The sequence below is a fragment of the Lissotriton helveticus genome, chromosome 3_1 (genome assembly GCF_964261635.1).
Source record: "Lissotriton helveticus chromosome 3_1, aLisHel1.1, whole genome shotgun sequence".
In the NCBI taxonomy this organism is placed as follows: Eukaryota; Metazoa; Chordata; class Amphibia; order Caudata; family Salamandridae; genus Lissotriton; species Lissotriton helveticus.
This window is the reverse complement of record NC_136061.1, coordinates 778,608,403-778,752,581: the sequence shown is the minus strand read 5'-3', so window position 1 is coordinate 778,752,581 and position 144,179 is coordinate 778,608,403.

Sequence of the window (144,179 nt, the reverse complement as noted above, 5' to 3'; positions counted from 1 at the left end):
AGCAAGCTTTCAACAGCCAAGTGGAGAAGATGAATACTTTTAGCTTGAATGGCTTTCAATAGGGTATCTAATGAGAACACAAAACACTCATGTTAAATACGAACATGCATTAGCAATCATTTTACACTTTTGTTTCTGCAACATTTGTGCATATTCCTTAGCATATCTTGTGAGGACATCAGACCAAACTAGTCTTTTGAGGTTCCCCCCATAAGAATACATCTCCTCAAATAGCTTCATTATAGCCTTTACGTCCTTGTTAAATAGGTTTAAAAACAAAATTCCTTTGAAAGATTTTATAGTGCTGAATTCAATGTCCTACATTTGAAAGATAAGACAGAAAGTCATGTGGTGCTGTGGATGGCATTGGCAGAAAAGGTTTAAAACTTACAGTCTATAGAGACATCCTGAATTAGTTTTCTGTGAGTGAGCACAAATATTACATTACAAACACCACACTGTGATACACAAAGTATGCATCTTTGGCTACCAGTAATGTTGCCATGTCATAACCTATGTCAACCTGAGAGGGCATGTCGTTTGATTTATAATCACTGGTATTGTTTCAGTAAAGGCCTGCATTCGTTCTGGGATGAAGGAATTCTGATCCACTTTTTTCTCCAGATATTTCCCAGGTTATCTGAACCATGTTTTCCCAATTGTAGTCAGTAAAGAGATTGAGGAACCCTGCTACAACTCTTCTTAGTGCCTGGTAGAGCTAACAGAACTTGAGAGAGCTGGCAAGCTTGCCCTAGTGTCCTAAGTGTGGGCTCCTAGCCACAGAGATCCTGGCAGAATAATTCTGCCTGCAGTACACTGCTGCTTTCACCCACTCCGACTCCACTCATTAAAGATTGCCTTGCCTGGAAACTCCTACTGACATCATTGTTAATGTGACACATCCAGAGTGGATGTAAGTGCCTCTGTACACTTCTGCTGAAAGCACCAAAATTACCATTCTTTTAGAAAGTCATAGATTTTGAACATAAAAAGGAAAAAATATTTGTTATCTTTCCCACAGCTGAAAAGTAGTGAAAACAAGAACATGCAATGGATGTTAGTTCTGGGAGGCTATGGGAGTAGTTGGTTGGCTTTCCCCCCCATGATGGATTTCTAGTAGAAGGAGAATATTTTTACTTTGCTACTGTTAAAATGCACAAACAAATGTGATAGAAGATCCTCCAGTTTTGTAATACAATCTGCTTTACAACATTCTTTGATGGTGAGCTTGTGAAAGTAATCCTTATTAAGGAGAGCATGTAAAAATGTAGCAAGGCACTTCAGATGCCCCGTGTCCTTTAGATGCTCCACTAAATGGAATAAATTGGTGTTTACTCCGGAACCTGGGCAACCAACAGGAGAGGGATCTATAATGACATTTTGAATATCTTTTGATGTCCCTTGTAACTTCTTGGTGGAAAACAGCCCCATTATTTACAACAGGAGAGGGATCTATAATGACATTTTGAATATCTTTGATGTCCCTTGTAACTTCTTGGTGGAAAACAGCCCGATTATTTAATTTTAAATAAATATATATATATATATATATATATATATATATATATATATATATATATATATATATATATATATATATATATATATATATATATATATATATATAGAAGCTCCTAAACTCCCTCCCGTCCTGGAAAGAGGAAAAGCACTCCAGGTTTGGCAAAAGGTGTTTTTATTTCTCACACGGCAACGAAGAAAACAGACGCGTTTCGGACAATAGTCCTTCTTCAGTGTCGCCGGCATTAAGTCAATGACGCTTATTTGAAGCATATCATAGAAACAAAAGGTGGACTATAAATACATACACCATCGAGTTTTAGCGTTATTTCTGGTGTTTCTTACAGTGTTCAAAAATTGGGTTAACTATGGCAGCCATATTGGACCATACATATTAACAAAAGATATATATGCAGAGTAAAATGAATGCATATCGTAATACTCTCCAAACAATGTTGCCATATATAACATTACTAGATCAATAAAACAGTCATTTGTATGCTGCAGACTGATTACCATTGCCAGAGACTTTCATGTATATCGCCGTGGATCGGCTTTGCACTGGCAGTAAAACCCAAAAGAAATAGTTCTTGTTGCTCAATTACCACAGCGGCTTCCAAAAACATAGGAGATGCAGACAATCTAGCCGTGGATCGGCGTGGCTCCGGTAACATTTAAAATGTTATCCGGAGAATAACATGTAAGATAGCACATCAGATAATGTTCGTAAATCTACATTAAAATTGATCAAACAAATTCATGATATTTGTGCATAAATTCATACTCTACAGAAAGCAATAAATCTGTAAATGTACACATTCTGATTCATGTATTGGTTCGAATAACATCGTTCTATTTCATTTGTTATTCTAGTCACCACAAATCGATGTGAATTATTTACTAAAGTGCTAAAGTACAACAACAATTAGAACCGGAATTTATTTTTGCGAAAATTGGAATAAAGAGACAAAGGAATCGAAAGAAATGCAGAGGTCATACTGTAAGGGGTATATATCGTATCAGGAATTTATCAGACAAGATCCCAGCTAAGGGAGATGAGTCAATGGATTATGTTGTTCATTTACCCAGGTGTACTGTCAATTCCTCACCTATATTTAGTCCCATTGGGTGCTTGGTTTGTAGATCAATAATGAATCTGGATTCAAGCCTACGGAGACGGAGTAGTCTGTCTCCACCTCTGGGATTAGCAGGTACATGGTCAATGCCGTAGTAACGTAATAGCTCCCTATTACTCCCATGTTTATATATATATATCTTTATTTTATTTTTTTCATTGGAAATCCACCACATTCTATTCCCTTATCTTCGGCGCCGATTGACGATCTTCGCGAAATTTTCAAAATTCGTGGGACGCTCTAGTCTGCTCCTATCCTGAAAGTTTGGGGGTGATTCGTCAAGAGGCGGCAGAGAAAAAAGGGGGGTCCCAAAACGTGTTTTCGCCATGTTATTTCCCATAGGAAATTTTAGACACGGCTACAGTCTGAACTGCTGAACAGAATTACACCAAATTTTTCAAAAAGGTAGCTCTTGGTTCAAAAAGTGCACTTTTTATTAAATGGTGTAAATCCGTTCAGTAGTTCCTGAGAAATTTAAAAAATAGTGGTGAAAAAATAATTTTCCCATAGGAAACTTTAGACAGTGTTATAGCAAAAACTGCTGAACGGAATTACATCAAATTTGGCAATAAGGTTCTGCTTGGCTCAGAAAGTGACCTTTTTAAAAATGGTATAAATCCATTCAGTAGTTTTTGACAAATTAAGAAATAAATATAGTGATATCTATGGCCGCGGTGGATCCGCGGACCCTCCCGAGCACAAGTTTTATGCTAATTGGCTTTCAATACTCCAAACCAGGAAGTGTTGGCAGCCATCTTGTGCCTCAGAACCGAGGCACAATAACGCCAAAAAGTGCGCAAAAAGCAAAAAGGGGGCAGGGTAGAAACACCCTGACCACCTAGGCCTGCTTAGAAGGTCCCACAAGGACCCCCAGGGCCCCAAAAACCTTTATTTTAAAAATAAATCACGGGATGCGCATAGGATCCGCGCATCCCGCCGTGAAAAAAAGAATATGAAGCGCTTTGTTGCTAATTAGCCCCCGGGGAGGCCAAGTCCCTCTGGGCCCCCCAGCCCCAGGGACCGCCAGCCCCGGGGCTTTTCTAAATTATGGGGAGCTCTGAGCCCCCCCAGCCCCAGGGACCGCCACCCCCGGGGCTTCTAAATACATGGGTGGGGGGCTCAAAGGCCCCCCAAGTCCTGTTGACCCCCACCCCCAGGGCTTTATGAAAGTATATTGACAAAAAAGATCTCTGGTAGTAATGTGATGAACGGGGCGCACATCCACAAAATGTATAATCAGATCAGGTTACCTTATAATGTTGACACAGTGTTTACAACAAACACATTTGGTTCAAGGGCGGTGCCACTAGGGATACAAAACACCCTACTACCTGGATGTTTACAATACTCAGGTTTCTGCAAAGCATTAACCATGAGAGACAGTATAAATAAACTAGTGTCCCGGCACTCATATGGTTTTGTTAAATAATTGTCATTAATCTAGACAACTATAAGATGAATCACAATAGTCAAAATAACACTTGCCACAGAGATAGGTTGTTCAAAAAGCAGTGTATATTTGTTTTCAAAAACAGGTATTTACAAGAATTCAAAATAGACTTTTGACTTTACTTTCTTGATACACCAAAGTAGGATAAAAAATGAGGATGTATTATGTCAGAATTATGCAACAGTCATGATCCTGGACTTGTTTCTGATGTCCTCATTTTCTTGACCCGCACACTCGATACAGTCTTCCTATCACCAACAACGTGTGGCAATGGTTCAAAATGATGCTCATCACGTTGTTGGTAATAGGAAGACTCTGCTTTTTACGCTCTCCTCTGCAGCTCGGAACCTTAATATCAAACTCCTTTCAGATTTTATGACCAATTTCGCTCAGAGCACGGATCATTGGGACAATCGTCTACATATGGGAACTTTGGCAACATTGATGTGCGTTCCCTTTCCTCTTTTGAACAAATAAGTATAAGGTTAGTTCTGTATACTTCCTCTCTTCTTTCCCTACTTGATACTCTTCTAACTCACATCCAATCTTCTCTCTCTCTTTCTCTTGGTGTTGGTTTTCTCATTAGGAGGACTTCGATCAGATCACAAGTTATATTCATGTTTAACGAGATTAAATCTCAGACATGGTGAGGATATGGTTTCTTTGGTCTATTAAACTTGTTATAGCTAACAATTCACTATATATGTCAACATTGTATTCACCTTTATTTCTGCATGACCGTTTTTTGTCTTCTATCACACTTTTAAAATCTTAAAAAATCTTTTGTTTTCTTTCACCACGACTGGGTCATGGTGGTAGGATAAAAATTCTTTCTCACATAAATAGAGGATTCATATTATACACATCTCTGTTAAAAACAAGTACCATTTAAACATTTGAGAACTAATACTGTTATTTCCGCAGCCTTGAGAAAGTCACTTGTCGTGACGAAACACGTGTCGGCTGTCGAGTGTGCGGGTCAAGAAAATGAGGACATCAGAAACAAGTCCAGGATCATGACTATTGCATAATTCTGACATAATATATCCTCATTTTTTATCCTACTCTGAAAGTAAAGTCAAAAGTCTATTTTGAATTCTTGTAAATACCTGTTTTTGAAAACAAATATACACTGCTTTTTGAACAACCTATCTCTGTGGCAAATGTTATTTTGACTATTGTGTCTAGATTAATGACAATTATTTAACAAAACCATATGAGTGCCGGGACACTAGTTTATTTACTTTATGAAAGTATATGTGGGGGCTCAGGGTCCCCCGCAGCCCTGGGGACCACCACCGCCGCGGCAAAAAAGTTTAACATGGGGGCATCCAAGCCCCCCCAAACCCGGGGACCACCACCCCCAGGGCTTAAAATAAATTATTGTGTAGTGTGGGCACACGGTCCCCTGCTGCCCCGGAACCGTCACCCGGGGGCTTTTCTTAATGAAATAAACCTGTGAGGGGAGCTTGAGCCCCTCCTACACGCCCCGGGGCACTAAGTTTTTTAATTTGGGGGTCAGTTATGGACCCCAAGCCCCAGGGACCACCACCCCCCCGGGGCTTTGAAAATGTTTGGAGGGGGGCCATGCGGCCCCCCTCCTGGAGCCCTTGATGGCCCTGGGGACCGCCACCCCCCAGGGCCGGCTCTTGCAGTGTCCCGGGGTGCCCACCCCCAACAGAGAGGGCCAGGTACCTCCAGTAAACTTACACATACTTACTCTTTTGAACAATCACTTACAGAAACACATACTTATTCATACAGGAACTCTTCCAATCTCTCACATATACTCACTTATATACACCAATATACTAGTTTAAAGCATATGTAGTTACTCATCAAGACACTATTGAGACAGTCATTCACTCACTAACACACCCATACACACACTCATCCACCCATACAGTCCTGCACATATACTGTCTTCAACACATAGAAATAGTCACTCACTCATTCATGCATGTATGCACTAAGTAATACCCCCCCACTGAACCATACAGACACTCAGACACTCATACTAAAAAAAACAACTAACAGCCCATATAGACACTCATGTAGCTACTCACCAACCCATGCAGCCACTTATACACAAAGTGAGAGACTGATACAGATATTTACATATTTAAACATTACTCTCTAACCAATGTATTCACTAAGATACACTTAATCAGTCAGTTATATAATGAATCCATTTAGACACTTTTATATCCATTTATTCTTCCATCGAACTTGAGATATACATATATAAAACATATTTAATTTTCAGAAAAACACACATTCACTGGATTATGTCATCAGTGTTGCCAATAGTAATGTCATTTGAGATGTCATGAGTGATGTCATGAGTGATGTCACTGACTATGTCATGAGTGATGTAATATGTGAGGTCATCAGCAGTGCATTGCTGGCGCCTGAGTTATAGTTAGCTGAACTAACTATAACGGGGGAATTTCCATGGTTTTGTATGAGTGAAATGTCCAGCTAACTTTAACGCCCCTGAAACCTATGTTTTTCAGTGAATTTCTTAGATTTTTTAAATGCTAATTCCTAACTATAACATGCCTGAAACGTATGGTTTTTTCAGTGAATATACATTTATATATATATATAATTCCGCTATGATTTTCACCCTATTTTACAGATTACATATTAACAGTTGCTAATGCCCTCTATAGGTTGTGTAAGGGGCTCCTTAACAATGAGAGCAGAGTAAGCATGGGCGTAAAATCCGTTCCGCTCGCGGATTTTTCGGATTTTCGGCAAATTCGCAATCCGCGAACTCTCGCGAATTTGTCAAAAATCCGTGAATTCGCTCGCGGCGGATTTTTTGCTTGGTGATACAATATTGCGGCGCGCGGCGTGGTGCACGGCGTTCACTTTCCGTCATTAAGCGTTTGCCGAGTTGTTTTTCTCGATCATATTTTGCGAGTGCTGCGCCATTTTGGATCTTGCTGCGGGATCCCGCGGGAGTTTGGCGCCCGCGAATACGTAATCGCGGCTTGCCACCTTGCACAGCACGCCTCGCGAGAGTTCGCAATTGCGAACACGTAGTTGCGGCGGACAGGAACAATCTCGCACTCGCGAAATAGAGATTTTGCAATTCTGCACAAGAAATCCACCAGCAAACAGGATAAACCTTCAGAAAATTATGATTTTTATCAGAATCATCCTCAGGTTGACATTTGCACGGCCTTTTTTTTTGCAAGGAGTCCATTTTTGGAGGGGGGGAAGGAAGTGCCCCACAGTCTCCAACTTCCTGTTCCTGTCCAGCAGGCTCCTCCCAGTGCTTTCTTCATGTGCTGGTCACTTTCATTTGGACCTTGACCTGGAAGGATTACTTTTTGTGGGTGCTGCTGGATATTTGGATTTGAGGCCTTTTTGACTTTCTTTGGATCACTTTTGGATTAGAAATCAACTTTCACACGTAAGTTTGTTTGGGGCATTACAGTTGCTGCAACTACAATTTTGGAACTTTTTCAGAACATTAAATAAAATATATTGTGGGTAGCCACAGTATCCAGTAGGACCAGGGTTGGTTATGGGTGCATGATACAACTGTTTTGTTGAATTTAAACACCATTGAGGCCATGGATGGGCTGGGATTGTGCTGATTTTTGTTGTTTTTGTTGTTTTTTTGGGGCTGCTGGTGGGGCCCTTGGCCCAGGGGTGGTGAGTGTTGCATGGGCCTAGTCTTTCTGTGGGGTGTCTTCTTGAATTTAAACATCATTGAGGCCATGGATGGGCTGGGATTGTGCTGATTTTTGTGTTTTTTGTCGTTTTTTTGGGGCTGCTGGTGTGGCCTTTTGCCCAGGGGTAGTGGTGCATGGACTGAGGTTGCCTGTGGTGTGGTCTCACTCTCTTTAATGTAAACATCCTGGATGGCATTGGATTGTGGTGATTTTTGGGTGTTTTTCTGTTTTTTTGGGGTGTACTGTTGATGTGGACTGGCCATGTGGGTGGTGGTGGTGGTGGCCATCTTGAGTGCTGGCTGGTACAGGCAACATGTGCTTGGGGTGCAAGGGGCCATTTTGAAGAGAGGCAGTGTCTGAGGCCTGCACTTATTTTGCCTACTTTTCATCCATTATGCCCAGGGGTAGTGAGTGTTGCATGGGCCTAGTCTTTCTGTGGGGTGTCTTCTTGAATTTAAACATCATTGAGGCCATGGATGGGCTGGGATTGTGCTGATTTTTGTGTTTTTTGTCGTTTTTTGGGGCTGCTGGTGTGGCCTTTTACCCAGGGGTCGTGGTGCATGGACTGAGTGTGCCTGTGGTGTGGTCTCACTCTCTTTAATGTAAACATCCTGGATGGCATTGGATTGTGGTGATTTTTTGGGTGTTTTTCAGTTTTTTTGGGGTGTACTGTTGATGTGGACTGGCCATGTGGGTGGTGGTGGTGGTGGCCATCTTGAGTGCTGGCGGTACAGGCAACATGTGCTTGGGGTGCAAGGGGCCATTTTGAAGAGAGGCAGTGTCGAAGGCCTGCACTTATTTTGCCTACTTTTCATCCATTATCCCCAGGGGTAGTGAGTGTTGCATGGTCCTAGTCTTTCTGTGGGGTGTCTTCTTGAATTTAAACACCATTGAGGCCATGGATGGGCTGGGATTGTGCTGAATTTTGTGGTTTTTGTCATTTTTTGGGGCTGCTGGTGGGGCCCTTTGCCCAGGGGTGGTGAGTGTTGCATGGGCCTAGTCTTTCTGTGGGGTGTCTTGTTGAATTTAAACACCATTGAGGCCATGGATGGGCTGGGATTGTGCTGTTTTTTGTGTTTTTTGTCGTTTTTTGGGGCTGCTGGTGTGGCCTTTTGCCCAGGGGTAGTGGTGCATGGACTGAGTGTGCCTGTGGTGTGGTCTCACTCTCTTTAATGTAAACATCCTGGATGGCATTGGATTGTGGTGATTTTGGGTGTTTTTCTGTTTTTTTGGGGTGTACTGTTGATGTGGACTGGCCATGTGGGTGGTGGTGGTGGTGGCCATCTTGAGTGCTGGCTGGTACAGGCAACATGTGCTTGGGGTGCAAGGGGCCATTTTGAAGAGAGGCAGTGTCTGAGGCCTGCACTTATTTTGCCTACTTTTCATCCATTATCCCCAGGGGTAGTGAGTGTTGCATGGGCCTAGTCTTTCTGTGGGGTGTCTTCTTGAATTTAAACACCATTGAGGCCATGGATGGGCTGGGATTGTGCTGAATTTTGTGTTTTTTGTCATTTTTTGGGGCTGCTCATGGGGCCCTTTGCCCAGGGGTGGTGAGTGTTGCATGGGCCTAGTCTTTCTGTGGGGTGTCCTCTTGAATTTAAACACCATTGAGGCCATGGATGGGCTGGGATTGTGCTGTTTTTTGTGTTTTTTGTCGTTTTTTTGGGGCTGCTGGTGTGGCCTTTTGCCCAGGGGTAGTGGTGCATGGACTGAGTGTGCCTGTGGGGTCTCACTCTCTTTAATGTAAACATCCTGGATGGCATTGGATTGTGGTGATTTTTGGGTGTTTTTCATTTTTGTTGGGGTGTACTGTTGATGTGGACTGGCCATGTGGGTGGTGGTGGTGGCCATCTTGAGTGCTGGCTGGTACAGGCAACATGTGCTTGGGGTGCAAGGGGCCATTTTGAAGAGAGGCAGTGTCTGAGGCCTGCACTTATTTTGCCTACTTTTCATCCATTATGCCCAGGGGTAGTGAGTGTTGCATGGGCCTAGTCTTTCTGTGGGGTGTCTTGAATGTAAACATCATGGATGGCATGGGATTGTGCTGTTTTTTCTGTGTTTTTCGATTTTTTGGGGTGTATAACTGAACTGATGTTCCTCTGTCTTCCATTGCTTTTAGGTGCACAAGACTCAAGAGAACCACCAGTGCCAGGAAGAAGTCCTGCAGCGGTGTGTGTGTGCAGCATAACGTCACGCGACGTCATGTCTGGACACAGACAACTCTGCAACTCGTGCAACTGCTGCCTGCTGTTCTGACCTGCTCTGAAGAAGATGGCCCCAAAAAAAGTTACCCGTAGCTCCTCTAGCAAGAAAGTTGCCAGTAAGGAGCAGAAGAAGCAAGTTACCAAGGAGACTGGTGTGCCGGCCGCCCCTTTTTTTGGGAGTAAAAAAAAAAGTATGCCTGCAGCAGCAGCGGGATCTGCTGGGGACCAAGCTGGGAGCAGCACCCCCGCTCCATTGGACTCAGTGCCACCACCACCACCACGCCAACTTAAGTCCAAGCCCTTCACTGCTGCAGAGGCACTTAGTCTAGTTGTTCAATCACCATCGACCAGTGATGTTGGCTCATCACAAGAAAGTAGCAGCAATGTCCCTCAATCAACGCAGGTTGTTGTAACTCATCTGACGAGTGTTGAACAACCACAGCCACAACAAAAACCACATGTGCAAGTACAAGCCCAAGTACATGTGGAAGGAGAGGCAGCGCAAGGAGATGCGCAAGCAGAGGTGCATGGAGGGTCACAAGTGCCCACAATAGTTGTTCCTCCCGAAGTAGGGGCACATCAGGAAATCGACAATCAAGGCGAGGTATCATTTGAGGAAGACACTCCTCCTGATGATCATTCATTGTCTTCCACACCCCTAGCAAGGAAGAGATCAAGGGTGGTGTCTACATCTTCTTCAAGCACACCTCCTTCTGATGATACGGATCAAAATTGGGAACCAGCACCACTGCCGTCTGAGAGTGAGGCACATGATCTGACAAAGGTAGTTAAGCGTAAAAGGAAGCTCGTCCAAAGTCTCAGAGTTATGGAGTGTGATGATGAGGCTCAACAAGAAGTGGCGGATACTGCTGCTGATGAAGACTCTGACAACGACGACCCAGTCATCATAAAGGTCACTGCAGCCCCAGCGGGCATGCAGCAAACAGACATTTTGACCCTAGCCGGAAAAGCTGCTGAGCGTGATGATGATGATGTTGTCGACGAGGAGGCAGTGGAAACACCACAATCATTAGAGTTAAGTAGTACACCAACTCGTACCGCTTCCATATTTCTTTCTCACAAGAAGGGACCTCCATCCACCTCGACCTTAATTAGTGGCGGTGAAAGTGCACAACGTACAAAAGTTGGGCAATCCAGATCCTCCACTTCATCTGGCATTAGCAGCATGACCACCACCACCAGTATTGCCGTCTCCTCCAGGCCCCACAGACACTTCGAGTCCCCAGTTTGGGACTTCTTCACTGTTTGCCCAAAAAGGGAAAAGTTCGCCATTTGTACCCTTTGTAAGCTTGCAGTTAGTCGTGGTAAGTCAGGTACCAACTATGGTACCGGAGGCCAGAGAGGTCATCTTGAGAGACAGCACACTGTCCAATGGTTTGCGCACCTAAAGGCGATCAAGGAAGCCCAAATTGGAAGTAAAAAAAACGTTGATGTTTCATCTGATGATGACAAGGAGGAAGAAGACGTGTCAAACACTTCACTTACACCCAGTACCCCTGTCAGCAGCACACCCCATGTGAGGCACACTAAGAGTGTTGGAGCGAGTGAGACACCAACGTGAAAAAGTTCACCAGCGAGCATAATTGGGTCAAAGAAGTCATTATCATCCCGTAAATGCTTGGTCCAGGGCAACATCAGAACCATGTTTTGTTCAGACGCGCCATATGAACGCAACCACCCACTGACACGTCTGTATAACACTAAGCTGGCTAAAATGCTAGCTGTTGACCTTCTCCCTTTTTCTTTTGTAGAAGCGGTAGGTTTTCTAGAATTAGTGGCAGCGCTCTGTCCTAAATGGAAGGTTCCTAGCCGGTTCTATTTTGCCAGAGTTGCGGTTCCAGCACTACATGAAGATGTGCTGGAGGTGATTGGGGCAGCTTTGCAGAAGAGTGCTGTTCACACTATACATCTGACAACAGACATGTGGACCAGTGGCGCAGGCGCTGATTACATGTGCATCACTGCACACTGGGTCTCTTTTTCAGGGGTTAAAGCAAAGCTAAACGCATGTGTTGACCCGGACCAAGTTTTTAAAGCTGCTCGGAAACATGCAACACTAGCCATGTTTGGCTTGGAGAAAAGTCACACAGCACGAAACATTTTGGACGAGTTTAACAAAAAGGTCTTTCACTGGCTGTCCCCAAAAAAAGCCAGATTGGTTATGTTTCCACGGATAATGGCGCCAATGTAGTTAAGGCCATGGCGCTGGGTGACTATTTCAGAGTGCCGTGTTTGGCGCACTGTATCAACCTGGTAGTTCAAAAATTCTTGAGTGATAAAGACAGTCCAGCGTGCGAGGTAATGGCCACCTGCCGAAAAATGTGCAACCATTTCAGCCATTCTTTTAAGGCCCGGAAGCATCTGAGGAGCCTGCTACATGAACGTCGAATGCCAGTGAAAGCACTCATCCAGGAGGTGGCAATACGTTGGAACTCAACCTTCTACATGCTTGAGCGTCTGTATGAGCAGTATACGGTACTCGATCACTATTTCTTAACACTGGGTACAGCTCAGAAGGACCTGAGGATGGATGTGGCGCACTGGGAAATAGTTAAAAGCCTGACAGAAATGCTTCGTCCTTTTGAGGTCTTCACGCGTGCAGTCAGCAAGGAGGACTGTAATTTGGGAAAAGCTATCCCATTGTTGTGCATGCTGGAGCACCAACTGAAGGCGGTGTCTTCTGAGTTAGAAAAAGATGAAAAAAACAAAGACCCTTTTGTTTTGTCGGAGAAATTATTAGAGCGCCTACGTGGTGATGAACGTCTAAAAATGATCAACTCAGAAAAGCATTACATTTGTGCTACTATTCTGGATCCACGCTACAAAAAGGCGCTGGCATGCCAAGCATTCTTTCCTTTTGCTGATGAAGATGTTAAAAAGTACAAACGTTGGCTAGCCTGGTCAGCCAAGAGGTTTGAAAAAGAACGGCAGGATATTGAAGGAGAAGGCAGTACATCAGCATCAGCATCAGCAGGCCATCCCCAGTCAAAAGAATCCACTTCTGCACCTGTGGCTGTGGCACAAGTGACCTCTCAGCCGTTAAAGACACCGGCAACCGGATCATCTGCACCACACACAAGAGTAACATTGGCTGCTGAAGAGGATTGGCTATCTTGGCTTGGGTATGGTTCTCGAAAAAAGGTCACAAGCACAGCAAAAAGTAAGCAAAGTGGAGGAACCGTTGAGGACCTTGAGTCGATGGTGCAGGACTATCTGAATGACTCAACAGAGGTCTTTCTTAATGATGAGCCATTGGAGTATTGGCATGGGAAAAAACAATTGTGGCCACAGCTCTCCAACCTGGCTATAAACTACTTGTCTTGCCCACTTGCAAGTGTGTCTTCTGAACGTGTTTTCAGTGCTGCCGGTGGCATTGTAACTCCCAAACGGAGCCGCCTCTCGCCCAAAAATGTGGAGAGGCTAACAATGATTAAGATGAATCAGCACCTCATACCACCAGATTACAAAGTACGAGAAAGCACGCCGCATGAAGACGAGGAGGACAGCAACGTAGATGAGGGAATTTGTTCTCTGTTCGGTGACGCTGACCTCATCCTCCCTGAATTCGCAGAGTATGATGACGAACTCTTATTCTTATTCCCTGACACCGAGCCCTGAAAATGAGACAATGAATCAATAACTTTCTTTTTCGTCCTTATTCACTTTTATTCCTGTGTGTCTGTCTTTCTTTGTTTTGCACAGTTAATTTAATTCAAACTTTAATCACCTAATCACAAAAACAAGCCCATCAGCAGAACTGTCTTCACTTGTTTGCTTATTGATTGGAAGGTGCCGCAGTCTACATTCCTCAGGTTCACACGTTCAGAAGAACATGCTCCTCTATCCTCCTCCTCCAGACTCCTATTTCCCTCAAAGCAGAGGGCTGGATTACGCCCAATGAAGAAAGACTCAGCACTTGTGGAGGTGTTCTACTTCTTTGCGGGTGAGTTGACGGCTCTGGGCCCATTGCTGTGAAGCTCTAATAACGGATAAAAGTGTTTTGGACCAAATATGAGGCGGAAATTTCTTGCCGTTTTTGCTGACTTGCTTGCCTTGGAGGTGCTCTTTGGCGGGGTTCTGGGTGTTTGTGGGTGACTTTTGGGGTCTGGGAGCACTGCTGCGACAGTCTAATCTTGATTGCATTTCCTTTTCAGGAAATCCGTGGTAGAAAACAGGAGTTATGATGATGACCTAGCTGCACAGCGCGTTTGGACCGAAGGCCGAGAGATATTGTAAGTATGAGATTTAGCTTTTTGGCTGTTTGGGGGTGTTGTCGCGTGCTTTTTTGCGGGTGGGTTGGCGGGTCTCTTGGGGCATTCCTGGGAAGGTCTAATACCGGATAGAAGTGGTTTGGACAAAATCCATGCAGAATTTTTTTGGGCTATTTCTTCTGACATCTTGCTCAATGTAGCGTTTTCGGGGGCCTGTTTGGGGGGCTTCCTGGTGTTTGTGGGTGGGTTTTGGTGTCTCTGTCGGAGCACTGCTGCGACAGTCTAATCTTGATTGCATTTGCTTTTCAGGAAATGCGTGGTGGAAAACAGGAGTTATGATGATGACCTAGCTGCACAGCGCGTTTGGACCGAAGGCCGAGAGATATTGTAAGTATGAGATTTTGCTTTTTGGCTGTTTGGGGGTGTTGTCGCGTGCTTTTTTGCGGGTGGGTTGGCGGGTCTCTTGGGGCATTCCTGGGAAGGTCTAATACCGGATAGAAGTGGTTTGGACAAAATCCATAATGAAAAGCCTTTTGCCACTTTTTGTAACTTAGGGTTCGTTAGGGTTAGCCCTAGCAGCAGGATTGCATGTGTTTCGGGGTGTTCTAGATTTTTGCAACTGAGTTCTGGGGTCTTAGAGCACTCTTGGAGCGATGCTGGCTATGGATACTTTTGCTTGCTTGCAAGTGGTTTGAATACAATCCACGGTGGGTAAGGGGGTATTTGGGCCTACTTTTACTTTCAAAGTACGTTATGTCACCATTTTTTTACTAGGCCTCGTTTTTTGAGATCTGATTGGGGGTCTTCTACATTTTTGCGACTGGCTTTAGTAAGGGTCTTGGTGGGAGCATTGCTGGGAAGGTCTAATTTTGTTCTAAAACACAGTTTACAGTACACCTAGCTTGAGGGGAAAGATCCGCTAAATTAATTTGGCCATACTTATTTATCCTTCAAAAGGTGACTCAGACAGAGTACGCAATTTCAAAAATATTGTACTGTCTATTAGGAAAATCAAAGTGTGACTTTTTGCACCACACAGCGTACATACCTTATATTTATTTATCAGTGGTATTGTAATAGCACTTCCTGTTTTCCGTTCAATAATTACAGGCCGGGTTTCAGTCAACATCCGCCAGGCAGGCAGTGGACAGGGTGTCTTCTGTCAGTGGTCACCAACATTGATGGACGAAGCGTCAGCTGGAATGGAGGAGTGCCGCTAATAAGAGGAATTGTTTGCTGCATGCAACTTACTTACCAAATTCAACAGGACAACTCCAACAACATACAGATACAGTATCCATTGTTTTCTTCTATGAGTGTGACTGCATGTGGTTAGCTTTAGTTTGTACCCAAAGATTTCTTTATCTTCAATTATTGTTTGTCCATGCTGTGCTTTTTTTTTCTTCTCTCAACAAAACCTACCCAAAAAGAAACCCCCATTCCCATCCATTTTCCAAACCCTAACCCAATTCCCCCGGGCAGTGTGGTTTTGATTGATGTCTGACTAAATGACATCAATAATTCCACACACTTGCTGGGGAGGATGAGGTCATAGCAACAGGCTGGTGAAGGAATACGAGGATATATTCTAGACTTACTCAGCTTCAGTACTATTTCTTGTAGTAGTAGGAGCCAATGTCAAATAAATTCAACGCAAGTACTAGTTATACTTGCAATACTTTACCATTTCTTAGGCTACATTGTGGCACTGTTCTAGTGTACTGTCACCTGCTATATTCTCTATCGTACCGTAACCGTTGTAATGCTACAGTAAGGACAAACCAGGTTTCGTTTTCTTTTTTTACATAGGCATGTGTCACACCACTAGTACCACTGCAATGAGGACATTTCATCCGCCCAGGATTGCCAACCTTAATCCCCATTTCCCGTGGAGCCAGCCCTGGGCCTAGCCCTAATTTCAAACACAAATTATAGGTAAGATAAGCCTTTGGTGGGAGATAATATAATGGAGTATTAGGACTAGACGAGAGATTGACGGTAGTACTACTAAAGTCCTAGGACTCTTCAGGAAAACAACTTACTGTTAAACCCCCACCCACCAGACTCAAAAGCAGTAAAAAACAGGTATGGTCAGATAAAGTTTAAAAAAGTATATTTATGTAGCCCTAACAAAATAATCTCCCTCAAGACCCTCCCTAACCCCAACGATTGTCTTTCGAAAGTCCCAAAAAGAACCCAACTCCCAAATCCCACCCCCCAAAAGTCTCTAAAAAAAGGGCAAGGGACACTCCACTACTGGAGGGTGCTGGTGAATTTTGCAGCCAGGGCATCATACTCCTTGCGGAGGGTGGCATGGTCGAAGCGGAGGCCCTCCACCAAGTTCTTATAGTTATGGACCTCCTGCTCCAGGTACGACACTCTGAGTCCTAAGCGGCGCTGGCGTGCCTTGCAACTCCTGTGGGGGGCAGCTGGTGTTTTTGCTGCTTGGCGGTGGAGGTTGGCTTTGGTAGCCCGGCTCCGTACCGCTGGAGCACTGCGCTGGCTGGCAGCCCGTGGGGGCACGGAGGAGGATGCAGCTGTCCCAGTGGAGGATGTTGTGGTTCCACCGGTTGACTGCGTGTCCTCCTCCTCCAGGGCCACCAGCCGCCGATATTCGGCGACAGTATCATCCAGCCTCCGTTGCCGGGCCATTCGAGCCTGCTCCCTCCGTGATGTCGATTTGGAAGGAGCAACTATATGAAGAAAGAAAGACATAGTCTGTAACCAATGCTCCTTAACATTAATAACACAAAGTGATTGAGCCGAAAGTTGTGTCACAGTACAAGTAGCGAATTGAAAGCACAGTACATAACTATTGAGGACAGTATCTATCTAACCTCCCACTTCTGCATCCTTGCTCTAACATTAGTGGGAGTTTAATGAACAAATTCTACGACCACTATGGACTTCCATTACAGTCGACTATGACAGTACACCAGTCTTATTCTTCTTCTTCTTCTCTCTTGTTTAGGAAAATTGGTACGTTATCTTATGCAAGCCGGCAGAATGCCAGCGCAGTGAACTTGCACCCGAGAAAAACAGACGCACACCATGATGAGTGAGACAGACTTGTGTTACTGTACCGGTCCAGTACATGCAGGTGGTGAAGCTATTACTTTTCTATTACGGGTGGCACAGAGAATCCTCTGTTACAAGGGCTACTGCTTAATTAATTTACCTTTCACCCTACAGTGCAAATGAGTTCTAGAAAAGGAAAATGAAGAAGCTAAATAATTTGATTATCTATCACTTCACATGGGATGTATTTGATGACATATGGGATGACTTTAGGTGCTTTGCTTATTATTGAGTGAACAGTGATACACCCACACATGAATGACGTACTACTACTAAACTAAAGTTATTAAGAGAGGTACGGAGTGTCCACCGTAATAACCGGATATATGACAGCTAAGTCGAAGTACATTTAGAGGAGGCTACTACCTGGTTGATTTATAATACACCCGTGCAGAAAGCACACTATGCAGTCTTCAATCTCAATAAGTAAGGAATATATAGCTTACCTCTTCCCGCCACCAGCGTGCGAACCCTCACAGGAACGTCCGGCACTTGCACCGCCTCCTCCCCAGAGTCCGCGTCCAACACCACCACCTCCGCGCTGGCCCGCCACCAGATGTTCCACCTACAAAGTACATTTAAGAATGTTAGAATACACCACTCACTACTATATAATATTTGGTCTAGGAGGAATAAAGAAATGTTAAAAAAACGAAATACAATGTAATAATTTGTAACTGTCTACTCTAAAGTAAAAATGTCCCTTTTTCCAGGGAAGGCTGTTGTCTTGATGCACTTTTTGGCACAACTGATGAATGCTTGCTTTTTATTTTTAACACACACCACTTTTTCTCCTAACAGAAGCTTGACTTATAAGAACACGATCAGGGTCAAGCTCAAGTTCAAACCAGGTGAGAGCTCAGCTCGACCACAAGAAATGTGTCCAATTAATCGTTAGCACTAAGCACTTTTCCATTTTCAGTTAAACGTTTACTTTTATGACAAAGTTGATTTTAATAAATGTGTTTAGTTTTAATAAAGCTTTTAAACTTAAATAGACTCTGTGGTTTTTGGTCCTCCAGACTAGAGTGGATGAGCTAAAGGTTTTGGAATTTTTGCAAACATGAGTGCCTCTGACACTTCTTGACTGTGACTCCATACTCTTGTCCTGCGTTGGATAATCTAATCATCATTGGGGATCAATCATCGGTGACTTTGGGAGCTAAATGACTCTGCCACACTATCTAGTCAGTAAGGAGATTGGGGGTTCTTCAAAGTCTGATATCACTGAGGTATGTGGAAAGAAAGTCTACCTTCGCCTATTATAATTGATAAACAATGCACTATATAGTGTTCATAGTTCGGTGTGTGCAGATTTGTCCCTGCAACAGTAGTAGAATGGATTGTCCTCCTATCCAAACCAAAAGTAAAGTAGTATCTTATTCTTTCTTGGTGGTCATTCACCTTTTTATTGTTGGCAATTGTCAAAGCATAAACATTTAGAAGACTTGAAAATACATTATGGACAATCCCAGAGGACTGCACTCAGTGCATAGAGCTATTGCTGACTAGAATGGGAGTCCAATGGAATTGCCAAATGTGCAATCTTAGTTAGCTACACAGACAGACTAATAAGAATAATCTAGTAATACCACAGGGAGTCATAGTCGAGGCAGGATAAGAATTTAGATCCAGTCTACAAGAAGATCAAAGACGATTTAGAAAAAATCAAATGAGGAACGCTAGGAAAAAATAGGTACTCTATATTAAAAATATAACTTACTGGGGCCAGCAAAGGAGCCCTCGCCTGCCCGATCCTGGCCTGCATCCTCCTGAACAGCACCCTCCTCCTCCTCCTGTGTCCTCTTGCCCTTGGGGGGAGCTGATGTACAACATGAAAGAAAGAAAGACCAGAAAACATGGATGAGATTTGTCAACCAAATCAAACATTTCAAGAGAACAATAACAAAATATTTTGGAGAAATAGCAAATAGATAGACAACTACTCCACAGGATATATTGACCAATCTCATATGGTATACTACGTTATTCGTATTGCCTGATTTGCGGACCGTTGACTTTGAAAGTTCCTATGTAACTCACTAAACAGACTACTAAAAAGGTTTGCCTAGGCCTGGCAGGCAGCAGTCCGCAGCACGCGAAGTGACAGACAAAGTCCATCGTGCTTGCAGATCAGTGAATACTCAAACTATCAATCCACCGACCACCACCACTATTTCTTCTTATAGCCATGTGTCTAAAGGAAGTACTGGACTTCAGTCTGTTGGGGCTGATTTAGAAGTCCCTTGCGGCTCATTTTCCTCCATTGTTGCGTGACTTTTGTGATGCAGCGGCAGAACAAAAGAGGCGCCATGGTGCTGCGTATATAAAAAAAAAAATTACGCATATGGGAGATGCATCACGTTGTAAAGCCCTGCGCCATCAGGGGGCGTTCCGGCGCAGGGGAGGGCGTTCCTGCGCAGGAACGAATCATAAAAGTGGCTGAGGGAAATCTACAAGATGTCAATCAGTCACTTTTAGGACAATGATGCGTGACTGAAACACTGCGCCTGCTTGAAGCCGACGTACGGCTTGATGCAGCATTGGGGAGATAGGGCACCCCAGAGCATTGCTGGAGCTGCGCCATCGTTGGCACGCAACTCCAGCAATGCGCCGCCTTTACGGCACAGATGCGTAAGGCTTCTTTGACGTTTTGGGCCCATGGGTGGTGGTGGTGGCATGGCGCACAATTACTGCCGCATCCCTGCTACTTTGCAGGGATGCGCCGGCAATTGAAAATATGACCCTAAGTGTCTAGCATTACGCAGTTCTTTACACTACACTCATACATAATTTCTCAGGCCAATGAAATGAACACAAAATACAAACGAAATAAGCATAGTAGCAAGCAAGGCTACTGAGAAGGAGAGCAGTGCACCTGAAATGCATAGAAGATTTTGAAATATAATTTACCTACAAAGTAATCGGCAGCATTATTGCTCTTGGTAAAGAACAAAGATTTGCAAATAACAGAGCCGGATAAAACAGAGTAGTGATGAAATAGCTAGAAATAGCTACTACTACTCACCAAGCCCGGGGACCTCTACGCCGAGCGCGTCCAGCAAGTCGCGTTCCCGGTCCATGACATCCGTACAGCGGTGGGTGGCCTGGTTATAGGTGCGCCGGACCCCAGAGAGCTTAAACATGGCCCGGCACACCTTCTCCCACCGCTTCCGGCGCTCCCGGATGCCATAGCCGGTTGCGATCTTGCCGCCTCCCAGGATGGTCTTGGGGAGGCGGCGCTGGACGTGGAATATGAGTGCGGCCACCTCCTCCGCGCTAAAGATCTCCCGTGGCATCACTAGCTCCCCCCTCAAACGCCCGCACGGGAGCCAGGCACGGGGTGCGGGACCCTTCCCCTTCTCAGGGTGCTTCCCGGCTCCCTTTACCATGGTCTGGACAGAAATGAAGTAAAATAATAAAGAAGAAATAGAATAGGGAAGAAGAAAAGGAAAGAGTTTAAAAAAGTAGTTTAAAATTAACAAAAAGAAGCAGAAAACACAAAAATATAGAGCTAGAAAAATAGAGGGATAGATAATAAGTAAAAGTAGATCAAAAAAACTTCAAACAAGCAAAGGATGGCAGAAATTCAGAGAGGATACAGAAAGCATGCCAAGAACCATAGCAATGAATGAGAAACAAGATGGCCGCGCCCGTTCACGACCGCGTGGGTAAGTTCACGCGAGATTTTTCTCGCGATCACGCGCAAAATTGTACTAGCGAGCAGCACACTTTGTGAGATTACACATAGCGGCCGGAAACGGAATTACGTCACGCAAACAAGATGGCCGCGCCCGTGTACGACCGCTAGGGTAACTTCGCAAACGTATCCCTACAAGCTCCTTGCGAACATGCAAAAAATCACGCGAACATACACGCCGCAAAAAAAAAATAGTGTATTCGCACGTATTCGCGGCTTCCGAAATCGATCTCGCACGGATTCGCGCCCCGCAAATGGTGCGAAATTGCAGAAAAACGATTTTTGCTAAACTGAAAGCAATCAGCAGGTGCAAAAGTTCAAACTTAACATTAGTAACCATTCACTCTAGTGCTTCCTGAGGGGCCCCTCCAGAGTTCAGTTGCCTATTTGCAACTATTCTATGACCCTGCTATGACCCAAACAGCAGGCTCATAGAATAGCTACAAGTAGACCATAAAGGTCCTGTGAAAAAAAAATTCACTGCAACAGAAAGGAAATTACAAATAAGGAAGGAAGCAGGTGCGAGCCAGACTGGAAGTTTCATAATTACTGACACATTAATGACCCCCAAATTAATTCATGGCAGTTGAAGAAGGGCAGGTGTGCTTGCTTTCACTGCAACAGAAAGCAAATTACAGATAAGGAAGGAAGCAGGTGCCAGCCAGACTGGAAGTTTCAAAATCACTGACACATTAATCAACCCCACATTAATTCATGGCAGTTGAAGCAGGGCAGGTGTGCTTGCTTTTTTTCACCCCCATAATCTACAGTTATAAACAAACCTAATGGGTGGCAGTGAGGATGTACCAGAGGGTGGCATGAGTGTACCAGAGGGTGGCAGTGGTGAAACAGAGGGTGCTGTGAACCTGTGATAATAAACCAGACGTAGAAACAACGTAGTCGCGGCCGTTGCGAGCCGAAAAGTAAGTTCGCAATTGCGAAATAGTCCACAAATCCTCGCGAACGCTCGCGAACACAAAAAACACAAAAATCCGCAAATCCGCGAGAGTTCGCGGATTTTGCGGATTGCAAATCCGTAAATACGCAAATTAGCGTACGCGAGATCCGCTAGATCCGCCCATACTTAGAGCAGAGGACACAACTGCATAAGTGGTGCAAACTTTGATAAGGTATTCCAATACTCCATGCTTTCTTGGGGCCTTATTACGAGTTCAGCGGTCATAGGATCACCGTACTCGCAGTGGCTATCTGACCACCACTGCGGGTCCACCCGCTGCGGGTGGTAGGGGTTCACTGACATATTATTGACACCTAAAACATCCCCATACCACAATATCGAGTTTTAAATATTGCTGTAAAAAATATCGGCATCCAATATTTATAATGGTAAGTAAAAAACATATTGAAATATAAATATCAATGTAAAAAATATAGTTGTACACAATATTGATTTTTATATATATATAGAATAAAATATTACATGTTAAATAATTACATTAATATAAAAACATTAAGTAGATATAATATACATTTTAACAAATATAACAAATAAACTTAATTAAAAAAAGTTAAACACATACTTAATAATTAATATATATATATTTACTTTAAAACAATTAATTTAAATTTAGTTATCATTTTAAGTTTTTTTTTAATTTACAAATAAATATCTGTATATATACCACTAACATAAAATCCAGTAAAAACATTTTATTATAAATAAAAGATTAAACTATTTCAAGATCTTTAAACTTAAATTTCCCACTCCTGCAATAGTAGGGAAGGGGTTGGATTGCAAAGGGGTAACAATTACTGTTCCTGCTCCAAGGGTGCAACAGTAGGGAAAGTATTGGATAGCGAAGAGGTAAAAATTACTATTCCCACTCCACTGAGTGTAACAGTAGGGAAAGTGTTAGATAGCAGAGGGGTAAACATTACTATTCATACTTCAGTGAGTACCACAGTAGGGAAAGTGTTGGATAGTGGAAGTGTAAAAATTACTATTCCCACTCCAGTAGGGAAAGTGTTGGATAGTGATGGGATACAATTTGCTATTCCCGCTCCAAACAGTGTAACAGTAGGGAAACTGTTGGATGGCAGGGGGGGTAAAAATTAATATTCCCACTCCAGTCAGTGCAATAGTAGGGAAATTGTTGGATTATGGAGGGGTAAAAATTACTATTCTCACTCCAATGACTGCAACACTATGGATAGTGTTGGATAGCAGAGGTGTAAAAACTACTATTCCCACTGCATGAGGTGTAAAAATTACTATTCCCACTCCAATGAGTGGAACAGTATGGAAAGTGTTGTATAGTGGAGAGGTAAAAATGACTATTCCCACTCTAGTGAGTGTAACAGTAGGGAAAGTGTTGGATAGCGGATGGGTAAAAATTACTATTCCCACTCCACTGAGTGCAACAGTGTGGAAAGTGTTGGATAGCGGAGAGGTAAAAATGACTATTCCAACTCCAGTGAGAGCAACAGTAGGGAAAGTGTTGGATAGCGGGGGGATAAAAAATACTATTTCCACTCTAATGTGTGCAACAGTATGGAAAGTGTTGTATAGTGGAGAGGTAAAAATGACTATTTCCACTCTACTGAGTGTAACAGTAGGGAAAGTGTTGGATAGCGGAGAGGTAAAAATTACTATTCCAACTACAGTGAGAGCAACAGTAGGGAAAGTGTTGGATAGCGGGGGGATAAAAATTACTATTTCCACTCCAGTGAATGCAACAGTAGGGAAAGTGTTGGATTGCGGATGGATACATTTTACTATTCCCATTCCAATGAGTGCAACAGTAGGGAAAGTGTTGGATTGCGGATGGGTAACAATTAATATTCTCACTACAGTCAGTACAGAATTAAAAACAAACAAAATATTAACAACAAAAAATATTTCAAAAACAAAATAAATAAAAAAAATCCAAATATGTTAAACATTTAAACACAAATATATTTAATATTAAAACATTAAAAAAACATATAATGTCAAATACATATGACAAATATGTAAAAATATTATATTACATAAAATAAAGAAAATAAAAATATTTTTTATTAAAATGTATTAAAAAACAAAAATATTAATTATTACATAAATGTACTTTTTTTTATTTCCCACCCAATAAAACCGTACAACTCACAAGCCACATCTACATTAAAATTAAAGAAATATTATAAATTAGAAAACAAATTAAAACTCGTAAAAATGTATTAACTTCCCACACTTTACCCCTATAATCCTCACAATGCGCAGCTTAAATTAAACTGTTATCAAATGAATTACAAAATTAAATCCTATTTTCAATTATGTACGCAGCTCAGAACCACAGAACGCCGCAAATCTGTACCAGCTGCACTTATGTTAGCCACACCTTTAATTACCTTCTACATTAACAATGCAGTGTACAAAGAGCTTGGTGTGAAATGTACTGGTATACATGCGATACAAACATGAATTCTTTTTTGCACCATATTTTTCATATAGAAATTTGAAAACAAAACTTAAGAACTGGTATACTCCATGGGCGACTTCAAATGAATATCACAATGTTATTGCTCAATTTATCAAAACTTTGTTTGCCCTTTGTGGGCCTCATAGGCAGAAAACTAGTGTGATAAATTGAGCAATAAAGCTGCGGCTTCTGCACTAGACGAAGCATGTAGAACACTGGTTTTCGTCAGATTTATCATGCAGAGATAATGCCTCAGGCTTCCTAGTGCTGCTTGCATTTTAGCTCAGAATTTCAGAAATGTAAGAGCCATAACGGTTGATGCAGATCTCAATATTTTGAAATAGATTAATGGATATCAGAAATAGTGAAGCACTGCAAGAATATGTTTGTGACTGACTGGGAACCAAACCAAGATGACCCACCACAGTAAACATGAACATAAGACAACTGTAAAGTATTGCATTCAAAACCAATTATGTGAAAACACTCGCATAGACATGAGACAGACTTGCACAAAATCATGATGTCGCAATCAAAGATTCCACATGAAGGATAATTATTTACTGCGCCTTTGCATGATATGACATATGGAGATGCCATGGCTTTATGACAATCTGATTTATTTGTTTCCAAGTATGTGTTTATAGGAGAGTAAATATGAAATATCACCTTTGCCTCCCTTCATGGGGAGATAATTGCAAAAAACACAGTTGATGGACAGAATGTAGAACAATGTCATACATTCACCCCAGTACAAGGATCTGGGCCTAAATCCATCGTTTTTTTGCACTCCACACCACCCTGGGTTAGACACTGGCTATATGCAAATCAGCTCTGACCCTGTGCCTCATGGGAACAGTCCAGTCCGAACTACCAAGCCATGTCTTTCACAGACCGGAATCAAGCATCCAAGGACCGGTTTCTGGCTATCAGCCTTCATCAGCCTGGATAGCTTGACTCCAGTGGTGTGGAGAGCCTGGGACTCACGTCTGAGCATACCCAGCCCACTCGGGGTGATAATTGCAAAAAACACAGTTGATGGACAGAATGTAGAACAATGTCATACATTCACCCCAGTACAAGGATCTGGGCCTAAATCCATCGTTTTTTTGCACTCCACACCACCCTGGGTTAGACACTGGCTATATGCAAATCAGCTCTGACCCTGTGCCTCATGGGAACAGTCCAGTCCGAACTACCAAGCCATGTCTTTCCCAGACCGGAATCAAGCATCCAAGGACCGGTTTCTGGCTATCAGCCTTCATCAGCCTGGATAGCTTGACTCCAGTGGTGTGGAGAGCCTGGGACTCACGTCTGAGCATACCCAGCCCACTCGGGGTGATAATTGCAAAAAACACAGTTGATGGACAGAATGTAGAACAATGTCATACATTCACCCCAGTACAAGGATCTGGGCCTAAATCCATCGTTTTTTTGCACTCCACACCACCCTGGGTTAGACACTGGCTATATGCAAATCAGCTCTGACCCTGTGCCTCATGGGAACAGTCCAGTCCGAACTACCAAGCCATGTCTTTCCCAGACCGGAATCAAGCATCCAAGTACCGGTTTCTGGCTATCAGCCTTCATCAGCCTGGATAGCTTGACTCCAGTGGTGTGGAGAGCCTGGGACTCACGTCTGAGCATACCCAGCCCACTCGGGGTGATAATTGCAAAAAACACAGTTGATGGACAGAATGTAGAACAATGTCATACATTCACCCCAGTACAAGGATCTGGGCCTAAATCCATCGTTTTTTTGCACTCCACACCACCCTGGGTTAGACACTGGCTATATGCAAATCAGCTCTGTCCTTGTGCCTCATGGGAACAGTCCAGTCCGAACTACCAAGCCATGTCTTTCCCAGACCGGAATCAAGCATCCAAGGACCGGTTTCTGGCTATCAGCCTTCATCAGCCTGGATAGCTTGACTCCAGTGGTGTGGAGAGCCTGCGACTCACGTCTGAGCATATCCAGCCCACTCGGGGTGATAATTGCAAAAAACACAGTTGATGGACAGAATGTAGAACAATGTCATACATTCACCCCAGTACAAGGATCTGGGCCTAAATCCATCTTTTTTTGCACTCCACACCACCCTGGGTTAGACACTGGCTATATGCAAATCAGCTCTGACCCTGTGCCTCATGGGAACAGTCCAGTCCGAACTACCAAGCCATGTCTTTCCCGGACCGGAATCAAGAATCCAAGGACCGGTTTCTGGCTATCAGCGTTCATCAGCCTGGATAGCTTGACTCCAGTGGTGTGGAGAGCCTGGGACTCACGTCTGAGCATACCCAGCCCACTCGGGGTGATAATTGCAAAAAACACAGTTGATGGACAGAATGTAGAACAATGTCATACATTCACCCCAGTACAAGGATCTGGGCCTAAATCCATCGTTTTTTTGCACTCCACACCACCCTGGGTTAGACACTGGTGTTTTTGCAATTTTCACCCCGAGTGGGCTGGGTATGCTCAGACATGAGTCCCAGGCTCTCCACACCACTGGAGTCAAGCTATCCAGGCTGATGAAGGCTCATAGCCAGAAACCGGTCCTTGGATGCTTGATTCCGGTCTGGGAAAGACATGGCTTGGTAGTTCGGACTGGACTGTTCCCATGAGGCACAGGGTCAGAGCGGATTTGCATATAGCCAGTGTCTAACCCAGGGTGGTGTGGAGTGCAAAAAATTATGGATTTAGGCCCAGATCCTTGTACTGGGGTGAATGTATGACATTGTTCTACATTCTGTCCATCAACTGTGTTTTTTGCAATTTTCACCCTGAGTGGGCTGGGTATGCTCAGACGTGAATCCCAGGCTCTCCACACCACTGGAGTCAAGCTATCCAGGCTGATGAAGGCTGATAGCCAGAAACCGGTCCTTGGATGCTTGATTCGGGTCTGGGAAAGACATGGCTTGGTAGTTCGGACTGGACTGTTCCCATGAGGCACAGGGTCAGAGCTGATTTGCATATAGCCAGTGTCTAACCCAAGGTGGTGTGGAGGGCAAAAAAACGATGGATTTAGGCCCAGATCCTTGTACTGGGGTGAATGTATGACATTGTTCTACATTCTGTCCATCAACTGTGTTTTTTGCAATTTTCACCCCGAGTGGGCTGGGTATGCTCAGACGTGAGTCCCAGGCTCTCCACACCACTGGAGTCAAGCTATCCAGGCTGATGAAGGCTGATAGCCAGAAACCGGTCCTTGGATGCTTAATTCCGGTCTGGGAAAGACATGGCTTGGTAGTTCGGACTGGACTGTTCCCATGAGGCACAGGGTCAGAGCTGATTTGCATATAGCCAGTGTCTAACCCAGGGTGGTGTGGAGTGCAAAAAAAACGATGGATTTAGGCCCAGATCCTTGTACTGGGGTGAATGTATGACATTGTTCTACATTCTGTCCATCTACTGTGTTTTTTGTAATTTTCACCCCGAGTGGGCTGGGTATGCTCAGACGTGAGTCCCAGGCTCTCCACACCACTGGAGTCAAGCTATCCAGGCTGATGAAGGCTGATAGCCAGAAACCGGTCCTTGGATGCTTGATTCCGGTCTGGGAAAGACATGGCTTGGTAGTTCGGACTGGACTGTTCCCATGAGGCACAGGGTCAGAGCTGATTTACATATAGCCAGTGTCTAACCCAGGGTGGTGTGGAGTGCAAAAAAACGATGGATTTAGGCCCAGATCCTTGTACTGGGGTGAATGTATGACATTGTTCTACATTCTGTCCATCAACTGTGTTTTTTGCAATTTTCACCCCGAGTGGGCTGGGTATGCTCAGACGTGAGTCCCAGGCTCTCCACACCACTGGAGTCAAGCTATCCAGGCTGATGAAGGCTGATAGCCAGAAACCGGTCCTTGGATGCTTGATTCCGGTCTGGGAAAGACATGGCTTGGTAGTTCGGACTGGACTGTTCCCATGAGGCACAGGGTCAGAGCTGATTTGCATATAGCCAGTGTCTAACCCAGGGTGGTGTGGAGTGCAAAAAAACGATGGATTTAGGCCCAGATCCTTGTACTGGGGTGAATGTATGACATTGTTCTACATTCTGTCCATCAACTGTGTTTTTTGCTCCCTTCATGGGGAAGCAGCTGTTATCCGGATTAGAATGAAGGGCCCCGAAGGGAAGAGACAGTCACAGACTAGTCTTATCCCAGGACAATTTGTGCAGGAGCTAGGTCAGGCAGGGGAGAGGTAGGTTTGGGGGAATGGGTGGGTTTTAGTTTAGTTATAAAGGAGCCAGGAGAGGCTTGTTCAGTCTCTCCTGACTCCTGAGCACCACCAGGGAGGGTGTTTTATTTAATGAAAAGGTTGCAGGCAGGAAGGCAGCGGAGGTATGATAGAGGCACAGAATAATGAGGTGAGGGCTGCCCTGCGCACCCTCTTTGCTGCAGGGCCAACCAACTTGCTCAGGACTGGTGTGTTGAACCAGGTGCCCAGGATGGTGGGTCTGTCGCAGCCATCCCTATGCTAAGGGCTTGGTCATGTGGCACCAGTTGGGAGTGAAGTGCTGTGCTGGGGAGCAGCGTACCAGTGAAAAAGAGTGGTGATGTGGTGTATCGAGCTGTGTGTAAGGAGGGTGATAGAGAGGATGAATTGAAGTTGGATGATGATGGGGCAGTGGTGAGTGGGAGCAAGGTGAGCTGTGTGATGATGAAGATGTAGGGGAGATGGAGGTGCGAACACTGGGGCGAACTGAGGCAACAGAAAGTGCAGTTGGTGTCTTTCAGAGGTCATTTGCAGACAAGGGAAGCATCACAGGTAAAAAGGATCGGGTGAGCAGCAGACGTCCAAAAATCAAAGAAATGGTGGTGACGTACCTTCAGTTAAAGTGGACCGGTGGCCAGTTTCGAATGCAAAGGAGACAGAGTATGGGAAAAAGGCTTGCAAATCGGTGGGGGTTAGGTATGGTATCATTGATGGAGTGGGGTAAAAGGAAAACGGGAAGCAAAAGTGCATTCAATGCCAAAGGAGGCGGGCATTGACAAGGTTAAAGTAGGGAAAAGTTAGCAGTCAGATGACAAACAAATGGATGCAGAATAAGGGTGGGCTATGTGGTCAAAGAGAAGGAGACACATTAGAAGAGGCTCCCTTACATGGGTCTGAAAATGCCCCTGGGGTCCCACATTTCGGATAAAACTCAAAACAGGATTTGGAAGCATGAGTATGTGGATGTTTTTGAATTACTACACAGAGATATTCAGGCTAAGGACTGATCCAAGGAAGTAAAATGGGGGCTAACAAGAATACTGAGGGTGCCCATAAATATGAAATACTGGATGTCAACATTTTTTATCTATTCCAGCATATATTGTGAAAAACATGTGGACAGGGCCATTGCAATTTGCAAGTATGTGGATCTCATTAGGATGGTGCAGATGCACTTTGGGGAGTATGCAAGGCTTGGCTATGATGAGGAGTGCAGGGCAAGGGTGAGCAGATAAGCCATGGGGTGAGGTTGACTTGAAGTGGATGCAATGGATGTAATCTGTACAGTCCACGGTGTCTACACATATGACAAGCAGCCTCCTTATCACATACCTGTGCTTACAGCCCCATCCAGCTCAACAATGGACAGGATATGTGCCAAAGCCAACGGGACCCACTGTCAGGGCTTGTTTAAACTTCAATAAGTGTTTCTGCTCAAGACACTCCTGTAAGTTTAAGCATAAGTGTTTGAAATGCGGGGGAGACACCCTATGATGCAATGTTTCACACTGGCCAGTACTGCAGAGCAATGAAGGACAATCAACAGAAGGGGACAGCAGGACCCAGACTGGTCAAAGGGCTCCTACAACCAGTAAAGTGGAAAGTATGCTCTTGTGGCTAGTGGTATACACAGAGAGGGAGGCAGTGTTGAAATTGGAGTGAGGGTCCAAAGAGGGGTTTCATGTGGGTTACCAGGGCCCTAAGCATCGTAAGTGGGCAGACAACTTACAATCAGCTAAGGAAGTCCTGAGGGTGGTGGCTGCGAAGTTGCAGAAGGAAATTGAGGAATGGACAACCACAGCTCCGTTTTATGATTGGCCTCTGGATTACTTGATTATATAATCACTAGGGGCAGTGCCCAAGAAGGGAGCAGGTGAGTTCATAATGATACATAATTTGTCATGAGCTGAGGAAGTTTCAGTCAATGATTTAATTGTAACTGAGGGCATTAAAGTAGTATATACCTCAGTGGATGATGCTTTCCGGTTGGTGAGGCAGTGTGGGCAGGGTAAGGAGTTCATGAAATGTGACATTGAGCCTGCATTCTGGCTCATGCAATACATATAGAGTACTTCCCCGTTACAGGGCATGCAATTTGGGGGTGCCATTTACATGGACAGGGTTTTGTCCATGGGCTGCTCCATTTTGTGTGCTTTGTTTAAGATGCTAAGTTTGTTCTTTGGACGGATGAGTTGAGGAGGTTGCAGAAGTTGTTGGGTTTCTTGAATTTTGCATGCAGAGAGGTGAGAGGGGGATAGATTTTTTGCAGGCGTGTGGGCATGGCAATGTCAGGGTATGTGTTGTCTCATCACAGGGTGAGGTTTTTTTTGGCAGTAAGGTCTGACCTTTGTATTTGGAAGTCCTTCTAAGATGAGTTCGGTGGAGAGTGGTGGTGAGTTGAGGAGGTTGCAGAAGTTGTTGGGTTTCTTGAATTTTGCATGCAGAGAGGTGAGAGGGGGATAGATTTTTTGCAGGCGTGTGGGCATGGCAATGTCAGGGCATGTGTTGTCTCATCACAGGGTGAGTTTTTTTTGGCAGTAAGGGCTGACCTTTGTATTTGGAAGACCTTCTTAGATGAGTTCGGTGGAGTTTCTATGATGTTTCTAGAGGAGAGCACATTTTGGAAGATACAGATTTTTTCGGATGCAGCGGGGGACCATGGGTTTGGTCTGTTTTGGGATGGATGGTGGTGTGCATAGAAGTGGCCACAACACTGGTTGCAACAGGAGCGGAGCATTGCCATACTGGAATTCTTTCCCAATATTGTTTGCCTGTGTGGAGGGATGCACTGGTTAAGAGAATAGTGATGTTTAACATGGACAACATGACAGTGGTGGAGTTGGTGAAAAGACAGAGGGTGGGAGACTTGAGAGTTTTGCATCTGCTGAGACAGCTTATGCTTTGTTGCTTGTATTTGAACATTGTTTTCAAGGCTAAGCCTGTGCGGGTATAAACAATGATATAACATATTCATTATCATGTTCGCAATGGCACCGCAGAGTGTCACCTGGAGCACAGGACAACAAGACACCGTTGCCTGCAGACATTTGGGTGCGGGGGGAGTGAGAGTCATTGGTCTGGTTGAGAAGTCTTTAGCTGATTCTACCAGGAGGAGCTACCGTCTACCATGGAACAGGTTTGGGGAGCTTGAGGGTCACACTCAGGATGTGTTGATACAGGATCACAGTGCAATTGAAGGGAGAGTATTACGTTTTGTGCTACATGGTGATACATTTGGAGCAGGGACAGATACGGATTTAGCTGTGGCATTCCAAGACGGATCAGGTCGGAAGGGTTGTTAGAACTGAGGGTCTCTAGACGGCTGAGGTAGTTACCTTAGTCCAAATAGTGACCCTTGCTTCTAAGCCAGGACACTTTCTCAGATAGCCCCTGCTCACCCCCTCGGTAACTTGGCACGAGCAGCCAGGCCTATCTCCAAGGCAAATGTGTAAAGTATTTGTAACCACGCTCTCAGTAACCCAGTAATGACACCACAAATGGACTCCTCACGAGTTTCATAAAAAAACAATTATATGTTTATAAAAAAAGATATACGATGAGACCACACAATAAAAATCCAACATATGTGTATTTGTAATATTTCACCTTGCCGGTTACTAGGCCAGCAAGCCCTTGTAGGTTCCTTCAGTATTAGTGAGCAATTTTCAATGATCCAATGCAGTCCTATTGCAATGCTATGCAGTTCGTAATGCAAGAATCAGGCACTTCGTAATATAAAAATAATGCAGTTCGTAATGCAACAATCAGGCAGTTCGTAATGCCAAAATAATGCAATGTGTAATGCAACAATCAGGCAGCTTGTAATGCAAAAATAATGCAATTCATAATGCAACAATCAGGCAGTTCGTAATGCAAAAATAATGCAATTCGTAATGCAGCAATCGGGCAGTTCAGTCATAATGCAAAAAGAATGCAATTTGTAATGCAACAATCAAGAAGTTCGTAATGCAAAAATAATGCAATTTATAATGCAACAATCAGGCAGTTTGTAATGCAAATGTAATGCAATTCGTAATCCAACAATCAGGCAGTTCGTAATGCCAAAAATAATGTACTCCAGCATTGATTGCGGTGCTCTGGACGGTCTCCATGCCACTCTTACTCACTCGCGGTCAGCTACTGCCAAAATTTGCCCCCAAAATTGTTACGATGGAAAACAAAGTGCAGCTCCTCACTCTGGCCCTGGTACTGCCACTCCTCGGCAAGTACGGGCTGCGATACGGACTTGAGCGGAGGCTCGCTCTGTAAAGAGGAGAAAGGGCGAGAGCATTTCTCTCATAGCCTGCAGCCCGCCCCAGGCAGCGACACACGCACCCTCACTGAGTGTTACCTGGGGGGTACGGTCTCACTCTCCTCTCCTCTCCTCACAGCTTGGGCCTCTGATGCGACTTTGTTGATCTTGGGCAGTGGAACTCGGACCTCCGACGGTGATGGATCGAGTTTTCTCTTTGGCAAAGGCAGGCTCGGGCCGGTGGCAGTGAATTCCCACAGCTCCTCTGGGATGCCGGTCTGGACCAATGGCAATGATGATCGCAGCTCTTCTGGACACGCTGTCGATCGAAGAAGAGAACAAGACTGCTCCCGGACACACAGTCACAGGACAAATTCTCTCGAAGGTCTCAGGCTGCCAAAGGGCAAACGCACACAGCATCACTGAGACTCACTTGAGCTCGGGGTGCACACAATCACAAGACAATCATCATGAAGGTCTCAGGCTGCACAGCGCACACACACACAGCGTTGCTGAGCCTTACTTGGACTCCGTCTGCACACAATCACAGGGCAATCCTCATGAAGGTCTCAGGCTGCACGAAGCACATGCACACAGCGTCGCTGAGACTCACTTGGACTCTGGGTGCACACGATCACGGAGTAGTTCTTACGAAGGTCTCAGGCTGCAACAGTGCTTAATTTGTAAAAAAAAGAAGTGCAGGTGCAGAAAATTTTGCCAAGGAGGCCACAGCTCACTTCTTCCTCCAGTGAGACCCACTTTCAACCCTCTAACTGCCTCAGTCTCTATCTTCTAACCTTGATCTATTGTCTGTCCGCTACGTCTTTGCTCTAAGAGTCTATCTTCTCACCTCTCTAATTGTTTTCTATCATCTTTGTCACACCTATTGTGTTACCTTATTCCCTGCATTTCTGATTTTCCCTCTATTCATTCTAACCCTGCCCTTTTTTCTCTTCACTTTTATCCATGCTCTGTTCCCTCTCCCCTCGATCTTGGCTCTTTATGATCACTCTTCTAGCAGTGATTAGCTGTGTCTCCGTTTTATCATTTGTCTACTTTCTTTCCACTGTCCTGTCTTCTACATGCTTTCATTTATTTATTTATTTATTGCCATTTATAAAGCGCGAACAAATACCCGCAGGCGTCTCGGTGCTAGACAAATTCGCATAACTTCAGCTTAGTATTAGATGTTCCAAAGGATTTTTTAATGGAAGCTATTGATTAAAAAGCCATGTCTTTAATCTCTTGCGGAACTGGAGAAGTGAAGGGCTTAGCCTGATGTCTTGAGGCAAGGTGTTCAATAATTTGGGTGCCGCAACCAAAAAGCGGCGGTCGCCCCAGGACACTGTTTTGGAACGTGGAATCACTAACTGGTTAAGAGTGGAGGAGCGAAGCTGTCTGGAAGGTTGATAAGGTACCAGCTGGTCCTTGAGAAAGTGCGGTCCTTGATCGTTGAGTGTCTTGTACACTATACAAAGTGATTTAAACTTGATCCTGTTCCGGATCGTCAACCAGTGATATTTTTTGATGTTATCTGATATTGCCGCAAATTTAGGTGTTCCAGAAAGCAAACATGCTGCGGCATTTTGTATTGCCTGTAGCTTTGTCGTGACCCTAACCTGAGCATTTGAGAATAGGCCGTTACAATAGTCAACGGACGATAAGACCAAAGAGCTGACCAGTGTTTTAGTGGCTGCCGCTGGCAGGAACGGACTGATTTTCCTAATCATACGTAGCTTGTAGTGGGCTGTAGTTGCTACTTTGTTCGCGTGATCCATGAAGTTGAGACCCTCATCAAAGGTGACTCCCAAGTTCCTGACCTTGGCTGCTGGACTTTGGAGTGCTCCAAAAGTAGGTGGCCACCATGATGATGACCAAACTGGTGATGGAGGTCCGAAAATGACTACCACAGTTTTTTCGGAGTTGAGCTTCAGGCAATTTGTTGCCATCCACTCGCCAATTTCCAGCATTCCATTTTGGAAGCGCTGTGCCACCTCACCTCCGTCACCTTTGATGGCCAATACCAATTGCGTATCGTCCGCATAGGAAGTTAGGCTCATCCCATGTGCTTTGATAACATTAGCAAGGTCCGACACGTAGATATTAAATAGGGTCAGACTGAGGGATGAGCCTTGAGGAACCCCACACGGCAACGAGAGCTTTGCAGATTGGTAAGGCCCCAGGGTGACAGCCTGAGTTCTATCTGCAAGAAAAGAAGCGAGCAAATCTCTTGCAGTATGGCAAATGCCCATCTTTCCGACACGGTCGACAATGATCTTATGGTCGACCATGTCGAAGGCTGCTGATTGATCCAGCAGTACCAAAACTGCTGTTCCGCCCTGGTCCCAAATTGCTCTAACATCGTCTGCGGCTTTGATTAAGGCCGTTTCGGTACCGTGATACTTTCGGAAACCGAATTGTGTATCGTCCAGCAGTCGGTGTTTCTCGATGTGCTCCGATAATTGTGAATTCATAGCCTTCTCAGCCACTTTGGCTATAAAAGGGAGGCTTGCTATTGGCCTGTAATTCTTTAGTTCATTTTTGTCCAGGCTTGGTTTCTTTAAAAGAGGTTTCAACAAAGTATTTTTTAGAGAGTTGGGATATATCCCGGAGCTCAATATGGTATTACATACTTGTGTGATGACCGGAATAATAGAGTCCATCACTGGTGGGAGGACTGAGAAAGGACAGGGGTCAAGTGCAGATCCTGTTTTAATTGTGGAAACAATGGTCCTTATATGGTCGATTGTAAGAGCTTTGATCCTACTAAAGGCAATTGCCGGATGTGTACTGGGAAGAGAGGAGTTCGTCATAGTGGAATTAGAGGTGAAGGCTTGGTAGATGTCATCCACTTTAGAAAAAAAGAAATTAGCTAGAGCGTCACACAGTACTTGTGATGAGGGCGGGGTAAGATCGGGAGCGTTGCCAGACAGAGTTTTGGTAATCTCATATAGTTGTTTGCTAGAGTATTTGGCTTTCTCAATTTGTTCTGAGTAAAATGACTTTTTTGCCTTTACAATCATTGCTTTATAGACAGCCAATGATTCTTTGTAACGGATCCTGCTCACTGTGTCATACGTTGTTCTCCAATGCCTTTCCCTATTCCTATTGTGTTGTTTTTGCGTTCTTAATTCATCAGTGTACCAGGGAGCAGTCGGTGTAGATCTGTTCTTAGAAATAGACTTGATGGTAACTAAAAGATTAGTAGCTTGGCCTAGCCAGTCCTGGAATTGTCGTGTTGCCGTATTAGGTTCGGTGGACACCAGCGGTCGCGTACTGTCCAGCTGTGTTTTTAGATCTAGCTGATTTATGTTCTTCCAGGCTTTAAAGGAGCCTAGGCCGGAGGGAGTAACTTTCTTACTCGAGAGTGCCTTAATTGTCATTTTACTAAATATAGCATAATGATCGATCCACGGCATCGGTAGAATATCTGATACATGCAGACCCTCAACATTGGAAAATATACCATCTAAGGTATGTCCCGCCAAATGGGTAGCAGAGGCGACCAATTGTCTTAGCCCCAGTGTCTCCATATCTGTAATAAGAGCGGAGGTGTCCTTATGGTTGTTTTGTTCTAAATGAAAATTCAGGTCACCCAAGACCGTAAAGGATTCTTCAGTGGCTAGTGATTCCAATATCATGCTTAAATTAGCCAGAAAGCCTGTCTTTATTCCTGGGGGACGGTATAAAAGTACCCCCTTAAAATTGCAAAGAGCACTGAGCTTAATTCCAAACTGCAGGGCTTCACATGACGTGGTAGGAATGGGTGAGGTTCTGACTGCGAACCGTTCCCTAGCTATAATGGCCAGCCCACCTCCTCTTTTCCTTACTCTGTCCTGTCGATAGACTTTATATCCTCTAGGTGCTGCAATCACTAGGTCAGGGTCAGACGAATCGTCGGTCCAAGTTTCCGTAATAAAAAGAATGTCTAGGTTAAAGTCAGTAATGAGGTCCGCTATTTCCTGACTATGTTTGCACAATGAGCGCGCATTAATAAGAGCCATAACAATGGTTGCATCACTAAAATTAGTTTGTAGTTTAACGTGAGTCTTGAGATTGTTTGTTGGTATCGCGCTGTTACAATGTGGACAAAGCGTGGTTACTTTGTTTAAAGCTAGTGTTGGGTCACGTATTATACAGCCTGGAACAGGCAGAGGTCGGAGTTCCATCAGGGAGGTGCGGGAGTAGACCAAATTTTGTTTGGTGAGAGCCAGGCCAGGGGTCGTGGCCCTAGGCACGGTCCCGGCGCGGACGAGCGCAGACGGGCTTGCCTTTGGCGCGCCCCCGGCTCGCCGCCGGCGCGCCCGCTGCGCGGACGAAAATGTCTTGTGCTTTTATACATGTATAGGACAGGGTTGGAGGAGGGCGGGAGGGTCCAACAACTACACCGCAACCCTACCTCCCAGCAAGATGGTGGCTGAGGTGGGTCGAGTCAGGTGTCAGCGCCTGGAAAACGGCTGCGCTGTGGGCAGGGAGAGCGGGTTAAGAACCTCGGAGCGACGCTAATCTCGCGCCGAGGTAGGGGCGATATTTAAGAAAGTACTGTTTAAAATGTGTACAAGTTTTTAAAAAGGCGCTATTCTCAAATCTATAGCGTGCAATAAATCCAATGTGCAAAGAGAGCAGAGATCCCCCGGCTTCCGCCTCAGGGGAGAAGTACACGAATGTCGCGGGGAGTTAATACACACCCTTTAAGTATCCTGGGAGGGCGGGAGGGTCCAACAACTACACCGCAACCCTACCTCCCAGCAAGATGGCGGCTGAGGTGGGTCGAGTCAGGTGTCAGCGCCTGGAAAGCGGCTGCGCTGTGGGCAGGGAGAGCGAGTTAAGAACCTCGGAGCGACGCTAATCTTGCGCCGAGGTAGGGGCGATATTTAGGAAAGTACTGTTTAAAATATTTACAAGTTTTTAAAAAGGCGCTATTCTCAAATCAATAGCGTGCAATAAATCCAAAGTGCAAAGAGAGCAGAGATCCCTGGCTTCCGCCCCAGGGGAGAAGTACACAAATTCTATCTTCTCTCTTCTTAATGCTCTCTTCTTCACATCATGGCTGCTTTCTCTTTGTATCTGATTTGCTCTCCTTTTCTTCTACTTAGCTCCATCTTATCTCTCTCGTCTACTGTTGTTTCTTTCTCCTCTTTACTCCTGCTCTCTCTCTCATCTATAACACTGCTGCTGCCTGTGCCCCCTGTCATCAGCCTGTACAAGTCCCTGCTATTTTGAACTCTGCGTTTTCCTGTTGTCTTTCCTAAAGAAGAGGAAGATGACATGTGTTTTACTTTCTTACCTACACCGAGTGCAAAATCAAAATGTACACCAAATAAAAAATATTTTTTTGCATACATCAATCAGTGCAGTATAACTGAGTTATTTGCAGAACAGGTAGCTGCTCGAGCACAGCAGGTGATGTAACTACTAGTGCTGCTTGTAATTAATAGGTCCAGGGATGGCGACGGCATTGGCATCCGCTGCTCAGCTTGCTGTGACCCTGCCTGCTACAGCACAGGCATTGTCCCCAGCCGTAATGCTGCCAATGCCGGTAAGTATGGCTGTGTTGCCTACTGGACTCACACACTCTCAGTAATTGCCATGCTGGGGTGCAGTGCACAGATTCTACAGGTGACGCCATGGCACACAAAAGATGTGTTGGGCCACTGCCGCATCAAGCACGTTGAGGATAGCAGCAATGAAGGGCTGCAGGATATGCTACTCTGGCTACACAGCAAGTGGAAAGTCCACACTTACTTTTGTTTATTCTTCCTCAAGAGCCCTCACTCCCAATTTCCAAATGCACTCTCGCAGCTTCATTGCCTCAACTCCGTCTTGAACCAGCCCCCAGCTACAATTGTCCAATGGGAGGCTTAGGCTCAGGCAGTGGCATGGAGCAGCAGACTCTGGGAATAGAATGCAAGACATAGTTTGTCGATGACTTCTTAGATTTGTGATCGGCGAGATGACATCATCACTAACTTGATGATACAAAATCATGCCTGCCTGGACAGGCATATGCTGGCCTGTCTATGAACATTTACCAGCCAGAAACCATGCAATGTATGATATTCTTTTTATTTTGAATTTGAACAATTAATATTGAGACCACCACCTGCAGGGTCAGAAATTGTAGCCCCTGCCCTGTGAAAGAAGTGCAGGTGGTGAGCACCTGAAAGCTCCTGCTCAAATTAAGCACTGCTGCTGCAAAAAGCACATGCACACAGTGTTGTTGAGGCAAACTTGGAAACTTTTATGTTCCTGAGTTTCCACAACAGGGAGCCAGCTCTTCTCGTGCCCTTGGGAACAAGTTACTTCAGGACACAGCACACAGCAAAGTCCTTTCAAGCAGGGGAGCACAACACACAGCAAAGTGCCTTAGCCTGTCCTTAGTAAGCATGGGCGGATTTTGCGGATCCACGATTCGCGGATTAAGCGGATCCACGGATCGTGGATCCGCAAAATCCGCGGATTTAGCGGATTTGCGGATTTGGGGGCGGGGCTTCATCGAGTGTGTGGGCGGGGCCAAACGGACGGGGCTTCCACGCGAGCGCACATGCCTCTTGTGTGTCTAAAAGGTCAGAGACCGATCAGAGCAGCATCACAGCGGATTATCGATGGTATATTTGGGAAGAAGGCACATCTGCCCAGCCTCCCAACGCTCACGATTTTTTTTGGGCTGATGAATGAGTCACTGCATTTGCGCTTCAACTAGTTCCAGCGACCAAGTGTGTGTTACTATGCAATCGCGCCGAAGTGCGCAGGGGTCCCTTGAGTGAAATGTCCATCATAGTGGGTAAATGGCGGGAAGACGGTGCACACCTCGAGTGTGTGGGCGGGGCCAAACGGACGGGGCGTCCATGCGAGCATGCCTCTTGTGTGTATAAAAGGGCAGAGACCGATCAGAGCAGCAGATTAATTTTTGGGCTGATGAATGAGTCACTGAATTTAAGCTTCAACTAGGGCACATGCTTTATTGATATCTGCAAGTGTTTCCTGTTGAGGTTTATTTTTTTGTGCCAGGACCGTCGTGCCCGAATGAACCCTGCCCTTCATATTTATTCAAGAAGAGTAAAGACACCACCGTTGAAATAATTTACGATGGCGCCGGCAAGCTGCCAGCGCCATCCTGCAATAGTTACTTAATTAGCTTCAACAGGAAGCTCCAACTGTTAAAATAAAGCAGGCGCTCGAGCCCCTGCTGTATCTTATCTATTAGAGCTTCCTGTTGAAGCTAATTAAGTAACTATTGCAGGATGGCGCTGGCAGCTTGCCGGCGCCATCGTTAATTAGGCTCGCCTGAACTTTTGACCGCAAAATCCGCTCCGATCGCGGATTGCGGATTTTCGGTAAATCCGCGAGAGTTCGCGGATCGCGGATTCACAGAAAATCCGCAAAATCCGCGATCGGAGCGGATTTTGCGCTCATGCTTAGTCCTTAGTTAGATCAGCAAACTGCAGGCCAGCCCCAGAACACACAGCAAGAGTCATTCCTTTTCTTCAGTCTCTTCAGTTGTTCTTTCTTTGGCAGAGGTTCCTCTTGATCACAAAGTAGTTTTCAATCCTTTTCAGTCTTAATCAGTCCAACATTCAGGGGTTTCAGCTCTCATAGTTATACACCTAATGTCTTTGCAGTCTTTGTGTTCAGGGGCACTGACCCCTGTCCAAACCAATTCTGGGTGTCTCCTTGCCAGTGATACCTTCTTCCTTTGATAGTGGGGGGTCAATCAATCAATCAATCATACCACTTGTATAGTGCACTACTCACCCGGAAGGGTCTCAAGGCGCTTGGGGGAGGGGGTCCGCTACTGCTCGAACAGCCAGGTCTTGAATTGTCTCCTGAAGGCGAGGTGGTCCTGGGTCAGCCGAAGGTGGATGGGGAGGGAGTTCCATGTCTTGGCCGCCAGGTAGGAGAAGGATCTGCCTCCGACGGTGGCTCTTCGGATGCGTGGTACGGCGGCAAGGGCGAGGCTGGTGGACTGTAGCTGGCGGGTGGGCATGTAGAAGGTCAGGCGGTCGTTGAGGTACTTGGGGCCAGGTCGTGGAGAGACTTGTGTGCGTGGGTGAGGAGCCTGAACGTGATCCTCTTGTTGACAGGGAGCCAGTGCAGGTCCCTCAGGTGGCCGGAGATGTGGCTGCGTCGGGGGATGTCCAGGATAAGTCGGGCGGAGGCGTTCTGGATGCATTGGAGTCTTTTCTGTAGCTTGGCTGTGGTTCCGGCGTAGAGGGTGTTTCCGTAGTCCTGTCGGCTGGTGACGAGGGCCTGGGGAACCGTCTTCCTGGTTTCGGTCGGGATCCATCAGAAGATCTTGCGAAGCATGCGAAGGGTGTGGAAGCATGATGAGGAGACGGCGTAGACTTGTCTGGTCATCGAGAGGGAGGAGTCCAGGATGAAGCCTAGGTTGCGTGCGTGGTCTGTTGGCTTGGGAGCGGTGCCCAGGGCTGGGGGCCACCAGGAGTCGTCCCAGGCGGAGGGTGATGGTCCCAGGATGAGGACTTCCGTCTTGTCTGAGTTCAGTTTCAGGCGGCTGTTCTTCATCCACTCGGCGACGTCTTTCATCCCTTCGTGTAGGCTGGTTCTGGCGGTGTCTGGGTCTCTGGTGAGGGAGAGGATCAGCTGGGTGTCGTCGGCGTAGGAGATGATGTTGAGGTTGTGTTGGTGTGCGATGGCAGCAAGAGGTCTCATGTAGACATTGAAGAGGGTGGGGCTGAGTGAAGATCCTTGCGGGACGCCGCAGATGACTTCGGTGGCCTCGGATCGAAACGGGGGGAGGCGGGCTCTCTGTGTTCTTCCGGCGAGGAACGAGATGATCCACTCCAGGGTCTAGGGGTCTGAATCCTCAATCACTCAGCAGGAGATGGAGCCATTGTTTTATGGCAGCAGCCCAGACCTCTTTACCTCCAAGGGCTACTCCTCCCCCTAAACTCCAGATGTAGGTCAGCCCGTGGCTGTTTCTCCTCATCCCCTGGGTTAAAACATTCCCCAGATCCTATCACATTCAAATCCAGACAGTCAATCCACAACCAGGCAGAGACACACATAATTGTTAGATAAAAAAAACAGCCACTTATAAAAGCGCGGTTTCTAAACACACAATGCAAAAACCACCTTCACAAAAAGATGTTATGTTAATGTTATGTTATGTTAATTGAATTTGTAACACGCACGGCTACTCATGAGTGTCCCGGCGAGATGACTTGAGGGGAGCAGGAAACTTGCAGATGAAAAGATAAATTTTGAGATTTTTCTTAAACGCAGACAGATCTTCAATGCTGCGTAGAGCCAAGGGAAGTGCATTCCATGCTGCTGCAGCCCTCCGAGTCAGAGACCTGCCTCCCAACCTCTGGAACTGAAATCGGGGAACCATTGCTAGTTGGAGGGATGCCGATCTTAACGGTCTTGAGGGCACGTTGAAGGTAAAACGCTTTTGCAGATAGGATGGGCCAGTGCCATGAAGGGCACGGTGGGCAAGAACTAACCCTGGGCGTAGTGGGCGTAGTGGGGGTCCGCGGAGCTACGTGGATTGGGCGAGAAGCTACGCCCACTCCCGCACTCCGCGTAGCCCCACTACGCACCTCCCTCCCGCTCTCCCCTACATACATTATTTAAGCAACTACCCTGAATAAAACAATTTTAAAGCACTTACCTTGTCCGGGGCTCGTCCGGGGCTCCCTCTTTGAATAGCGTCCTTTACTGGATACCAATGAGCATGCGGGGGCGGCCGCGCATGCGCATTTCTCCCGAGAAATGCGCATGCGCGGGCGACCGCGCATGCGCATTTGTTTGTGATCTGTTTTAAACCCCATACTGATAATAAATCATGTTTAGGTTTCTCTATCATTACATCAGCACGAACAATTTGTTGGCCTATGCTTCTGTTTTTTTTTAAAGCAAAAATGGGTTTTGGAAATGGGCATTCAAGTTCTTCTAACAAATGCCAATTTTTAAGAATGGTTTGTCGTATCTGATGGGCATGGGGGCCAAATGTTGTGACACAAACCATCTTATCCAGTTCCTGTTTGATTCTCCGTTCAAGAAGGCACTCACGTGGAGTGTGGCGTGCCCTCTTGCAGGCATGTTTCAACAATTTTTTGGGGTATCCTCTGGTGATCATCTCTTCACAAAATTTTTTTGAGTGCAAATCATAATCTTTCATATCTGAGCAGTTTCTCCTGATGCGGAGTAGCTGCCCGTATGGTAAGTTAGTCCTCAAATTTCTGGGATGTGCGCTCTGATGGTGGAGGATGGTATTTCTGTCCGTCTCTTTTCTGAAAAGGGAAGATTTTAGGCAACCGTCACTACATCTTATTTCGACATCTAAAAATGTCATTTTTGAGTTACTCTGTTCCAGTGAAAATTTGATGTCCTGATGCTTATTATTCAGCCACTGATGGAATTCTGTCAATTCAGTGTGGCTCCCCTGCCACAGGAGCCACACGTCATCAATATATCTGAGCCACTGTTTTATATGCTTCTTGTAGGGATTGTTGTTCTCCACAAACTTGTTCTCGTATTCTGCCATAAACAGTATGGCCATCTCCGGCGCATAAGGACAGCCCATGGCTGTCCCCTTGGTTTGTAAAAAGAACTCGTCATTGAAGCGAAAATAATTTTTCTTCAGTGTTAATTCAGCGAGTTCTAAAATGAAGGACGTAGGGACCCTGTGGGGTCTTGTTCTTTTATCAAGGTATAACTCCATGACCTCAGTGCTTCACTTTGTGGGATTTGCGTATATAGTGATGTCACGTCCATCGTGACCATGATCTCAGTAGAAGGATTGAACTCCATGTTTTCAATTTTGACCAAAAAGTCAGTGGTATCTTGTAAATACGACTTTACAGTATTCACAAAAGGCTTCAAGAAATAGTCAACGTACTTCGAGAGAGGTTCCAAGCACGAGTCACATCCCGAGACAATCGGTCTTCCAGGGGGCTCGGCAGGATTTTTGTGTATCTTGGGAAGCAGATACAACAATGGTATGCGGGGGAATTTCTTCACAAGAAAGTCCCTTTCTTTCACGCCTACATACCCACTGTTGCATCCCTTTTGTATCAAGTCAGCTATTTTTGATTGAATTTCTTTTGTTGGGTCCACAGTTAATTTTCTGTACCAGGTATGGTTGTTTACCTGGGATTCACCTTCTTTCAGATATTTATCCCTGGGCCACAAAACAGTGGCTCCGCCCTTATCGGCAGGTTTAACTATAATTGTGCGGTCCTCACTGAGACCTTTTAATGCTGCCAACTGGCCTCTGCTTAGATTTGGCTTGACGTACATATTCTTTTTCTCAAGCTTGTTTATTGAGGATAGTACTACTTGCTCAAAAGCATAAATCTGTTTCGGGATATTCTGATTAGGGATAAATGTGGACTTATTCTTCAGCCCAGTTGTTTCATAATTATTTATTGGTGGCTGATTGTGAAAGAAGGCCTTCAGTCTGATTTTACGACAGAAGGCAATCATTTCCATTTTTGTTTTAGTAAAGTCTGTTCGTGTATTCGGAACAAATTTTAATCCTAAGTTGAGCACAGATTCCTCATCTGCTGTTACTATTGTTGAAGGAGCCTCTATAATTTGTAGGAGTTTTTCCGGGTACGCATCTCCCATGGTATCTTTTGTCTGGGTTTGCCTTGCTGGCCCTTCTCTAAAAAAGAGACCTGCTTTTTATTAGTATTCCCTCTTGTTTCAGGACCGGACGAGTCAGATGAAGATGATGTCTCTGAAAAAGTTTTATACCTATTCCGTGAACGTCCTTGGTAATTATATAAGGCCCCCCTGGATTCCGCCTGCGAGTAGTAATCGTCCTTCAGAAACGGATAGGCTTTTTCAAGAGTGAAGGCTTTAGAATCCCTTTCGTACTGGGTGGTTTTACTGTTTATAGCAGTGTCTTTAAAGGACAAAATCTCTTTCTCGATTTTTTCTAGGAGTGCTTTGGCATCAGGAACCAACTGGCTCTCTTGGATACTTCTAGTGACTTCCTCAATTTCTTCTAGTTCTTTTTTACACAGACGTTGTGCTGTCTCAATCGTATGAACCATAAGGTCCCTGCTGCATTTGGTATTTATGCAACTGAAACCCTTTTTGTATTCTGTGTCTTCCGTAAAAATTACTGGCACATTTTTCACCTGTAGCCCCCAAGGGATGGTGCCACCCTTCAGGTGCCTCAGAAGAAAATGGCCGTGCAGCTCAGTTCGAATATGTTTCTTACTTAATCTGATTAATTTATCAGATTCATTCTGTTGCTGCGCGGAAGTACTCAGAGCGATATTAGAAAATGGAGCTGAGGCTATTAGAGACTGAATATGATTTTCAGAGAACGACAAGGTGTCTTTATCGGACATACCTTGAAGGGACAGGAGCGTCCCTCCACTTGATCAAATCACAGTGAATTAAGAACACACGCTACTTTAAGCGCCCTTATCACTCTCGCGGGTATGCACCCGCCCTAAACTTTTGTATACAGGCAGATAGGTCCTGGGGAGTAAGGACAGCTGGACCCTATGTAAATTCTTAGAGAAAAATAGTGCTGACCATACAGAAATTATAATAACTCCGTATTTAGAGTAACAAATCAACTTTAATTAAAAATTTGTTTGGTATTATTTATTTATACCCTTTTAATTCATTTGTTTTTTAGTTAGAAAATAGTTCAGACGAAAAGACATACCTTATACATACAATTATTCCAAAAAAAAGAGAGAAGGGGGGAAAAAAAAGAAGAACAAACTTCAAATGACTGTACTTAATCACAACAACATTTACATAAAACATAAATCCACAACTATGCACATTTGCACAATTATTTGTGTACCGACACAAATACTGATTAACAGTTGATTTCCAATCCAAAGAATCAAGGAAAATCAAGAAGAAATCAGATGGAGAAAAGATAAATCTATATCATGCACAGTATAAATAAGGCTGAAATGCTTAATCAAACTTTCAGTCATTAAGGGAGCAATTTAATCCCAGATCTTTAAACGGTGCTTGTCTCCATTTGGCCGACGCGTTTCGAACTCGCTAAGGTAATATGCGTGTTCTCATCAGGGCTTATTGAATTTTCCTGCATAATTTTGTGCAAAAAATAAATGAAAACCGAAAATTTTTATCACTTCCTCTAAAATAGTGAATAGCCTCATTTTATCGCTCAAATATATACATTGAGAGCAAGGGGATTACCTTACTGGGGTAGTCGCAATTAGCTGGGGTTCAATTATTTTGAGAATATTTCCGCTGAGCCCCGGAGCACAGGTATATTATTGCCAGTCAAGGATGCTAGCAGCACCTCATTATACAACGAGGACGAGTTACAGCTCTCCTTTACCAATTTTTCTAGGCTCATAAACGGGACCCTTGGCCATTTGGGAAATCTTCACTAAATCACATTGAATGTCTACCGAGTTTGGATTTTAAGAAGGGAGCATACAGACAAGATTCAAGGTAAGGGTGCACATTAAGTTGGCATCAGACAACCCGCTCTCTTTTGGAACACTGTATTGATGAGGTCTTTCCTCTTCCAGACACCACGGCGAGAACGTCACAAAATAATTGAACCCCAGCTAATTGTGACTACCCCAGTAAGGTAATCCCCTTGCTCTCAATGTATATATTTGAGCGATAAAATGAGGCTATTCACTATTTTAGAGGAAGTGATACAAATTTTCGTTTTTCATTTATTTTTTGCACAAAATTATGCAGGAAAATTCAATAAGCCCTGATGAGAACACGCAAATTACCTTAGCGAGTTCGAAACGCGTCGGCCAAATGGAGACAAGCACCGTTTAAAGATCTGGGATTAAATTGCTCCCTTAATGACTGAAAGTTTGATTAAGCATTTCAGCCTTATTTATACTGTGCATGATATTGATGTATCTTTTCTCCATCTGATTTCTTCTTGATTTTCCTTGATTCTTTGGATTGGAAATCAACTGTTAATGAGTATTTGTGTTGGTATACAAATAATTGTGCAAATGTGCATAGTTGTGGATTTATGTTTTATGTAAATGTTGTTGTGATTAAGTACAGTCATTTGAAGCTTGTTCTTCTTTTTTTTCCCCCTTCTCTCTTTTTTTTGAACAATTGTATGTATAAGGTATGTCTTTTTGTCTGAACTATTTTCTAACTAAAAAACAAATGAATTAAAAGGGTATAAATAAATAATACCAAACAAATCTTTAATTAAAGTTGATTTGTTACTCTAAATACGGAGTTATTATAATTTCTGTATGGTCAGCACTATTTTATAAGTAAGAAACATATTCGAACTGAGCTGCACGGCCATTTTCTTCTGAGGCACCTGAAGGGTGGCACCATCCCTTGGGGGCTACAGGTGAAAAATGTGCCAGTAATTTTTACGGAAGACACAGAATACAAAAAGGGTTTTAGTTGCATAAATACCAAATGCAGCAGGGACCTTATGGTTCATACGATTGAGACAGCACAACGTCTGTGTAAAAAAGAACTAGAAGAAATTGAGGAAGTCACTAGAAGTATCCAAGAGAGCCAGTTGGTTCCTGATGCCAAAGCACTCCTAGAAAAAATCGAGAAAGAGATTTTGTCCTTTAAAGACACTGCTATAAACAGTAAAACCACCCAGTATGAAAGGGATTCTAAAGCCTTCACTCTTGAAAAAGCCTATCCGTTTCTGAAGGACGATTACTACTCGCTGGCGGAATCCAGGGGGGCCTTATATAATTACCAAGGACGTTCACGGAATAGGTATGAAACTTTTTCAGAGACATCATCTTCATCTGACTCGTCCGGTCCTGAAACAAGAGGGAATACTAATAAAAAGCAGGTCTCTTTTTTAGAGAAGCTATCCAGGCTGATGAAGGCTGATAGCCAGAAACCGGTCCTTGGATGCTTGATTCCGGTCTGGGAAAGACATGGCTTGGTAGTTCGGACTGGACTGTTTCCATGAGGCACAGGGTCAGAGCTGATTTGCATATAGCCAGTGTCAAACCCAGGGTGGTGTGGAGTGCAAAAAAAGGATGGATTTAGGCCTAGATCTTTGTACTGGGGTCAATGTATGACATTGTTCTACATTCTGTCCATCAACTGTGTTTTTTGCAATTTTCACCCCGAGTGGGCTGGGTATGCTCAGACGTGAGTCCCAGGCTCTCCACACCACTGGAGTAAAGCTATCCAGGCTGATGAAGGCTGATAGCCAGAAACCGGTTCTTGGATGCTTGATTCGGGTCTGGGAAAGACATGGCTTGGTAGTTCGGACTGGACTGTTCCCATGAGGCACAGGGTCAGAGCTGATTTGCATATAGCCAGTGTCTAACCCAGGGTGGTGTGGAGTGCAAAAAAATGATGGATTTAGGCCCAGATCTTTGTACAGGGGTGAATGTATGACATTGTTCTACATTCTGTCCATCAACTGTGTTTTGTGCAATTTTCACCCCGAGTGGGCTGGGTATGCTCAGACGTGAGTCCCAGGCTCTCCACACCACTGGAGTCAAGCTATCCAGGCTGATAAAGGCTGATAGCCAGAAACCGGTCCTTGGATGCTTGATTCCGGTCTCGGAAAGACATGGCTTGGTAGTTCGGACTGGACTGTTCCCATGAGGCACAGGGTCAGAGCTGATTTGCATATAGCCAGTGTCTAACCCAGGGTGGTGTGGAGTGCAAAAAAATGATGGATTTAGGCACAGATCTTTGTACTGGGGTGAATGTATGACATTGTTCTACATTCTGTCCATCAACTGTGTTTTTTGCAATTTTCACCTCGAGTGGGCTGGGTATGCTCAGACGTGAGTCCCAGGCTCTCCACACCACTGGAGTCAAGCTATCCAGGCTGATGAAGGCTGATAGCCAGAAACCGGTCCTTGGATGCTTGATTCCGGTCTGGGAAAGACATGGCTTGGTAGTTCGGACTGGACTGTTCCCATGAGGCACAGGGTCATAGCTGATTTGCATATAGCCAGTGTCTAACCCAGGGTGGTGTGGAGTGCAAAAAAATGATGGATTTAGGCCCAGATCTTTGTACTGGGGTGAATGTATGACATTGTTCTACATTCTGTCCATCAACTGTGTTTTTTGTAATTTTCACCCCAAGTGGGCTGGGTATGCTCAGACGTGAGTCCCAGGCTCTCCACACCACTGGAGTCAAGCTATCCAGGCTGATGAAGGCTGATAGCCAGAAACCGGTCCTTGGATGCTTGATTCCGGTCTGGGAAAGACATGGCTTGGTAGTTCGGACTGGATTGTTCCCATGAGGCACAGGGTCAGAGCTGATTTGCATATAGCCAGTGTCTAACCCAGGGTGGTGTGGAGTGCAAAAAAATGATGGATTTAGACCCAGATCTTTGTACTGGGGTGAATGTATGACATTGTTCTACATTCTGTCCATCAACTGTGTTTTTTGCAATTTGCACTCCCACTAGTAGCATTTGCATTACCAGCCCTGGCACACATAGTGCACTTTAATAGGGACTTTACTAGAAAGGCAAACATACCAATCATGGACAACCAGTTCCCATTACACTTTACACAGGGCGATGTTAATCAACTCATCAACAAGAATCACTGTTTGAAATCTCTGCAATTGTGATGCGAACAAAAGAAAAAATAAAATAAAAGTGAATTTAATTTTTGAATCTCAAAAATCTGGATGCACATTTGGACTGTTTATTTATGAATTGATCTATTCTAACTTATTATCTGTCGTTTGCTCAGGAACAATAACTTGTTTATTGCTTATTCACTGTGTTTTACACAGAGGATTTGTTTTGGGACGTGGGACAGCAATCTGTTATGAAATGTGATTATTTTGTTACTTGAATATTGGCTTGCGCAAGGTGTAACCTAGCCACGCTTCGCAGTTTATATATACAACATTATTTGTAAAGAGTTCCTCCAGATACCTCTCCAGAGCAAAGATTTTGTTCAAGAATCTATTGACTTCTTGGGTGGATGTTTCTTACACAAAGTCATAATATATACACTTCAAGAAATAATCTATGACAACAATCACATACTTGTTATCAAAGGGCAAAGACCCAACGGGACTGGCTAAGACAAGTGCTATCTTACGCCAGGCACCTTGAGGTAAGGGTGTTGTTACCAAAGTATCCTGAGCCCTTCAATGTTTATTGGATAGAATGCACTCTTGACAATTGCTTACACATTTTTTCAGTCCATTTAAAGCCACCAGAAATAACATCTTAGGGTTTTCTTGGTAGAAGTAGCCCCTAAATGACCTTTATGGCTTAACTCTAGAATTTTAGCTCTAAGCTGACTGGAAACCACACTTTTCTGAGCTCTCATAAGAATGTCATTTTGTACAGTAAACTGATCAGCTAGCTGCCAAAACACAAATAAGTTACCTTTGAGATTTCTATTATAGGGCCAACCCTGTTGAACGAAACACTTTACTTCTTTCAAAATAGCATCCTAATTGCAAGCAGTGAGCCACTCTGTTTCTGAGATCGTACTCTTGCACAGCTGTACAACATCCATGTTTGCTGCAATGCATTCATTCTCAAACAAGTCAATATCTGGAGTTCCTTCCAATGGAGTATGTTACCTGGATAGACAATCAGCTCTATAGTTTGTAACTCCAGGAATATACATGACATCAAAGTTATATTCCTGTAATTTGGACAAAATTCTGATAAGTCTGGAGGAGGCACAAGAAGTTCCTTTATCCCCTAGTAAATAAATAAGAGGTTTGTGATTTGTGCACAAATTAAAAGATGTACCCAAAACATAGGTTTTAAATTTTGAAATGGCCCACGCGCAAGCAAGTGCTTCTCTCGCTATAGTGCTTTGCTTCCTCTCCGTTGAGGTTAGAACTCTGGAGGTGAAAGCGACCGAAGTTTAAGACATACCTATTTCGAACAGTTGATTTTCATTCAAAGATTTACACTTGTTCTTTGACACAGTCATGTCTTGATTAGACAAATGTTTTAAAACTTTGTCCAAGATGCAGTTGGGTTCACAAATACCTTTGGCAAAAATAAGGATATCATCCTGGAAAGCTAAAATGCTGTGTACACCCTTAAACAAGGTGAACAATAACTTTTGGAACACGCTTGCCGCTGATGCAAGATCGAACGTCAACCGTTAATATTTAAGAACTTCAAAGGGTGTGATAAAAGTGCAAAGAGCTTGAAATTCTTTCTTGAGCATGACTTGATGATACGCAGCTCTTAGGTCACAGTTGCTGAAAACGACAGCCCCACACAAAGTGGAAATTAATTCATTTATCTTTGGCAGGGGATAGCAATCAACTAGAATGTTTTTGTTCACAGAGCGTAAATCCGCACACAAACGTATTTTTCCATTTTTGTTTTTAGCAATAACGACTGCACTTACCCACTCAGCAGCATTGACATGGTAAATTATTTTTTCAGATGCAAAAACAACAATTGATGGACAGAATGCAGAACAATGTCATACATTGACCCCAGTACAGAGATCTGGGCCTAAATCCATCACTTTTTTGCACTCCACACCACCCCAGGTCAGACATGGCTATATGCAAATCAGCCTTGACCCTGTGCCTCATGGGAACAGTCCAGTCAGAACTGCCAAGACATGTCTTTCCTGGACCGGAATCAAGCATCCAAGGACCGGTTTCTGGCTATCAGCCTTCATCAGCCTGGATAGCTTGACTCCAGTGGTGTGGAGAGCATGGGACACACGTCTGAGCATACCCATCCCACTCGGGATGACAAATGCAAAAACAACAATTGATGGACAGAATGCAGAACAATGTCATACATTCACCCCAGTACAGAGATCTGGGCCTAAATCCATCGTTTTTTTGCACTCCACACCACCCCAGGTTAGACATGGCTATATGCAAATCAGCCTTGACCCTGTGCCTCATGGGAACAGTCCAGCCCGAACTGCCAAGACATGTCTTTCCTGGACCGGAATCAAGCATCCAAGGACCGGTTTCTGGCTATCAGCCTTCATCAGCCTGGATAGCTTGACTCCAGTTGTGTGGAGAGCATGGGACTCACGTCTGAGCATACCCATCCCACTCGGGGTGACAAATGCAAAAACAACAATTGATGGACAGAATGCAGAACAATGTCATAAATTCACCCCAGTACGGAGATCTGGGCCTCAATCCATCGTTTTTTTTGCACTCCACACCACCCCAGTTCAGACATGGCCATATGCAAATCAGCCTTGACCCTGTGCCTAATGGGAACAGTCCAGCCCGATCTGCCAAAGCCATGTCTTTCCTGGACCAGAATCAAGCATCCTAGGACCGGTATCTGGCTATCAGCCGTCTTCAGCCAGGATAGCTTGACTACCTGGTGGGCTCGTTGGACCCAAGGGACCATCAGATTCAAGGGGACTTAATCCCCCAACTTACAACTTGCCAGAGGGCCAGTTTGCACAGTGGTGAAGGGATGGGGTGGGGCCTGATGTAACAAGTGTGCAAACACGACCTGTGACGCGTTTTAAGTTGAGGGATTAAGTCCCCTTGAATCCTGAGGGTCCCTTTGGCGCAACTAGCCCACCAGGTACCTACAGTAAGAACCACAGAGCTGCGTTGCAGAGAGGTGGTCCAAGACCATGGCCCTTTTTTCACATCTCTGCAATGCAACTCTGTTGAACTTACTGAAGGTACCTGGTGGGCTAGTTGGCCCCCAGAGACCCTCAGGATTCAAGGGGACTTAATTTCCCAACTTAAAGCGCGCCACAGGGCGTGTTTTCACACATGTTTCATTAGGCCCTGCCCTTCACCACTGTGCAACTGCACCTCATGGCGCGTTTTAAGTTGGGGGATTAAGTCCCCTTGAATACTGAGGGTCCCATAGGTTTCAGGGCTTATATAGTTAGGAATTAGCATTTAAAAAACCTTTGAAATTCACTCAAAAAACTATAAGTTTTAGGGGTGTTATAGTTAGCTGGACATTTCACTCATACAAAACCATTGAAATTGCTCCTGAATAGTTAGTTGTACTAACTATATTTCACGCACCCGCAATCCACTGCTGATGATGTCACATGTTACATCATTCATGACATGGTCAGTGACATCACTGAAAACATCTCAAATGACATCACTGATGACATCATCCATGTGACAATCACATACACCTTTTCATACACTAGTAAAATCTTTCATCACTCTTTGTAAAATACAGAGTATCATATTTGAATCCGTTGACACAGCAATACAAGTATCTAAAAGCCCATTCAGAGATTCCTAGATGTATATACACATCTAATCACTTACCTGTAGATTCACTCATACATGCTGTCAATGAACAATAGATTAAATATGGGGGGTTTACCCAATAAAGTCACTAGGGACCTGGGTGCTATATGATACAAAATAGGGGTCCCAGTGAAAAAGAGTCCAAACAAGTCAGAGTCCCCGATTCGTATCTCGCCTGATCAGGCGATCAGGCGAGATACGAATCGGGGACTCTGACTTGTTTGGCGCTTCTAAGGTCACGAATTTGCCGGCTGAGATGTGCCTCTCTTCTCTTCTCCGGTTTTGAATTACAACAAGACTATACCGGAAGTGTCTTTGTGAAGTTAGAGCACGAATACTACGGGACTAATTGCAGACTCCGCTGCAATTGACAATTGAACAATGAGAAAAAAAATTCCGGTCCTAAGATGACATTAAAAATACGCCGAAAGGATTTTTATGTGTAGTTAGAACTTCGATGACCAGTCTGGCAACACACGGAATCTCTTAATGAATTTGTGGTTCCCTTACTATACTGATCTCTGGAATTTATCTTGGATACTCTGATGTACCCCTTCCTCGTTCTCCTGTACATGTTGTGAGCTCAACAGCCCAACTTTCCATGAGAAACCAGTTCCCCTGAGCTTCTTCTCTCTGTCCTGATGAAGACCCCCCTTTAAGGTGCGACGTACACCTACCACTGTAGTGCTGGGGTCGAAACATCGACAGCTACTATCATACACCAGTTGGCGCAACCTCTATTTTAAATAATAAATATTAGTGTTGCTAGCATGGTTTTCCTTTAATTATAGAACATTAGTTGCTCCCTCATGTTACTGGCTCAGTGCTCTGAAGCCAGGTGTATCATTTGTTTATGAAATAGGTAATGATACCATTGTTTGCACTTTGATCTACCTTGCACATCTCCCTTTTTCCTTACACATCACCATTCTTTACCATTCCTTTCCCTGGGGCACTATTACAATTGTGTTATCAATTTAGTATATGTAATGTGAATAGGCACATTGTGATTAAATAACAGTGTGTGGAAGGCTTTGTCTGCAAATTATTTCTCCAAAATATTCTCAATGTGCTCGCTCATGTTATTTTGATACTTTTTCACTGGGACCCCTATTTTGCGTCAACATTACACACCAGCACACAACCTATTCACATATGAAGTTATCTAACTCAGTTATGCAAACAATGGATCATACTTACATACTTTCTTAGCTACACATTTATACAAAAACCACTTCATCTATTCATTTAGATAGTAAGTCATACTTAGTGCATTATAAATTCATTATTACAAGTATACAGTTATCCATATAGTCACTCACACAATCATTGAGTCTTATGTATACTTATTTATATACAACAACTGACACATACACTGCCTTTTATTTTTCTACTTTGTTGGACATGTACAATTGAGAAATATATTTGCTCATCACCACACCCATAAAGATATTCACTCACCCAAACAACTGTTAGAACATGTAGTTTTAACTTCATATATCTACTGAATCAATTACTCACACATCTTTGGGCAGTCACACACCCCCCCACCGAACCACACACACATTCACTCTCCCATACAAATACTCAGTTAACTAATCAATAACTAATATAGACTTTCACATACCTAGTAACCAACTGGAGAACCAGTTTACACAACAACTGACAAACTGATGCAGATATTCACACAGTTTAGTCACTATCCACTAAATTTAGTGAGACACTGTAAATTGTTAAAGTAAACAGTCAATTATACTGCTACTAAATACTCCATCCAAATATTTATGTTTATATATCCACTCATTCTTCAATGCAAATTGCTATATACATAATGCATATTTAAATAACGAAGCAAACCACATTCACTGGATGATGTCATCAGTGATGTCATCAGTGATGTCATTTGAGATGTCATCAGTGATGTCACTGACCATGTCATGAATGATGTAAGATGTGACATCATCAGCAGTGGATTGCGGGTGCGCGAAATATAGTTAGTACAACTAACTATATAGGAGCAATTTCAATGGTTTTGTATGAGTGAAATGTCCAGCTAACTATAACACCCCTAAAACGCTAATTCCTAACTATATAAGGCCTGAAACCTATGGTTTTTTCAGTGAATATATATATATATATATATGTATATATAGAGGGATCGAGAGAGATATTTATATATAGAACAAAGCTCCTGTCCGCACCTTTGCCCGTGCACCTGCCGCCTGGTGCTTCTTTCACGGGGGTGTACCCGTGTAGTAGATACTCACTCCGTGGTTCCATGCAGTAAACAAACGTGTTTTGGCAGTCACCTTCGTCCGTATCAGGTGCGCTGGAAATGGACATATTATTAAATACATTCATCATTGTTATGATCATAGAGGAAGGACTTTTAAAAAAAAACATAGCAACACCATCTTGGCTTGGTGTACAATTCATCAGTACAGGCATATATGCATGCTTATTACCATAAAACAACAGTTGTATCCATATAGATACTATCCAACTGCAGCTGAAATTATGTAGAAAATACATGATGTTATACAGTGGCAAGAATTCCACCCTGAATAATATATATATATACTTTTGGGGGGAAGACACCCCAACCCCTGCCACTTGTTTTTTCTTACAATAAATACATTCAATGTCTTTTTATACTGGGGACACCACCCCAAACCCCACTTTATTAATTATCCTTACCAACCCATACCCCTACCCATCCCTAAACAATACAAATTCATTCATTATTACCATATGCCTTTACCTACCCGTAATCCCTAAAATATTCTTATCAACCTACAGCACTACCAACCCATAAACCCTAAAACACCTTTACAACCCAATCTCCCGCCCACTCCTAAACCCTAAAAATGCCTATCTCCTCCTTGCCACTGCCCTCCCCATAACCCTAATAATACCCTTACCACCCTATACCCTTACCACCCATAAACCATGAAATACCCTTACTACCTGAGCCCCATACCCACCCCTAAAGGCTAGAAATCCACTTACCATCCTATACCCCTACCCGCCCCTAAACACTGAAATACCCTTACCACCCTTGCCCCTACCCAACTCTAAACCCTAAAAATACCCTTACGACCCTATACTTCTACTCACCCCTAAACCCTAAAATACCGTTACCACCCCTTGCCTCAAACTCACCCCAAACCCAAAAATATCCTTACCTTTCTCAAAAATTTGGAGGATGTTATTATTCCCTGCGCTTTACGTTTTACATACTATGGTTGATCTTAATTTTCAATTGGACCAGGCAGATGTAGGGGATACCCGGGAATTCTTAGACTCACTAAGCCTTGCCCAGCTTACTCAATGGGTCAGGGCACCAACTCCTTCAGGTGGCCATATCCTTGATCCTATTTGCTCCAACTTCCCTATTATGGTTGAGGATCCTCTTCGGGTGCCATGGTCCGACCATTTCTTGTCCTACTTTTCCTGGACTCCGAATGGCAACATCCTTTAAGGCCAGGCCTGGCAATGCCAGGCCACTGCCAAAATTGACCTGTTGACTTCAGCCATGTTCTGGCTGAGTCAAGGCCAGTCCCCTCAGATGATGTGGAGGGAGCTTTTGAACACTTCTCTAGCTGGATCAGGCACGTGGTGGATCTCCTCTCTTCTACGTCCCTCCTTAAACGGTTCAGGGATTCTCCTTCTAAGCAGTGGTTCTCGCCTGAGCTAACGCAGAAGCAACATTGCAAAAAATTAGAACGCTGCTGGTGGCAGGACTATTGCCCCTTGGTGAAGCTGACTCTCAGGAAAGCCCAGAAGATGCATTATACCTCTATAGCCCAGGCCAAAAGCCTTTACTATGCGAATCGCATTGATCTAGCCAAGAACAACTCCAAAGAATATGTTTTCCATTGTCCAGAGCTTTATGGCCCCTAGAGCTGAATCCATCACACTTCCTTCTTTGAACGCCTGGTACGAGGCCTCTTACATTTCATTATTGAGAACATTTGTTCCATCCAAGCTTCTTTCACTCTAGGCAACCACTCTACGATCAGGTTCTTGCCCCCTGAGGTGCCGCATGTTGACTCTCCTTCCCTGACGTTCTTCGCACCCATCGATCTGCCTGAGTCACTAAGGGTCCTTAAGGCCTTGAAATCAGGCTCCTCATCTGATCTCTCTTCAGCCAGGCTTTTGGCTTCGGTCACAGAGATAGTGAACCCCAAAGTTAATAGACTCAACAATTTGTCCCTCCAGGAGGCTTGTGTTCCTTTAGCATGGAAACAGGCCAAGATTTTGCCACTTTTAAAAAAAACGTCACTGGATCCGCTGTACCCAATTAGTTATCACCCCATCTCCCTTCTTCCAAGTGTGGTGAAAGTGTGCAAAACTGTTGTAACAAACAACTTACTGACTTCATCGAGGGCTCCGGCCTACTCCATACAGCCCAATCAAGGTTCAGAGCCTCTTATAGTACCGAATCGGCCCTGGTGGAAGTTTCTGAAGCCATTCTGGAGTGCCTGGACTCGGGTGGTAGAGCAGCTCTAATTTTGTGAAACCCCTCAGCAGCATTTGACACTGTTCCCCATTCTCTGCTGCTAACCGGCCTTGCAGATATGGCAATTTCAGGTGCTGCCTAAGTTGGCTGAAATCATTTTTGGAGGGTCACACACAACAGGTGTGGCCCCCCCCGTTCTCTTCCTCACCTCAGATGGTGACTACTGGGGTGCCACAGGGGTCCTTTTTGAGCCATCTTCTTTTTAATTTATACGTCACCCCTCTGATTCACTTGGCTGAAGAGCTGGGAGTCAAAATTATAGCGTACACTGATGACACTCAGCTTCTGTTTACCTGGGGAAAATCAGAGTGTTGCACGTCCTTGGCCAGAAATTGTCTGTTAGCAGTCTTTCAATGGCTTTCCTCAGCGCAGCTTAACTGTAACGAGGAGAAATCGGAAATCCTCCTTCATGGGACCATTTCCCCTCAGTTCAGGGAAGCACTATGGCCAGCCGAATTACCTATGCCTGTCTCGACAGGGCAACCCGCTAAGAATCTTGAAGTGTGGATCGAAGACAATCTTTCTTTTTCGACCCAGATTAAGAAGCTAGCAGGGGAATTTCTTTGGGATACTTAAAACCCTCAGGAAATTTCTCCCGCTCCTCCCCAGGGCAGCCAAGAAAATGGTTACTCGGGCCCTGAAACTCTTGTGGATCAATTATGCTTACGCCTTGTATGTTGGCCCTCTGGGTTATCGACTCAATTGACTGCAGCTTGTCTACAATGCTGTGGTGAGGTTTCTTTTTAACATACCAATGAGAAGCAGCAATAGCCAGAATCTGCATTCACTTCATTGGCTGTCTGTGGTCGAACAAGTCAAGTTTAAAGCCCTGACCCTGGACCATCGTGCCCTACATGCCTTCGGCCCTATCTACTTAAGGAAGAGTTTCCTGTTCTACACCCCCACCAGACACCTCGGTTCATCATCTCAACTCTTGGCCCACATCCCTCGCTTCCAGCTTACGAGATTGGGGGCAGTTCCCATGGTTTCAGGGCTCCTACGGCATGGCACTCGCTTCCTCTGGCTCTTCGCAGCACCCAGTATGTCTATCTCTCAAAAAAAAGACCAAAGACACTTCTCTTTGTTTAAATCTGCCCCTTTTCCCCTCTCAAGGCTCGCACTGGGACACTCCTTGGACTATCTGTGTGTGTTATAAGCTCCAATAACATAACATACCCATACCCAACACCAATCCTTAAAATACCCTTACCACCCTATATTCCTATCCACCACTAAGCCCTAAAAATACCCTTATCATCCCATGACCTTCCCCATCCCTAAACCCTAAAAATTCCCTTACCATTCTATACCCCTACCCACCCCAAAACTGTAAATTACCCTTACCACCCCTGTCCACCTCTCAACCCTAAACTTCCCCTACCACCCTATACCCCTACCAACTGCTAAACTCTAAAAACACCCTTACTACAAAATACCCTTACCAACCCCACACCCTAAAAACTCCTACCACCCTATGCTCTTTTGCGCTGTGAATGATGCGTGGAAAAAGCATAGGTGTGGTACAATTTTGCTTGTAAATGATGCATGGAAAAAGGTCAGGCGTGGTAAGGCCTGTGTTGTAAAGGCTGTTTCCCTTCACCTCAGACTCAAAGATAACTACTCATAGTTTTAAGTAGAATGTTGGTGGCCAGCGTTTATGCCGGTGCAAAAACACAGGAAAATCATGCTCTATAAATGCAAAGTATACTCAATCTGCTCTAATCAAATTGGAAGAGTAGTCATACAAATGCCCCTATAATTATGGGGAAAGCCCCAAATGTCACTGTTACATCTTTGTGAGCAAAATCAAGGAACCCACGTAGAGTCTTGCATGTTGTTTCCGAGATCTGTTCTTTTATTTTCCTTCCTTTTTCAAAACATCTAGCCAACACGTGTTTCATCTGGCATCAACGCCGAGACTTCCTCAGGGATATAAAATAGATGCAATATATACAACAAATGTGTTATCTCAGATTCAACAAAATGTTACCTTGTCGTCATCAAAAGGACATTTCAATGTGAATCAACGTAAAGTTTTGTTAAGGGCTACGCACCTACCCTGGGACCTCTGTCGCTACACTTGCCACTTCATACTCCCTTCATGCCCCAGGGAAAATGTTAAATGATGGTGCATATCGATGGCTGCTGTATCCCTTCATTGAACAGTATAGTCTCCTTCCACTGCTTGTAAGCACTATCCGGTGGCTGCATAGAAGTACAAATTCAATATGAAAAAATCCTAAATGAAATAATAATAGTCAGGTAATACGGAGAGAAATAACAAGCATTATTGGAATTAAATGTGTAATACTGTATCAGGAGAACACCAGCTTCATCATTAGGATAAGGACCATTCAATAATCAGAATAAGTGCATTAATAATGGTTGGTTAAAATGTACCAGTCTTCATTTTCCCAAATATTTCAATAAAAATCTGATCTGACACATTCTTTGTATTTTTCCTTCCGGGCACACAATATTCACTTGTAACTTATAACAATCGAGGTAAATCATATTCCTCCTTCTGTGAATATCCTTGCATTCCAAAAAGGCAGCCTTCCCTTAGGGTAAACATATCTTCCAAGACTAAAGCTAACACTAGTAAATCCAATAGTTCTAGCACATTCACGGTAAGGCAGTGATATGTGGATATTATTAATTATACTAACCCAAGGCACACCTCGTTGATCAGTTAAACCATGCTTTCCACATTCAAAATGAATTATGTGGATTTAAATATAATTACATTGCTTGAAAGTTTTTTGAGTTATTAGTACTCATTCTCAAAACCAGACAACGTTATATCATTTGGTGAACAATAATCTAAGGCCTATATAAAGCTCCATCACATACTTGTTTTTGGCATGATTGATCATCACTGGGGTGTAGTCAGGGCTAGCACCTGCTACCCCCGGCTAGAAGCTCGGGGTCCCTGGCAGAACCCCTATTAACCCTGGTGTAAGGGGTTAGGAAGTCAGTGTCATGGCTTGAAAGTAAACAGGGATCTTAAGGCAGTTTACTTTCAGTATTGTACTCTTAACCCATCCTCTAACTGTCAGTGCAAACATGGTGCTGCTGATAGGGGAAGGATAGGATAAAGGGTCAACCCTGTGATGCTGTCGGAGGCTAAAGGGTTTGTGTCGTCACCCGCGATACTCCTGGAATTTTGGTGAATGGACGTCCATTGCTTTCTGTTCTCAATCATGCTTTTGTCCAGGCAGTTTGTGCACGGATGTCATGCAAAGTGTTTTTCATTGAGCTGCAGTGCAAATAAATTCCGCTATGATGAAGAACCTTCTCCATCACCAAAAGGAATACTATGTCATTTCCTCACCTAGAGAATTTTGCATATTTATAAACGTTTTCCCTTAATCTGCCTTTGGTCTGCAGCATCAGGCCCTGTAGCAATTCCAGCACACCGTAAGACATGAAAGCGTACTACGTTTTAGAGTATTCTTACAGAGCTTCAAGTCAATATTGCATTTCATATTTCTTTTTTATGTTTTTAATTTTCTACCATATGGGAAAAAAGTAAACAGTTTGATTTTATTTCAGCTAATTGTCCTTCTGGATTAAAGTAGCAGCGATTCTCCTACTAGAATGTGAGTTCTTTTGTTTTAGAAACATTTTTACAGTAGAAAGATTTTATGGCTATTTATAGTATTTCTCCAACAAAAAAATATTCAGTTTCAGCCTCAAAGGGAAATAAAATATCAGAACGAATGAAATAGTACCGTATGCCTCTCCCAGCTCCCTTTTCAAAGCTTTTATATTCTAAATAATGTTCAGAAGCACGTTTTCCATCACAGAGACAGAAAATTATTCCAAAGAATGTATTCGAAATTGTAATGTTTCTTATCACAAACAATTATAAAAAAAATGTGAGAACCCCAATTTGCAGCCAGGATGCTCACTTGAGGGTTCAGTGAAGACGTTCTTTTTGTTGTGTACATGCCAACTTTGACTTCAAAAGACTATATTCCCAGGGATAAACAACCCGATATTTGTGCAACATAATTAAACGAAGGAATCTTTAAATGTCATACCAGCCAGTGCCATACTTTAAATTGTTATGCATCAACAGAATTTAACGAGATGGCCTAGGATTCAACTTCCTGCATGAATGTGATAAGCCACAAACACTCTGTAGCTCTTTAATAGATTGCCAAAATAAAGCATTTTGTATGCAAATTATTCATGGAATGGTAAAAGTAATGGTGTGCCAAAATTACGCCCACTGGTCTTCTGTAATTAGTACTTTAAAGTCGAAGTATCTCCAAACTGCAGAATTCGTTTGACTGGCTGCTGCTGCAGGTCATGGCAGCATTAGACGCGTGCCGCTGGTTTAGCATTAAAGCAAGATGTCTGTAACCTCCTCTAAGACTGATGTTCGCGTAAAGCCGACCATAATGCACACGTCTTCTCCAATCTGACTGTTTGCTTCCAGAATGTTCCAGACCCATTCTTGTACATGAGTGCGAGCCTAACTGTCACCTTGCAGTTTACATTTTGAACCGAAAAAACGTACAGCGTGTATAAGTATCACAGATGCTCTTCTTCACGTGCTTTGAGTTGCACCTTATAATTATTTTTATAAAAACATTACGATTTTTAATATTAGTTATAGTATTTTTAGTGTGAGTAGTCGTTATGTTTTCATCATTATTGGCATCGCGGTTGCAGTTTTAGATTGAATTTTTCCCCATTTTCCCCCATAGGTTTAACGGTTTAAAAAACATTCGTAAATAATGCGAGACTTCCGACTACACTGTGTATAACATGAACATACATTAGAATGTCAGCCGAGACATTTATGTGCCGTTCCATTAAATATTTAAACATGGCATTTGAAGTCTGGGAGTATACAGTGCTTGATATGAGTGAGTGGTTGGAGGTGTGGCCCACCCATACTCATTGGAAGGCACTCACTGACGATTCTTTTTTTCTGAAAAGACTCAATCCAGAGCAAGTGAGAGAAAAACACGAAAAGGGGAAATAAGGGTGAAGAGAAAGATGGAAAAACAGTGACAAGAGGAGAAATCAGGGATGAAAAAACCTGCGAGTGTCAGATAAAGAAGCAGGGAAGGTCTGGTGGTGAATTAATGAGCCATGAGGTGGTACCAGGACTCAAAGCCTTGGTGTTCAGCACACTGACCTTCGAGTTGGGCTTCTGCCCAAAACTCTGGTCCAAGTTGGCTCTTATTCTTTTACCAATCAAGCACTGGCAATAGGTGCCAAATCTCCACAAATATTTGCCTGACACTTATCCCAACAGGAAATTCTTTCCAATCAGACCCAATTGACTGTATCAAGCAGTCACTGTTGTTCCTATAGATCCAATTTAGTTATCACTAGTTCTTCTTAATTTGTAATTTCATTGTCATTGTTGTTGTCACCATGATCATTATAATTATTGCATGAAAATTAGAGGAGGCTGCGACCCCAAAGATTTCCCTGAGTGTTAACCTAGTGTATGAATAGAATAATTAGTGCCTCATTTATTAAATGACTGCTACACATTTCTCAGTGCCTATAATCTGTTTGCATATGGTACATCATCATGATGCTATTTTCTACGCAGAGCAGTAATCGCCTCCTTGTGATTCCAAGCTCTGCTACAAGAAAACCAGGAATTACTTAGAGATATTTTGAGTTAATGTATGCACTCAAGACACCAAAAAGAGGTGCACAGACCCCTTCTTCCCCGGTGCAGTGCACAAAACAACATCATGATTCATGATACAGAGTGACCCTACAGTTTCAGTTCCCAGAGGTCCCAAATTATGGTCTTGACCCTATAACAGGAGGTAGACTTGCCCAAAAAAACAGAGTCCATCCTTGCAGATTCAGGATTCCCTTCTACCATAACAACTAGACAGGCACATGCCTACTTCTCTGTCATACTTCGGCTTCAATGAGTTACATGTGGATGGGCATTTCTATTTTGGATACAAAAACAAGCGATAATAATCCTCAAAGTTTGTTATTTAAGGTCATGGCAACATACATAGCGGCATTTCTGGATTGAATTCTAAAACAAGTGAGAAGGATTCTTGATAGTGTGTTAGTCAAATTGTTTGCTATTCACTGCCATGCGGAGGTTTCCACCCGGATGAGCAGAGATTTGGCACAGTATTCTGAGAATCCACCAGATGTAGAATATGGGCATGCGGTGTGTGCACTCTCCAAGATGAGGACAGTACTGTAGGCTCTTGCCTGATGGCCTACTAACGGCAATTGTTTTGCTGATGAACTGACTTTTTCTTCATTCTTCTGTTTGCTGGCACTTGGGGAGTGTCTTCAGCGCTGGCTGAACTGCTTTCTGCATTCGTGTGCTGTAGTATTGGGCAGATCTTCTTCATTGCTTGTTCTTTGGTGCAACACTTTTTTCACATACTTTTCCTGTCAGGAAGGTGACGTCCTCATTAGGAAAGATTGTGGCTGTGACGTGGCGGGCCCAGCCCTTTCTTTCTCCTGAAGACAGCACAAATGCTTGACAAAACAAATAGCCTGCTTCATTATTTTTCACCTAATTATTATTATTTAAAGGTGTAACTGCTTTCTTTTACCGACTTAGTTATATTTTAACCATTTCATGCATATTTACTAACATTGACTCATATATATTTGCCTATAATTGTTTTGGATGGGAAATATACCTGTGCACAGTAAGAATAAACGGAAGCAGGTGAACTCACCTCCGCCTACAAAGCTAACATTTCTGAACCTGAAGAACCATCTCTCGATAAAATACTGGAAGAAATCAGAGCAGTACCCAATTACACTGATACTATCAGCCAAATTATTACACACATTCAAAAAGATATTGCTAATTTAGATATGGCAGTTTCTGATAATGATTTTAAATTAGAGATACCCAAATAAAAAATATACAAATGACACCATCAGTCTAAAAAATTCCTGCTCTCTCTAAAATGATTTTGGATTTAAAAATCTAGAATAGACAATACAATTTACGAATCTTTAACCTTCCCGAGAAAGTTGAAGGTCAAAATTGTTGTGCCTAGCTAGAAATTATCTTACCTCAACGTTTATACCTCAAATTTAGTAAGTGATTCGAGATTTATAGGGCTCACTGGATTTCATCACACAGGAAAGCTTAACAAACCAAACCCAGACAAGTTATATATAAAGGTTTGTGCCATCATCATCTTGTTATTAATGAATGAATGAAATAGAATTTGTAAAGCGCGACAATCAGCCGGGGATATATAGGTGCTGAGCAGAATGTACAGGATGAAGGCTCCCGAGAAAATCAAGTTTTTTATTAAAGAGCCAAGTCGTCCTGAATTCCAATAGGTTTGTCTTAGATTTTAGTTCTATTGGAAGTGAGTTTCACAGCCTTGCTGTACATAGAATGAATCCTCTCCCTCCCAGGTTTGTTTTCTTAAATCTAGGGATTACAAGACTTCCACTGGTAGATGAATGCAGGGAGTGTGCCGGGGTATAGCGCTGAAAACGCTGTATCAGATACTCAGGGCCAGTGACTTCTTGTGCTCTGAAGGCAATGCTGAGTGCCTTAAACTGAATCTGTTTATGTATAGGAAGCCAGTGTAATTGGATCAGTGCTTGAGATGTGGATTTATGTTTTGGAATGCCCAACAATAACCGTGCTACGGCATTCTGCACTGTTTGTAGCTTATGTAAAAATTGTTCTGTAGACTGGATGGAATGAAAGGCAACACTTTCCTTAGTGTTTTTAAAATAAAGAAACATGCTGAGGTGATGTGATTTATCTGTCATTCTAAGGATAGTTTTGTGTCAATGATTACTCCAAGATTTTTTGCTCTGTCACTGGGGATAGGTAGATTCCCCAATCCCTAGGGCCACCAGTTGACCGACCTAAAAAAATATTATTGCCAAAGAACAGGACCTCAGTCTTCGAGGAGTTTAGTTTTAGGCAGTTACTGCTCATCCATTTCCGAATGTGAGACATACAGTCATGAAACTGGGCTGCCATGGCTTCGGGATTGTCGGTGACAGATACAACAATTTATGTGTCATCCGCGTACAAACCAAAGAAAAACCAAATGATCCTATCAGAGCTGCACGTGGGGTGATATAAAGATTAACAAGAGTGGGGCTCAGGGACAAGCCCTGAGGGACCCCACAAGGCAGAGAGGTACATTCACCAAGAGAGACTGTCTGGATACATCAGCTTAAAAGGAGGCGATAAACTGAAGAGCATTGTCCTTGGTCCCAATTCATTCCAGGTGATCGATTAGAACAGCATGATTAACCACATCAAATGTGGCTGAAAGATCTAAAAGGATCAGAGCCGCATTTCCACCACCATCTACTGTCTGCCTAATTTCTTCTGTAGCTGTGATCAACTCCAGCTCAGTACTTTGATGACTAGGAAATCCAAACTGTGTAGGATCAAGAATCTTTGTATTAACTACAAAAGTTGTTATTTCATGATTAACGATTTTTTCGACCAATTTGGTGGGTAATGGTAGTAGTGGTGTTGGGCAATAATTATTAGGGTCAGTGGCATCCAGGTTGATTTTTTTTAACAGTGGAAGAATGGACTCTTTCTTCCAGTCTATAGGAAAATATCCAGCAACAAATACGTTGTTGAACCTGGCCGTGAGGTATGTGGCTATCACTTCTGGGGCTAGATGGATTATTCTGGCTGGACATGGGTCCTTGGGAGAGACTGATTTAATCTGCATCAGTATCTGCGTCTGATCCACCATCAGAGGTCCAAAATGGGATAGAGTACTAGCATTGTGGGTGTTCTTCAGTGGTCTGTTGTTTAGATCGACCTTTGGATTAATGTCTAAGAAGGAATCCTAGAGCAATTTGACTTTGTTGTGGAAATAAGATGCTAGTTTATTGCAAAACTGTTGATTAATATTGGGGTTCTGAGGGGCTGGTAGTTTTGATAGTTTCTTAACTGTTGCAAATAATTCCTTAGAGGAGTTCATAGCTCCTTCTATTTTCGTCACAAAGTAATTATTTTTGCATGAGGTAAGTCTCCTCAAGCAAAAGGAGTTTAGCTGAGCTAGTCCTTAAATACTGAAGAATCAGACGTTGTCTTCTAATAACTCTCAAGCCAGTAACATTCCAGCTGAGACATTCAAGATGTTGATTTCCAACTTGGGTAGTCCTATCCCCCAACATAGATCTGATTCCATCTTCTACAGTAGCTACTAAAGTTTACAATGTCACATGATTTTACAATATATATCTATATTTATTTTTTCCAAATGCTCCCCACCAAACAACGTGAAAACTCCCAAAACACCCCAACACCCCCCAGCTTCCCCCAAAACCCACGGGAACCCTCCCATACTACCTACCGGCAATAAGTATTTCCTATTTGAGCCTAGAACCCCTAGCTTCTGTGCATCTAATAAAGTGTTAAAGCAAAAAAGTTGGATGCTGATTCACTAACGCCCCACCTTAAACGGCTGCTTTATGTTGTGCCAAAAAGCTGTCTTCCTCCTCAGGGAATCTGAAGTTATGCATTTTATCTGCAAGGACTACTTTTAAGAAGGCTGGGAACCGCAACTGCACCTGGGCCCCTAAATCCTTTAACGCATCCATCTGTTTCCCCAGCTCGCATCTCCTGTCCTCTGTTACCCGGGAGATATCCGAACGGATTCTAAAGGAGGAGCTTTGCACCTGAATAGACTTAAGTTTAAGAGCTGCCCTCAGTAACTGAGTGTAAGACTGTATGTAGACCAAGATATTTCTGGATTTTTTCCGAGCTGGATTTAACCTGAAGGGGTCTCTGTGGATTCACTGTAGTTCTGCCTCCCAGACTGGGGCAGATGCAATCTGTGGGAAGGCATTAGTCAGAATATTAATGACATAGGCTTTTAGATTATCACCTTCCAAACCTTCTTTTAGGTCTAAAATCCTAAAGTTGTTCCTCCTGGACATATTTTCCAGCCTCTCCAATCTGTCTGCCATGTCCTGCTCTCTATCTTTTAATCTCAATATCTCTTGGGCGTTGTCCTTAGCCTCCTGCCCGAGGCTCCCTACTTTTTGTTCAAGGTCATCCATCCTGTGAGTGAGTGCCAGGAGATTTTCTTCTAGGCCAGTACAGGTTTCTAGTATTTTTTTTTTTATTCACTTCTGAGATAGAGAAGCAGACCCCCATTTCCAGAGTCAACCGTTTTAATAGCCCATGAACCATTTCTGCACTTTGGAGTCCCTCTTCCAATGGAGCAGGCCCTACCGCCTCAGGTTCTTCTTGCCTTTCCTCCCAACTCAATAGAGGCATAGTACTCAAAGGTGCAAAACGATTAGAGAATATGATAGAAGAGTCCACCACCTCTCTACTTTCCTCTGCTGTGACACTAGTACCCCCCCGTCTAACGGGGTCGGGGTTGCCCTGAGAATTAGCCATGAAATAGGACCGGAGTGAAGGGACAACTTTTATGGGGGCTAAGTTCTTTGTTTTCTTTTGGCACTTTGCAGGCGTAAGCTTGACAGGTTTATTAACTGGTTTGTTAGCTTTGTTCACTACCTGTTTGGCTTTTTGTCTGGCTTCACCTTGATCTCGCTCTGTGACTCACTGTTGCTGTATTGCCTGGTCCGTCCCCCAGAAAATTGCGTGATCTTAATTTATACCTTCTCCCCCGAGACGACTCAGTATATGAGATAGAGGGAGAGGTGGTGCCACTAGGGATGACACTAGAGGTGGTAGTAGGACCCAGACAGGCTGAGATGTCAGAATTTGCTGTATATAAATGTACCTCTACTACATCCTTCACGGCTTGTGGTACACCCAGCTGTTGAACAGATTGTAGGCCAGCTACCTTCATGGAGTAGAGGTGTGGAACATATCTTAATTTTGAAGATTGATTCCGACACTCCAAAAGGTAAACAGAGGAATCAGAAGAGGGACACTCTCTTAGTCTTGTCAGTCTGAGTGGGCCTATACCTAGCTATAAATAGGGGCCCTGCTTTGACCCAAACTTGCCCGTACTAGTTTTAATATAGGCGGCAAACCTGAGCAAGCCCAAGCTGTAGAGAATATCACCCTCACGTATGCTGCACCGAGCATGGAAAAGCTCCACCAGAGCCCCTACGACTCTATTAACCGTGACAGCCTGCTTTTCAAACGTCAAAATAAACAGGAGAAAAGACTGATGTAACTAATAAAAATTCAATGCAGTGGTCTAAGATACTTTCTTTCCCTGTATATGTGGCTCAAATATAGGGCGCTCAGAGTCAAATCCAGCCTGCTTCTGGAAACAAACTTTTCAGCAGCTTTTTCTAAACAAAAAAAACAAAAAAGGTTTGCACTATTTTTACACAGTCTTCACCCCCGCTTGCCTCATGTACACCCCTTCTGTCTCCCTTTCCACCCCTGCGAGGTCCTCCCCTCCTAACCAACCTTATGGCTGCTCCACGGCAGCTCAGAGACATCGGGAGCAAGGGGGGAGGCGTAGTCCTCAGGGGCACTCCCCTGCATGTCGAGCGAAAAACCCACACCGCAAAACGCCCTGAGCGGGTCCGAGGGGAGACATAAATAAACGGAAACGCTGAAGTGAGGCACGGGTGGCCGGAGACCGCCCATGTCTCACGAGCTGTATGAGTCTCCGGCGGTCTCCGCGGTCTCCACGCACACCCGCTCTCACCCGGGGATAAAAAAAAATAGGAGGGGTTTGGTCCAAAAGGGGAAGGAGGGAGGTAGGACCCAAAGTCAGTAGAGAGAAAATATACCAACACCTCCATTCATTTAAGATCGAGATAACGATCAAGAAAGACCAAATTAATTATGTCTCTCAAGGCAATGACTTTTGCCTATTTTATTTTTATTTTCATAGAAAAAAGTTCATCGATACTTATTGGGGCCACATCAGAACCACACTATCAATTTCACAGAAAATCGTTTTGATTTGAAAATTACAAAACACAATTTGTTATATATCATACAAAAATCTCCGCTAAGATTAATGATAAAATTACACATACATAACACGATACATCAATATTGAAACATTCACAATTATAAACATGTCACAAAAAAGTTGTTAACCATCTGTATTTTCGAGTTCAACTTTTTTTTGGGGGGTTTAAATCCAACAATTAGAAAAACAAGTTTCTAACACCTAATAGGTTGCTAGTACAAATATCTAGGTGTTACGCAATCTAATTATGATTCAAATCTCATAATGCCGACGCGTTTCGAGTTCGGGTTATATGAATTCCCAAATCTCCTCAGGGCAGGATGAATCTTGTCTTCAACAACAATTTCTCTTTGGGGCCAGGAAATGCATCTGGCTTTAAATTATTCTCATGCACGGGGGATGGAGGGAGTCTTAAAGCTCCAGAACCGGAGGGGCTCCGCAGCAGTAGTCAGACTTTATCTGAACAGCGCGTGATTTTTGCTCAATGTGCTCGTTTACGCTTTCACGCTAGTCCCAATTAGTTTGCAGCTCATGCCGCCCTTTGTTGAAAAACGAATTCAGCGACGCAGCGCTTGGCATTCAATGGTGCTCCTTTCACGGGCAACTTGTCAACAAGTTGCCCGTGAAAGGGATGGCAGCAGACCTTGGCGGCGGTGTACACAGGCTCGCGGTTACCAGCGCTCTCCGGTCCTGGTCTAGGCAAACTGCACCTCAGCGGCAGACAATACGGTGAGGGGGGGAACAAAATAAAAGTACAAATCAGTGCCGCATCCCAGCGGTGGAGGCTATCATGACTCGCGACCGGCATCTAGCTGGCCGCCATGTCCCCTTTGATCCTTTTGCTTCAGGAGACTCACCTCATTCAAGCAGAGTGCAAGGCACTATTTGGTAAATATAAATGGGTGGACATAACTGTAGCTTCGGATCAGCAATGTTGTTCTAAAGGGACTGCAATAATTCGAAAAAGAAACTCTGGAGTGGAGGTAACTAAGTCCCAGGTAGATTGCAGAGGACGTTGGGTCATTGACAAGATTAAGTTTAGGGGGTTAAACAGACCCTGGTTAGCTTCTATGGGCCTAATGAGGATGGTATCTCCCCTCTGAAAGCTCTCTGTTTGGCTCTTGTCGACTTTGAAGCACCTCTGATCCTGGCCGGAGATTTTAATGTACTCTTAGATAATAGGTTAGACAGGTCCTCCCCTCGCACTCAGATAGCAGCCCCCCATGTAAAAGCGCATCTCCTGAACATCTTAAAAAGTTTCAACTTATGTGATGTATGGAGAAAAAAGCATGGTGAGGTTAAGGAGTATTCCTTTTATAGTAAAAAGAACTCTCATTATTCCAGATTAGATTATGTATTTATAGAGCATGCGGACATACATAGGGTCCTTTTAATCAAATACATGCCCATTCACCTATCGGATCATGGTGCTATGGTTTTTAAATGAGATTTTCCTCCGGATTTCTCTTTAAGAAGGTGGACACTGAATAGTAGGTTTCTCCTACTATCTTCTACGCAAAGCTTTTTGAAGTCTGAATCTGAAATATTCTTCCAGAATAATCTTGGGTCTGCCCCATTGTATATTGTTTGGGATGCCTTCAAGGCATGGTTGAGAGGGATAATAAAAGGGGCAGTCTCAGCGTGGGCTAGGTTAGAGAGGGAAGAATTGGCCAACTTAGAACTGCAGATAGCGAGGGCTGAAGCTGAGACCCCCAAAGATCAGGGGACAGAGCAGTGGGTAAAGAAAGTGGAGGAGTGCCAACTAAAATTGAAACTTAAAACAAAAGAAATTTTGCACCAAAAATGGGAGTTAAGCAAAATGAGGGTGTTCGATCAAGGGGAGAACGTTGGCAAGCTTCTTGCCATGAAGTCAAGGTATGATAGAGCCAATATGTATATCAGTAAGATCAAGATGGGTGCACAATTGACGGGGGAAAAAGACGAAATAGAACAGGTTTTTACAGGGTTCTTTCAAGATATATATCATGAAGATCTCCATGGGGTGGATGAGCTCACAGATAGCTGGCTCAAGGAGAAACTATTGCCGCAGTTAACAGAGGCAAGTCAAGAATTTCTCTCTCTAGATATATCAGGGAGAGAGATATTGGAAGTGTTAAACCTGGCTAAAAAGGGGAAAGCTGCAGGCCCAGATACAATTCCGATCGAGGTCTATCACATGTTGCAAGATGAAATTATCCCGGTCTGGATAAAGTTGTTTAATGAAATATTAATGGGCTCCTGTCCATTACCTGACTCATGGTCTGACACAGTTATTACTCTGATCTTGAAGCCCGATAAGGACCCTTTGGAATGTCAATCATACCGCCCAAACTCATTACTAAACGTGGACTATAAGGTATTTGCGAGGATCTTGAATAAACAGCTTTGTAAAATTATATAAGGGTTTTCTTCCGGGTAGGCAAATGTCAGATTTGGTTTATACTCTGATTGGTTCAGTGGACATGGCAACATCAATGGGTCGCCCTTTGTCAATAATCACAGTTGAGGCGGCCAAAGCTTTTGACTGTGTAAACTGGCATTTTCTAGACAGGACCTTGAATGTTATGGGCTTTAACTCGGGTTTTAGAGAGGTATTTAAAATGTTTTATACTTCAACACGTTTCTCACATCTTAGTTAATGGTAGCCTATCCCCGCCGGTTAATGTAGAACATGGAACAAGGCAGGGATGTCCATTGTCCCCCATTTTATTTGATATCTATCCGGAGCCTTTCGCTCAGAGTTTAAGGTTAAATGAAAAGATCGTCCCGTTTAAAGTGGGTAGGTTTGTTAGAAAATTGGCAATTTATGCTAATGATATAGTTCTGTTCTCAGCTTGTGTAGATACAACCTTGCGTGAGCTTGTAAATGAATCTGATATTTTCGGGAAGTTCTCAGGATATGAGATAAATAAAGATAAAGAAAAAACAAAGGTTATGAGCTGGAACATTGCTAATCAGGGGAAAGTATACAAGACAGAACTTAGATACCTTGAAATTACAATAACTCAAGACCCCAGGAAAATTCTAAAGGTGAATCTAGATAGAGTTTAAAGGGAAGTTGAGATTCTCTTAAAAAGATGACAGAACATATAACTATCGCAATACGATCGAGTTAATCTGATTAATATGTGTGTTCTCCCAAAGTATACTTATCTTTTTAATAATATACCGTTGGAATTTCCAAAAGCTGAGATCCTTATTTGGGCTGGAAAAGGGATTAGACTGTCCTGGAAAAAACTCAGGCGCAAAATCACACAGGGAGGCTTGGATCTACCTGACTTTCAGCTTTACTGTTGGGCTTATCAACTAAAAAATGCTCGGATGTTATTGCATACCCCGGATGATTCTCTGATTGGTATTATGTTTAAAGCCATGTTGGAGGGGGTAGGAGAATCTGGTTTTATGTATAAATTTGGCTCTCCCAAATTTTACAAAAAGGTTCGTCTGAAAATACTGGGAATGGCGGCCAAGCTTTGGTCAGATTGTCGAGTTTGTCTGGGGCTTCCTTACTACAGCGAATGGGCTCCGGTGTGGGATTCTCCTGGAATGCCAGAGTGCCTTTTAGACGCCCTAGCTTACCCACTAAAAGCTGCAGGAGTCTTAGTATGGGGGGATCTGGTAGTGGACAGCAAATGTCTCCCTTGGGAGTCCTGGAATCAAACCACAGCTGGAACTCTGTCCAAATTTAAGTACTACCAGCTTTTGTCATGGTGTAAATCTCAAAGTTGGTCATGTAGTCTGGCTGATGATATGGAAAACAATCTGTAAAATCAATCACAGAGGGAGAAAGAAGTTGCCCTTTGCTATACTTATCTTCTGGCTGCAGCAGAAAGAAGAATGGATAAGCCGTACCGGATCTGGGAGAATTACTTGCCAGGCGAAGAATGTAAGGAGTTATGGCAAGTATCCATTGATATGCTTTATTCAGTGATTAAATCTGCTGCACTAAGAAGAAATCATTTCTTCACTTTCCATATGATATACTGGACTCCTCTTAAGGTCTCCAAACTGAAGGGTGGAGGCGCATCAAACTGCAAGAGGTGCGGTTTTCAGAGTGTGGATGATGTCCATATATTTATGTCCTGTCCCAGAATACACAAATTTTGGCTGGATGTCGGTAAGACCATCTCCAGGGTCCTGGGTGTAGATATGGAAGTAAGCCCAACTCTTATTTTTTTTGGTGTGGTTGCTATGCCGGGTGGGATACGACCTCAGTCTGAGTCCCATTAAAAATTGGTGTTTTATTTGATGTTGTTGGCAAGGAGGGAGATTTGCCTGTTGTGGCGACAGGAAACGCCCCCTAGTTGGAATGCTTGGTGGAATTCTGTTAAATATAATCGAGCCATAGACTAGAGGGTAAATGTTTCCAGGGGCAGGACTGATGTCGGGCTGTTCTGGAATTGGTTGGATTATCCCCCCCCCTCCCCGAGTAGAGTGTAGATTATAGATTATGGATTACTATTGGTTACATCTGGATCTAGGACATTTTCCAATGATTAACACCTCTGGGTCAGCTCAAGTTAAGTATAAACGGGCATTCCCTGTTGAGAATATATCAGCTGAGACTAAGTATCCACCAAAAGCTATTTGCGCCAGTGGCGGGACAGGGCGAGAGGCGGCAGTAGCTACGGAGTTCATATGAGGGAAAAAAAAAACTAAGTAATTATTTTTCTCAGTTAAAATCATACTTTTATAGGACTGTAAATTGGCTTTATATACCTCTTTGTCTTCTGGTTTGTGGTTGAGTCTCCATTTACGCTCTGTCCTCCTACATTCTGGCTTTTTCCGTCTAAGATCCTTGCTGAACCTGGGTTCAGAGGGGTTAGTCTTATGGCTTTTGGATTTTTTTGATGGAGCTAGTGGGGTTAGTGGTGCATATAAGTATTGATGGCAATTATGAGCGGCAGTATCTAAGTCAGGGCAGACCAGTATTGATTCCATAAGAGATGCATTAAGCTGACAAGCATCTATAGTGTTCCATAGGCGACAAGTGATATTACTAGTATGTGGGTAGGGATTTGCTGCTTTGAATGGGCCATTTATCTCAAACATAATTGCCTATGGTTGGACCATGCCAGATGGTGAGAGGCTACCCAATGGAGCTGTGGATTATCATTAAAAATGCCATCATGCAAATAACCGGCTGTGTGTGAGGAGCCCTGGACAATTTGTGTAAGACAAGCGCTAGCCATCTGATCCAGTAAATTCATGGAGTCTCGATCAAGCAAGTTGTCCATATGGTAATTAAAGTCACCAAGGACAGTAACTTTAAGTTATATCATGTTGCCAATGGATTGGGAGGGAGCTGTTCTAGAACCTGGTGGTCGATAAATGAGAAGTCCATTGAAGAAATAGTGGTTGGTAAGTTACATTTTAAAAAGTAAGGCTATGGAAGAACATTAAAAATACTTTGGAAATGATCTCTGAATATAATTGCAAGGCTTCAACCCTTTCTAAATGGATGGTCATGTCTTACTATCCTGAAGCCTGCAGATAAAGCCAATAGTAGATCTGGCTCAGAAGAAGGATCTGATCAGGTTTCAGTGATCGGGAAAGCGGTTTGTGAAATACCATCACTATGGGAAGAATTTAATAAAACTTACATTTACCAGGATTTTGCAAAGGAAACAGGCGTTACACACAAACATTTCACTTCACTTCGACCTAGGCTCAAAGATTGTGGTTACAATTATGGCTTATTTGACCCATTAATTATGAGATTATGGAAAGATGGCATGACAAAATTCTGACATTCACATAAGGAAATAATTGTTTTTCTTGACCATCATCATCCTATCACAATGGAGGAGCAAGACAACGAAAAATCTCAACATCTATTATCTATCTTGATGTAGTCTCTTATATTGTGATCTTTTTGAGGCCAGTCTTGATGCTGTGATTATCTTTTGTCTTATGTTTGCCGCACTGGTTTTCACTATTTTTGAGTGTTCAATTCATGGCTGTCTTTTGTGTTGTTTGTTTTATTTTATTACTAAGCTATTTCTTATTCTTACTTTTTCTCTCTTTTCTTTCAACCTCATTATATAACTTCATTAATGTATCTTGAATATCCCCTCAACATTGTTACATTAAATGTTAAAGGAGTTAGACTTCTGTTAAACATAAGAAAATAAAGGAATACCTCTCTAGGAATAGGCATTGTGTGACTACTTCAAGAAACACATATTTATGATAACAATCTATTTTCTATGTTTAAGGAATGGGTTGGTAACTATGCTTCCTCCCCTTCGAAGGCAAAGAGAATAAAGCAGCCATTCTTTTCTCCCTAAAATCTTCCTTTTGAAAGTATACAGAAGCATTGTAACAATGATGGTCGATTTCCATATGTGAAACTTCAAATGGATAAACCCATTCTACATATTGTTAAAATGTATGGTCCTACAATTGATTATACAGCTTTCTGGAATGATAGTGCTTAAGAAATTATTAAACTGGATAATTTTCTCCTAATAGTTGGTGGAGATTTTAATCTTAATAGAGATACATCATTAGACAGACTATCTCTAACAAAGTTCAGTAAAGCTTTTTCTAGCTATCAGTCATTTTTCAAGCTTACTATGCCATTAGATATTTGGTGACATCACTTTCCTATCTATAAATAATGTACTTCCTTCTAAAATCCCCATTCATCATACTCCAGAGTTGATTATTTATTGTCATTCAGGAATGTATACCAATTAATATCTTCTCCTCAAATTCACCAGATTGACATCTCAGATTCTTCCATTGTTTCTTTTTTCTCACCCTAGATGGTTTTCTGACACCTCTCTCTTTTTGGCGAATGAATACAGATATTCTACTTCAGGTACACAAAAGAACTAAAATATTACAATCTATTGCACAACTATTTACGCATAGTAAAGTGCCAGATACTTGTGATATTGTTAGATGGAATGCATGTAATAGTACTATTTGAGGTACTGTCATTTCCATAATGGCCCATGAAAGCAAAAGACAACTCCAAATTATCTGCTCTGGAAAAAGCTATATCTAGATATGAACAACTTCTTATTACCTCGAACACTATAGATTATAAAATGTAATTGCAAAAAAACTTAGATATGAATATAATTCTTTCCTCAGTAAGAAAGCTGGCTTACAAGTGTGACATACTAAAGCTAAAGTATATTATCAGACCAAGAGATATTGTAGAATGCTTGCTAATTATTCACGCCTTAAGAATGATAAACACAAATTCATAACATTCCCTTAACTTTTGATCATGTGTTAACCTCTCCTAAAAATATAATACATTCATTATTTTATTTTGCTCACAATTATATCATAAACCTGACTTGATTGATCCTAAATTAATTCATGATTTCCTGTCATCATGTAATATGTCAGATTTTTCTAAAGAGGACAAGTCACTCTTAGATTCCCCAATATCGCTTAATGAAATACAACTTTTTATAGCTACTCTCAACTGTGGGAAAGCCCAAGGCTGTGGTGGTATCCCTGCCATGTTTTATAAAGTGTTCAATACTCAATTAACTCAATATCTCTGCTGCTGTTTTCACAAAATTGACCTACAAAGCTACAGTCACAGGATCACTTTTTTTGACACACTTGTTGTTTTTCCGAAACAAGACGAAGATTCCACTCCCATTTCTAATTACAGACCAATTTCTCTAAGTAACCAATACAACTAAACTTATGCTAAGATCCTTACAAATACGCTCCCTAAAGTTTTGCATAAACAAACTCTTCCAGATCAAGTTCGCTTTATGACAGGAAGACTAGCTACATATAACACCAATCACATTCGTCATGTTTTATCACCTATTCCTAAAACCACAATGACTTCTGGTTACTTTGATGCAGAAATAGCATTTCACAAAGTCAATTGGCAATTTGTATTTTCTATTAAGGAATCATTTTGGTCAACCCTTCATTAACATGGTCAAGTTCTTTATGTACAACCTTCAGCCAAGCTTTTTATTAATGGTCTTCACTCTAAAAGGTTTAACCTTTTTGGAGGTACTAAACAGGGATGTCTTATGCCTCCCTTTCTTGTACTTTTGCCTATTAAAACTTACCTTACTCTTCTCAGATGTTCACCAGACTATACAGGCCTCACTATAGGCAATATAGGCAATATTAATGTCAATAATTCTGCCTACGCTGATGACGTTCTAACATATATATAAGATTCAATCAACTCTATACTGGTAATTTTAAATATAATTAAAGACCACTTCAAAGTTTCTGGTTCCACATTAAATACAAATAAGAATGGGGGGGGGTGTGGCCGAGCCGAGCAGCAAGATGGCCACTCTGTAGGGAGGCTCAGCCGGCCAAGCCCATCATCCTGCATATATCCGTCGTTTATTGCCACATTAAGCCTCCAAGCTGCGAGGAATCGGTGCTCCAGGAGTCGGAGCACGATTTGATGGTATTATCATCCCGTGGGCTGGGGTACCGGGACAGAGACCACTGCCGGATAAAGCTGGGCCCACGCTGCTGGGAATGAGACCGCCGCCTGGGGGCCTGGCGTCAGGATTCAACGAGTGAAATACCCCCCAGGAGGCGGTGGGGGTACATTGAGCTGTAACCGGAGCAGGCGGAGCTGCATGGCCGTCCTAATGCTGTGCTCCGCGCTTTGTCTGGTGGTGGACCGGGGGCAGGCGGGTCTTCACACATCACAGGGCCTGTTCTTCTGAGCTCCCGCCAGACTCCGGATCTTGAAAGACGGTGAGGGGGCCCCCGCATACCCTCCCTCATCCAATCCGTGACCGCGCTGGACATTGGTGACCCCTCTGAGAGACTGGATTGTGTGGCGGCCTGTCTGTGTGCGCTGCGGGGGCCTGAACACTCCAAGAGTCGGTGCACTTTGGACACCCGTCTCCCCGCGGCCTTTATTTTTGCTACAGCCTGCCTATCTGACTGCCTGCCATGTGATATCCACCGGTGTGTGGTGAGGCGGAAGGGGGAAATAAATTACCAGGCCATCGCTCCTGCCTGAAACAGCTGGTGGCAGCAACAACCGCAGGCAGCGGCTTGCGGACAATTGCATGGTTCACGCATGCCCCAGTCCTCTTCCCAGTCCTCTTCCCTTGCTTCAATCCCTCGGTGCTGACCCTTGTGACTGTGCACGTGGTGGCTGGTGACTGTGGGGGTCGGGATTGGACTGCTGGAGTTACCCCTAGCTGAGTAATTGGATGCTTAGACAGTGGTCAGAGTAATACGGTGGAGAGAAGAACACCCTAGGTGTGCTGCCCATGAGGGTACAATCGTCTGTACTCGTCCTCACTGAGTGGCTCTGAGGGGGGTTGCGGTGGTGCCTCTCTTACCATCCTGTAGATCGCACAAAAGGGACACCTCTGTGCCACACACACCTAATGGTTCTGCCCCAACGCAGATCCACTATGGGCAAATCGGATAATAGGCAGCCCAAACTAACATTTGATAATCGCTCCACCAGCCAGATGGAGGGAGACATGGCGTCGCAGACGGTGGTCCCGGAGACGCATTTTGAGTTAGAGCCAGACGAGGACATCCATATCATCCTCAAAGACGTGAAATCTTGTCTTAAGGAGATCGACTCCAAAATTTACGCCCGGTGGGGCGCATGGATCAGGTGTCGCACAGGGTTGACAAGCATGAATCCAGACTGACCACACTGGAAACCAGAGTACCTGATGCTGATGACAGACAGGTGGAAACACAGGAACATCTTCTTCGGCTGGATAAAGTTCTGGAAGTCATCAAGGCCAAGAACGAGGACTTGTAAGCTCGCTCTAGGCGGAAGAATGTGCAAATTATTGGTGTGCCGGAGTCTACAAAGATCCCAAATATGGAGAAGTATGTGGAGGGACTACTGCAGGAACTATTTGGCGCTGATCTATCTGCTATGTTCCTGGTTGAGCATGTGCATCGCACTCTGGGCCCTAGCCCGCAGCCGGGGATCCCACCGCGCCCAATCCTGGCGTGACTACTAAACTATAGTGACAGAGACGCCGTGCTGAGACTTGCCCAGGAACGCGGAGAGTTGAAATATCAAAATAATGTGATATCTCTGTTCCCTGACTTCACCCAGGTGGTACAAGCGGTGCGGCGTGAGTTTCTCCTGAAGAAGAAAATATTACAAAAAACTGACCAAATACGCGATGTTATACCCTGCCAAGCTCCGGGTTCATGTGCTAGGCAGGCCCCTGATCTTTACAGAGGCAGGTGCCCCGATGAAATTTGCCAAGCAACATTCCAGACAACAACGGGAGAAGACAAGATAGAGCGGGCTGGAATGGGCAGAGGGTGGGTAGGTTGGGTTAATGTTTGGGTTTTGTTGTTAGCTATGCATGTTGATGATATGATGCAGTGCTCCGGCAGACTGGTGTATTCATTATTTGAAAATGTTACGGGGCTAAACTATAGGCAGATGGAGCAGAAGAGTAGGCAAGTCTCCCACAGACATAGGCAAGAAGAACGCCACATACTTACTAGGTCACTTCTCAGGTCATGACGCACATAACATGTCTTACTTGGAATGTACATGGGTTAAATGACCACAGAAATATCAGGCTAGTGCAATCATACCTTGCCCACCACTCGGTTGCGATCTGTCTCCTGCAGGAGACACATCTTGTAAACACTGCTCGAGAGAAACTTAAGTCAGGTTGCTGGGGCGAGATCCACATGTCCTATTATTCTAGCTATTCTCGTGGGGTGGCAACTATCATAAAAAAGGGAGTCCCCGGTGGCAGACAATAAAAGTGGTCAGTGACCCTGAAGGTCGCTTTTTATTGGTACTGGGCACATTATACGGTCATGCAACCATACTCATAAATGTGTATGGCCCAAATGCAGATGATCCCGCCTTCTTTCAGACAGTGTGCCGACATGTTAGGTCTCTAGCCGATGCCGAGATAATATGGTGAGGGGATTACAACACAGTTCTCTCACTAGAGAGGGACAGGGTGGGTGCCTCTTGTACACATCACCCACAGGCAGCTGGAGTTCTGCGGGGACTGATGGCAGATTACAAACTGGTTGACACGTGGAGGGCCCTACATCCAGATGACAGGGAGGGTACCTATATCTCACACCATCATGGAGCCTGGTCCCGCTTGGACCTGTGGCTATTTTCCCCAATCATGCACACCTGGGTCATTGCGATATCTCACTGCGCACCCACATTATTGGATCATGCCCCGGTAGCCCTGTCCTTGCAGATACCACACCCCTACCGGCAGCAATTCTCCTGGAGGTTGCCTCACAATGCTCTGATGGACGTAGCTTTTCGCGAGGAGATCCACACACATATAGAAGAATATTTTACACAAAATACTGGCTCGATTGAGACTGAGGGCATGCTATGGGATGCATTTAAGGCAGTTATACGTGGACACTGTATTGCTGGGAAGGCCAGAGTACTCAGGGGCATACGAGGGACTTTACACAGGCTTGAGACCCAACTCCATGATCTAGAATGACAATATTGTGAAACTGCCTCTATTGAAATATTAGGAACTATCCGCAAGACACTAAACGAATACCAAGAGGAGGCAGACGGGAGATTAAGTTTCTGCACAAACACTCAATAGCGAGGCGATATGGGGAGGGGGACAGTCCCGGGAAGACACTTGCCTGCATCCCAGGGGCTCAACCTACATAACAACGCTTCAGACACTCGATTCTTGCCTAGTCCAATCACCGCCTGACATCCTCGACACCATGAGACACTTCTATGCGCAACTTTACACATCACAAACTACTCCATCTGCTTCAACACTAGATGACTACTTTGAATCTATTGCCCTTGTCTGATTTGGTAGGGTTCACAGGGAATATCTAGACATCCCGTTTACAGTTGAGGACATACAGCAAGTTATAGATAGTATGAAGGCAGACAAGGCGCCGTGGGCGGATGACCTGACCGCACAATTCTATAAAGAGTACTCGGACATTCTTGCCCCACAACTCCTAGCTGTATATCAGGAAGCGGTGCAGGAAGGGGTACTCCCTGCCTCTTTGCGTCAAGCCATTATCATCACGCTCCTGAAACCTGACAAAGATCCTCCTCTTCGTGTAGACCACTATCATTAATAAACCTAGACGCAAAGATTTTTGCCAAGTTACTTTCCAACAGACTGCAACCCCTATTGCCAATCATTGTTCTGCTTTATACCTGGCAGATCTACATCTCACAATCTTAGAACACTCTTCGGTCTTATACACTACCTTGCCCCCATGTGCCTGCACTGGTCGCGCTACTAGACACCTCCAAGGCGTTAGACTCCCTTGAGTGTTTTTTTTTGTTCCCGCTCGTTATGAGGATGGGTCTAAGTCCGCTCTTCATACAGCAAATAAAACTTTTATATACACGCCCCACGGCACGAATAAGAGTAAACGGGCTCATATCGGACCCGATACGGATCACTAGGGGCACCTGGCAGGGTTGCCCACTCTCGCCCCTGCTGTTCGCGATCGCGACTGTCCTGTTGGCTGCCCACCTGCGCCAACACCATATCAACAGAGCAATTGGCTTTACGACAAAGGCACACCCTGTCCCTATATGCAGACAACATTACGCTATATATGGTTGACCCTAAGGAGAATATATCGCCAATAATACGCGAGGTGGTGCGATACGGTGGCCTTATCGGGCGTTAACATTAACTGGAGTAAATCGGTAATCCTTCCACTCACATCTGGTACTCAGGATTTTGAAACAAAATATCCATTTATTTGGGCGTCTAGCCCGGTTCGTTACCTGGGCATATGGTTTAGCACCAACAGGCAGGAAATATGGACCGAAAATTATGGCAAGACCATTGCGTGATAGAGGACAGGGTGGGTAGATGGAAGTCCCTCCCGCTCGCATTGGCAGGACGCATAGCAGTGACAAAGATGATCATCCTACCAAAGTTGCTTTGTCCGTTTGTTAACATCCCAATGTCTCTTCCGCTGCATTTCCTTGGCCGTATTCGCTCGCTCATGATCAAGTTGGTATGGGCTGGTAGACAGCCAAGGATTGCCTGGGAGATTCTGACCTTGCCACAGGAGCAGCGGGGCATGGCGGCTCCTGATTTTGTATTATATGCCCTAAGTGCAGGCACAATTCCTGCATTTTTTGGTTCACCCTACTCCCTACCAACCACATGTGGCCATTGAAGTGGACAGGGTCGCGCCACTCCCACTTTCCACTACCCTGTTCCTGGCATATAAACGTCCATGGGACGAAATAGACACGGTGAAAGCTATGAGATGGGCGTGGGAGGGACTCCGCAAAAGGGTACGGCTTGATCTATTATACGCACGGTCGATGTCCCTACCCCAGAATCCACTCTGTCCACCTCTCATGGAAAGGAAGGCACGAGAGCTCGCTATGGCACATAACATTAGGGTAGGAGGAGACCTTTTCCCTGCAGACACTTTTTTTATTACTCTACAACAATTTTGTGACCCAGACCCCCCCTCCGCTCTGGATACCCTTCTCTATTATCAGATATGGGCTTCCTGCAAGGGCAGATTTGATTTGTTCCCGGGCCCGCCGCCGTTGCTACCGGTGCTGGAAAACCTGCTGTCGGTGGAGTCGGGTCACAAGCTAATTTCCCGCATATACAGAATTACACAAAAAACATTTCCAGTCGTAGTCCCGGCCTCGCGGGGGCGTGGGTGGCCGACCTGGGGGAGCCCATCACTGACATGCAGTGGTCATTGGGATGTAGACAATTGGAGTGTTAAACATCAAATTACCGGCTCAGATTAATACATTTCAAGTACCTGCATCTCTTCTACCGTAAACCTATTCAACTCTACAGAATGTGGCTCAGGGAGAATGACCATTGTTGGCGCTGCAGTACTCCCGGGGCTACATTCTTACACGTGGCCTGGAAGTGCAGGACAATTGCAAATTTTTGGCTGAAGGTCTTGAGTCATGTACACGACATCACGGGGGTAGTGGTGCCCTGCACGCCTTTGGCGGCGCTCCTTGGAGAGGTTGACACTGTCCAGCCTAAGACACACAAGTTGCCAGGAATACTATTAGTACTTGCAAAATGGCAGGTAGCTATTCACTGGGGGGGCAAGTAGATCCCCCACGATACTGGAATGGGTAACAAGCGCTACATATTGCAAGACACAGCTCTCCAAATATTGGGAACTTAAGTCTAGGCCTAAAGACATCTGGACACCTTATGAGCAGTGGCTGACTTGTGCCACGATTGATAACTGATGCGCTTAGACTGTGGTTATTGATGACCCTGGAAATTATACCTGTGACCTGTTTTGAAATGTATTACCGCTCCATTATGTAGTGATGTACCCTCTATTTGACTGCCTGGAAGCATTTGTCTATGTCCCTCATACAATATCCATTTTCAGTTGTTTGTACTGTATATTGTAATGATGTTCTATTTCACACCGAAGCACTGTGTAAGTCCAGTGCACCACTTGATATTATGTCATTTTTTAATTATCTCACCTTTATGTAAGATTGCTATTGTCTTTGAAATGTCAATTTTAAACAGAATTTAAAAAACAAATATAAGTAAGAATGATATTTTCTCCTTAAACTTTCATTTTGCATTTGATAAGATTAAAAACTTTGACATAATCCAGTGTCCTGGCAAAATAAAATATCTTGGTTTTCTTTTTGGAAATTCTCCACAACATACATTAGAGTTCAATAGTACAGTTCTTATCAACAAACTCAAGACAACAATTGAAAGTGACATGCTCTTTATTTAAGCTTGTGCAGGATAATTCAATCATTTAAAACGGTTGTGGTTCCACAGATACTATATTTACTATCTATCCCCCCTTATACTTTCCTATGTCGTGTTACCACAAACTGTAGACATTAGCATCTAAATGAGCCTAGAGCAATAAAACACCAGAATAAGTTATTCAAAATTTCAACATAATATGTACAATGGTGATTTGAGATTGCCTAATTTCTACAATTATTATACAGCCTTTCTGATACATCAATGATCTATGTGATTTACATAATTGTAACTGTTCCTGATTTACATGAATTATGATTGAACAACAATTGATTTAACATTTTCCTTTTCCAGTAGTTGTGCTCCTAGCCATCTCATAGTCAATCTGTGGTCAACAATTCTCCACTCCTCAGTGCTACAAAAAACCTTTGTCTCTTTTTGATGATTTATATTATGCAAATATTGCATGCTCTAAAAGACTTTCACTCTGGCAAAACCTAAATATTCAATTAAATCATAATGTTACATTTTGGAAATTGTGGATTGAATCTGGCATTTTTTTAGTTATCTATCCCTTGGAGATACCTTTATATCCTTTAGCAATATTCAACAAGATTTGCCTTACCATCCTCAAAATAAACTAACTATGAACTCCTATGTAATGTAATACCTATCTCTTTTACTGATACTTTGCCAGTAGCCAAGTTTACAGAAATGGAAATTTGTTTAAACATATTTACTAATTCTGGACAAATTGATTCTAGAATAGCTTGGAAATTCTCAATGAATATACCAGAATATTTGAAACGTTTGGAATGAACAATTATCAGTTAAATTTTCCCTCTAAGACTGTCAGCAAATAATACTTTCTAGTATATCTAGATGGCTATCTGCATCTTTGTATCACTCTATTTTTTTCTACTATATAATGTTTTATGGACACCTGACAAATTATTTAAAGCCACAGTACTTGCTAATGATTTATGCTGGCATTGTCATCTTCCTTACAACAGCTACTATTTGACAATTAATACTAAATTTTGGCAGAATTTTGGAATTTCACATGTAACAATTTTCATATTACTGAAGACATATTCCATTGTTGCTTAAAAATCACTTGTACTTACTTCAACTTAATCTCATGTTACTCTGAACTATTTGACTTCCTAATTTCATCAGCAATCAAATCCATAAATTATAATTGGAAAGATGCTATATCACTATGGGTCTCATTAGGAGTTTGGCGGTGCAGGAACGGCACAACCACACTCCCACACCGCCAAACCCATGTTTGCACCACCTGCCAGATTAAGAGAGTTCTCCTATCTGGCGGGCAGTTCTTTAGTGTTCCCACGGCGGTGCCTATAAAATAGACACCTCAAAGGGAACGTCAAAATCTGTCCTTGGTCTTCATGGACTGCTGCAGTCCATGTTGTGCAGGAACTGGGGTGCATGCACAGAGAGAGGCACCTATTGTGCCCCCCTGTGTGCATCCACATGTCACAGAGGCACAAGGGGACCCTGTAGGGCCCCCTTTGTTTCCTCACTGCCACATAGGTCAATTTGTTTGCAATTGCCGTTTCCTGCCCCAAAAACTTTGTGGAGCGATTTTTTTATATTTATTTCACACCAATCAATTTTTGTCTCTTTAATTATATATCTTACATGATCAGCAACCAGGGGCAAGAAGAATACTTGGTCTGCCGAAGCGGGAGCTGGAAGTACCTCCCAGGATGGCTTCTCTGCAGATGGCTCTGCTGGCCCCAGTAAGTCCTTCTGTTGTTAATATTAATATATATTTTTTCCTAACTTTTACCACACTTTATTTTTTTTAAAGTTTTATTTCCTTTTCCCAATTCTATTTTTACCAAATCTTCTTCAATCTATCTTTTTCTAAATTGTTGTTATCCCTGTGTTACCTACCAACTTATTTATATTTCTATAGTCTGTTTTTTCTACACAAAATCTAACTGCCTCTGACTCTGTACTATTAGACAGTCCATAGCTTCCTTTTTTCTGGTTTTTCAGTCAGCGATCCCTCTCCCCTTATATTTTGTGAGCTTCCTAGTGGTGGTACTACTGTAAGACTCAGAGAAAACATTGGTCCTTACTACTATTAGTTCTACTACTCTGCTGTGCAGATTGCATGCCCAACTAAGGTATTCTTCTGTTGAGATTAGAAACAGGTTTTCTTTTACTTTCTTTCTCATGCCAAATCAGTGAAAAAAATGATGGTCACGTTAGACACCCCAAAGTGGTGTATTTTACTTTTTCTTGTCTGGGAATAGTACTATTTTTATTAGCAGCAGCTGATGGTGAACATTGAACAACTGATTACCGTTCCCCATGCTTGAAGCAAGTATGAGGAGGAGAACACCATTATATTTTCCAACCAAGAGAGACCTCATGTCCGATTGTCTGCCCTGTTGACCACTTTTTCTTCTTTTTAAAAACTCAGATTCACCAGTAGTTCTAGCCACTGGGACCATTCCTTTGTATCATAGCATAGGTGGAGACGGTATGAAGAGAATGTAAAAGAAAAAGAAACCGAGCAGGAGTAGCAAAGCTAAGGGTGAAGATTGGAATAAAAAAATTATTCTAGAAGAGCAATACGATGACAAATTAAAAAAACGCTGGGAAGAAACAAGGACTGTTTTTTGTCATGGTTTTTGATTCAAAGTTGTATTTCAGAATACTCCGTTGACTAACAGTAGTTTGGAAGCACAACATATATCTTGTGTATGTATGTACCCACCCAAATGTATCAATTGCCTCCCTCCGACTCCGGTGTCCCACTCCCGCTCCCTACCTATGCCATTTCAAACGTGTCAGCTATGGGTGGCCTATTGGATGCATCGTTGGTTACACAATCAAACTTTTGTAGGACATCACGTTGTCCCGTATATCAGCATTCATATTAGTAATCAGATATCATATGCTTTCTTGTATTAGTCAGGATGAAAGTGAAATTGAGCAGTTGCCATTGATTTAACAGAGTATGGCCATAGTAGAAAAATAAATAATTGTGTAGTACAGGTGCCCAACCTGCAGACAGTAGTAAAGTAATGTGAGTCTGAGAATGCGACATGAGTATGTCTGTCTAGGGTGCATGCTGACTGCCTACAAGGTTAATTTAGCTGAACAAGAGAGAGAAGAAGACTTGTCTACTCCATAGTGCCCAGTAATGCCTGAAACTCTAACAACACAAATGTTAGGGGCCGAGGAAGTGGGAGGATACCACAAATGTTATGTACTGTGCTTGCTAGTGCCACTGTGCCACTAACATCCTATGTGTATAATTTTGTGTTTCTGTTTTGCTAAGAGTATTGGTTACAATTGTCTTTTTTCTTTCTTGATATAGCTACTCCAGTCCTTTCTAACCACAACAACAACCCAATAGGCAGGAGTTAGCAGCCAGGGACCTGCAACGGATGCTGGAGGCCATCCAGGGTGAATATCGCTGGTTGGTGGTTCTGTCAGAGGAGGAGGAGGAGGAGGAGGGGGTAGCAGCTGCAGCCTCCTCCAATTCCACAGGCCCCAGCCAGGTCCCCCAGGGCCTCCAGTGGTACAGCGCTGTGGTCTTGCAGCTGCCAGCTTCACTTCAAACACTGCTGCCCAACCCTGTTGTTCATGCAAACAATTTCAGCGCTGCATGCTCCTCTGGATGGGGCGCCTAGAGGCCAGGATCAAGGAGCGATTTGACACCATGGAGCGGAAGATCCGGAGAGCCCACCGCTAGACTACGTCTTGCATCTTGCCCCCTTTTTTAATATTTTTTTGGTTGGGTGGGAATTGGGCGTTGGAGGAACCGTGGAGTTTTTTATGGATATTTAGATTTTTTAATTTATGGTGGACAATTGGACTTACTGCTGGACATTGGTAGGGGTTATGGAGAGGGTGGATCAGGTGTTTTTTATTCTAGTTTATTTGTTAGGGTAATACATTATTTATACTTTGAATAGGATATGATGTAAATCTTTTGTGGGGGGTTACTCTTTCACTTCTCACTGTTTCTTTTGCTGCAGGGCCATAACCAGTATTTGATTGAAATCTGCTGATTGAGTAACACACCAACAGATAGATGTGGTACACTCACTTGTCCTATTAGTACTGTCAGTCTCTCCGCCTAGTCTATGCAGTCCGCATCTAAATCCCCTATGAACTCTGAAGGGTTTGGGTTGGTGAATTAATTATTTTCCATAGTATATACATTATGCCTCCCCATACTTCTTCTCTTACCTGTGATCGATGTTTATACTTTATAAGCAAAGTGACGGCTGCATGGTGATGGTTTGGTAAGCCATGGTGATGGTGGTAGTAGACACTAACAGTAGCATTTGCAAAAAAAGAAAATGAGACAGTCTGTCACTTGAGTGAGACTAGGGAATGGGGAGTAGAAGTACAGTACAGAAGAAGAAGACTGCCAAGCAAGAAACCATGATGATAAGCAATACTCAAGTCAAATATACCAGAATGGAGGGCTAGCCTAATACAAGTTACAAGTTACAAGCTAAAGTCGACTCAAGCTATGAAGTGGACAAGCAACTGCGTAACCTTTAGTGCTGGAACTAGGATGATGAATTGATGATGGATTATGTACCTCTGGAAAAACTTTGAGTTTTGAATACTGCATGGATGGGCAATCTAATCTATATTGCCAGTGTGGGCTATAGAATATATACTTAAAGCAGAACAAGATCCTTGCCCTGCCTTGAGTTAGTGTTGCTTTCACCACATCCCCCCCAGCAAGTGTGTGATCAATTATTGGTATAAATTTTATTTATTCACACCTCAGTATATATCACACAGCCCGGGGGGAGAGAGTTAAGGTTTGCTGAATGGTTGGGAAGTGGGATTTGAGGGAAAGGTTTGACAAAGACAAACACTACATATGAACAACACAGATTCATCTTGGCAGCCGAGCCAACCATCATAAATCTGTTAAGGGAGAAAAAGGAAATGCATGCGTGATGACTTGATGAAGAGTACTAGACTAGTCTAGGGCAGTATATTATTAATTATGCAATTGCCTTGCCTGTCTGCCCCCAGAGAGACCCAAGTTACATACATTTGATGTTCTGTTGTACCGAGCTTCCTTTGAAAGGTAGCAAATACAATTTAAAAATATCTTGAGGAATCAAATATAAGGAAACATAAATAACACACACAGTCATAATAATTGAAGAGAAAAAATGAATCAAATGAAATTATACTATAATTATTGCAAAATTGGGAGTTGCATCTCCGCATTCCTCTTGGTCCTTCCTAGGACTGTCCGTCCGTCAATCTTGGGGTGGATGTGATTTGGTAAACTAAGTGTGAGTTGTTTTTCCCAGTATAGCGCAGGGTAAAGGCCGGCCTATAGATGGAAAAACAGAAAGGATATTGAAAAATCAAGGAGAAAAGTTAAACTGCATAATTAAGGGGGAGTGCAACAAGAAGACTTTCAGAGGCGGCAAGGGTAAACCATGTCTGTTTTCAGCAGTTACCTCCTACAACAGGAGCAGGCCTCCCCACCCAACCACCACTTACCTTTGAATTTGAGCCAGACAACCCTGATCACATGCACACACAGCAACATAGCATTTTCCAAATTAGGTAACACAATCAATGCACCACTGTCAGTCACACCACCACACTCGCCTCCACCACTACCCAGAAATGTAGATCTGGTGTTGATACCTTTTAGGCCATTTCACGCCCCAAGTTATTTCATCAATCAACTCCGATCCTACAGACTCTGACTGCGAGTATAGTATGGTCATGCTGTCCAACTCTGTACCAAAAGTGTCCAGAGTAAGTCCAGACTCGTCCAGACTCAAAACTCAATGGATCCACCTGCAGTAGTACACAATTTTGTGATTGAACAACAAACAGGGAAATATTGACTTGAGTCACTTTTTTTTGTGTAGAATACTAGTACACATTCAAAACAAACATCAATCACTCAGCATGCAATGTATGCCATCATTTACCTGTTCTTCTGGGGCAGTCCCTCTATGCTTGGAAAGGATAAATATATAGGGGGCCTGTTAGATATGGGTGTCTCTAGTTGGCAGAGGTAGGTACCTTTGACCATATAGGACCCTTGCGTCTAGTCAGGGTAAGGGGGTATACTCCTAAAATAACCCCTGCTCACCCCCTTGGTAGCTTGGCACGAGCAGACAGGCTTATCTCAGAGGCAGTGTGTAAAGCATTTGTGAACACATACAGTAACCCAGTGACAACACTACAGATGGACACCACACAAGTTGTGGTATAAAAATAAGCATTTTATATTGACTTAACACAGGACCACAAACGACAAAAATCCACAATACTGCACTTTAAAAATGGTAAAAATAGCTTAGTTCTCTTTAGATGGTAAATGAGACACTTTAAGTTCAATGTACCTTATTTATTTGAAAAAGTAGCTACATTTTTTGCTGGTAAAAGAAAAAAAATTGCATGCAAAGCAACAACCAGCAAGAAGGCATTGCCATCACAAAGAAGGGTTGCAGGCCTAATGCAGAAGCACACTGGCTGCCCTTCACAAAATGGCCACCAGCCACATGGACAGGCCACAACAACAAGAAGAACAGGGAAGACAGACAATACAGGTCTATGGCAAAAGCACACTGGCTACCTTCACAAAATGGCCGCCAGCCACATGGCCAGGCCGCAACAAGAAAGGGAAGACAGACAATGCAGCCCTATGGCAAAAGAACACTGACTGCGCTCACAAAATGGCTGCCAGCCATATGGCCATGCCACAACAATAAGCAATGGACACAGACTATACAAAATGGCCCCAGGCCACATGGGGAGGTTCAGCCAAGGCAAATGAAGGCCCACTGTTACAAACAAACTTGCTCATACAATTGCAGACAAAGGAGGCATGCTAAACCACACAGCTTTAACGCAACAATGCCAATACCGAAAATCCACAGGGCTAAAAAATGGTTTGCAATTTATAACCACACACATCCAACAAAGGCACATGGAAAAAAGTTAAATCCCCTTAAAATCACATTTTGCATTTCAATCCAATGCCATCCATGCCCTAAATGATGTTCAAATTCAACAGACAGGCACCACAGAAACAGTTTTTTTCGTGCACCCATGAGTAGCTCTGGGCCTGCTGGCTGAAAAACCTATTGGCAGACTACTGAGCTACATCGTGAATTAAATACAGTTTGCACATTGATTTCAAAAGTTGAAGAAAATGTAGTGAACTGTGCAACATGTTTCCTTTATAAAACAAGAAAAAATATTTACAAAGAAACAACTAGGCTCCTACTGAAACTGCAAGCCACCCACCACAATAAATGTAAAAAAACTATGCAAAGTACAAAAATCTAGGTGGATGGCCCCAATCAAACAAACAACACAAATTTTCCAACTTACCTGTGAAATCTCAAATTCAAAAGTCCTCAAATCCAATGATATATGATACAGCAGACACAAAGAATGATCCTTCCAGCTCCAAATCCAAATGAAAAGGCAACAGGAGATGGACAAAGCACTGGGAGGAGCCTGCTGGACAGAAACAAGAAGTTGGAGACTCTGAGGCACTTCCTTCCTCTTTAAAAACAAAGAAAAAGGACTACTTGCACAAAAATGTACAGCCAAATGTCAATCTGAAGAGTTTTTTTATCCAAATCATCATTTCGAGAAGGTTTTAATGCTGCTCAGGAGAGAACCTTCTCCAGATTGCAGATTCTGCATGTTCAGGATTGCGTTTTCCACTGGAAGTCTGATGGCACATCTGAATCACGTGTTCGCGATCGCAAACTTCAGGGGACCGGGGGCCACTTAGCACATCTTGTGGCGCAAGCGAACAGCTAGGGAAATCTTGGCCGCGATCACAGGCACCCAGTAAGTCACTCCCTCGTGCACGAAAACACATTTCGTGCGCGCAAACAGAAGAGAAAACTCCACTCGGTTGTGGAGTGCGGAGTTTTTCGGCAACTCTGCGTTCTACACGGAACGTGGAGTTGCCAAAACTCTGCACACCCCACAAGCAGAGTGGAGTTTTAAGGACAGGGATAGTTGTAGTGGCAGACAATCCTGAGAGCAACTGCCCTATGGCTCTGGTTCCCTATGAGTGGGGTAGGGAATCAGGTTCTCTTAAGGTAGTTGTGAGCCCTACCATGCCTGTGGATTGTTTGCAAGGAAATGACCAAGAGCAGACTGGAAGGAAGTAGAACCCAGGTCACACCTGGAGATGTTGAGGTTACCTGAGTGGGTATGTATGACGACATGGTTTCATGGCTGCCCAGGAGGGGAGTCAAGGAAGTCTGTGAGAAAGACCCAGGCAGCTATCAAGAAAGGGAAGGGCAGGGGGAGTGGGAAACCAACCTCTGAAACATCAGCACTATAGGTGGAATGGGTGACAAAGGAAGTTGCCCCAGAGCCTACTATGGAGGATGTTGTCTGCCCAGGAGATGTAGCTGAGCTTGCTGGATGGCAAGTTGAGGTTTGATCCTCCAGGGAGGAACTCCTCAAGGGGCAGAAGGAGTGCCCAACCCTGCAGGGTATGAGCCGCAGGCTGAAACCCAGACAGCTGGTGAAACCTCTGGAGACTAACTCATTTACTGGGAGAATGACCTCCTTTACAGTGAGTCTAAGGCACTTATACATGGGGCAACACGTGTTGGTGTTCTCCCAGAGTTACAGGCCTTCCTACTGGGCCTGGCTCACAAGACACCCCTGGCAGGGCAGCTGGTTCAGGACAGGACCTTTGCACAGCTTATTTCCCACTATTATTGGAACCAGATAAAACTTCCTTAGATACTTTCTACAGGACATGTCCCACCTAGCAGGCCAGAGGGGATTCAAGGAGCAAGCTAAAGGCTCCCATGAATCTCTTACTTGTCATTGGAACCCCCCTTTGAAAGGGTGGGCATCAACATTGTTGGACACTTAGATGCTAAAACAAGTGTATTCTGAAGGCCGTACCGCTAAGGACGGTGAATGCACCAGCAGTGGCTAGGGCCCTGATAGGTATTTTCACTCGAGTGGGTTCCCGCATGGGCGTGGCGTCTGACAGGAGCACCAACTTCATGTCAGCCTTCATAAAGTCTATGTGGCAAAAGTGTGGGGTAACCTACAAATTCTCCATGACTTCTATCCTCAAACCAATGGGCTTTGTTGAAAGGTTTAACAAGACCCTGAAGGGCATGATTATGGGCCTACCAGAGCCCATTAAGTAGAAGGGAGATGTCCTCTTACCATGTCTGCTCTTTGCCTGCAGGAATGTACTACAGAAAGGAGTTTGAATCAGCCCATTTAGACTCCTCTATTGGCACCCTGTTGGGGAAACGCTCAGTCTCGTTAAGAGGGAGAGGGAGCAGGTTCCCAAGATCCCCCTCCTCCACAGTATGTGGTTAGATGCATGCTAGCCTTCTGTAACAAGATGTAAAACTTCTGGAAGAAGGCTTCTGAGAATCTAGAAGCCAGCCAGGAGGTCATGAAACTGTGGTACAAGCAGAAGGCCACTCTGGTACCGTTTTAGCCTGGCCAGAAGGAGTGGGTAATGATGCTGGTAGATCCCCGGGTCCTCCAATACCATTGGCCACGTCCTTATGAGGTGAAAGAAGAAAGGAGAAGTCCACCTACTTGGTAGCTTCATTACTCCCAGGAAACCCCTAAGGGTGCTCCATATTGCCTCAAACCACACTATGAGAGGTCTGAGGTCACCATGCTACTGGCGATGGATGATGGAGTGCAAGAGGAGAGTGAAAATCTACCTGACCTGCAGTCATCCAAATCAAAAGACGGGTCAGAGGAAGGTGTCAACCTCTCTCCTACCCTGACCCCAGAACAGCAAAGGGACTGTCACTAATTGTTGGACCAGTTCTCCTCACTTTTCTCCCTCAGTCCTGGGCTTACACACCTGTCAAAAACAAGATCTGCAGACTGACAGACAAGGTGAGGGCGACCATCAAGGAAGAAGTTGCTGCTGGAGTTGGAAGTGATTGAGCACTTCAGTAGTCCCTGGTTCAACCCTGTGGTGCTTGTCCCAAGGCCGCCCCACCGTGCACCACCCCAGAACGCCAGTTCTGTGTAGACTACAGGGGGCTCAACTCAGTCACAAATACTGTTGCACTCCCTATCCCCAAAACTGATGAGCTCATGGGCCGGTTTAGAGTTGCACAGTTACTGAGTTCTTTAGACATCACTTCAGGATACTAGAAGATTGCGCTGAGGGGGGGCAAATAGCGATCAGCATTCCCTACCCCAGAGGGCCACTTCAAAATGAAGTTACAGCCCTTTGGACTCAAGAATGTCCCTGCCAGATTCCAGCAGTTGTTGAATCACGCCCTGGCTGGGATGGAAGCCTTCTGTGGTGCTTACCTGGATGTCAGATCTGTTGTCAGTAGCAGTCGAGAGAACCATCTGTTTTACCTCCAGGAAGTGTTTTAGACTCTGCAATAGGCTGGCCTGACTATCAAGGCCAGCAAATACAAAATAGTGCAGGGTTCTGAGGTGTATTGAGGGCAACTTCTGGGCAGGGCAGGGAAAGGTGCAGTACCTCCAGGCCAGAATAGAGTCCATCCTGGCCTAGGAGTCGTCAAAACCCAAACAGAAGTGAGTCCCACTGGACTCACTGGATATTACATGAGGTTTATCAAGGGGTGTGGCACAATTGTTGCCCCCCTGACTGAGCTGACTTTGAAGAAGCAGCCCAAAAAGATGATCTGACAGAGGCCTGTCAGTAAGCCTTTGACTGCCTCAAATAGGCGATATGTTCAGCCTTTGTACTCGAGGCCCCAGACTGTTCCAAGGAATTCATTGCCAAAATGATGTATCAGAGCATGGCGTAGAGGCAGTGCTTTCACAGCCGAATGACAAACCTATAGCCTTCATCAATATGAGATTTAACAGTTCCAAAGTCTGCAATTCTGGCAGTTAGACCACAGCTCCTATCAGCCTACCCATCTGTGTGATGCACAATTGTTCCTTCTCTAACACTGATAGAATCTGAGGCTGGCAAATGATGCATGCAGTACCATAACAATACTGTGTGGAGAGTGGCATATGACTTTCATTTATTATTTACATACTCTGAGAAGATATATGAGGTTGTCATGCTTTACTTACTCCTTTAGCATCAACTATTGTGGATCACTCAAATGGGTAGGCTGAAAACAAAACCCATTGGTGCCTGCCCCATTTTTTTGTTGCAGATTTATATAGCACAAACTCGACCGAAGGTACTGGAGCGCAGTTATTTTACACTACACAAGGACACATTCATTTTTTGGTAGGCCTGGGGAGATTAAGTGATTGGCCCAGAATGCCAGGCTGCTGAGCCTACGCTCAGGCTCGAACCTGATTCCCCAGCTCCAAAGCCGGCAGCTCAGGCGTAAGACCACATTGCCTCCCTTCATCAGACACCCAACACACATGCTTAGCATTTCAGTGCTTCCAACTGGTCAATTGGTCCTCGCGCCTAATTCAAGAGTGAGACCTACAGCAAATATAATGGTCTACAAGTTCCCTATGTAGAAAGATTTTCTCTGAAGAGGTGCATGTCTGCACAAGGTTTTGAACTTCTCCAGCCCACCAGCTGCCTTAAATCGACATCGGTTCATAGCAATGTTTTCAAGGCTTCAGATTCCTGCAACTTTGGAATCTATTCTCTTTCTACTTTTGTGCAACCTTCAATGGAATTAGCACACTTGTAAATATTTGTTTACAGTAAACAACAGTTGAAACAAGATATGCAGTAAAATGCTCTATTTGTTTTTGATTGAAATGTATTGCTATGCAATTGTGCAGTCATGTCTGGATATTAAATTACAAGATGAGAACAGTGGCTGCAGTACACATGACAGGGACGCAGGCTGTTACTCTATAGCACAATGCAGTCTTGAATGTTCTTTGTCTTTCTTATCTTTAATGTCCTTACTTTCCCTGTTTGCAGGGCCCTCTTTTGAGTAAACTCCTAACAGTGCTTGCGTCCTTCTTTACTCTTAAGACTTTTAACCAAATGCTCTTTAAGAATCACACTGTTGCTCATGAGTTAATACCATTGTTTCGATTGTCACATTCAGGGTGCGGTTTTTAAAAGCTCTTCTCGGAGAATAAAGACACACTACACTTTCCTAATACAAGCTTATGTCAGGTTGTTGAATCCTTTCCTTAACGTTTTGCATTCAAGAGGGGAACAGCAGCACTGTATCACTGAATAACCACTCATTTTGAGTCGGAGAGTTGTAAAGCAGAGTTTACCACCTTGCACATGTATCAAATCAAAATGGCTGCCATCAACCCAGGAAATGTCTAGATCTCACAGGCATTTAGCAGCAACGTATAAACTTACAAGGTTGTTACAGTTCAATGGGTTTCTCAGTTGAACCCTTCACCCTGTGACGCATTCTCAGTATGAACTCAGAGGGCATATTCACAATGAGCTATCGCTGAATTAACGGCACTTTATCGCAGCCAAAGTTGTGATAAATTTACCACCCCAATTCACAAGCTGGTGCTAACAGCCCGCAGCATCAGTTTTCCCACGATAGCAGACGCAAAAAACATCGCCACAGAGGACCCCCACAACTATCGCTTATGAGATGCAGAGTAGGCGTTTCCCTGCCAAAAGCCGCGACAACACAACACCTCAACATTTACAATGACCAGCCAGATCGGCGATAAGAACACAAAACATGCAATAGGGCGTGTTAGCAGCAGGAAATTAACACCTGCTCTGACCTGGTGTAAAGTCGGACCACAGTCTGCACCACACAGCCCAGAGCAACACATGAAAAAAAAACAGATGCCCCTGAGCAACTGAACATACAGCACGGACACCCAAGAGGGCCACAACACCCACCGACACCACACCCAGGCCCGCAAACCCCCACCCCCACAGGGCCCACCCCCAACCCCAGACGAAGAAACTGCACACCAACACCACGAATCCTAAAACAAATATTTTGCCTGATGTCAAACAAACAGGAAAATCAACATACGTGCATGGCCAGAAAATGGAGAATCAGTCATACAGCAATGCAATCACCAACACAAAACACCATACAAACAAAAGCCAAAACAACCATTCAGATGAGTCCTAAATGGTCCTTACTGGACAATCCGTAAGACTAAATCCAACAGAAGAAGGTGTACCATGCGCCCAACAAAGAAAAGAGAGAGAGAGAGCGAGGGAGAGAGACGAAGTGAGATTGCACAAGCAACGCAAGGCCTTGCAGAGTACCTGGCACCACATGCCAACATGTTTGTGTGTATTGCCATCTGTACACCATGAGCCCAAGGCCAAGTCCCAATCTCAGCGCCAAAGCCACATCACATTCGGAAAACGCAAGTAGTAGTCAGACAAACATCAGGAATGAAAGCTCCAATGTTCCAATGCAGAAGGCCAGAGGACACCTGCACCTCACCGTTGGTCCAGAACATGCCTGAGAGAGATGCCATGGCAGATAAGGATGACTCCCACACCACGCATTGCACAAATGAACTATCCAACTTATCCACAACCCACACACAGAAGCCCCTGCCTGAGGTACCCCGCATGGGATGCCCTTGACACTCACAGAAACACCAACCCATTCAGCCCTACGTTGCACACTCATTCAAATCATTGCCAAGAGCTGTGGCATATCCTCCACACAACTGCCACAAGACAGAAGAGGGCCGGTTCCATGAGACGCACCAAAGCAATGGCAGGCCATACCGGGCACATGTACAACCCCCATCACGTGAAACACTACCATGCATGTATGCTGCATTTACTGGGCACAGTGCCACTGGCAGTGCTGTGGATCAGTTACCGGCTCGGCTTCCGCATTGCCTATGTCACCTGCGTCCAGCCCTGGTTCCACTGCCTAACATGCACAATCAAGTGTCCCATGGATGTCTGCTTATCCAACACAACCATAGATGAATTTGACTATGACTTGTATATGTGCCCCCTGTTGGACCACGAACAGGAGTGTAACCGAGACAGCAGTGCATGGGATGCCTTGACATACTGCGTATTTATTGCCAGTTGTGCATGGGAGATTGCACAATTCCTTGTGTGCAGTGACCGCATCGAGGCGCTCCCCTATTGGGCTGTGTTGCGGATTGATGAAACAGCGTGGGCTGAGCACATCTGCCTGGAACTGTTAATGGATTGGCTCACCCTGGTGTTCCTTGAACACGACAACGACATACTATTGGAACACAATGCACATGAAGCTGCGCATACATTCATGGACAAGTAACTATGTTCCTGCAGCCACATCCGATTGGGACCCACAGCACAGGTCCCAACAACTTGTTGCATCGTGGGGATTGCTCACATATCCCACCACAACAGTGGACGCGTCTGCCATCGGCCGGACTCTGGATGCATGTGTGTGGAACAACGCGTGTGTACACACACCTGTGCAAGGTTATGCAGTTCCATGGGCGGAACAACACAGCGTTGTGTGGCAACATTGCCAATTCGGACACACTGCTGGGGGAGAGCACACACATGGCAACCTAACACGACATGTGAACCTGTCGGACCCTTTCACCTGACCACTGTCAGCAGAGCAGACAATCAGCACACTCCAGTGGCAGAGCACTATGCAGCTCCCATGGGCAGTGAGTCTTGCCCCCTCATACGGGGCAATGGGCAAACACTAAACAACACATGACTCATCCAGCAAGGCAAGGTGGGCTGAGAGCATTGCCATCCATGATGATTGTTGTCCATGTTTGCACCAACAGGTTCTGAACCTCGACATGTACCCATGCTGCGGTGTAAGTGTCTGAAGCATGTCCCTGCCTGTTGTGGCCGTTGCCTTGTCCGTACTGTCACACATATGCCAATAAAGTCTATGCCACCCCTACTGGTGTCTTAACTGTGAGGAGTGTTGATTTCATTATCCACTCGAGTGCCACAATGAGCATCGTCCCTAAACAGGGAGGAAATGACTGACGTATGTGCAATTGGGGCGTTTCCCTTTTGCAACCTCAACTGCAGTGAGCCAGACATTGTTTTGGGATAGGTGCTGGCTGACATGTGCAGATATGTGACTTCAGCAATGTGAGTATGGTGTCCAACCTCTGACCATGTGGAGCAATGTCATACATACATCATTACAGAATGTGTCCACACAAATGTGTGTAGGTAGGTATGCGTCATGAAGTTCTGCTGACACATGTGATGTAGGTCATCATCCCTTCCTGCTACTGATTTGGTCACACTTACACACACCCCTATTCAACACAATGAGGTGTGCCTACTTGGGGGGTCTTAAGATTGTTGTTGTTGTGCAATGGGCGACACGGCTAGTACTCACCTTCCCAGTCATCCAATTTGCCATGTGTCTCAGGGATATACAGGCGCATAGATGTCAGTTACCTGGGTGTACCTTCAGGTGCAATCATTGTCCGTACATCCAGCCATACTTCCATACTTGAGTGAACATAGTAATGACACATATGTGTCATTTAGAATGTTTTATTCACATTCAGGTGACTGATGGAGCTGGAGCTGTACATGGCCATGCAAGCTCACATCACATGGAAGCCCAGTGGTGGGCCAACCAGAGTCCTTTGGGGATTGAGAAGTGATTAGGAAGTGGGAGAGTGCAGTCCACAGCTAGATTGCTGTGTGATTGTCCAGCAGTGATGAAATTGGAGTTCTTGTCGGGGTCCGGGTGAATGTCGCTGAGTGTTCCGGGGGTCAGTAGGAGGTATTTCCCATGGCATGATGCATAGGTCATCACCAGACAGGGACAGGGCATATGGTGGTGATGGATGCTACTGCCTTCTTCCTCACACAGTAATTCCCATCCCCTTCTTACTCCCATGATACGGGTTCTGTGTCCGGTGTGTCTGGGTCTTTGTCGTGGGGCGATGTCTGCATCACTGTGTGCCATGGACACATCGGGGGCAGAGCTGTGTGTGTCGATGTTCCAGCTGAAGTCATCTGGGAGAGGCTCAGTGGCAGCAATGGCAAGATGAAGTACTGCAGGGCATTGAAGTTCCCAGACACTACTCGCTTGTGTCCAGCCATGGAATACATACTTCCAGCCTACATCTGCTCCATGGTCTCCATCTGTGCCGACTCTGTGCTGTAATTACTGGTGCCTGTCTGACCAGAAAGTTCTTGGATTCGATTCATGGCCCCAGCGAGGTCCGCCAAGGTCTGTGGCGGAGCATGGGGCATACAGGAGGTCTCCGATAGGGACTGTATGTGGTCCCTGATAGGACTCAGACACCCACGTATGGCATCGAGTTTGGATGCCATGAGTTTGAAACCCACCTCAGCTGTTCAGCCAACTCCACCTGGCAACCCCACACACTTTGTAGGAACTCCATGTATTGGTCAGGGGTGCTAGGAGACAGCCGTGGTGGTTTGTGTTTCCTGCTGTGTGGTCTGTGCAGGTGGTGGCCTCACCTCGGGGCAGCTGGCCTGTCCTGCTCCTGGGGATGGTGTGCGGAGGCTGTCCATTATCCATTGGAGGATGTCTTGACATATGTGCAGGTTGTCCTCTTCATCATCAGTGATGTGAAGTGTGGTGTGCCCTGCAGGAGGTGCTGTTTGTCCCTCTGCAATGTGAAAGGGGAGATGCAGGTCAACAGAGTTACACATGTATGTTGAAGATTTACAGAAGTTAACATTTAGACTGCATGCCAATGTACATTGTCACTGTTTTGGTGGAGCTGGTTATTTGATGGCAGTCAGTGTGTGTTACGACTACATGACGAATATGTGTTAGTACCCATGCATTATCATCACATAGTGTCAGGCAATGCCAGATGTGAGTGAACCGTTACTCTCCACGTGCGGGAACTGTTGTGAGCCGTGTCCTATGGTGTTGGTGTTGCACTTTGTACCTCCTTGCCGTCATTGCTGATGTTCTGTAATTGCTATGTGTATGTGCTGCATTGTGGGTGAGTTGCCCCTGCAGCTCTGTGTTCGTGTAGCTTTCTCCCTTTGAGGCAGAGTGCCGTTGAATTGTGTGCTTTTCGTGCCCTGATTTGTTTTTGACTTGGGTCATATGTGCTCTCGGACAGATTTTGTGGCCTTGTGCACTGTTCGTCGGCTGCATGTATCGTACTGCATGGGTTGTGTGTGCACGTGGTCATTACTCAACCTGTTGCTGTTGGGTCCGGTTGTATCATGCTGTGTCCAGGCCCCCAATTCCTGCCACCGTCTTCACACTGCTGACTGTGCCCACCATTTTCTCCAGATCATCAATCTCCTCCTGTGTCGCAGGACTCCCACCTCCAGTCACCCTTGCTGCCTTCCTGTTGGCTGAGAGCTTCTCCTTGGTTTGTCTGTGCACTTCATGCCAGCGCCTCTTGACCTCCTCCAGTGACCGCCTCGATACTCCGACTGCATTGACGTTGGTGACGATTGCCTGCCATATTTCTGTTTGGGTTGCCAGTGCTGCAGTGGAGGTGCCGAACAGTTGTTGATGGCGTTCTATCACCTCTGTGACGATGATCCAGTCTTCCTGCGGACTGAACCCCATCTTCCTCTTGTCCTTGCCCTTCCCCGAACACGGGGATCCTGGCAGTATCTCCATGGGGCTTGTGGGGTTCGGCTTGTCCTCTGCACTCGGTCTGGGTGCATCCATGTTGCAGCGCAGTTTGAATTGCCTTTTCTTTTTTTTACTTTTATAGTGCTGTTTCCTGCCAGACGCGTGGGATTTGCGGGCCTGTGGCTGTTTTTCTCTGATTTTTGTACAACGATAAGCCTCTTCACATGTTTCTTTGTATTCACGTTTTGCATTTTTGTGGCGTGGTGTTGATTTTCACGCTGACATTTGACGCATCATCTGGTGACTATCGCATGCTTCCACCTTGTTGTGAATTCCACATTGCCACAAGGTTATTTTCCCGCGATGGGCTGCGATATTGAAAGTTGCGTTATGCTACTCTTGCGGTAGTTATCACACGTTCTTGTAGATATACCCCAGGGTTTTCTGAAGCAGTGCTCTCAAAGCATTGCAGATGCTGCTCACCTTGTCACCTGACATGTCTTTTGCAGCGTCATTCTGTCTGTTGTGCGCATAACTGCATCTTAATCACTCTTTGTATATTCAAATTGTACAGTAGATGTCTCTCTCTCACTTGTTTCACCTGCTGACTGAGCCCTCACATTTTATTGCTGCTGTTTTTCACACTGATCCTACCTGTCTCTACAATCCAGTACTCTCCAACCCAGAAGTTCATTGAGAGAAGCAATAAGTGCATTGCACAATGACATTGACTAGCTGCAATATGATCTATCCAAATCCTTTACCTTACCATTCTTCTCAGTGAATACTGGGTCAGTGTCACATAGCTAAACGTCTTCATCCATTGTCATCCATTATTGAATAAATTCATACACCCAATCCTCACCTTCCAACTATTCATTCATTTAGCCATGCAGCCCTGTTGCGAATCTCCATCCATCCTTTGATTTAACAAAGTTTGATAATGAAAACTGGGTTGTAAAAACACACTATATTTGCTATTTATTTCAAACATTTCTTGGAGGAGACCTTCTCTATGCCTGATCTCCCAATCGCCCCCTGCAGTAGTCAGACCTGCTAGCTACATGCAGTGTAGGGGCTTGTTTGAAAAAACTTGTTGGGCAGCTTTTGGTTTCCAGTCTTGCCCTACTCACCATTTAACAAGAGGGGCCCATTTCTGTACTGTAGTGTCGCATTTATTTAGTGCTTACTACCCCCTATGTATGTCCCTGAAGAACTTGCCTACATGAGTATCTTGCTACACCACATAGGGTGTGTAGTTGGAAGGATGTTGTTTTTGATTTGATCTTATGTGGGAAGTGTTTCCATGTCATGCATGATGACCACTGAGGTGCAGTTATTGTGTTATGAGATGTAGTGCGTAGCAGTGTGTTGGATGGTGAAGAGTAAAAGACAGACACACATTTTTATGGTTTTCCGTATGCTGTGACTATTGAACAGCTCTGCAGGTCCCCTTATGGTATTTCATATGATATAGTCTGCTTCTCTGGTTATTTCACTGGGTTGTCCAATCTCAGAATTTGTGTATAATTGTGGTCCTGAACTGGCATGGTTGGAGGGAGAGAAAAGTGGAGAGATGTAAAGGGCTGGATATTTTGAGAATCACCTCATATCTGAGTGTCTTTGTGACATATAAACAAGCTGTCAAAATGTATAGATCTGACAGCACTGAAGGGACTATATTAAATTATCCAAAACTGTCCAGTAATGTGTTAGAAATCTCTTCCGTTATTCCATGCCTGTTCATTTGGTTATGTTTAGCTTTTGCTACCGCTGGGTAATATAGTTTTGGTAATATTGAGGGCCATAACAGTTATATGTGGTACATACCTATGTAATGTTGTGGCAACCCATAGGTCAGCTCATTTTTGCTTACCTGCATAACGAAAGCCTTTGTTAGTTGAGTTGTTTGCAATTCATGGGTTGTAAGCAGAATCGGACTGTGACAGAAAATAGGTTAAAATAAAATTGGCCCACATGTGGTATGTGTTTTGCAAAATACAGAAAACTGCATTCATTTGTGCTTTCTGGAGGCAATGTTTGTGGTCATATCATGGAAATCAACAGTAAAAACTGGCACACCAGACCACAAAACGGGCCCACAAACAGCCAAAATACACGGCCCACTCACTGACCTGTCAGACCAGCCATTTGGGCACTGCCTGGTTGCCCTAAAGAGGCCAGTCTGACCCAGGATGTAAGCCGAGGATTGTTCTTCCGGCTTTCTTTACCCTCTTGCTGCTTGAGACAACTCGGTGCTAAACTTTGTAAAGAAGCAAAAGTCAAAACCAAAACGGCATAGGCATCGCCTGCTCTCGCGGCGTTTAATGGATGCTGCCGGTCAGGATTCTGCAATTGACAAGTTGTCATGCCCCGAGGGAAAGATGGCCGCCAATGAAAATCAATCTTCTGGTGTGCTACTGCCTTAAATACCAGCAGAGCAAACAAACAGCCTTAAACAATACAGCAGAAACCACATATCAATTACGGTAAATGCTTCAGCATTTTTACATCACAGTCTGCAGCACAGAGCGTGGTATTCTGAGCTGCTGCAGCAGGGCGATAATAGCACGGTATTGTTCTGAGGCATCTGGCTGTAAGATAAGAGCTGGCTGTCCTTAGATGATAATGCGAGTGGGCAGACTTAACATTGTGAGTTTCAAATTTCTTAGGTTGCCGAATAAGGTTCTGTTAAGCCCACTGACCCCAATTGAATATTAATTAGCTAATTAACGGATTTATTGTTCCGCACAATTTCTGGAGAGGCGATTTTTTTAAAGTGCCATTATTTTTTTTAATTATTTTTTGCAATGTGTATAATTGAATCTTTGCCGCTGCCAGCAAGCTTTGGCAGAGAGGGAAGGAGACAAGGACGGGGAGAAATGAAGTTAGGAGAGAAATGGAGAAAAAAAAGAAAGCATTTTCAATTCTGTCTGAAATAATGTTTACAGGTTTATCTGTTAATAGCTTTACAGAGCCGGCAGATTGATCTCTTCGGGTACAGTGCATTTCAATTTCGAAATAAAAAAGCAGGCTTTATATGGGATTGTGCAGAGATCTGTTTCTTCGGGGTTTAGCTGGCTATCAATGCATCAGATATTAAAACACACCTTTGCTATTTAATACAAAGGGATTGCATTATTTTCCACCCAGGATTCATATTACTCTCCTATTTAAACTGACACACTTAATCCCCCTTTCTGGGCCTTTTGTCTTTTCTCAACCCAATACAAATTAACTGTCTCAGTCATTGCAGGATCCGCATTTTAAGAAAGCAAGTGAGAGATGGAAGCCAGACTCGGAGGCGCTTACCTCGAGTTGGGCGCTAATAATGAGGAAATACCGGGTTGTGGCTACATCTTCTCGCTGGATACGAGTCCTGCTGCACCACGGTTTATTCTATTTGTTCATGCTTGGTTGATAGAGGCCTGTGGGCTGTGATGATTTCTATGATATAATCTGGTGATACAGCATCGACTGAAAAGAGTATGAAGGTAAATTACTGCATTTATTCAGCATTTGTGTCTGTTCTAAGTGTAACATCAGACCTTGGACATCTTGCAGTGCTACAAAGGTCATTTAAATGCTCCCCTATACCATGGACAACAACTGAGAATTATTACTATATCACTAAATATGCGGATTAGCGTTGTTTGCAATTCGGTTTAACTTTGTAAATCAGTGTACCTCATAGGCTAATAGTCACTCAATCAAACAGAAACAAAAATGTGCATTGAGGATTATTTTCCTCATAGACCTTGCATATTACAGGGTAGTTACTAAATACAAGGTCCATCAATCCTGATATCTAGATGGCCAGCTGCAGTGAAAGTGTTTTCTTGTCCCCGGCTAAAACTCTTTTTTGCCATTTGGTTGCTCCCCATTCCTTAGCAACTAAGGGGTCGATTAGGATGGCGGACGGACAAAGTCTGTCCGCCATCCTGTCTGGGGCAGGTACCGTCCGCCACAAGGGTGGAAGAACCGTGCCCCCAATTAGGATGCACCCGCCACAGTGGCGGGTGCATCCCACATTTTTAACATTGCGGCGGACGGTGCATAAAGCACCGGCCGCCGCAATGTTGTGCATTTCACAGCACAACATGACAGGGACCATGTTGTGCTGTGAAACGCAGGGGGGTACCATAGGTACCCCAAATGTGCATCCCCCACCCCCCCTTCACCCTGGGTGCCCGAAACGGGCCCCCAAAGCAGGAACCGTATGCCTTTTCATGGCGGCATTGGCACCACGGAAAGGCATTCCCCTCAGGCCATTCTAATATGGCTGGCGGTGTCTGATAGACCATATTAGAGCTTTTCCGCCACGCCTCCCAAGTCGACCGCGGCGGAAAAGCGGCGGGCGGTCTTCCCCCCGCCACGGTCTCCCCGCCATTGTAATATGGCGGGGGGGGGAAAGGTGGCGGACGGGCAAGGATGGCGGACGGATCGCCACTGCCTGCATGGCGGTGGCGATCCGTCTGCCATCCTAATGGACCCCTATGTCTTTATCAGTCAGTTTTTTGGTAATAGAGCTCTCTTGTCTGGCTCCTGGGGGTGGCACCATAAGGCACTACACAGAATGGCCTTAAATTAACTTTGCATTTGGGGCATGGCCAAGCTGGCAGCCACAGTGGATGGATTTGGTTAAGCTCTTTGTGATCCCCTGTATCTTCTTGTAATAATCCTTTACTGCGGGTGCCAGGTCTATGCCATACATCTCATCAGATCCCCCGGGAGTGGCATGGAATATGTGGTGTTTGTTTGGCGCTTGACCAGACTTTGCAGGGGCCGTTCCCCTTGACGCTGCGCTGCAGGAGAGTGGCAATTGGCAGGGCATGGACTGCTGTCCTTTGGAGTTTGGGTCTGTGGGTGAGGCCCTGGGGTGCTACTAACTGGCCTGCCATTGCAAGGTACTATGCACTGACAGTGATGCCCGCTCTGACTCGGGCATGCAGGTTGGCTGCAGGTATGGCTCTGTTTGGCTGTGGAACGAGGAGACACAGTGTTGGTATAATCTGAGTGCTCTAGAGTGGCAACTCTGACCTTTATTTATCCTTTAATATCACATGGCTGGCCAGTCCTGGCTAACACGGTTATTTGTGTTCCTTCATTTCTCCAGAGATGCTTGCACGTCAAGGGTTTCGGTGTGACAGTTGGGCCCTGCTGGGATGCTGTTTCTGGTAAGTCACCAAAGAAGCAGATTTGTGGTGATATGCAGTTTGCCGATATGCTTGCAGGAATCAGTGGAGGCAGCACTCAGCATCCTCACCCTGCTCCACTCCCATGCTTGGGGCTCATGCAACATGCAAATACACTGCTCCACCTTCCCATTGGCTCGAGGCCACTGTAAATTTACTTTTTGGTGTTGAGTGACAACAGACACTCTTGGAAGTGCTACCCTTGGAACGGGAGTCCATTGTCGGTTTTTATCTCTTCAGTGAGCCCTAGCTGGGCAAAGTTTTTTCCAGGACTGACTTCATCTTAGAGAAAGCAATGAACTGCACCAGCTCAACTACAGGATGCTTCATGCGGCTGTCCACAATCAACGCTGTAAACCCTGGAAAGCTCCCAAAGTCCATGCTGACAAGGGTCCAAGGTTTTAAGCAAGGCTCTTCAGTGATCACCGGTGCAGATTGCAGTTCCCTGCTGGGGATTGTGCATGATCGGCAACCACGCACCTTTTCATCCCCCATGGTTTCCAGGCCTGAGAACCAGACCTTATCTCATAGTCTTGCTTTTGTTTTCACCACACCATGGTGAATTTGATGAGCCAGGTTGACAACGCTAGCCCAGAGACACTGGGCATCACTATGCATCTCCCTCTTGGCAGCAGCCTATCACTACTGGTGCTCAGTGCATCCCTAACCCTCCAGAGCTGGATCATCATCTCTGTTTGATGGATGTTAGTGACCTAACACCATCTAGGAAGTTCCACAACTGCTTCCTGAGGAGCCCCTCCTTGGCCGTGGATAGACTGGCGTCTGCCACGAGTGCTACCTTGACCTCCTCGACCGACCGACCGACTGCACCCTTCATGTATGACCATGCATAAGAATTCATCAGCCCCTTCATCCTCCTCCCAGTTACCATTGCGGGATTGCGCTGGCGGGTGGTGACTGCGAGACAGAGAACCTGCTGAATTGCTCACTCCAGGGCAATATACCACTTCAAATAAAAAGGGCTGAAATTGCACTAGTGGCGAGACAGATAATTCACCAAATTGTTCACTTCAGAGTGGTATACCCCCTCAAATGAATAGGGCTGTAATTGCACCCCCCAACCCTCAATGCAGGGAGGGGCATGTCGAGATGTTCCTGTGAGAGTATGACCTTGAATTGTTGCCCGCACAAATAAAGATGAGAGTGTCAGCTAGCCCATCTGATTGCCAGTGCCTCTCTTTTTATCTGAGCGTAACAAGCATACCGACCCTCAGTGTCTGACAACACTCTGCTGGCGTATATTATCGAGACTCATGATCCCTCACTCTTCTCTTGCAAGAGAACTGACGAGTCCTACAGGGTGAGCATCCACCACATGTTCTGTCTTGCATCTCAGGTTGAAGTAGGCCATGGTGGTGTCTGCCAGCAGAGCGTCTTTCCATTGGCGAAATGCCATTTCAGTGCATGGAATCTATTCTCAAGTGGGGTCGGTCCTTGTCAAGGATCTCAGTGGATCAGGCAGGGGGGCCAACTTTGGACTGAATCAGCCACAGTATATAGCAATTCCCAGGAAGCTCCTCACCTGTGTGGCATTTCGGGGGAACTAATGCCTTCTATATTGCTTCTACTTTTCTTGGATCCACAAGTAGCCCTTCCCTCGAGAAAACATACCCAAAATATTTGATTAAGTTCTCATAGAACAAACATTTCTGCTTGTGTAGCATCAATCCACAGCCTGTTAAACACTTGAGAATTGTCCTGAGCCTCATGTGATGGCCCTTGAGAATGTCAGAGAAGATCAGGATGTCATCACGGATGTTTGACACTCATACTAGGCCATAGAAGGTTTTATGAAGGGTGTTTTGAAACACCTCTGCTGCCGGGATATGCCAAAGTCTAACCTCTAGTACCTCCAGAGGCCAATGTGGCTCGAAAATGTTGTTATGTAGTGACTAGCTAGTTCCAGTTCTAGCCGGTCATAGCCAGCAATGAGGTCAAGTTTAGAGAACCACTGTGCTTTGTTCAGGTCCGCCATAATGCGATCTGTAGTCGGGGTAATATGCCGTTAACATCAAATGGCCTTATTTGGAAGTCGCATGTCCACACAGAGCTGAATAGCCTCAGATTGCTTGGGTTTTGGCACAATCACCAGGAGCAAAACCCAGGACATGCAGCCGGTAACCTTCTCAATCACCCCTTTTTGCGCCAGGTTGAACAGTTCCTTCTCCATCAATGGACGCAGGTGGAAGGTCACCCTCTATTGTCAGAGCATCAAGGGCATCAGGCATCATTGTGTCTTCAATGTGCAGCTGCACACTGGTGTTCTTCAGCCACCCTAGACCTTCATAGAGCTCTTGATCCGGCATGATGCCAGCAGCATGTTATTTTTGAATCTGCAACTTGATGAAGACGAGTCCCAGGTCCTACGTCATATGACAGCTCAGGAGAGTTCCGGTGTCACCTTCTGTGACATGGAAGCAGGCCTGTGTTGACCTTACTTCACTCGCCACCACCACTTCCACTACACCTATCAGCGACAGAATTTCTGTGACTCCATAAGTGTATACCCTTGCTTTGGTGGGAGCAAGCTTGGGGCGAGGCACTATCCTCTTGAGCTGGGTGGTGTTCATGATGTTGACCGGGACTCCGGTGTCTGTCAGAGCTGCCACAAACATCCCTTTATCTCCATGGTGCACATGGGTGGCAGGTGTTTGTGGTTGCCTTCTTTGCTCGTAAAGGAGTTGGTGAACACCACCCTATCTTTATCATTGTTGATCTCAGGATAGAGCATCAGTTTGTCCACTGACGCTTGGCCCTCGGGCTCCTCTTTAGAGCTCTGTCGCTGTTGCAGGGCCACCCTCATCTTGCCTTTGAATGACATCCCTGGCCTTTTTCTTTTGCTCTGGCACAGTTTGGCAAGGTAGTTCAGTTGTTCACAGTGAGAGCACGTACGCCTTCCAGTCCGGGGTTTGGCGATCAAAGCCGCAGTTGCCTCAATTGACCTCTTATTTATTTATAGAGTTTTATATAGCGGGGACTTGACCCTTGGGTATCAGAGCGCTTAACATTTACATTTTGAGAATAATTTGAAACAATTGAGCTACATAGTGAAAAATAATATTGTTATATATAATATTCCTGTACATGACTTTCTTACCATTTTCAGCAAAAATAGATTTTAGACTGTGTAACAGGTTCTGATGTGCTTTCCATTATTTCTACCGCAGAACCGGTTCATGATCGAACGTTTGAGTCATAGACATGATGATAAAGTGTGCAGTCTCATCTATGGAAGGAACTTGCTCATTAGAAAGTTCTTTGCTTCCTTCTTGAATGTTGCTATGTTTGGAATTTTTCTAAAATGGAGTGTTAAAGGCATGTGGATGAGCCGGCTTCCCCAGATGGCATCCATCTGCTCTTCCTTCATCTTCACAATGCAACCACACCAGATGGGCATCACCCCCTTCACCAGAGCCAGCTCCATGTCATCGGGTCAGCTGTACGCTAGCTGATGTGACCATGCCAGGGCAGGATAGCATCCAGGGTGATCCCTGGCTGGCATAGAAGGAGCTGCCGCAGGACCCCCAACCTGCAGTCCTGTATCTACTGCACCCTGATCTCTTCAGGCAGGTCAATGTTGCTGCAGGTGCTTGATATCTTCCTGAGGCATGCATAAAACACGTCCACTGACTCATCCTTCTTTTGTTGAGCTTTTCGCAGCTTAAACCACTCGTGGCTTGGATTAAGCTAGGTGTCGGCATGCCAAAACTAAGCTGTAATCAAAGCATCAAAGTCTGTATCACCACCACCCGTGTTCGGTAGGTTTTCAAACAGGTCATATAGTTCTACCCATCTAAAGTGAAGCAACAGCGACCTCTTCACTGTACCACCGGTTTCGCAGGTGGCAAGTAAGTAATGTTGCAGCTGTCCAATCCAGGAGTGCCCCCGTGGTGCAGCAGTTGCCAGGTCCACTAGCTCTCTGAAAGGCAGCAATGACATGAATGTTGAGTGGGCATAGGGAGCAGATTGTGGGGGACGGGATCCTGCTGCTGCTTCGACATCGTCTGGATTTCATGCCATGGGCAGGGGGCCTCCCCAAGGGACAAGAGCCTGGGCCACTTCACAGAGTAACACTATTCTGGGGTTGACAGTGGAGACTTCTCTGCTAGCACTTATCTCCCAGCACAATGGAATGTCCAGAACTCTGCTCCCCAGTCCAATTGTCAGGCAAGATACTGTGAATGCTCCTCCCTCACTGTGTGCACCACTGGGTACTCACTTCAGGGACATCCCCTCCACTATTGAGGAGAAGCTTCGCCCCACAGCCAAAAGGCAGCGGATTAGAAATAAAATGATAATACAACTATTCTATTATCATTTTATTTTCAACTTTCTTCCCAGTCTGCTGAGTTGAGAGTGTGGCCATCCTCTCAAACCCACCATCATCACCTTAGGAAGAAGAGTTGTAGGTGCACTTTAAGTGCACATGTCTGTTTGGCAGGCCGTTTTAGGCCGGCCAAACAGACATCCTCACTTAGCATTTCTCCACCTGGCTGGGTTGCACATCCAGGTGGAGAACCAGGTCAGGCTCCTAAACCCTAACGGAGTGGCATTTCAGCCCAGTTAGGCCTGTCACAAGACTGCTCTCATGTGAGAGAAGCGTTGTGATTGAGTGGGGAGGAGAGCAGAGAAGATTTGAGGTGGCGGGAGCACAGGTGCGTAGAGGCGGGGTCTGGCAGCGGCAGGTAAGTTCCTTTATGTTTTTTGATTATTATCCCCCATTCTTCACCAAGTGTTACTGGCAGTAGCCGCTTCTGACTCACTTCCTTCCACCTCAGGAGCACACGCGACAGGCCCCTCCCCAGACATGCTCTTGGGACTCGTGCTGATCTTCAAAATCCAGAAAAAGGCATTATGAGGCACACACACATCAGCAGGTAATGCTGCATCTCGTCTCTCGGTCCAGAACTTTCCTTGCAATGTGACATAGGACTGAAGATTGGGAGATGGTCACCCTGGCTGCAGTGCTGCCCTTGCATATGGAACATCTCAAGATTTTACGAAAATGGATAATATGTAATCCTAATTTAGGGTATTAAAAATGTCCAAAGCGACCATTATTGTCATAGGGCATCTGCTAGAGTGCTCTAGAGAATTTCCTGTCGCTTACAGATTTGAAACTTCTGAGGGAGTTGCAAGTCCTAGTAAATGATACATGCTACGCTTCCATACCTGCTTTTCCTTCCATGCCTCAATAAACAATCTCATGGAGGCTCAGGCAAGATGTAGAACTGTAGCTGATTTTGATAATTATGTTAATGTGGATTACCTGAATAGAAGCCTTTGGAATATGTTTTTATCATTGTGTTTTTTGTTTGCCTTCATTTAAGCCCTATGTGACTCATATACTGCATGGTATGAAGGTAAAGGCTATCAAAAGACTGCTATTGTCAGATATATATTTACCTCAAATTCATTTGTTGTATTGTCTTCATGGAATGTATAAACTGTACACGAGTTACAAATATGAATGGTTTTAATTACGTATTCAACATTTTGTTTACATTGAACTAATGTGAAGATATACAATGAAATCGAAATTACTTTCTGCACAAATGAAAGGGCAAATCCCTTATTAATATATCATCATAATCTAACTTTATACATCCTACATTGCATTCCTTACTAGCACATGCAAAATATTTGCATTATAAAAAACAACCATGTATATTTTAACAAGTATAAACATGATAGAGACACTCCTGGAGGGAGTGCTACGGGGTGGTGGGGCGGGGTGGGGGCGGAGCGGGAGGAGCAGGGTGGGTGTAGTAAACTACGACATACGGCCGAACGGAGGTAAGTAAACAAATAAATAAATAAAACAAATTCCGTTGTGTGTGCTGTATCGCATTTGACAATGCAGAACGCGCAAGGACATTTTTTTTATTTATTTATTTGTTTACTTACCTCTGTTCTGCGGTACACCGTAGTTTACTAACCCCACACTGCTCCTCCCCCGCCCCGCAGCACTCCCTCCAGGAGCCGCTACTGGATAGAGATGGAGATATAACAGAAAGAAAAATCATATATTTTATATCCACGGAATTTAACATAGCCAGTGGTAACACGTGTTAGTCACAGCATCTAGAAATGGCAGATGCAGATGTGCTGTGTGAGTATCTTTAAAAAAAGTTGTTTTAATATTCATTTTGTCACGAGTATCTATGAATGAGTTGCAAGTTTCTCATTTCTTCATGATTGTGTGGGGGAGACAGCCATGACAACGCGGGCTTTACACCGCGCTGCCATTACGACGCTGCCATTACAACGCAAGTTGTTACAACTACTTGCGCTGGATGGCACTAGAGACTAAGGAATAGTAGATTTACTATTCCAACACCTACCCTACTGTTGCGTAGGCTGGAGTTGGAATAGTAAATCATACGATTCCAAAATCCAGCGCCTACAGAGCAAGTCGTTGTAACCACTTGCGTTGTAATGGACGAGTCGTAATGGCAGCGCGGTGTAAAAGCCCGCATTGTCATGACGTACATCCTTGTGTGGATGGGAAGGGCCCATTTTGAAGATAGATTACTCGGTTGCACCACAAACAATTTCACTTTACATGGCCACTCCTCTAGATTTGGCCTAGACATGACTTTCCAATACAGTAAAATATTTTTTCTTCACTATCATCACTCTTTTTGTTATTACTTTTCCTTCCTTACTCATTGAGTCAGAACATTCAGATCACAAACAAATATACATATGCTCTGCGTTTTATATAATTTATGATCTATTGCTGCATATTTGTGGGGAGGACACCAGCGAGAAGAGATGGGGCATAAACAGGTGACATTCACATGCTTTGCCTAAAGTACATTCCACTATTGCTATGCCTCATGTATATTGTACTAATATGGTGGACGTGGAGTGAAACAACGTTTTTAATAAAATAAGGCATAAGTATAAGGGAAAGCACATTCCTCAGTGGTAAAGAATCCTACGTGGCATAAATAGCCCATGAGGGAGTGTGGTTGAGGAACTCTGAATATAAAGACCAAGTTCTAAGTAGGGGAAGAGCTCTTAAAGTTCAAACAAGTATATATGCATGCTGGATTAACTCAGATGTCTGCCCAGTCATGTTTAGTTCTGGCGTTAGTCAAGACCTTTTGCTTTTTCAAACAGCATATGTGTAATAGATTTACTTATTGGTTTTTTTCTTTTTGTTGGGGTAATCCTTCATTGGGGCACTAACCAATGTTCATTGCAATGACAGAGTCTGCGCCAATCAAGGGTGGTGGTGCAGTAGGGTATAACTCAAAACTTGGTACATCACATATTTGTTGAGAAGGGAGGTCCAGTATTCTCAAGGAAACAATTATAAACTTAAAAACATTAGAATGTCTCATCAGGGACTGCAGTACCTGCCCCATCCAGAAGATGAACAACAAACAAAATGATAACCTTCGTACATGTAATGCCGTCAAAGGAGAGCCAGATGGGCACAACATTAAACCATAGGGAACAGGGGGCAGGGAGGAAGGGGAGAGACGGTGGGAAAGATCTCTTCCAAGGGGAGAGTGGGGAATGATACAAAAGGCCTAGTACTCCTTCCAGCGCCAGCATTTGCCTACATTAATGTTGAGGGATGCATGGTCCCATCAGTCAAATATGGTTCCCAAATATAGAGAAAAGTGTCAGCCTTGTCTTGCATCCTATAGGGACGAATCCCAAGCCTCTATTAAGTAGTTTAGATTCATCTGTAATGAAGATATGTTAGCTCAAATTCACCTTAAATCAGCTTGCTGTTGGTACTTAGTTGGGCATTGGTTTCAGTCATGCTCCATTTGTGGCGCAGTGACAGTAGAAGGCTCCCCGTGTGGTTGCTGCCTCCTTCTTCCTCTGTATGTAGGGACCTTTGGGTCCTTACATACCAGGGCTGCACTTCCCAAATGCATCTGTAATTATCACAATTCTTTCAAAAGATTCAATTGCAGTTCTTTCTTGCAGGAAAATACGAAGTTTCGATTACTGACCAACCATCCAATACCTCACTCTGTAAGAAATCCAGCTTCAATCCTCCAGCCCACTTAGAATCCCTAGAGTTGCAACATTTGAAAAGGCAGTATTAAGGGACCTTGAGTCTAGTACAACACTCATCAAACAACCCTTCTATAACCTGTCTAGACAAAGAACAACAGGCTTTGAAGACTTTAAGTACGGACGATTCCATTACGATCATACCAGCAGACAAAGGTGGCGCCACAGTGATATTAGACACCACCTCTTACAGGGCTGAATGTCTAAGACAGCTAGGAATAAGTGGAACCTGCCACTCTTCGAAAACAGACCACATTAAGAGGCTTTTAGCTGTGATCACCTCAATGGCTGAGGATGCGATAGACAATGGTTGGCTAACCTCAAAAGAGGCTGAATTTCTAATCAATGAGGATCTGATCATTCTGTATTTTTATATCCTACCAAAAATCCACGAACACCAACGGTCACTTCTTGGCCGACCGATCATCTCTGCCATTGGGTCCCTTCTATAATCACTCCCCCACTTGTGGATTTTTCCAAAGACCTCTGGTAGAAGAAATGCCTGCCTTCTACAGGAAACCAATGAGGTGTTCCATCTCCTAACTGAGATTCAGTTCCACACTGAAACCAACATTTACATATTCTTTGAGGTGGAGTCGCTCTACAACTGCATTTCAGAAGATCAAACATTGGCCACCAGAGAAACTTTGCTAAGGTCAAGGGACCTGGACACTCTAACACCAGTTTCCTTCATCATGCAGTGGGTAACACTAGCTATGAAAAAGAACTTCTTTCAATTTGAGTATGACTTATACCGACAAATCTCTGGAACTTCAATGGGCACTACCTTCGACCCCAGTCCAGCGAACATCTACATGCACTTTTTTGGATGGGTCAAGTTATGGTGCCTGAGAATCCCTACCATTCTAACATCGTACAATAAAAGCGCTGTATCGATGACAATTTACTAGGTTGGCCTATTGATGCTGACTCTATCACTGCTTGTCATCGTTGGCTGAACTCGCGCAATCCATTCTTGAAATTCACCTGTGAATATAACCAGGAGCACATTCCATTTCTAGACCTATGGATCTATCTGTCCTCTGGAACCTTGCAGAAAGAACTGTATAAAAAAGCTATGGCCAGGAATGTCCTGCTTTTATACACTAGCTACCACCCTAGGTCTCTTAGAGAAAATCTTCCATTTGGACAGTTCCTATGCTTATGGCTGAATTATTCAAACATCCAGAGATACATAACCCATGAAGCTAACTTATCTTCCCAACTTTTGGATCACCAATACCCACCATCACAAATTAGCCAAAAGAGCAAAAAACAATAACCGTGAAGCTCTTATAGAAATATGTCCACCCAAAGAGCCCAAAGAGCGACTGGTCTGCCTTAATACTATTTGCAGTTCATCAGGCCTGATTAAGAAATCGATCAACAAGAAGTGGCATATCCTGACTAAAGGGACCAAGTCCCTGCCACAACCACTCTTCGCATTCAAATGGAGTGGTAACTTGAAAGGCAAGTTAGTGCATACCAGACCAAGGACCATCAATGTGAACAAACAAAACACTATTTGGAGCCTACCACCCGTCAACTGACATCTTCCTTGTGGTTCATGTCGAGTACATGCTCCGACGTCTCTTTCAACGTATATTGATATTGGCACAGAAAACAGAGACAACATAAAAACTGTAATAGTAAATGAGTGATCTATTTGGTCGCATGTCCTTGCAGATTGAAGTAAGATGGGATGACGACACGCAAAATTCAAGCATGGATATTGGAAAATAAAAGTACCATTAGGTGCAGCAAGCAAGCTACCAAATTAACAGCACACTGCCTAGAGAAGTGCCATCAGGAAGACGATCTGCCATGGACTGCACTCGACAAACCTATTATCCCACAGTTTGTCTCCAATGTGACAAAGTACTTGTTCAAGAGAGAGCAAAGATGAGTTTTCAGACGTTGCAGTGACAAACAGGGTCTGAATGATGACATCCTGTGGTCTGCTATTTCATAGATAGGTATATCACATGGAATCTAAGTTATACTCCAACATTGTGTGTACCACTCCCATCATATATCATCCCATGTGTATAAATATAAGTTTGTAGGGGGATATGGGAGCCAGTGACATAGCCACTGGCTCCCATATCCCCCTCCAGCATCAGAGACCTAAATACGCAGCCTACTTTGTTTACATGCGCTAATGGTTTCACATATTCCAGCATTCTGGTAGTTCTTCAGAGGCTCCATTATGACATTTCACGTGGCACACGTAATATACACAAACTACAGTTACCATCGGCTCTGTAGTCCTCGACATGCCTTGTGATAGGCTAAAAAGTAAAGCGGCACATAACATGTGGTCACGTCTTTCAAACTCAGTTTGTTTATTTGTGTATATGTTGTATCGGCCGCTCGCTGCAAGGCATGCCTTCCGTGGGAAAAACTACGTTTGGTAACTTGCTGCCTCACTATATGCACTCTCCTTTCTCAACCTAATCTGCAGTGTACTTTTGACTCCTGTATTGCTCTATTCCACCGGAGTGACCTTACACACAGTAGAGTCTTTTGCGAGCGAGTAAGAGAGTGTAGAGTCTAGATCACTTTACCACTTTCGTGAGCAAGTGTGTTCTCATCACATTGATGCACATAATGCAGGCATCATTTCATAAAATCCTTTTTTATCCTGACAATAGGGCTTGAGAATATTACATTTGCTGCTGTATCTGGTTCATGGAGAGACACATATTGATAATGCATAACTTGACCTAAGACTATTAAGGACACCTTCAATAACTTGCCTTTTACTGTTCGACAGTTGGTCTTTATGATTTTTCTCATTATGGGCTTATCAGTTCTAAGAATTAGATAAGCATAGATTCGTTTTTTTCACTATTATATTCATGTATTTCGGATATTGATGTGGTAGCCCTAATTCAGTTCCAGGACCCATCCTGTAACCTATATAGGCCGGAAAGAGTGCTACATTATGTCTCACAGATTTAAAATGATGTAATTTTAAACATGTTATTTCTTTCAGGTACACTATTAGTGGATCCCTGAGAAAGTCGACTCCTACTTCAGCTACTGGTTCTGCTTATAGCAATTTGTTTTGCATCACCTTATTCACACACTTTGTTTTACACATAATCTAGCATAAGTTTCCATAAGGTACTGAAGAAGGCCACCACACCTCTTTTGAGGATATTAGGCGGAAACATGTCAACCTACTTTTCACTCTATGGCAGGTATAATTCCCTCCTCTTCTAGCTTGGTTTTTAATCTTGGTCCAGGGACACTGTTGGACTTTGGCCCTTAGGGCAGGTTCACCCCTAGACTTTTTGCCTTTAAATGGTGACCTGGTGATGGTGATTTTTGAATTCTGCGCACTTTCACTGTGTCACAGTGGAAAGTGCGTGCGCACTCTGAGTGCATGTGCTGAGCTTGGCCTGCCCGCCCATAGGAATGCATGGGGAATGTATGTATCCCTGGTAGTTTCTGATGCGTGGGGTGTACAGGCTTGAGTCTGGTATGTGTGAACTCGTGAGAATGAATGCTGCGCAACGGTATGTGCGGCTTGTATGTGTCTAGTAGGGAAGTATCATTCCTAGACATGGCTGTACGTGTGCAGTGAGGGTGCTGGAGCGTGATTGGCTGGAGCTGGCTGGCATGCCAGGCTCCAGGAAGTCTGGATGGGTCTTCCCGGTGGTGAGTGGGAGATTAGCATGAGTGATGTGTGGGAGGAGTGTACCTGTGTCCTGGATGGGCTGGGTTTTCCCACACAATGCTGGCTCCGCCCCCTGTGGTGTGTCTAACGACCCTAACCTCCCCAGTGAAAGAAATGGGTGGTTGGGCCATCAAGAGTGCTCCAAAGCCAGCTGCAACTGGTTTTCCCCCCACCCTGCACCTTGAACCAAAGGATTTGCTAGTATAAGAAGGGGCTGTGTCCCCACAGAGTTTGTTCTCTTCCAGGATCCTGCCTGAGGGGGCTGCTGCTGTTGCTGGGCCAGAGGACCGCCACTTGGACTGTCTCCCTGCCTGGAGACCCAGTGTGCTGGCTCTGGGCCCAGCTTTGCCCCCCCTGCCTGCCTACAAGGACTTTGCTGGGTCCTTTCCTGATTTATAGCGCTAGGAGCGCTTGGCTTATCCCTCTAGCGCTTGAGAGCGCTTTATTTTCGTCCTAGCGCTAGGAGCGCTTTATTGGTGAGAGCCGGTGCCCACCCGGCATTTGCACCGTTCTTTGCCGATCTGGGAGCCCCCTGGCAGGTGCCCACCCTGCCAGGGACATTGCCACCCAAGCGAGTGCCACCTCGCTTTTAATTGTGAATTCCCTGGAGGCTACCCCGGATTGCGGCGAGAAGAAGTTCCTGCCTGCCCAGCAGCGCGACCCAGAGCCTGGGGGCTCCTCTGCAGGGCCGCGCTGCCATTGGCTGTCCCACCAGCCTATCGAGTATCAGCCTGGCCGGAGGGTTTCCCGGCAACGGAAGGAGCGTCCTCGAGGACGTCGGAGAAATGGCGGCCTAATTGCGGCTGGGGCGCCGGTCACACGTACTGCCCTGGAGGAAGAGGGACAACAGGACGACCCGGATGTGATTTTGGTCCCGCGGGGCTCCCGTGGCCTGGGAGAGCCCCGCCGACGGCCGAGGGTGCGTCGCCATCAAGGAGGAGGACGAGAGCCTACCCCGCCTCCTCCGAACCCAGCGTGTAGCTCGCTCCGCACCGGAGCAACAGAGGAAGTCTGCATCAACCGCCGGAAGGAGCCCCTGCCTGCAGAAGTGCCGGTAAGTGAAGCCGGCTGGGCGGGAGCTCCAAGTCCAGGGCAGTTGGGAGAGAGGGGGGACGTCAGGGCACATTGTCGGTGCTCGCGCCCCCCCCCTCCGGTGTTCAGAGCCTGCGAGGCTCAGGGGCATTTTTGTTGATAGAGCCTGCGAGGCTCAGGGCATAATTTGGTAGTTGAGTCCGAGAGGCTCCAGGGGGCAATTATTTCACGAGCCCTGAGAGGCTCTAGGCGCCCCATTTTCACTTTGAGTCCCCAGGAGGGGGACTCCAACGGCGGGCCAGTGTTCTCGAGTCCCCCCAGAGGGGGTGACTCCCACAGAAAGGCGCCAGAGTTGTATTTAGAGCCCTGAGAGAGGCTCAAGGCGCCCCAGTGTTCCCAGGTCCCTCGTGAGGGACCCCGACAGGCCAGTGAGGCTGCAACTTTGCTCTTAGAGAGTCCAGAGAGGCTCAGGGGCATAATTGATATTCAGAGCCCAGTGAGGCTCTTGAGAGACAGTCAGTTGGGCAGAGCCTGCGAGGCTCCAGCGTTGGCCCATTATTGATGATTCAGCTGCCCAGCACTTTGTGGGCAACTGCTACGTTTAGGCCCCTGGACACTGGGACACAGGGCGTCCTAGCCCCAACAAGGCCTGAGAGCCTAGGGACAGTCACAGGTGGTGACTTACGTGAGTTTGGCGCTATTGTTCCTTTTGCTGCACCTCTGAATGTGTTTTTATGCGTCATGTGCCTTGTCTTTTACACCTCTGAATGTATTGTTGATGCATCATGTGTTTTCCTCCCTTACACCTCTGAATGAATGTTATGCATTGCATCATGTGTTATGTTCTTACACCCCTACAGGTATTGTGATATGTAGGTGGTTGTTTTCTCCCTAGTACAGGTGGTGATAGTGAGATCCTGGTTACCAGTAGTTACTGGTTGTGTGCTCTATTTTTATATTTTGTGCTAAAGTAATTTCATATTCTAAGTGTTACTTCTGATTCCTGACAGTGGTCCAGGTGGCCCTGTCTTGTACATATCCCCTGTAAATTCTGCGCGTGCCTCTGGCACATTGTAAAGTGTGTGTTTTATCTAATGTGTTTTGGTGTAATACAAAGGCTATTTTTATATAACCTTGTGTGGAGTTTCCTTTGTGGTGGGTCCTGGGTGTTGTTGCTGGGGTGCGTGCGCAAATACTTAACTTACATCGCCTCCAAGTTTAGCCTTGCTGCTCGCGCCACGTTACCTAGAGGGTGAGCAGGGGTTATCTTGGCGTGTAACTCCCTTGCCCTGACTTGGGAGTGGTGGTCTCTGACTGACTTTGGCGAAAGCCCTGGCCAGCCGGGGATCCCATTTCCAACATTGGCGGCAAGCGGTGAGGATAAGGATTTGTGTTTGCCATGTACCTTAGTAGCAGCTGGCTGCACCACAAAACTCTGCATTTTAGATGACCACATTTTGGGGATTATTGTTTTTGGTGAAATTCCATTGTTTCTTCTCCTGAAGAGTGTCATTTGATAATTGTGTTCAGTACATTTGTCCCCCGCCCTGCTTCCAGAGTTTGGTACCTGTGTCGCTTTTGGTCAGGTTGAGAAGTCAGGGGTGGTAGAAACTGCCTTACCGATCCGAGGGGAGGGTGTGTGTGGATGAATGGTGTGTTTTCCTGGACGCATGAGTATGAGTTCTCTTTGATAAGGAGATTGTTGAAGTTTTGGAATTGTGTACTCTTACTTCAGATTGTTAAGTCCCCTGTGTTGCACGTGTCTGTGAGCATCTTGCCAAGATGGAGTCTGCTTTTAATGTCTGGGGTCTGTTTTTGCATGAACTGAGAGAGTTTTGCGAAGAGAGAGACATTGCAGTGAATGAGTCAGACACCCAGTCCCAACTTAGGGGTAACCTAATCCAATGGCAGAAGGAGGACTGGGAGCGTGAGCACAGTGAGGAGAGGGCCCGGGTCTCACACCATGAGGGTGGTGGGTCAGAGGGGAGCCCTGAAGAGTCTGAGGAGGAGGAAGAAAATGATAGCACAGGGACGCCAGCAGATAGTGAGGACCCCATAGATAGGGAGTCCCTTGCTGGGTCCAGCGTAAGAGGCAGCGCCTCATCCCTTTCCCTGTCCCCAGAGGAGCTGGAAGATAGGAGGAGAGAAAGGGAGCACCAGCTGGCTTTAGAAAAGCTCAGGTTGGAGTATGCCCAGGCTATGGCACAGCTGGGCGTTAGAAAGCAACAGCTGGAGGTTAAGAAGCAACAGCTAGAGACCGAGAGGGTCTTAGCGCAGGAAAGGATAGAGGAGGCTGAGAGGGCCGCCACCAGAGGCAAAGTAGCTCTGGAGGGTAGACTATCCCCTGCGCGCAGTGTTGAGTTTCTGGATCCCCCAGGGAGGGTTGAGTCCAGTGGTGGCAGCTATTTAGATTCCAGTATAGGAAATCCCACTCCCAGTTCCCCGATTATGGTACCTGTTTCCCGAGAAGAGGAGTGTAGGTTGAAGTTCCGGAACCTTAGGAAACCACCTCACCAGTCTTGGGAAGATTTTCAGGATGACTGTTGTGTAGCACAGTGTGATTGGTTACGGGGTCCCACAAAATGTGATTGGGACATCTTGTTTGATGTGATTGCCAAAGAGCAGTTGCTCAGTGTTGTTTATCCAGAATTGCGCCAACACCTGTTAGGGTGTGGATTGTCTGAACCATATCAGCTGGCAGAGGAAGCCGACTGATGGGAAAGTGCGAGAGGTTCTTTAGAGTCACTAGTGAGTGATTCCAACAATAGTGGGTCAGGTGTCTTCCAGCCCAGCGTGGTGGAGGAGGCTGAGAGTAGCCCAGCTAGGTGCCAGGATAGCGAGGAGGGTGTAGGGGCTCACTGCCTGGCTCAGTGGAGCAGGAGTGAGGGGGAGACCGAGGTTCCCCAGACGCCCGAAGCCCTGCCTCAGGACTTGGATGGTTTCTGTAGGGAACACCAGGTTGGGGACCTAGGCTGTCCTGTTAGTCCACTTGAGGAGGATCTCCTAGTGAGTAGAGGACCTGGAGCATCTGTAACAAGAGCTCCTGTGGTTCTAAAGGCTGGCAGTACTGCTCCGGTAGGGAGGGTACAGGAGTCCAGCGTGAGGAGTGATTGAGGGATGAGTTTCCCAGTGGATGCACCAGTGGACCAGGGACTAGCCAGTTGGGCTAGATATTCTTGGGGGGACCCGGGTGGCGCCACTTCTGGTCTGGGGGATCTTTGCGCACTGTTAGGTGGACAGGGGATGGGAGATCTGCGCCAGACAGACAGTCACACAACAGATGTGTCATTTGTTAGCCTCAGGGGGATTGTGTGTGAGTCCCCAGAAGTCCTGGAGTGCCAGGCAATTGTTCCACCGAAGGTTTTAGACCAGAGGTTGGAAGGCCAGGTTCAGGATCAGCCTGACCTGAAGGGTAGGATGACTGTAACCAGTGTCCTGACCGGTTCTTCTTCCAGAGGAACTTCTCCAGGTGGGAGAGGGCATACCTCTGGAAGTGGGTGCAGAGGGTGGGAGAGCCCACCTCTGACCTCGGTGCAACCTGAGTGGATAAGCCCTGGGTTGGAATGGCGTTCTAGGTGTACCCCTCGCCGGAGGAGGAGGAACCCTAGGAGAAGAGGTAGGTGGAGGAGAGCCTTCCCCGAGACTCCTGGTCCGCCTGAGGTTGTAGGCCCTAGGCAGGAGAACCAGTGGCAGTCTAGTCCTGTCTGGCAGACAGGAAGAGTGGAGAATGGCTCCTATGGGCCAGGGGTTACTACCCCCGCTCTGCGAATAGGCAAGGACCAGTGGCACCTGGGTGGCCCAGGGCCTGGTCCTGGCCGCGGACAGCTTGGGAGTACCAGTGGGGTAGCCCAGTTGGTCCAGACAGTGTGTTTAGAAGGAATGCCATGGGTTCACCGTGGCGTAGAACAGGAGGGTGTCCCTGCAGTTGCGGGCCCGCATCCGTGTTCTATCGCCCCAAGCAAGGAAGTCCATCACGGTGGTGATTGTTCTACCCTGCGTTTTGGCTGGAAGGGGGTTGTGTTGGACTTTGGCCCTTAGGGCAGGTTCACCCCTAGACTTTTTGCCTTTAAATGGTGACCTGGTGATGGTGATTTTTGAATTCTGCGCACTTTCACTGTGTCCCAGTGGAAAGTGCGTGCGCACTCTGAGTGCATGTGCTGAGCTAGGCCTGCCCGCCCATAGGAATGCATGGGGAATGTATGTGTCCCTGGTAGTTTCTGATGCGTGGGGTGTACAGGCTTGAGTCTGGTATGTGTGAACTCGTGAGAATGAATGCTGCGCAACGGTATGTGCGGCTTGTATGTGTCTAGTGGGGAAGTATCATTCCTAGACATGGCTGTACGTGTGCAGTGAGGGTGCTGGAGCGTGATTGACTGGAGCTGGCTGGCATGCCAGGCTCCAGGAAGTCTGGATGGGTCTGCCCGGTGGTGAGTGGGAGATTAGCATGAGTGATGTGTGGGAGGAGTGTACCTGTGTCCTGGATGGGCTGGGTTTTCCCCACACAATGCTGGCTCCGCCCCCCTGTGGTGTGTCTAACGACCCTAGCCTCCCCAGTGAAAGAAATGGGTGGTTGGGCCATCAAGAGTGCTCCAAAGCCAGCTGCAACTGGTTTTCCCGCCACCCTGCACCTTGAACCAAAGGATTTGCTAGTATAAGAAGGGGCTGTGTCCCCACAGAGTTTGTTCTCTTCCAGGATCCTGCCTGAGGGGGCTGCTGCTGTTGCTGGGCCAGAGGACCGCCACTTGGACTGTCTCCCTGCCTGGAGACCCAGTGTGCTGGCTCTGGGCCCAGCCTTGCCCCCCCTGCCTGCCTACAAGGACTTTGCTGGGTCCTTTCCTGATTTATAGCGCTAGGAGCGCTAGGCTTTTCCCTCTAGCGCTTGAGAGCGCTTTATTTTCGTCCTAGCGCTAGGAGCGCTTTATTGGTGAGAGCCGGTGCTCACCCGGCATTTGCACCGTTCTTTGCCGATCTGGGAGCCCCCTGGCAGGTGCCCACCCTGCCAGGGACATTGCCACCCAAGCGAGTGCCACCTCGCTTTTAATTGTGAATTCCCAGGAGGCTACCCCGGATTGCGGCGAGAAGAAGTTCCTGCCTGCCCAGCAGCGCGACTCGGAGCCTGGGGGCTCGTCTGCAGGGCCGCACTGCCATTGGCTGTCCCGCCAGCCTATCGAGTATCAGCCTGGCCGGAGGGTTGCCCGGCAACGGAAGGAGCGTCCTCGAGGACGTCGGAGAAATGGCGGCCTAATTGCGGCTGGGGAGCCGGTCGCACGTACTGCCCAGGAGGAAGAGGGACAACAGGACGACCTGGACGTGATTTTGGTCCCGCGGGGCTCCCGTGGCCTGGGAGAACCCCGCCGACGGCCGAGGGTGCGTCGCCATCAAGGAGGAGGACGAGAGCCTACCCCGCCTCCTCCGGACCCAGTGTGTAGCTCGCTCCGCACCGGAGCAACAGAGGAAGTCTGCATCAACCGCCGGAAGGAGCCCCCGCCTGCAGAAGTGCCGGTAAGTGAAGCCGGCTGGGCGGGAGCTCCAAGTCCAGGGCAGTTGGGAGAGAGGGGGGGCGTTGGGGCACACTGTCGGTGCTCGCGCCCCCACCCTCCGGTGTTCAGAGCCTGCGAGGCTCAGGGGCATTTTTGTTGATAGAGCCTGCGAGGCTCAGGGCATAATTTGGTAGTTGAGCCCGAGAGGCTCAAGGGGGCAATTATTTCACGAGCCCTGAGAGGCTCTAGGCGCCCCATTTTCACTTCGAGTCCCCAGGAGGGGGACTCCAACGGCGGGCCAGTGTTCTCGAGTCCCCCCAGAGGGGGTGACTCCCACAGAAAGGCGCCAGAGTTGTATTTAGAGCCCTGAGAGAGGCTCAAGGCGCCCCAGTGTTCCCAGGTCCCTCGTGAGGGACCCCAACAGCCCAGTGAGGCTGCAACTTTGCTCTTAGAGAGTCCAGAGAGGCTCAGGGGCATAATTGATATTCAGAGCCCAGTGAGGCTCTTGAGAGACAGTCAGTTGGGCAGAGCCTGCGAGGCTCCAGCGTTGGCCCATTATTGATGATTCAGCTGCCCAGCACTTTGTGGGCAACTGCTACGTTTAGGCCCCTGGACACTGGGACACAGGGCGTCCTAGCCCCAACAAGGCCAGAGGGCCTAGGGAAAGTCACAGGTGGTGACTTACGTGAGTTTGGCGCTATTGTTCCTTTTGCTGCACCTCTGAATGTGTTTTTATGCGTCATGTGCCTTGTCTTTTACACGTCTGAATGTATTGTTGATGCATCATGTGTTTTCCTCCCTTACACCTCTGAACGAATGTTATGCATTGCATCATGTGTTATGTTCTTACACCCCTAGAGGTATTGTGATATGTAGGTGGTTGTTTTCTCCCTAGTACAGGTGGTGCTAGTGAGATCCTGGTTACCAGTAGTTACTGGTTGTGTGCTCTATTTTTATATTTTGTGCTAAAGTAATTTCATATTCTAAGTGTTACTTCTGATTCCTGACAGTGGTCCAGGTGGCCCTGTCTTGTACATATCCCCTGTAAATTCTGCCCGTGCCTCTGGCACATTGTAAAGTGTGTGTTTTATCTAATGTGTTTTGGTGTAATACAAAGGCTATTTTTATATAACCTTGTGTGGAGTTTCCTTTGTGGTGGGTCCTGGGTGTTGTTGCTGGGGTGCGTGCGCAAATATTTAACTTACATCGCCTCCAAGTTTAGCCTTGCTGCTCGCGCCACGTTACCTAGAGGGTGAGCAGGGGTTATCTTGGCGTGTAACTCCCTTGCCCTGACTTGGGAGTGGTGGTCTCTGACTGACTTTGGCAAAAGCCCTGGGCAGCCGGGGATCCCATTTCCAACAGACACCCTAATAAAGTCTTTTGCATACAATGGAGCGAGTTTTAACCTCACATTTACATTGCTCTCAGCACCCCTCAGCACACAGGGGCATATGTACAATGAGTTAACTCCACCTTAGAGCCAATTTTTTTACGTTCAGTCAGCTATTTTTTTATCGCCTTATTTACAAGTAGCCGCTAACTGGAGTTAACTGCACTTTTCCGGCGAAAACATAAATTTTAAAGATCGCCACTTCTGTTAGCAAGAGTTAACAAAAATGAGATGCAAGGTGGGCGTTCCCTTGAAAAAACTGCTGCTAACCACACTTTGCGATATTCACAAGGAATTCCTTGTATGGTGCAACACATAAAAAAACTGCCGCTATGTTCAGTTAGAGGCAGTTTTTAAGAACAGAAAATTGCTGGTCTTAAAATTGGTGCAAACACTTGTGACCTCATTGGAGAGGGTTTGGTTCTGGACAGCACAGCTAAGAATATTGCTGCGCTGCCCTGTGCCAAAACAAAAGCTCAGGAATGCGCTCCACAATAAGATAGGGCACAGTCCTGGGCCTCATTCATGAAAAGTGTTGCATCACTGCAACAAAACAGCGTTAGCACACTTTTCACTATGCCCTCCTTACAACACCATGGATGTGCCATATTTAATCTACAGTGCTTCATGTCGCAAGGATTTACAGATATGTCAGTATTCCTGATGTATATGTCGGCGCTAAAGTCACAAATTGCTGTAGTTTTGTCGAAAGTATAATGCAACTCCAACAATGAATGGGACAGGTCTATCCCTATGGCACTGCATCACCCTTACGCCCGCCATGAGGCAGGTGTAAGGTTTTGATGCAGTGGCCACCTAGAATTGTAAAAGTGAAATGTCATAGAATTTACTGCATCACTGCTGTGTAGCTTTATTGCATGGGATTGCCCACCCTCCATAATGTGGCATAGGGGTTCACAAGTTCACGCATATGCCTAGATGCATCACTTTGAACAGAGTCTAGTTTGACATCCAGGGTGTCTGCTGTCACCATTCCCGGCGGCCAGCGAACCCCAGATGCTCGGTCCACTTACACAGAGGAGCTGCCAAGGTGTTGTCGCAGTTGGAGCTCCATCAGTCTGTAAGCGTTGGTGGAGTGGTGGGGCTGAGGGGGTTGCCAAAGAGTTCTTTGCTGGCCTTGATCCAGTTCCAATCCAGCTGGGGGTTGATGATGGCGGTGGTGTACGGTGGGCTTGGTTAAGACGTGATGTATACTATGGTGGATGGTCCAGGAGAGTTCAGTGGTGTGGCTGTAGTTGAAGTTCCCACTGGCGGAGAAGACAGGGTCGAGCGTGTTATGTTATGTTATGTTACTGATATTTATATAGTGCTCAGCTGCCCCAGCTAAGGGGCGTCCCGGCGCTGTATCAAACCAGCAGGGAGGACGGTTGCCACTGACATTCGGGCAAACCCGAAAATACAGACTGAGTGTCTAGTCTAAAGGAAAGAGGTAAGTCTTGATGGCTTTCCTAAATGTCAGCAGATCATTTAATCCACGTAGCCAGGACGGCAAGGAATTCCATAGTTTAGCAGCAATGTAGCGGAAGGAGTGTCCGCCCGTCCTAGAGAGTTTCACCCGTGGAACCGCTACCAGATTCTGGCCTTCTGACCTCAGGGCACGTGAGGGGACATAATGAGTGAGTAGCGAGCGGATCATAGGTGGCGTTTCAAGTTTTAGGATTTTAAATGATAGACAAAGAGCCTTAAATTGGATCAGATTAGCCACTGGCAACCAGTGGAGTTTGCTCAAGGTACTCGCTACCGGGTGAGAACGGGGTATTCCAACCAAGATTCTTGCCGCCACATTCTGCACCCGCTCCAAACTTCTCATCTCTGTTTGGTTTACTCCCAGCAGCAAGGAGCTGGCATAATCCAAGCGGGAGAGGATGGTAGATTGCACTATGAGCTGGCGGGTAAAAGGAGCAAAGAATTTCAAGATAGGTTTGAGATTCCGTAGGATCCCAAAACATGTGGCTGCCGTTTTCTTGGTGTGGGTGCTGAAACTAAGAGAGGAGTCTATCCAGACCCCTAGATTTTTTACTTCAGTTTTAGGATCAGGGAGGTTCCCCAGGGTATTAGGCCACCATTTTTCACCCCAGGCAGACGCATTTTTTCCCACTATTAAGACCTCAGTCTTGCTAGCATTAAGCTGTAGAAAATTCAGCGTCATCCAGTTAGCCACAGCCGAAAGGCCATTCCTAAACCTGGTTGCATTAAAAACGGTATCCTCTGTTAGGGCCACCACTAGCTGCGTGTAGTCAGCATATGAGACCATTGAAAGCTCCCATAGCTTAGCGACTGCAGCGAGTGGCTGTACGTAAAGATTGAATAACGCAGGGCTAAGTGCCGAGCCCTGAGGGACACCTTGCTCAATGACTTGTTCCTTGGAAAGGAACGGGGAGGTGGAAACCCGAAAGGATCTTCCAGTAAGGAAGGCTTAAACCATTCCTGGGCATGGCCTCCAACCCCCGCTTCCTCCAGACGATGCAGCAGGATCGAATGCGAGACCGTGTCGAAGGCGGCGCTCAGGTCCAACAGGATCAGCGCCGCCATTTGACCCGAGTCTAACAAGGTCCGAAGATGTTCTGGCATGCTTAGGAGTGCCGTCTCGGTACTGTGACCAGCTCAGAAGCCGTGCTGTGAGGCATCCAGGATCTTGTTGGATTGAAGAAAGCTGGTAAGAATATTATTAGCATGGGCTTCTGTTATCTTGGCCGGCCAAGGGAGCAAGGAGATAGGCCTGAAGTTCTCAGGTTTAGTGGGATCTAACATCGATTATTAAATAATGGCTGTTTCCATCTGGGTGGTATCACAGCTTATTTAAAGGAAGAATTAATAAAGCTGATCAAGAGGTTCAAGTACAAGTGTGTCTGGCTATGTGGATTGGTGCGGTGACTAGCTGCTTGAATCCGATGTTGGCAAGAGTCACCAGGAGGGTGGTGGTGTTCTTGTCACTACGGTTGTCCAGGAGGAAGTTGAGGTCTCCGAGTAGTCAGTGGATGGGAGAGCCTGGGGTGGGATGAGGTCTACAATGGCATTGCTGAATGGGTGTTTATAGGCTGGGAGCCTTTAGACAAGGGTGCCGCGGAGGGTGGGTTTGGGGTTGACCCAGATCTGGAAGTGGGGGTGTTCCATGGTCGCCATCAGGTCATTAAAGTGAGTGGTCAGTCAGAGTGTGCTTTTTAAGACAATGGCAATGCCTCCTTCTAAACACTCGGGGTGGTCCTTGCGGGTGAATTTGAAGGATTGGGGATGGCGATGGCGATGTCTTGTCCTGAGCAGAGTTTGGTCCAGATTTACGTGAAGAAGGCAATGTCTGAAGAGGTGGCGTCGAGAAGGTTCGAGATTTCTGTGGCATATTTGTGGCGGGAACGCACGTTGAGGATGCGCTGTTAGTCAGCTGTGTGGCAAGAGGGGCTGGTGTGCTGATGTGGCAGGAGGTGCGTTTGCAGTTTCGGCAGGCGCAGGGTGGAAGGGTATTCTTTGGAGATGCTAGATGGCAGGTGGCGTGGCGTCCAGAGTTGAAGGCGAGGAGGGTGCTTATGTGTCATAGCAGTGGAGTGTCCGAGATGCAGGGTCCCTAGTATTGGGCAGAGTGCAGGGGCAGATAGACGTAGACAGGCTTGCCTTTGGTTTGCCATCAGCACAGCAGTGGCACACCCGCTGTGCATGGCCACAGAGTGTCCGCCATTAAGTAGTGCTTCAGGGAGGCTGGACAGCTGGCAGGTGGGAAATGCAGGAAAAGACACTGGAGGAGGCGGGGACATGGGGATTGCAGCGGCAACAAGGGAGAGGATAGGGAAAAAGGAACTGCAAAAAAGCACAGAAAAAACAAAGTCTAACAAAGTTTAAAAAAGACAAGGGCACAAAAGCAACAGAGAAGAGCAGAAAGATGAACAGCAACAGCAGAAAAGAGGGACAGGAGGGCAGTCAAGCTGCAGAGCAGCGATGCTCTACCACTGGACCACCAGGGATGAGGCAGGAGCCTGCGGGTGGTAGAGGGACTCGAACATCTGACCGCCGGGTAAGAGGAACCAGCAGCAGCAGATGGAGACAGCACTAACCAGACTGCACAGCGCTGTGGGAAGAGGGAGTCCACTAAGGGTTAGTCACCCGTACACCCAAAGGCAAACTAAAAGGGGGCAAGGAAAGGCAGCACCAGCTAGTTGCCTCTCCTGATCTAACAGTGGCGACCAGATTCCATGTTCCCCAGTTCCCAAGCGAGTAATGGCGGATCAAGCTGCATACACAAGGGCCTGGGCCCAACGCGTCCCCGGGCCCACTCCACTATGTATCCCACCTTCTCCTCACCTGGACATGTACACCGGGGCTCAATGCACTTCACTGCATTCTCTCCAAATTTGTGACTCAGCCAGCAGGAGCCTCAGCGAATGGGATTTCACAAGCCTGGGTACAGCAGTCACCGCCAAGTCCGCTGGGGAACTCCCGATGGGGGCGATGCAACAGGGCCCCTTTAGGCATGAAGTTGCAGCGCTCCTGATACACAAGTTAGGTCCAGCTCAGGGGCCTCAACCTCCACAGTGACCGACCAGCGCATCATCCTCCAGCCTGTGATATGGAGAGATACTGCCCACCATTGGTAATATTTGTGCACCCCGGTGTAGTGGTGGTGCCTGGTATGCGGTGCAGACATCCATATGTCAGTGCGCAGACGTGCCTCTACCTTTCACAGCTCCAAGGTACGCAAGGCGGTCTTCTCACACAGGTCAGCAACGTGTCTCCGTGCCGGACTTCACCACCAGGTAAGGGCAATTGCTGACACCTCAATGTCTAACACAACGGCCCAGCAACTCCACAACACCTCTGCCTCCAACTCCCGGTCACAGACGTAGGCCCAGCGAGGCCCCAAGGACTGTCCACTCTTTCAAGGTTTTTGCTGCCAGGGTTTTGCAAGGAGGGCGCTATGGAAAAATGATACATCCCTGGTTTTCCCAGCGATGCAATCATAACTGTATCCCCTGAACCTGCAATTCCTCTTCCCCTGGGACTGTGGCTGGTCATCTTGGCTGTTGGTGGGTTTAGGGGGTTGTTGATCTGTGCTGCACTTGGCCCTGGCTGCTCCATTATGCATTTCATTGCTTTTATTTCCTATTTTCCATTGGAGGTGGACTTATAGGCTATTTCTGCCTCCAGAGGCAAAAACGTCACGTTTGGGCTGACTAATATCAGTTTTTTTGCCACTAACGGCCCTTTTGTCACTTTTCTCCCGCTAGCGTCAAAATGTTTATTGCTTTGACACTAGTGTTAGTGGCAGTTTTCACTGCAGCTAGCTGTTACTATTGCCATGTAGTGATATATTGTAAATACATCGCTAATAAGGTGATAGTTTTTGGTGCTTGGCTGCGCTAAGAAAACTGCTGCTAACTAATGCTAACGCTAGTTAGCAGCAGTTCTTGTACATATACCCCTCAGTTCATCTAAGGTATTTAGCATACTTCTTTTTACCAAAAAACATCCCAGAGTTCCTCCCTCTCTGGGGGTGTAGCCCGCATTATTCCTTAAGAAAATCATGAAGTCGCATCCAGCAAAGGATAATAAAATAGGCAAAAAAGTATATTTATTAAGTATAAGCCATAAAATACCAAACAGTTTAAAAAACATGTAAACATTATTTACAGTACTTAGAAATCTATTGCAGGATTTCCCAAAACCCTTGAAGATATTCACTGCGTCTATTTTGCTGGGGTTTCTCACAACAATTTTCTTCAGCAGACCTTCTACCTTTTGCCAGTCAACTCTTTACATACAGCTTTGTGTCAAATATTTCAAATGGAGGACCATTGAGTTTTACCCATAAGCATGAAGAAATGTTCTCTACAAGAAGAGAGGCTCTTTTTGGGCTAGCAATTAAGTTAATTGCGCTGAAAACTCTCTCGCAATCCACATTACTTGCTGGCAGGGTTTCCATGCACACTACTAACTTTTTTAATGCTTCAGGGGTTTTCTTTCCACCAAAATCTTTGAAAAGTCTAAAAGCTTGGATAGTATCTCTTGCCCTGCAGCTGAAACTCTGAACACAGTTTCTCGATATCTGTTTTACCATAAAGAATGCATTCATCACCAGAAGGCAAGTTGCCTGCATCTAGCCCACTGAAGCTGGCTATAAGTTATTTCTCAGGAAGAGCAGAGCAATGTGAAAGTAGATGAAAATGAAACTCAGAGGGGTCCGTCTGGGTCGGCTTTACTAATGACTTGAGATATCAACTTACTTCTGAATTGTGCCTAAACATTTTCAATGCAGCCACAAATTACATTACACAAGATCTTATACATTTTTGAGGGGACTGGGGGGGGCACAGTGAGATTAAGTCTTAATCTCACTGTGCCCCCCAGTCTCCCCAAAAATGTATATGATCTTGTGTAATGTAACTAGTGCTCATGTAGCTCACGTAAAGCGCACCAATATGTTCGGGATGAGACAGAGCTATATTAAACTGTAATATATAAATATATATATATATAAAACCTCGTAGAGGGCGCTTCTTTTTCACAATTGATATTTTCATCGAACGCAACACCACTGCCAACATCTACAGGGTCCTTTAATTTCCCTACCACGCTTCGTAGTCTGTATTTAGAAGCAACCACTCTCCTCATATCCGCCTATACCAGTTGTCTAGGGCCATTAAAATACTCATCCTGCAGGATTACAGGCTAGGAGGGCAAGTCTTGTGTGGGTTCAGAAGGATCCTGGCTGAGGCAGCTCTGATGCGGAGGCAGGGTCCCGACGGTGCTGGTAGGACTGGGGAGGTGTCATGAAGGCAAGTTTCCTTTTCACTGCTGCTGGATTCTGTTGTAGACCCTTGTCCCTCGCTTGCTTTAAGGCAGAGCAGGGTCACACTGGTTACTGGAGAAATCTTGCTGCAGGCCGTAAAAGCAGGTTCGGGCGGGTTCTAACCAGCTGTTCTTGTGCCGATGGCTGGCATGATGACGTAGGTGGCGCTGTGTGTTCAAATAGAAGGGAAATCCTGAGAGAAAGTGTCTCTCTTCAAAGGATTTCCTTCGTGCTACAATGACGTCACGCCTTAAGCAGTGTGCGCGCATGCTCACCCAGAAACACCAAACAAAAATCGGGATGTCTGGTCACCCTACCTTTGACCTTTGAGGTCCGAAAATTGAGTCCCCTAGAGACCCCTTTCGAGGCCCCCCCAAAAAAACTGGGGGTGCTCAGACCCCGACAGACCACCCTACTTAAAGCCCTGCTTACTACAATCCCAAAACATATGGACCAGGTCTGCTGAACCCTGGCCACACCTTGGGCAATGATCATTCTCCCTCTTCCCCCAAGCAAACAATTTTGCCAGAGTATAATACAGGTATACACTGTTTTTAAAGTGTTGGGCCTTTAAATTGGCAGTAAGACCTTCTTGAAGAGTATCATGGACCTACTTAAGCCAACATCTTGATTCTCTAACTTGGCAGCCCAAGTGGTCTCTGTCTTCACTAGGTCGTCTGGTTTGGCGTTTATCAAATTGGAATATCTATCCTTTATATGAGGTTGTTTGTAAAGGATACTTTCTAGCAGCGGCAACCGGTCCGTGCTGATAATGTGAAATACAACCAGTCTAATTGATTCCCTAATTTAGAGGAACTTTAGAAACGATACATCCTCTAGATTGAACCGCTCCTGAAGCTCTGCAAATGGAATGATTCCATTCATATTAATAACATCTCCAATCCTAGTGATTGCAGCCAGTTCCTAGAGTTTTCCTATTCTATCATAAAGGGTAGCCAGAAATATAGGTGAGCGACACATGAGCAGGTACCTCTGAAACCTAGGCAATTCTAGAAGCTTGCATACTTGGCACTAAATATTCCAGGCCGCTCTAAGAGGCTTAGAGTATGTTTTTTTATAATAGCTGCCCTCTAACTGCCTTAATAAAACGCCTGGTGCTGCCCCACCAATGGCCAGCTCAAAGATTGAGGGGGGAGTTTCACTTTACCGGGCTTGTAGTTCTGTCTCAGCCCCATTGTTGGATTTGAACAATATACCCATAGGCTCTATTGTTATAGCCCAGTAATAATAAAGTAAGTTGGGAAACGCCAGCCCCCCTATCGTGAGGTAGAGTCAAACAATGCCTGACCTTCTGATAATGCCAGATGAATTGGGAGAAAATTCCATCTAGTTTCCTAAAAAAACGTATCTTTGGGCTTGAGCGAGATACACCGGAATAAATATAATATTTGAGGAAACATTGTCATTTTAGGTACATTACACCTACCTATAATAGATACGTGTAAATTATCCATTCTCTTTAGGTCCCTACTAATCTTGGCTAAAAGAGGAACCGAGTTGTTGGCCCATACGGAGCCAACATCCGCCGAGATGTCAATCCCGAGATCAGTAGCTACCTCCACTTTCTGAGGATCGTGGCATGTCAAGGTTTTAAAACAGACGATCCTGGTTTTGTCTGTGTTCAGTTGATATCCTGATTCCTGACTGCCTTCCAAATTCCATCTCCAGAGCTTCAATCCTTGCAATTGCACCCAACGGATCAGGGGTGATGACTGCTATGTCGTCTGCATATGCTAACACCTTGGTATTAATTCCCATGACCACTATTGGTTTAATTAACTGATCTTGCAACATTAATCTAATGAGTGGGTCTATGTATAATGCAAAGAGGATTGGTGAACAGGGACAGCCCTGTCTTTTACCTCGAGTTACCAAAATCCTCTCAGACTCCCTATTCTTTAATTGGATCCTAGCATATGGCTGTGTATACATTGCTTTTATTGTCCTTAAATTACTGTCCCAAACCCATTTAATCTTACATTGTTCCATAAATATGCCCACTCAACCTGGTCAAAAGCTTTTTGAGCATCGAGGAGTATCAGAGACATCTGCTCACCTGAGACATCTGCTATGTCAAACAGGGAGATTACGTGGCATACGTGATCCATGGTCCCTCTCCCTGGTACAAAACCATGTTGCCATGGGCTCACCAGGGAGGTGAGGATTTTACCCAATCGGAGCACAATAATCTTTGAATACATTTTCTCATCAGCATTGATCAGGGAAATGGAGTGGTAGGAAGCTGGATCTTCAGCCACCTTTCCCTTTTTCAGAAATACAATAATGTTAGTTTCTTACCAGGATTGGGGTGGAATCCCCTTGTAGTGTAGTTTCTATATTCCCAATAGGCTCCGAGCATTGGAATAATATATCCTATAGATATGACGTAGGACTCAGGTCAGTAGGTCTCTATTGAATATACTAAACTTAATTGTGAGTGCCAGCTAGCTCAGAGGTCACTAGAAACTTACATAAGAAGGGATTAGTTTCTCACAACCTCATAAACATGACAACTTTGTTTCCCTAGGACTTGAAAATATCTTCAGAGTCGTAGAAACAATAGATAAGTATTTTACATAGTCAATCGTGAATGCTTCGTTTCTACAGAGTTGCAGAGAAATAGTGAGACAGGCGTTTTCAATAGAAGGTTTATTGAACAGTCTTCTTTCTCATGCAAGAGAGTTGAACTGCTACAATCGTTAGACAGAATGCAAAATATAATGCGTGCAGCGAGAATAGTATTATAAAATAATACCGTAATGGCATTGTATGGTTTCTAAGCCATATACAAATACATACTTAAATAACATAGGCTAAAATACTCAACTTGTGCTTCTAAAATATGCCTACCCCAATGTACCTAACCTAGGTCTAGTACGAGGGAAGAAGTAAGTATTGTTTAGCATAAGTTTTAGTTCTGCCACGAATTGCCAAAGGTTTCTCTAGGTTCTAATCAGCTCCATACCTTAGAATGAAGGAGATCTGGTATCTCTGTCTCGGGACTCGATTTCCCAACACCCCGCAAGGGGAGTCAGAAACACTGGAGCTGGATTTCTTGGCCGAGAAGGGCAGCTTCCTGATCAGTGCGTCAGCTTGCAGAGTTGGCTTCCTTCGGCACTTGCTGTAGCGAGCTGCGTCGGGCAAGTAGGTCGTCGAACTGCACCGAGCCACAGGACTTTGCTATAGCAAGTAAAGGTATATTTATACCTTGAAGGTGTTTAGGAATGCCAGCTTTGACGTAAAGTCGGGCATATGAACGTCATGGATGAACTCCTAAGGAATAGTTGTTCATGCATAGTAATGAGTTTCTTGGAGAAATCAATATCCAGGCTTGGGGAAGTCCCTTCTGCTTAAGAGTCTGGTTTTCCAAGAAATCGTTGTGACGTTGATGAACGGATGGAAGTAGCCATGCCTGTATTTGGGTAGCATGGGCTGAGCCTAAATAAGGGCTTTATTTCTATGCCTATATAAGGGCAACGTGGATGCTACCTATATAAGGGCATGAATTGGGAAAATTAATTCGGAATCTAAAACGCCATACAACACCCTTGTGCTGTTCAGCAGGAACAGGTCTAAAAGGAGAGGAATTAGTTCTGACTGGAGAGTTTTATAGACTTCTAGTGGAATGCTATCAGGTCCTGCTTCCTTACCTGAAGCTATCACCTGGATAGCCTCTGTAGCTTCAGTAATAGTAATATCTGCCTCCAATTCCTGGCATATAGAGACATTCCCGGTAATTCCCGGGCCAGTGACCTCTCGGGGCTCATCCCTAGACTGATAAAGGTCTTTATAAAATTATGAAAATACTCCTAGAATTTCTTGAGTTTCTGAGAATAGGGACCCATCTTTTCTTTTCAGGCTTGTGATATTATTTGCTGCAGCCCTTTGTCTTAGCCGTAGTGCTAGATGTTTACAAGTTGCCTCCCCATGCTCGTAGTTATCCCTTGTGTAAGTTTGAAAGGCTTCCGCAACCGGCTTACTGTGAAGTCCATTCATTTCCGCCTTTATCCTTATACCCTCTAGCTCTAATAGAGTTTGACGTTCCACCTGTTTTTGGGAGATAGCCACTGTATGTTCCAGCTCACAATTTGCCAATTGGGCTGTTAATTTAAGCAGCTCCTCTCTCTGCCTCTTTCTCCAGTGACCCACCCACAAAGCTAGCAATCTCCCCTCTTAACCATGCCCTAAATGTGCCCCTCACTGTTTCTCTGGAGGCACTAAACCTATTTGCATCAAAAAATTGCCGGGTCCACCCCCTGATCTATAAACCCCTCCGTAACAAGAAGTTTCTTGTCAAAGGTCCACTTCGCTTGTGGTTGCTCGTTTCCTTGAACCCTTACTTCCAGGATCAGAGGCTTGTGATCCAACAGAATTTTGGGTAACTTCCTGATTTCCGCTCCGGGATGCTGAGGCAAAAAAGTAATCCAGCCTAACACATTTCCTATGAGGACACGAGAAATATGTGTACCCTGAGTCTCTTGGCTTCCTCAAGGACCACATACAATTAGGCCATGGCTAGTGATCAGGGCATCAAGCGCCCTGAACACCTCTGGCTTCCTCCCTTGATATTCATTCAAAAATGGAACCTGTGCATCCAGATGGCTATTAAATTCCCCACACATAATGAGAGGAGAGGGCCAGAGGGCTAGTTCAAGCTCTAGTTCCTCTAGGTTCCCGGAGTCGTCTAGATTCAACCCGTCAACCATACACACTGTTAGCCCACATGATAATAATATTATTGCCCAGCAACCCCGTTTACCTGAGAGCATTCGGCTTATGAGTGGTAGTCGATTAGACACATAGATCGCAACCCATCTTGTCAAAGTGGCTTGGGAGGAACATGCTACCTGTGTGTAACCAGGAATTATGTTAAGCCCTCTCTTCCGCCATGGAATATAAGTTTCTTGCTGGCAGAGTATATCTACCCCCAGAAATCTTAATGCCTCGCTTACCCTGTCTCTCTTACCCCTATCATTTTAGCCCCCAACATTTATCGAGAAAATAGTTAACCTACCCATTGTTAAAGTCATTTGGGCTTCCACATTGATTATCATTCCGTTTAGCAATGTAAGCACATTTCCTATCTTCTTCCACAGTTTACAATTAACACTCAACTTTTCTGGGGTTTTTGCCCCTCCCCACTCTCTCCCCCCTTTCCATTCTCACCTGCCCTCTGACCCTTCGCACCCTCCCCCTGCCCAGAACCTGCCCTTCCCCATCCCTCTCCCAAGGAAAAATAGACCTGGTCTGGTCTGTGATGGATGGATGGTGGTGCTCCTCCCAAGTGGTGGCTTAGTTAATACTTAACAGTGTCCAACTAATTACCCCCCAAACACCTGGTGGTTGTCTCAGTGATATTATTAACAGGTACACCTTGTACACCCCCTAATTACTCCTATCATAACCAGGAGAGAAAGGAGAAAGGACAATACATATAACCTAATCATAGAGGAAAGAGAACAGAACCTTAAGAAAAGACAACCCTTCAATTATTGGGATAATGGGGTGGTATTGGGCGGTAATATGGAAGGAACTCCATCGAGACCATACTTATGAGGCTGTACGTCAGCTCCAGCTTTTACGAGAAACATTAGCCAACCCCAGGCTAAATGTAAATTAATACTGTCAAATTATGATATTTTATTAATCCAGTGAAGTCAACATAAACTGGGGCTACTTGTATGAGTGGTTTCGAAACATCCCTTGAACTTAAGTTGTCTACACAGGATGTCTCAATAAGATTCAACAAAGAGAGTTTTGCAAATAGCACTGAGAAAAACGTGTAATAAAGCACATGCGTAAATTTCTTTTATAAACTTTACCAGAGTAACTACTACAGCTCTAAGTCAAAGCAATTGAAACTTTATTTCAAATGTTTACTATTTATCCTTTAGTTGTGAAGATAAATGCTATAATACAGTACAAGCTAATTTATGACCAGGAAACGATTCCAGTACTACGATATATACATGTTGAATTAAAATACTTAAAGTAGCAGGTTTTCCTCCAGGGATGTCGTCATTGGAATTAGTACCCTTTGGAAGCATACAGCGTATCAGTTAATAACAATTGGCCGGTTTGTCAAATAGGTGATAGGTAAGACTTTGCATGGCCTTTATTGTCCTTTTGCTTTAATGTAATTACTAGAATCATTTTTAAAAAGAAACAATTTAAAAACAATGTTTGTTTTGAAAAAATAAGGCATTTTTCCTTTTGCTGGAAACTGGAAAACAAAAATGTTTGATTGAGGTCATCATGACATCCATTAGTGTGATAAATGAAGTGGAATTCAAGGCTGTTCCATTATCAAGGTTCATTTTCGTTGCACAGATTTGTTTTTTTTTAACATGGCCCTCAGACTCGAGGCTGATTACAATAATTACATTTTCTATCCATAAAAGCACAAAGAGTTATTCAGAATGTTTCAATGTCAGCACTTAGATAAATACCCATTCTATCCATGGCCATTCAATCCAGCGGATTTCATTTTTATGGAGAAGGTTAGCTAGCTTCCACAATAACAGTATTGCTGTCAGGCTGATGCGAATTTACATGCCCAGTAAATATATTTACAATTGTTCGGAATAGTGCATGGCAACAGGGCCACCTGGAGGTATAGACAATATATAACTGTTCCCTATATCAAGGAAACATTTGAATAGCGTGATATGCACAGTACCTTGTATTCAGAAAACACCTGTTTATTAGAAGAAAATGCATAATTTGTTTCGGGTAATTCCTGCTAAATTCTAAAGAGTGGCACCAGAAGTATTTGTAACCCTACCAATTATGTGCATGTATTTATACATTTCCTTCACATCTCAACAACAAATGTGCAATGTCTCTATCAAGGCCCCATAGCGCACACAGCAAGGTCCACTTAGCACGCAAACAGTATTTCAAGAACTATTTCGATATCAGAAAGTAGAGTTATTTGTCTCTCCAGCTTCATATGAAAAAGCAGGTATTGGAGATTGCGGGAGTCAATGCTAGGTACAGTACAACACAAATTTCACAATTCCAATATTGTATTAAGTGCCAACTTAGTTTGTTTGTTTCACAACACTAACATTAAAATACATTTCTTCATAGTATAAACAATAATTCGAAAATAAAAAGCATAAAAAACATAGTTCATGGTTGTTGCATGCTGATCACACAGTGAAGCCATTAGTTTCATAATGGAAGAGGTAATTTTATGTAGAAACCAATATTCATGTCAAGCAGATGGTGATGGCTGCACAGCAATGAAATCAAAGCCCCTTTCCATACACTCTTTGTGTAATATGTGCAAAGCTCTAATGTTCACGAAACTTGGTCATACGGTTACAGAGGGTTTGCAAATAGCTACTGTCAATGAAGATCATAGCAACACGAGATGAAGAAACAAAATTAGATCACAAAACCCTGACAAAATAATTATTATGGTGCAATTTTATGGGTTTACGGTTTGGAATTCCACGGCTTAAAAATATATAAGTGGCACAAATAACACATAACGGTAACCTGATTTGTAGCTGAAAAGGAGGTGATAGTGTCACAGAGTTTATTGAACAAAAAGGACCTTTGAAGCTTCTACACCAGGTGGAGGGCAGGCCAGAAAATCTTCATCAGGGGATGAAGGCTAAGGGCTCAATTCAGATCTTGGCGATCTTACCGGCATCCCGCCGCAGCGGCAGTTCCTTGTATGCCGGTGAGTCAACTTTTTTTCACAGGCATCCTCGCTGTCCACTCAGCGGACTCCAATGCTGGTGAATACTACTCCGTTGACATCAGGGCTGTGGGTTCCTGCTGAGCAGATTTTGTTATTTATTTATAAAGTTTTATATAGCACAAACTTGATCCCTAGGAAGATCAGAGCGCTTTACAATTTGAGGGAAAGGAAGGTAACAGTTCAATAAATGAGTCAAATGGGCATATAAAACAGACAGTGAATCAAATAGGGCTCACATAACAAGGCCAGTTACATATCCTGGGGGTCAAGAAAGAATGGGCTAGTAACTGATACATAGCAACATAGGAGGGGAGCAAATGTTTCAACAAGAGAGGAAGAAGAGAAAAGACAAAAAATACCACATTAGCATCCAGCTCTGGGCCACAGGGAGTATGTCCAATGCATTAGAGCAGACAATCATGCATCTAATTAAGGTAAGAACTTATTCATGAGGAATCTTTTTACTTCCAATTTGAAAGCAACCTTGGAGGAGATTCTACGAATTTCCGGTGGAAGAGAGTTCCAGATTTTCGGTGCAGAGCCGGAGAAAGCTTGTTGGCATGTTCTCTTTTTGCAAAAGATCTGAGGTTTCAGGAGGAGAGAGTTAGCACTCCTAGACGATCTACCCCCTCTGGATAGTTTTAGCTTTTGCGCTAGATAGTTGGGGGTTTTGAAGTGGAGGGCTTTGTGAGATAGGCAGGCAATCTTTAGCTGTATTCTTGCGTCATAGGGCAGCCAGTTTAGGGATTTTAAAACTGTCAAGATGTGTGCATTTCGCTTGGTGCAGGTAACCAATCTGGCCGCCGCATTCAATGCTGCCCTTAGTGGGGCCAAGGTATATTTGGGGAGGCCACAGAGCTTAGCACTGCCATAGTCAAGCGCAGCAAAACAAGCGCTTGGACCACTGGCATGAAATCAGCTTGTGGTAGGAAAGGTTTGAGGTTCCTGAGTATCCTCAGAAGGTGGTTAGCTCCCTTGCACACATTGCTGATATGGGTCTTCATGTTCAAGTGCTTGTCTGGGGTTATTCCTAGAGATTTAGATGGGTCAATAATGCCAGGGGCAGTTGAAGGCAGTGAGTTGGTTCATCCAGAGGTCGATTTTAGGAGTGTGTTTCGTGGGAGAAATGAGGAGGAATTCTATTTTGGAGGTGTTTGCAGGAGATGGTTCTCAGTTAGAAGTTTTGAGTAGTCAATATGGTGGAGTTGAGTGAAGTGATGTTATCCGGGGAGGAGATTTTCAGATAGAGTTGGGTGTCGTCTGCATACATTTGGAAGAGAATGTCCATGGATTTTAGTTCATTAGCTAATGGTTCCAGGAACAGGTTGAAGAGTATGGGAGATAGTGTTGACCCTTGGGGAACCCCCATGGAAACTTTTGATGGCTGGGAGAGAGAGAGTGGTTTGCCTTCACTCTTTGGGATCTGTGCTGGAGGGAGGATGAGAACCCTTGCAGCACCTGACCAAAAAGGTCCATCCTGTGCTCCAGAATGGCTAGGAGGTTGTCGTGATTGACAGTGTCAAAAGCAGAGGAAAGGTCAAAGAGGATAAGGAGGCAAGATTAACTTTGGTCTAGCATTATTAAAATGTCATCTATCACATGAGTGAGAGCCGATTCAGGGCTGTGCCCACTACGAAAGCCTGATTGATATTGCTCCAGGAGTTGGAAATTTTCAATGTGTGCACAGAGTTGCGACTGGACGTATTTTTCAAGGAGTTTGGCTAGTGTGGGGATGCTAGAGCTAGGGAGGAAGTTGTTAAGATCAGCGCTGTCTGCGGTAGTTTTTTTTAGTATTGTTGTTACCTGAGCCGCTTTTAGGATCATGCCTTGTGACAAAGATGCATTGACGATCTTTGTCCAAATGGGAGAGGTGGCATCCTTCATTTCTTTGAAGATGGAAGGTGGTAACGGGTCTCTGTGGTTATTAGATGGGTTGATACTCCAAAGAACCTTTTTAATGTCACTTTCATTGAGGGCGGTAAAGGTGTCCCAGGATGCACTGTTCTTGATACCCCGGCTACTCGGATTGAACTTGTCAGTAGAGCTTGCCAGGTTTCCAGATCCATGTTGATGAGCCTTGATTTTTCTGTAAAGAAAGCAGCCAGATCAGCACATGAGGGAGGGCTGACGTCAGAGTAATATCAGTTAGGGGATTCACAATTGTTGTTTAACCAGTTCAAAAAATTTCTTGGGGTGGTTTGCAGCTTAGTTAAGTTGGGATCTGAAATAGTCCGCCTTAGCTATCTTGATTTGTTTTTTATATGAGCTTCTTGCTGATTTAATGATTTTTTGCTGGTCCGTGAAATGGAGTGGATCTCCGGGAACGTTCGATTGCCCTTACGTTGCGACTTTTTGAGTTTAGGTTGCAGTTGAACCATGGTTTGGATATTTTTGTAGGTGCATTTTTTAGTTGGAGTCGAGCCATGGAATCCATGATGCTAGAGATAGAAGAGTTGTAAAAGTCTGTGAGTGAATGGACCTCGTACATGTCCACTTGGGAAGAGAGGGCAAATTTACAGCGGGTTGCTAGATCGGCTATGTTGATATCTCTCAGGTCCCTTTTCCAAATCTTCGGTTTTGTTGGTTGAACCTTCCTCAGAGACACGCCCATGTTAAAATGGAAGAAAATGCTGTGATGGGCAGACCAATCGCAGGGGATGATGAAATCCATTGTGATGGTGTGTCCTTTGGAGTTGAGGAGATCCAGAGTTTCCCCTTTAATATGGGTTGGCTGGTCACAATGTTAAATCATCTCGTGATCACTCAAGAAAGAATTGAGGCATCACTGATTGGTCATTAGAGATCAACCAGTGAAGGTTGAAATCACCAAGGTAGATGTGGGACAGCGGGTAATCCACATTGCCAGAGATTATTTCCATTAATTGTTCGATGAAGGGGAGGTTGTCCCCAGGAGGGTGATAGAATGTGTGTAGTTTGCACACTAGGTGATTGTTACTAGAGATGTTGAGACAAGGGTATTCGCATGTTGATGGCATAGAGGACTCCAGGAGGGAGACCGCGAGCATTCTCCGATATATACAAGCTAGGCCACCTCCCCTCTTCTTAGGTCTGTCTAGAGGAATTATGTTATGGGTAGGGGGCACCAGGAGGTCTAGCATAGGAGTGGACGAGGGATTGAGCCAAGTTTCCGTGAGCATGATG